Source organism: Rattus norvegicus, chromosome 2 (genome assembly GCF_036323735.1).
Source record: "Rattus norvegicus strain BN/NHsdMcwi chromosome 2, GRCr8, whole genome shotgun sequence".
Classification (NCBI taxonomy): Eukaryota; Metazoa; Chordata; class Mammalia; order Rodentia; family Muridae; genus Rattus; species Rattus norvegicus.
In genome coordinates this window covers 106,483,814-106,627,992 of record NC_086020.1, presented here as the reverse complement: position 1 = coordinate 106,627,992, position 144,179 = coordinate 106,483,814, and the positions used below count along the sequence as shown (strand labels likewise).

Sequence of the window (144,179 nt, the reverse complement as noted above, 5' to 3'; positions counted from 1 at the left end):
GTGGGCAAGAAGTCAGAATAGGACAGCTTATATTCTACTCTATCAGTTTCTACTCTGTTCCCCTGAGATGATCTCCCATTGAAGTTGAAAGTTGGTACTCAGCTAGTGACCAGCAAGCTCCAGCAATTCTCTCATGTCTGTCTCTCACAGGGTTGGGCCTTTAGGTGATTGGGACCACTCCCAGCTATTTATTCAGGTAGATTCTTGGATACAAACATAAATCTTCAAGCTGGTATAACATGCGTTCTTACCATGTAACCATCTATCCAGTCTTGTGTTTATAATTTTTAATTTAATTTCAATAAGTCATTCATTCTTTTAACATAATATTTTATTGATTCTTTGGGAATTTCACACCATTCACCCTTATCACATTCATTTCACTTCCAGGTCCACCTCACCCTTGTAACCCCTTTAAGTAAAGATTAATATTAAATTAAATTAATAAAACACCCCCCTCAAAAAATAAAAGAACTCAAGTCCAACCTGTACTATCTATATACTCAGTGGAGCATGGTCAAACTCTCAGGGGCCTATTGCTTAAATAGAGCTGAGTCCTTCCCCTCCACACCACTGCCAGAGCTATCAATTGTGGAGAGCTAACTTCAGCATCCTTATCACATTCTTAAGAGTTCTCTTCAATGGTTTCCTGTTTTAGGCTGCTTCCTTTTGAGGTAGGGAGTGGCAAGTTCCCACTTGCTGGGGATTGGGGTAGGGGTGGGGTTGTCACAGAAGTCTTTCATGCCCTTCTTGTCAACTGTGTGTCTGCAGTCATCAATGTCACTGCAGAAGTAGCTTTCTTGCTCTTTACAGAAGCATGGATCGTGGGCTTCCACATGGTTTCTAATGACAGCATAGACAATAAACATGGCCCTGGCTGCAGAAGACCAAAAACCCAGATGAGGCAGGCTGGACCACGGACACCACCATGGCCACAGGTGGCAGGCAGCACAGGCTACTCACATCAATATGGCCCATGGCAACTGCACAGCTCATGGACATCAACATAGCTCAGGCTGCAGCACAGACCACAACTATGCAAATGTCCACCGTTGGCAACACAGGACATCAATAGAGACCTGCTGCAGTACAAATTAAATTAAAATTTTGTTAATTTAATTATTTAATTTCATCTCATGACCCAGACGTGGCCCTCAGTGAGGCATGAATCCGGACATAGCCATGGCCTCCCATCTATATGGCACATGCTGGCATCCTAGACCGTGGACATCAATGTGATTTCAGGCTGCAGCATAGCCCATAGACATCTGCATGGCCTTTGGTGGTAACACAGACCATGAACATCAACACACACTTGACTGCAGTAGAACCACAGACCCAGACACGGCCCTCTGTGACAGTATGGTTTGGATATCACCATGGCCCAGGCCACTCCCATCAGCCTGGTCCTCACTACTGTTATGTCTCTAGTCCTGCCTCTCTCCTCACCGTGCACACCACTCTGTTTTTGGATCTTTCCCATGTTTCATACAGGGCAGGGCAGCCTTCACTCACTGTTTCATAGTCACCTAGCTTACTTCAATCACAAGGCTAGGACAAGATGCTTTCTAGGTAACCGCGGCTCTTAACCATCACATCTTGTAAATATCACATCAAGTAAATATCAGCTTGAGGTGGAATGTTGCTACAGAATCTGGGACTCTGGGCACTCAGAGAGTAGAAGATCAAATGTTCAAAGGCTTGGCTCCTGCCATGTCCCAGATTGCACCCGTGTTAATAAAATGGTCCTTTCAGCTCACTGTGAAACATTTCTAAGTTATTCTTGGGAATCATCCTCTGAAATTTGTAGCCAAGTTCTGCAATAAATATTGACTGTGATTATTTTTAGAACTCATGTTATTTAGAAACAAATTCATTCTACTTCTCAGAAATGTATCTGGTATAAGTCTGCTCTCTTTAATCCTTAGCCATGTAATCATTTTAAATTGGTAGTGGAGATTGAAAGCAGAGTCTTATACAACTCATTAGAAGCTAGGAACTTACACAAAATTTACTACATTGTTCCCTTCACTGTTAGCATAAAAGGGAAAACCAGCAGGAAGGAGGAAGGAAACCTTTTTAGAAGACTTACAATGCATCTCAGTTGCTTTCACTGTGTGTGTGGTTACAAGGCTCTTATTGTTGGTCACTAAGAAGGGGTGTTTATTTCAGTCTGAGCATCACTCTGGGATTGTCTTCATAAGAAAGGAACACAAAAGTAGCCTGTGCCTATCAAGGAAGACCAACTAAATGCTCCAAGTTTGCCTTTACCTGTGGGATGAAGATAGATTAATGGTTAGGTTTGCTGAGATATACACATTATTATCCTCCAACCTTTCCCCTACTGCTTCTCCACAGGGTGTTGTATAGCCCCATAACCACCCAGCATTTACATGGGGTGTAGGCATCTTAACTCTCGCCCTTTTGCTAATCAAGTAAAGGCTTTAAATTTGAGCCAGAGTCTCAGCCAGTGGACACGTTTTTAGCTCATTCATTTCCTACTTTTGTGTTTCTCCGAGACACGAACATGAGCATGTCTCCTTGATCTCATATTCTTTCCTGGCTCCTAGTTGAGTCCTGTAGCTCCCATGTGGAGGTATGGTGCATCCTTTTCTAAACTGATGTTTCTTCCACTGTCTGTCATCTCCTTTCCAGGTTTCCAAGTTTGTTAGTAGAGACACTATTGGATATTACATATCCATTTTATACCCTGCAATATTCTCAAACTTGTTTATAATTGCTTGCACCTTTTGTGCAGCCTCTCTTAGGTATCCTACATAGATGACTTCATAAAAAGCCAGATTTACTGATTTACATGTCTTTGTCTTCTACCTGGTTGCAAGTAACTTTCTTGCTTGCCTGAGGCAGGAAGTTCTCAGCTGAGTGGCAGGGCTGCCCACTAAAGACCTTTAGAGCCGAAGTTCTTTGTTTTCCGATCATTTGCCCTAGATGGTTCAATTCTTATTAAAAAATACTTTAAAAGTTATTTTCTGTATGGATTGGGTAGAGAGGGAATGGGTATGTGCATGCCCCAGTAAGAATATGGAGCTCAGAGGACAGCTATGGGAGTCAGTTCTTCCCTTCCCCAAGCGGACTGTTCTTCAATAACCAATCTCAGATCACCAGGCTTGGTGGACAAGCCTGTACCTTTTTTAACCTACTTGTTCAATTTTTTCCCCCCAGGAGGAAGGGTATGTTCAGTTCTTATTACTTTATTATGTCTAGAGTTATAAGTCTGTGTGGAATGTTTAAAATATTATTCTTGAGAGTAACTGGTAATAGAATAGGCCATATAAATCTGAAGGATATCTTCCAAGCTCCACGGAACTTGATGGACCGTGAGGGGAGAAATATCATCCCTGTCACCCATGGCTGCTGAAAGACAGTGTCACTGGATGCCCTCAGAACAGAAGGAGGTTGGGAAGTTATTCTTCCTTTTGGTCTTGGCCTCCAGGTCCTCCAGGTATAGATATAAAGCTCCACTGTCCTTGTTTCTGTACCAAAGTACCTGACAAGACTAACCTCTGCGGTTGGGGCGAGGTTGATCTTGGCTCATAGTTTGAGGATACGATACACCACGGTAGAAAGGCAGAGAGCCAGGAGAGTGAAGTAACTGGCCACTCGGTGTCCATAGTCAGGATTCAGGAAGCAAGAAATGGTGATGCTCAACTCACTTTCTCTGCTTTTCCCTTTACCAAGTCTCTAAGGCCCTAGACTAGTCAGTGGAGCTGCCTGCACTTAGAGTAGGTTTTCCCTCCTGGAAAAATAACCTCACAAGTGTGTCCTCTAGGCCATTCTAAATTCAGCTGAGTTGATGTTGAAAATTGTTCTAGTTAGTGCTAATGTCTTCCTGACATAGTCTACAGACTTCCGACAGGAAAACCTTAGCTGGGGAATTGCCTAGATCAGTCTAATTTATGGATAGATCTAGGAGGGACTGCCTTGATTGTTTTAATTGATGTAGGAGGGCCCAGCCTGCTGTGGGTAGCTCCATTTTCCAGACAGATGGCCCTGAGTTGCATGAGAAACTTAACTAAGCATGAGCCTGAAAGAGAGTGAGCCAGAGAGCACAGAGTAGGCCAACAAGCCTCCATGGTTTCTGCTTGAGTTCCTTCCCTGGCTTCCCTCAAGACTGGACTGTGACCTGTAAGTTAAATACAGCCTTTCCTCCCTGAATTACTCTTGGCCAGGGTGTTTTATCACAGTGACAGAATGAAACTGGAACAAAGATGAGCCCTGGCACTGAGAGGTAGATAGAAATAGATGTGTTCAGGAAAGAGGGGCTGACTGAAATGACAGACTAGAAATTCTCCTAGAAAGGACTGTGCAACTGAGAAATGACTGCTTACCTTAATTTTAAAGAACATGAAATGTAAGAAGCTCTATAATGGAAAAAAAATCATTCCATTTCAGAAGAATATCTTTTATGCTCACATGTGTGTTTGTGTGTATGCATGTAATTTGAAGCTCAGAGAACAGCCTCAATTGTCATCCTCAGGAACACCATCCAATGTCTTTGAAATAAGTCATTAGCCTGAAACTTACCAATTCAGCTAGACTGCTTGGCCATAAAGCCAGAGGAATCTTCCTGTCTCTACCTTCTCAGAGCCTGCACTACAAACTACCACCATTAACTCTGGCATTTATAGACATTTTGTGGATTTAGCTCAGATCTTCATGTTGCAAGACAAGCAGGTCCCTGATGGAGCCACAATCCCAAACCCTAACAGAATCTACTGATGTTACTACTGGCGGTCCTTATTACAGCGTCACTCTGTGTGGCCATTTCTTTCCTCTAATAAAATTCACATTGACATAAAACAAAAATCCAAAGACTTTAATCCTAAAGACTATTGCCTTATAATATCCATAATATCCACCCAGTAGTTATGTACCCCTAATTCTGCCTTAGAGTTCATTATAATAAAAAGAATAAATTATAATGTTTTGTCCCTTTGCAAGTTTCTAAAATTACATTTTTAAACCCCAGTAATAATTTATATCAACCATTTTATAAGAACACTGAAAAAAGCAGCCGTTTGTGAAATTCTTTGATACCTCATATAGCTATTCAACTCAGTGGAATTAAAAGAATAAGTGATACTATTATTAATATGAGTCTTTGGGTATTAGTCAAAGCTTGACTCAAGTTGAAACTCAGTACAATAAATTCTTGCTTTCAGTATTATGTATTTCTCTAGTCAGTGGTTTGGAACTTGTGTCAAGAAGATGAGAAAACACAAGAAATAACTTATTCATATAAAATAACGTTCAACAATCTGTGTAGAGCTTAGATCTATTTCACTTAGACTCCATGAGAACTCAGATGAGTACATTCGTACTAGTGCATGACAAAGGCAGGGGCTGTGATATGACTCAGTTGACAGAGCACTTGCTTAGCATGTAAGAGGCCCAGGCATTCATCCCTAATTCTGCATAAATTGAGCATTGCGGTGCATGAATGTAATCCCAGCACTGGTGAGGTGGAGGCAGGAGGATCAGAAGTTCAAGGTCATTCTTGTCTACATAATGAGCTTTTAGGTCAACCTGGGCCATATGAACAATCTATTTTACAACAAACGCAAACAAAAACCAAAAAGGAGGCAAAGGCAGAGGAACATGATGATATCTTTCAGCCTTTGGGTTATACCTGCCATAGCTGGCTCACATAGTCTATCCTGATCATGTGTCAAAAGAACATCTTTAAGACTGTTTGGTTTTATCAGGGATGTAGAAAATTGAATCCATGAGGAAGGCATAGAGTAAATACTACATAATATCCCTTACCATGAAGTATGGCTGACCTTTATCAAGCCAACCTTCCCTTGAAGTCACAGTGTGTGTGTACTATGGGGGTTGTAAGGTCTAGGTGAGAAGGGAAGCAGCTTGCAGCTTTAGTTCGAGAATATATTAGCTTTAAAGGTTAATTGTGAAACTCTTTAACCTTTCTTAGAGAATGCCTTTTGACCCACAAGCTGTTGTCTATCACCCAGATTAATAATTAGGCTGAAAGCAAACCAGATTTACCCAAACAGAGAAGCTTCATCTCTTTTGTCTGTTTTTGTTGGTGGTGTTACTTTTTTTTTTTATTTGTTTTTAGTTTTGAATCATCCAGTAGACCCTGAGAGTGGACCCTGAAATTTTCATTTAGATGCCGACTCTGAGGTTTCATGGGTTAAAGCCTTTTACCCAGGCATGGAATGAACATGCTAGCCACAGTGTATCCATCATATGCGAGCTTCCCAATGTCCTTCATGCTGCCATCTCTTCAGAGTAAACAGTGTAAGAAAAATGATGTAGTCCTTAGTACAGATGACAAGGTATCTCTAGCAGTTCTTTTACACAGGGGTAGAAAAAAAAGCTTAGGTTAGTAACTTACAGAGCAAAGGGTCTTGTCATGGGGTTTCATTGCTGTGAAGAGACACCATGAGCACAGCAACATATATAAGGGAAAACATTTAATTGGGTCGGGCTTATGGTTCAGAGATTTAGTCCATTGTCATCCTGGTGGGAAGCATGGCAATGAACAGGCAGACATGAGGCTGGGGAGGAAGCTGAGAGTTCTACACCTGGATCTGCAGGTAGCAGGAGGAGAATGTGAGCCACACTGGAGTTGGCTTGAGCATCTGAGACCTTCATGCCTGCCTCAGTGACATACTTCCTCCAATAAAGCCATGTGTACTCCAACAAGGCCACATTTCCTACTAGTGCCACTACCTATGAGCCTATAGGGGCCCTTTTCTTTCAAACCACCACAGATTAACATCATTTAGAAGATTGGGTTCTGGCCTGAGGAAAAATAGAAAACTATAAAATAGTTAATAGAACATGAGACTATATGGTGGGTAATATAATAGTTAAACAGATATAGAAGAGACTGTAAAAACTGTATCAAGATATAAGTGCTGGATTATCATTTAAAAAGCACTACATGGACTGGGGAGGTGGTTCAGTCACTGGCTGTGTTTGCCTCATAAGCGTGGAGATCTAAGTTTGATTCCTAACACCTATGTACAACCTAGGTGTGGTGCTATACACACGTAATCCCAGGGCTGAAGAAGTGGAGACAGGAAGATTCTTCAGTTTGCTCCTCAGTCTGTCGGTCCAAATTGGTGCATGGTGACTTTGAATTTTAGTGAGACCCTTCCTCAAAAAATAAGGTGGCAATTGACAAAGGTTTACACTGGACTTCAATAACTGGTTCCACATATGGACATGTTTGTGAAAGAGTTTGTGTTTGTGTGTGTGCACACACATGTGCATGTCCAGAAAGCACAGCAAACAAACAGATGAGAGACCATTACGTAACTTATTTTTAACTCATTGTAAAATACTGCTACACCTGTTAAGGATTATAGGATAATAGATGAATCAACGAATGGAAAAGGCACAAGATTATTGCTAGTCTCTTTAGTTCTTAAATTAGACTTGTAAAGCGCTTGGACTGAAGCCTATTCTCACTTTATAGATGAGGAATACAAAGCTGCAGGCAGTGGGTATAGGAAACTGCCTGAATTCTCACTGTTGGTCAGTGACGGCTTCAGCTTCAAACCTGGAATGATACGATTGGTATTGTTAGGGGTAAGCGTATGTGGCGTGGCTGAGATAGAAATTTATATTTTCTTGCACTTTTTCCCGTTGTGCCTATTTTCCCTTCAAAAGCTCTATGCCCAGGCTGTACTTGGGAAGTTAGGAGAAGCAGACAGAAGCGAGAAGATGTACTGAGTCTGGCAATAAATGGTGGTGTCCAGCCTGGACTTCAAGACATGGAGAACTTTCCTGGTTTGCTTGTAACCTCCTTGGAACCAGGGAATAAGTGAGTGCAGTGTCCTTAGAGAGGCTTGATGTCAGACTCTGGGGCTTCCTGCCCCCAAAGATGTCTGTGCTAAGGCTGGCAGGAGTAAGTAGAGCTGTGTGACAATGACAACATGTTTTGGAGGGCTTGCTGTGAAGATAAGAGGATTCTGTCTGAGAGGAATGTTCTGAGTAACTTCCCCAAGGGTGTTTGCACAAGGCAGTAAGGTCCTGGAAGACTAAGGACCAATACTCAAATAATTTGCCTTCGGGATGAAATGAAATATTGTGACATTTCAGCGGAAAGCAGAGCTGGTGTGATGTTAGGCGTGTGGACCCAAGGCCTTCCTCCACGTCAGCAGACTTGCGCAGAGAACGGTCTTTTGTGATCTTAATACTACTATCAACTCAACATGATTTTAGGTTATCATTGGGATGCGCCAGCCACTGAATAGCTTAGCTGTTCAGAGAGTGCTAATGAGCCCAAGGTCAGGGTTCTCATTTCCACACAGACAAATACACTTAGGGAGAAAGAGACCTTCAGCTCCAGGTCCACAGGGAGAATCTAACCCACATAAACTCAGTCAGTGGAGCCAGGTGAGAGGCTGGGAATGAGTCAGCACAAAGCCTGACTGCAGGGCAAAACATGAGTGCTCACGCTTGATACCCCTGAGCACAAAGTGCTTATGGAAAAGCACATGCTAGGCACAATAGCCAATCACAGACCAGAAGCAGCTCCGACCAGCTCTGGGCAGTTGGACTTACAGGGTAAGGCTTCTATCTTTCATTGGTCAAATGCCACATCGGTAGTGAAGACCTCAGCTACAATTAACTCATATTATGATATGATTTATTAAACTAATACAGTAGTTTATTTGACTTGTTTTAAAGTACCCAGAATCAGACTTCAGGGGCTGAATATGTTAAGCAAGTGCTACTGAGCTAAATCATCCAGTTCCCTGATAATGTAGATTTTTTTTAAGAAGCATGTTTAAAAATCTGAAAAAAATGGGTCAGGAAAGATAGCTAATGGTTAAAAAAGCTAATATACTGTCTTGCTGAGAGCCAAGGTTCAGTTTCTAGCAGCTGGAGTTGGATTCCCAGGACTCACATTAAAGCTGTGTGTGGTGGTGTGCATTTGTAATCCTAGTGCTGAGGGGAGGGGGTGGGGGTAGAAAGAGGCGGAACTTAGGATCTCACTGGTTATCCAGTCTAGTCAAACAGTGAAGTCAATGAGAAATCCTGTCTCAACAAAGATAGCAATAAAATAAGACATCCAATGTTGATCTCTAGCTTACACACATATACACACACATACACACACACGAATACATACAACACACAAACACATAATCACACGCAAACACACACTACACTTATACATACACACAAACACATAAACGCACAAACATTAGAGCAGGAGGGTTGTGGAGAGTGATTTGAATCAAATAAACTGGTCTGGTGGAAGGATGGAGGCTGTGTTATTAAAGCATGAAGACAGCACATATCTTCTTGCATGGTCACATTGTTCTAGGGTCAGATTTTCTGCTGGATTATGTTCCTGTGATATACTCCTTTACTTTCTGGGCCAAGCAGAGACTGCGTCCTAGGAATATTGTATGTCCATCAGTCAGCCTGTACCCAGCAGTCAGAAGGGAGTGAATTGTTCTGCCTAGATTTGTCAAAGGAATTTATATGGGAACAGGTTTACTCAGGAGCAGTCTTGAACAAAAGGCCTAGCTGATGGCAATTAACCTCAAACAGGAAGCTCTTTGGTCTGTAGAGTGTTTGGGGCACTAAATATTTTTTTTTTCATGAAAATCCTTCCATTTGATATTACTGAATACTGTCACAATTTTGAATTCCTTGGAGCAATTTTATTTTTAATTAACGTTTAAAAACCTTTGCTTTGCGCATATGTACATAGCAAAATGGTCCTGAGCCAAGACTTTTTTCCCATAAAAGATTATGTTCTTGACATTTCTTCAAACAATTATTTCATCAACTGCTTGAAATACAAAAAGAGACTATGACAAAAATACAACAGTCGCCTAACACTTCAACCAAGACTTTTATCTTGAATAGAACAAATAAAGGAGATTATTATTGTTATGATTTTTAGTCGTTCCAGGTAGAATAACCCATTTTTCAAATAATAAGGAAATTAAATGGCTTTCTCTTCATAACTGATAATCAGACCCAACCAATTTCATATCTTTTGGAAGAAGACGAACTCTTTGGAGGATATAATGAACAAAAGTAGACTCTGGTTATTGAACATTTATTGTGTAAGTAGAAAATTTAGATGAGGATTTGAGAAGAATATTTTGAGGCTCTCTTCATACTTGGGGACACTGAACAGGTTGCATAAGTAATTGCTTTGATTGACAGGCGGAGGTCATCTTTTGTTAGGTGTGACACACAGTATTGTTCCAGACATAAATTCTCTGGTGTAAATTTCACTGATTTTCGAACAGACCAGTTCTCTTCAGCAAAGCATCACACAAAGGAGCCAAGGGGAAACAGCATGGCTCCTGTTTAATTTTGCAGAGGATGGGCCCATCCACTCTCCTCTTCTGTGCTTCTTTTTAGCAGATTCCAATAAAAAGGAATTCTTGATCTTTTTGTAGCTGTGATGTGGAAGGCTAATATTTTTTTCTTTTTTTTCTTTTTTTTTTAATTTAGAGAATACTTTATTAGTTTTTGTAATCAAACCCACGTAGATAAGACCTTACATATTTAATACAGTGCGTTACCCCTGTACAAATGGAAAAAACTTAAGTTCAACACTTCTAGACAAATATGGCTGTTAATTTCTGTACAGTGGAAAGGCTAATATTTGTGACTCCGAATAAAACTTCCCTTCTATGCCATAAACACGATTTTAAGTATTTTTAAAGGTTTTAAGTTTTCCACTGAAAAAACACACTCATGAAGTCTGAACTCAGCTTTCAATTGCCATGTGTCTCAATGGAGAAAAACTATGGATCATCTAGAGCACATGTGACACCCAGAGCTACTTTCCCTCAGTGAACCACACCTCATGCTTTGTGAATGTGCCTGTTACAAACACTTTACATCTGATCTTAGGATACATTGTACAGTTGTGTGTGTGTGTGTGTGTGTGTGTGTGTGTGTGTGTGTGTGTGTGTGCAGGTCCATGTGCTTGTGAGCATACACATGACAGAGGGGGACAAAAACTTTCTGCTCTATCACTCTGCATTTTGCTGCTTTGGGACAGGGTCTTTCAAAGAACCTGGAGCTTAGCTGATTGCCAGCAAGCCTTAGGGAGCCTCGTGCCTCTGCTTCCCACAGTAAATATTAGAGGCATGTGTTGCCAAGCTGGGCATTTTTACATGGAAGTTGAAGACTTGAACTTGGGTCCTCACCCTTCCACAGCATGTACTCTTACCTGCTGAGCCATCCTCCCAATATAATTTTTTTAAAGATTTATTTATTATATGTGAGTAGTACACTGTCTCTGTCTTCAGACGTACCAGAAGAGGGCGTTGGATCCCAGTACAGATGGTTGTGAGCCACCATGTGGTTGCTGGGATTTGAACTCAGGACCTCTGGAAGAGCAGTCGGTGCTCTTAGCCACTGAGCCATCTCTCCAGCCCCTAATATAATTTTTTAAAATATGAATATTTGCTTTTATACTACATCTTTAAAAAATGAAATCTTCAATTAATTAAACTTCTTTTTATAGATGCTGATTACAAGCAGGGGAAAATATATAAAACTATATGTTTGTGAGAAGCAGTTCAAGAATGCTTTCTTCCTTGTCTACAATCTACAAAGTGAAGTCAATGTGAGTTTGCATTTGTTAGAGTAGTTAGAAATGAGAGAGTTCTTCTAAATCAATCATATGTCCCAGGCCATTGGGTAGATAGCAATCAAGATAACTTTGTAATAAATTATTTCTTTGGGCAGTCTAATGACAGTGGTATTTACAAACACAGACACAGACATTTACACAGAGAAAGAGACACACACACACACAAAGACACAAACACAAAGAGGGAGGACAAAGAGGGAGAAAGAGAGGGAGAGGGTGAGGGAGAGGGGGAGAGAGGAAGAGGGGAAGGGAGGAAGAGAGAGAGAGAGAGAGAGAGAGAGAGAGAAGAGAGAGAGAGAGAGAGAACTCAGTGACCCCATCTTTAAACCTTGTCTTGTCTACTGAATTAGGCCTTACCTTCATCTCCTATATCTGGATAAGGTGCTTATCTGGACAAGATGCCCCCTCTCAGGTTTTATCTGTGAGATTGGTATGTCCTATTCTAATTGCAAACTTAATTGCATTTTCTTTAGGAATTTCTAAACTCCTGAGATTGTGGGCATCTTATTTATCGCCTCATTCTCAGATTCTAGCCAGGTGCATGGCTTGTGATTATCTTTCAGTAAAAAGTTGGTAATCTCTGGGGTTGGGGATTTAACTCAGTGGTAGAGCGCTTGCCTAGCAAGCGCAAGGCCCTGGGTTCGGTCCCCAGCTCCGAAAAAAAGAAAAAAAAAAAGTTGGTAATCTCAGCAGAATAAAATTATTAGTATCTAACAGAATGAAGGAGGCAGCACTCCTAGCCACAGACACTCCCACCCTCTGCTCACCCCCACTTTGCTCTCCCACCCTCTGAGGTCAAGCATGTCCTGGCTGATGAGTTTCCCCATTTGTGAACCAACAACCAGAATAGGAGGCAAAATGATAGGCTTTCATGGGCCACCACACACATGTGGCATTTTGAAAGAGTCATTTTGAAGAAGAAGTGACATTTTGGTTCAGCCTAAAAAAAAAAAAAAGCTCTTAAACTTTCATCTCGATAAAAACCAATGACTGAGCTTCCCAGTCACACTCAGAGGCAGCTGAGCATAGTGGGCCCTTCAGTGACCTCGAGACACCAACACAGATACAAAACTGGAAGACAGACCAGGCCTGGTTTTTCCGTGTTTAGAACAATGGTATAATACTACTTACTCCATGATCCATTCAAAATGGTGGGGCAGAAAGGATGAATCTGCCCAGCATTGGTCCTGAGCTAACTCAGAATGTTTCTTTCCTACCCTCAGACAGATCCAGTTCATTTCAGTAAATTTTGCTTTCAAAGTTTTTCTTTGAAAAGCCATAAACAGGGGCTGGGGATTTAGCTCAGTGGTAGAGCGCTTACCTAGGAAGCACAAGGCCCTGGGTTCGGTTCCCAGCTCCGAAAAAAAGAACCCCCCCCCCCAAAAAAAAGAAAAGCCATAAACATGTTACCTTGTATTGGGGCCAGTTGATAAAACGTTGTATGTCAGAATGTGGTAACTACTTACTGTTGCGGTCACTGGGGTTTGATGGTTGCTTGCTGAGCTGTGACAAAGACAGGCCAGCATTTGGGGAAAACAGTGTATGTTCTAGATGGACATCTAGTAAGAATTCCTTGGGCAAAGAAGGAACTTGGGTTTGAAGATTGTGTAAGTATCCAGGACAACAGGAGCTTGGTGTCTAGAACATTTACCTATAGATATTAAGTCCTCCTCAATGTGGGGCGCAGGGGCCCTACAATTTTCCATCCCTTCTTCCTCAGGACTTGCCAAAGGTTGTAATTAGACATGTATCTACGGATTGCTAGTCCAACTCTTATTAGACAAAGACCACGTGTTTTCCTACTTTGTTTGGTTTTGCACAAAGTTTGAGATGTAATGAACATGCTTTTCCCATTTTTAACAAGCAAATAAGTCATTTTTAAAGCAACTCACACATAAGTGGATAAATAATTGAAGAAATGAATTACTTTGAGCCACTGCAGGGATTGTTAAAGAGAAAGGCAGGAGCAGAATTATCAAATAAATGCAGGTTAGGATAAGACAGTAGGCCTCGATTCTTCAAATACCTGGGCAAAGGCATTTCATAACTTCTGGTCACTGGAGTAGTAGGTCCCAGGGCTGTGAATTAGGACACAGTAGACCTATTCAAGAAACAGAATGGCCTGGCTGGGTCTTGCATCCCTGTTTTCCATGGATAATGCAAGGCTGACCGAATATGTTTTGAAAGGTCTAGCTCATTCCATTCTTTTTGTTGCTCAGAAGACATTTGGAGCTGTTTTGCTCTTATTTATTGTTTTGCTTGTTTGTAGTTAGTGTCTGAACATTTTTACTGAAACTTTTGCTTTTATCCTCTGCTCACTAATCCATTTAGACCTAAGGCACTGGGAGTTAGAGTGAACAAAGCTCTTTTAAAATTCTTGTTTTTTCTAAGTTCTTTGGTCCTGCATGGCCTGTCATATCTGAAGTGAGAATGCCAGCAATGAGGTCATCAGCTAAAGGTACTTGCTGCCTAGCAATCTGAGTTTGATTCCCAGAACCCGCATAGTAGAAGAGCAGTGACTTGCAGGCTGGCCTCTGACCTCTCCTCTCACGCACATGTACCAAGTGAGAACTTTTGAGTTGGTGCACTGGTCTGGAAGCCCAACTGGACTTCGACCTCTTCTTCCAGCTTCACTTAAACCTCTTTTCTTTGTTTTTTTTTTAATATTTTTTGATTATTAAAATATAATTATGCTTGTGGGAGGCTGGAGAGAGTAGTTCGGTGGGCTGCTTCTGCCATTCCCCTGCCGATGGAAGAATCAGATCCCTTCCATCATACTAGCATGATGTTCAAGGATGCAGTGACTCTCCCAAAACAACCTGTCCCTTGAGAGTGGCTGATGCACCATCCTGGAATGCTTCATCTCTCATTCACCAACAGGTCAGTTCCAGTCACATCCCCTCTCCAATAAACCACGATGCTTCAGGCTAACCCTGTGTGATAAAACTGTGGCAATTCTAATAACAGCCACCACAAATCCTGCCTGCCAGCCCTTTGTTCTAACCTCTAAGCTACTTGCAGCAAGGACAAATGTTTTCAGGAAAATAAGATGACACTGCATTGGTCACCGTGACACAATTGTTCCTCTTGTCAGAACTTCCAATCAAAGAGCAGGGAGTCCCAGAGTGAATGTCTACCCTCTGGTCACTCCACACCTGGTTTCAACTTACCTTTTATTTTTAACACAATCTGAGTCACAAAAGCAATGGGGAAAGTGGAAAAAAGAATCCAAGCCAAAGGGGCAGGGGACAACAAAGTAACCATTGTTACACTTTTCTTAAGCAGAGTGGTTTGTCTTTGTGTTTCAGAGTTAGTAGCAGGGTTCCTACAAAAGTTGCTTAAGTGGGTGACATCCTAACTGACAGAATTTGAAGATCAAGAGAGTGTTCAGAGAAACTTCAGGTGGTCTCACAGGGGGCTGACCCGTTCCCCTGAATCCTTTCGGCTCTTACCTCTGAAGTAGGTTAGCATCCTGTTGTCCTTTGCATCCTGTTGTTTTGGGGTTCAGGGAGAGACTCCTGGGGAATACTATATGAACAGTCCACAACCGAGGAATTATTATTCCTGGACACAGATACATTTATTGTTCTCGATTGCATGCACACATAATTCAAATTCTCCAGTAACTCTGTCCCTCTTTCCAGCTGTGTGGTATGTGTCATCTAAATATTTTCACTGAAATCTTGCCTATTAATCTTCGGCCTCAGAGTCTAGTTAGCAATCAGGCACTCAATTTAACTGTTCCCTCTCCGAGCAGCTATGAGACTGGAATTCAAGATTCTGTATGTATTTTAAGCAGCCCAATACTTCCGTGTCTTGTCATGGACACAAATCTAGCAGGAGCTGTCAAGGGAGATGGGCTCTGGCTTAACTAATGAGATCTGTAAACAAGACTCAGGAAGCTGTGGTTTTCACTTTCTCTGTTTTGAAATGCTGTTTGCTTTGTTGTGTGAACAGTATGTGAATTAAGTATATGCATCGAGATTTCTTACCCAGTACTGTTATACAATTTAGTACCCTCATTGGTTATTGCTTTGAAATTTTCATGCACAGATAAAACCAAGGAGACACAACCTTGTGTTGCTGGGGGGAGGGGCGAGTCTCCTTTCAGTTCTACATTTGGAATGTTTAAGCTTCCCTAATTAAACATATGACAACAAATTCACTAGTAAAAGGATGAAGGGAGAGGTCAGACAAGCCAGCAGTTTATCATGGAAAGAGTCAGCATAGACTTCTTTATATCAGAGATTAAGCAATATCGAAATGCAGCTTTAGGGCTGAGGCAAGGGCTCTGTCAGTAGAGTGCTTTCGAGGCAAGCCTGAGGACCTAGTTTGGTCCTCAGAACACATATGAAAGCAAGTACTGGAGCCATAAGACAGGGTAGTCTCTAGTGTTGGAAAAGAATAAATGTGATGTCAAACAAAGGAAAACACAAACAAAGCAAAAGCAACGTGGCAAGGAACTTGGTGTACAAAGGGCATGCCAGAACCCAGACAGGGCTAGTAAACATACGCATGGCCAAGTGACCTCTGATTTTTATCTCTATACAGGTGGTGACTGTGTCTCCTTCCACTGGTGCAAGCTTGATTTCACAATGTGACTCAGTAGGCTCATTGGCACGCAAGGGAAGAGGGGAGCTCAGAGAGTATGGGCTCTTGTTAGGAGAACACTTTCTCACTTTAAGACCCAAAGGTCAACCATGCTAGCTGATTCAGAGAGCTCAAGGCTTAGTGAAAGACCCTGTTTCAAAAATGGAACATGGAGAGTGAGTGAGGAAAATATACATGTGAACACTACAAACATAGGCAACACACAGCAAAAAGCAAAAAACACAGCTCTAAACCAGTAGATGCTTTAGACGTAGCCATAGCTATCTGCTATGTGTGAATTTAAGCGTCCTCATGATTCCAGACTCTGCTTTACTGAAGTAGCTGCTTGTCAAAGTTTCCTCACTCCTCACCCAACTGCTACCAGACAATGGGGATGTGCCTACACTGTGGTCTGCAGAACAAACAAAAAGAGAAGAGAAAGAAGATAGTATGAGTCTGAGGTGCGAGGTGGAACATTGCAGTTGGGAAATCCCCATGCTTTTACCCTAAAAAGAAAAACCAAACCAAACCAAAAACCAGAATGATCTTGTAAAGGAAGTCTGAAAAGAATTTTAATGGCATTCACTGTGAGTTAAGAAAAACATCTATAGAGAAGCCTTGCTTTCTGTCAAGTAGCAAGTCTGAGTCCAGTCCCAGGTGTTTGTGTCTTTACTGCTCCAGTGGCCAGTTGTTAGGCAGAACTAGGCTGATTTTGGTTTGTTTACTTGATTTGTTTGTTAGTTTTGTTATTTTTGCTTGTTTCTGGAGTATACATGCATTTCTCACACAAATAAAACTAGCCACTCAATATAAAACAAAACAAAACTAAAAGCCACTTCTTCCAGGAATAACAAAAGTTTACAACAAAATTTAAGTTAAAAATTTTTTTCTTTCTCCAAGCAGATTTAATTTGGAAGCAGGAACCAAGAACCATTAGACAATGGCGGTCTACCTATAACTTGCCTTCAATAATGGCTTGTGTGGCCAATGAAAGTCAGGATTGGGGAAAGGGGAGGGACATTGGGGGTCATGGGGAACTTCTCTGTCACTTCAAGGTTACACAATGTATACAGGAAACATTTGAGGGCGGCTCTCCGTTAACCAGGAAGATTAGTTAATCTCCTGTTTCACCATAAAATACATTTTTAACCATGGTTTATGAACTATAAGCAAAGCCTCAATGTGGCAGGCTCAGTGCCTCCCTTGCTACGGTTGGAAGGTTCTATGAGTTGGTCATGTTGACTTAGGCAATCAGGAAATTGAGATGGGTTCTTGGCCCCAGCCAGGCTGACAAAGACTTTTTAGTAGCTTACTGATGCAGCCAGCCTACTTCCAAGTCCAGCCTGTTCTTGGAAAATCTATTGCTGTGTTCTTAGGGTGGATCAGATTCCTGAAGGCAAGAGATGGATTAACTGTCCAGGTGCCCCAGCCAATTCCTGCTAATATTAATACATCCCATCAATACAAATGTCCACCTTTATAAAGTGAAAATGATCTGCTCTTCAAAGTGGAGAGATCAGCAGCTTCCTTTGATCACAGGGATTTCTGAGCACCTTCATTGCTAGCCTGGATTATGTAGGTCACCTTCTAGTTCTTTGTCTAGACACAATGCATTATTCCTAAAAACCTTTGGGGAAGCCTAGGGCTATAGCTTAGACAGTAGAGTGTCTGCTTCTCTAGTATGCAGGCTGCCCTGGGTTTGATCTCCAGGACTGCATGCATCTGGCATGGTACACATTCCTGTAATCCTAGGCCTTAGAAAGTGGACGTAGAAGGATCAGAAGCTTATGTTCATCTTTGGCTATATACAAAGTTCGAGACTAGCCTGGGCTACAGTATAGACTGCCACAAAACCCACTAACCAAAAGTCTTGGAGATTACAATTGTTCTCATGTGTATTAAGTATTTATCATAGGTTTATTGTATGAGAAGAGATGAGGTAGTCCTATGGTCCCGTGTCTTTATCTCATATGTAAAGAGTTAAAGCTGGCAGAGTGACCTGGGTCGCTGATGTCACTAAGCTGCAGGGTCACAGTTGACCTTCAATGTGAGCACATGGCTAATTTCTGAACTATTCTCACTAGTTCTGTGTGTTCAAACTCCTCTGTAAGAAAAGAACCTAAGAGAGCATTTTAATTATATCTGTGACATTCAGCATTCTCACCTCTAAGATGTTGTGACAAAGTCACCAGGACTACTGTGGAACTGAGAGGGGCAGCTATTTACACAGCTTCCTGGGCAGGGGACAGTGATCCAGCTGGGGGTGGAGCATCTGTAACATTCATCTCTCTGAATAACTCCTGTAACTGAAGTGCAATTTGGTTTCCACTTCAAATCCCACATATTATCAAATCCTGCATAATATCAAATCACCAGTTGACCTTCCAGGTACATGGGGATTATGTTTTTCATCTTAAATCACAATAGTCTTGAAGTTCCCTTCCTAAAATGTGAAACAGTAAAAGAAACAAGAGAAACAGTGAAAGGAGCATTACTTCTGAGAGGAAAATTATCAAAACATTTGCACACGGACATCATTATTAATCCATATGTTAGTAAACATTGTAAAGACCCTGCTCTGTCTGGAGCACAGGGGCTCTGAGACTCATAATGACATAAGCAAAGTGGGAAATAGGATATGTGTCAAGAATCCAGAATGTAAATTATTTAAAAAAAATAACTTACGAGAAGCTTGGTTCTTTTTTTTTTAAGATATATTTATTTATTTTATGTATGTGAGTACCCTTCAGACACACATAAGAAGAGGAAACTGGATTCCATTACAGATGGTTATGAGCCACCATGTGGTTGCTGGGAATTGAACTCAGGACCTCCAGAATAACAGTCAGTGTTCTTAACTGCTGAGCCATCTCTCCAGCCTCCAGAGCTTGGTTCTTATGCTAAGACCTGAGAGAATATTTTTGCTGTTAGTATTGTCTGTCAACTTGCCAGGACCTAGCATCACCTAGAAAACAAACCTCTGGGCTTTTCAGAGAGGATTTCTAGATTCAGTTGCCTGAGAAGGAAAGACCCACCCCTTGATTGTGGATTCCCATAGGTGGAAGTTCCCTGACTGAATAGAAAGGTGGAGAGTGGTGAACTCTGGCATCCACACTTCCTGACTGAGGCCTGAAAGTAAAGGACTGCTGCATGTGCCTACCATGCCTTCCCTGCCTCAGTGGACTTGGAGCCGTTAGATGGGAAGCCAGAATAAACCTGCTCTTCATTAAGCTGCTTTTGCTGGACGTTTGATCATAGCAACAAGAAATGTAAGCATCACCTCCTCTCAGTAGACATTGTGATTGAGTGATGGATTTGTAGAGCTCTGTCTTGTTAAGTGCCTCAAAACAAGCTAAAACCTGATGAACAGAAATGGGAGTAGGTGTTCCAGGGCAGCTTGAGGGAGAAGAGTGACGCAGGATGCACTGTCTAAAATTAATGGAGAAGAATGGTTTCAGGAGATCTTCTTCAGACAGTATTCCTTAAAGCATTCTTTTAAAAAAAAAGTGTTGGACATCAGAGAAATAAGGAATTCAATAAAAATCCCAATAAAGGTATCTATCCCTGAAGCCAAGGCTGCTATCAATCCCCAGGGTTTCAGTACTCCGCTCCATTTGAGGACGCAGATAGATGACAGGTATGTGCTCGTGTGATTGTTTGTATTTGGGCCAATCAGTAGAAGCATGTCTCCTTGGTCAAACCCCACATCCACTTTTCTGAGTTTAGGACCCTGGGTATCTGTGGATTAAGTTTATAACCTGAGTCTCCAAGGACTCTGAAGAGGAGTGTTCCCCTCATCACCAGGTAACACAGTGTGCAAATCTTGTCTCCTTTGAGATCTGGAAGCTGGTTTGAACAGCTTGCGCTGTGTTAAGTAACATCGTTTGACTTTTCAAACTGTAAAAGTGCATCACTAGAGCAAAAGTCACCAATGGCTTCACAAGCCCACCCCTCCTACGCTGAGAAAGACTCACTGCTTCCAGCAGGTTGACAGTGTGGTAATCACACTGCTTGGCTTGTTGCCTTAAATCTACCTTATACCCTGGGCAGGCTTTCTCATCTCTCAGATCCTCCATCTACAAAATGGAAGGAAGCATAGCACCTATTTCTACAGTTTGAAGAAGAAGCTAGTTTACACAGAGTGCCCAGTCTAGAACTTTCTGTTAGCTCACAATTAGCAAGCCTTTAAACAAACAGCACACTAAGGATGCATGCTAGAGAAGTGCATTATGCTGAGTTATATTCCCAATGCTCATAATTTATACAAATATATTCTTATTTCTGGCTCACTGTGGGGAAGGCCAAGGGCAAGAGGACTCCATACAAAGCTCAGAAAAACTAGGCCCTGCTTTCTTGCTCCACACACCCACCCTTCCTTCTCTCTTCCTTAGCTCAAGCAACAACCCAGATACTGAGACCTGTTCACTCCGTGGGAAATTTTGAATGCCTTGCATTTCATAGTTCTGAAGAAAAGGATAAAATACCAGCATCATCCAGAATAATCCTCAGTGACATATTTAGTGTGTTCGTCTCTGAAGGTTTTTGCTTTGTTTTCTTCCCACTTAAAAAGCCTTCATTTCTGACGTTAGAAAAAATCTTACAACAGTCCCTGATAAGATGTATTTATGGAAAGGTCATTTTACAAAAACAGGCACTTTAAAAAACATTGAAACAGGAAATAACTTGATTCCTGAGTGAAAGACTATGCTCTAGGTAAATAGAAGAGTTTAGTGTCTTTTTTTTTCTTTGCACCTGACTGCAGTTAGGAAAACAGTGAGAGGCTTGGCTAATAATAGTGCCACAATGTGAACACACCTGGCATTCCTCAAGAGTTGAATGTGTGGTTTGTATCTGAGAGGATTTTTTATCCCAAGTTCATTTCTTCTCTTGCTATCACAAGATATGACGTAGAATTTCCTAACATGGAGACTGTCTAATTCCATTTACAGCCTCAGAGACTGGAAATAGATAATTAACCCACATAGGAACCTCAGAGGCTTTTGCACAGAACAGACGCAGCTTACCTAGCGGTTCTGAGGAACATTTCAGGGACTCTGGCCATGGCTATTCCAGTTCAAGTTGACTGTTAAAGAACTCTGTAATGTTCTTGTCTTTTCTGTGACTCAGTTTCCAAATGTGCAAAGTGGGTTTCTTTTCTTTTTTCTTTCTTTTCTTCTTCTTCCTTTTTTTTTTTTTTTTGCAGTACTTTAAATCTTCACAGTCTGCCCCACCCCCAATTGGAAGTCAAGACAGAGAAAATTTCTGTGATCATTCACAATCCAAACTTAGGAAATCCGAGCTGGGAGATCTGACAGTTTCTTGAGACTCAATCTTTGGGCCTACTAAATGGTCTCATAATGATGAGTTGTACAGGACTTAATTTTGGCTGAATTTCCCCCACTCTCTTATTTATCTGTCCATCCCATCCATTCATCCATTCATCCATGATCCACCCATAATCTATCCATCCATCCATCTATTCATCCATCTATCCATCCATGGCTAACCCATAAACAACCAATCCATCCTAGACCCATTCTCTGTCTGTCTATCTGTCTGTCTGTCTGTCTGTCTGTCTGTCTATATCATTGATGATCTCTCTTCTGCCTACTTATTTATCCATCCATCATCCACCCATTCCTCTGTCATTCAAGCATCCATGTATCTATCCATTCACCATCCACCTACTCATTCATCCATTTTCACATTGAAGTCCCAAGCACTAAGAAAAGCTTTCCTAAGAATGTCTACGAGGAACTGACCCAGTGCCTATAACTCTAGGGTAACACTTTGAACCTCTCACTAGCTCATCGAGTCTCTTTAGAATATCACTCTTTAGCTGTCGGTCTAGTGAGATGGCTCTAGGTAAAAACTTGCCTCAAGAGCCTGATGACCTAAGTATCATCTCAGGAACCCATGGTGGAAGAAGAGAACAGACTATTGAGAGTTGTCTTCTGACTTCCACACATATAGAATGTCATAGGTAGAGTCTCTCATATACTACACATATGCATGCATTATATATATGCATGCACGTATACATACATACTTTTTAATAAAACAATCTCCCTCTTTGATTTGTTTGAGAGGTTGACTTGATAAAAGTATGGTCACCTTTTGTCACAGGGTCCCTTTCATCATGATTGAGGTAATAGAGAATGGGTTCAGTGAACTGTTGGTAGTTTTAAAATAGAAAGATGTCGAGACCTAAAAGAATGTAAATTTTAAAAAGAATGGGGTGCTTTATAACATTGCATTAACCTATTTTATTAATTCTTTGGGAAGTTTATACAGTGTGTTTTATCATATTCCCCTAACCTCCCCCAACTTCTCCAAGATCCACCATCATCTCTCTACCCACCCAACTTTGTGTCCTCTCTCTCTGTCTTGCTCCCGATCTAACCCACCATCAAGTAAGTTTTTTGTTTCGTTTTGCTTTTTCTTAAAGAAAATGAGACTTTACCCAGAAAAGTGGAAGGGCACAGTTGTTCTCTGTTTGAGTCTGGTTCAACAGTAAAAGCATGTGCTGCTGGAGAGCTTGCTTCATAATGGCAGAAGGCCGAGAACAGCCTGTAAAATGGAACCTGGTCTTAGGGTGTTGGAAACCACAAGACTCGCAGCAGCTCTGTCAGCTTCCCCACCATACGTTCCTGGCCAGTGTGAATCTTGCTGCATTATTCACTGAGGGTTTCAGAAAATGAAGCTATCTCATTGATACCCCCACCCCCACTTTAGTGTGGTGTGAATGGGGAAAGGGTGGAGGGATGCATGTTCGGTGCCTCACACTCCCTTCAGTCTGGGAAGGAAGAGGGGGGGTGCTTAGAACTCGGAGCACCCTTCAGTGTAGTGTGAGGAGAGGAAGGGGCACACCTGGCATGTTGAAGAAGCAATCAATGGCACTCATTGCATGGGTGCAATTCAGAGGCTGTTCTTGTGCTCTAGGTTTTTGAGTTATTGTTGTCCTGATGTCCTGCCTGCTATCAGTGCTGTTTTTGGTGAGGTCTTGGCTGGCTTTTTAGTCTGGTGCTCTGCCTGGTGACCGAGTCTTTTCCTGTTCGCATGCTGATCATACTTGGAAATTATGAGTCATTGAAATGCAGCCATGAACACTGGGGGTGGGGAGATTAGAAGGGAAAGTGCAGCCAGGACTTCCTGTTCCAACTCAGGGTCATTATCTAGGGGCAAGCTGGGAACTTCTATGGTGACAGGACGCCCACATTCAGCTGCCGTTGGCAGCACATAGAACTGATTTAAGGAGGGCGTGGGGAGTGTGATACAAAAAGAAACAATTCAACCTTTTGTAGACGCCAGGGTGGACCTTACACTTAGTGTTAGCTGGTGTGACTCTTAACTATTCGCATTGGCCTGCCCTCTTCCAAAACGCCCAGCAGCTGTAGCTGCAGCCCTATTTAAAATAACACGGCACAATTAACATTACCGATTTAACAGGAATTAGAAGACTTACATTCAGAGAGTGTAGGTAATTGACACCAACAGCACTTTTCTTGTAATTCCTGCACTCTGATTGATTTCATTCCCCCAGCTAGTCTTACGAGAATGGCCAAAGCATAGTCAGCTCTCAGATTACTGTGCAAAGGATATAAATGACTACTACCCTGCTATCTATGCTAGTGCGGGCAGAACGTTTCTAAGTGGTTTGGCTTCAGAAGTCAGCCTAATTATACGCTAATTTAAAAGAATTCAGCATTAGAACAAGTCTTCATAAGGGACAGTTTACAACTTCACAAATTGTAAAGTCAACATATAGAACATTTGTTATAGGTGCGTCACTCACAGATGACTTAGGGGTGCTTAAAAGAATGAGTCTCTCTCCTCCTCCTCCTCTCTTTCTCTCTCTTTCTCTCTCTTTCTCTCTCTCTCTCTCTCTCTCTCTCTCTCTCTCTCTCTCTCTCTCTCTCTCTCTCTCTGTGTGTGTGTGTGTGTGTGTGTGTGTGTGTACTTATATGTATGGAGTCCAGAAGTCCAGATACAGTATCTTGAGCTGAGCATAGTGGCTCATGCCTTTAATGCCTTTAATCCCAGCACCTGGGATGTAGAGGCAGGCAGATCACTGAGTTCGAGACCAGCCTTATCTACATAGTGAATCCCAGGGTAGCCAGAGCTACACAGATCAACCCTGTCTCAAAACAAGCAAACAAAACAAAAAGACTGGTTGCCTTCTTTGATCACTCTCTGCTGCCAAGTTCTTTGTACACTGTCAGGGTTGGAACTGTCTTGGGTGGCAAGGGACTGAAGGAAAGATAAACAGAGACAGACACAGGGAGATGGGTTGGGTACACTTGGCTCTCTGGTGGAGAAAACTCAGCCTTGGGCAGCATAGTGTGTTGTTAAAAAGTTGAATAGAGAAGTGGGGTTATTGCACACAGCTGAACAAGGAAGCACGGTTGGTAGGAGTTATCTTTGTAGGGGAATAGTCTTCAGGTCATACATAGCTGGCAGAGGAGGGTTATGGTGAACATTTTCTGCACACACTGTCAACATCCACACACTGACAAGGAGAAGGTGTTGCCATCCCCCTGGCCTCACCTTGGAGGAGTGTGTTGCTTTGCTAGTTTTTTCATGGCTCTGAGGCTTTAGGGTCTTTGAAATGGTGGTGTGGTACCTGTGTCTAAAAACACATTCACTTGGGACTCCACTCAGTCAGACCTTCCTCTCATTCCCACACTTCAAACCTTGAGTTCATTGACTCCATTAGGCTGGCTGGTTAGTGAGCTTCCAGGGTTCCTCCTGTCTCTGCCTTCCCAATGTCGAGATTAAAAAACACGCTTTAAAACAAACAAACAAACAAACAAAACAACAACAACAACAAAAACATGGGTTTTATATCGGTTCCAGGGATCTGAACTCAGGTCCTCATGCTTGCTAGGGAACATTACCAACTGACCATCTTCCTAACCCAAAGGATGTATTTTATTAACTGAAGGTAGATATGTGTCTTCTTAAATCCCCTAAAATCAGTCCCCCACCTACACTAGTGCTGTTCTAAATGACCATAGTGCACCGTTTACATGGGTGTGATTTGAGTAGTGAAGCATCATCACATTTGATCCCAGCGCCACACTCTGCTTAACAATGCTGAGCAGAGATGTTTAATAAGTGAGGGTAAGATGTATTATTAGATTCTTGGAATCTACTCTCAAAACCTGAGGAAAAATGGAAAAGAAGAGGTAGCTAGGACATAGTGTTGAAATAAATTCTGATTGTGTTTGTTTGTTTGTTTATTTGTAGTATATGGGCATGCTCTGGGACTGAGCAGTTTCTCTAGCTTCCTGTTCTTTCAGGTGACCTTCATCCGGCCATCTGAAACCATCCACAGGGGCTCACCTTGCTGTCTTTCTGTTGCTCCTGGGCTCCTGTGCTGACTCTCACTGCCTTAGAATGCCTGTGTGGTTCTCCCATAATTCTTCAAATCAGTTTAAGGGCCACTCCCTGAAGTCCCTGGAAGATTCCAGTCTCCCCCAAAGCTTCCACCTCCTCTTTTCTCTAGAAGCCTGTGACTAAGCCCTGTCGACACCTAGAACAATGAAAGAGAAGTACTTTTTTATCATTCCATTAGACTTTAGGATTTTTGGAACCAGGGATCTGAAGAGAATTATCTAATTTTAGGATCTGTAACAATTCCTGGTATAGATGGTGCTTGAGAAGTTTTGCAAATGGTTTGTGAACTCTGATAAGCCAAATTTCTGTGATGATGCCACTACATTTAAATTATTCCTAAACTGCAATCGTAAACATTTTCAATTCATAGAAACACACACACACACACACACACACACACACACACACACACACACACACACGCTTAGAGGTAAGCAAACAGTTTTACAATACCTTACATTATTTCCAGCAATTTAATTTGGCTAAGATTTTCTAAAACTTATTCTCCAGCAGTGCAGATCTACAACGGAAAGCATGGCCCTTACGATTGGTCTGGGTAAAGACTAGAGAACAAGGTGGCCTTGAGGGACCTTGAGGGCTTTTTGGAATACAAAATGGGTACTTTTCAAAAAGATCTTAGCTTTTGCTTGCTCCCAACTCAAACAATTTAAAAAGAGAAAGTATTTATTTTGGCTAAATATTTTTAGAGATTTTGTTTGTAGTTGTCTGGCTGCATTGGTTGGTAGCGTTTGACAAGGCAAGGATACTGTGGAAGAAGGCTGCCCACCTTGTAGAAGCCAGAAGAGAGAACAGGGAGAAAGAATTAGAGAGGAGAGAGAGGAGAGACAGAGAGACAGAGAGACAGAGAGACAGAGACAGAGAGAGACAGAGAGAGACAAAGACACAGAGACACAGAGACACAGAGAGAGACAGAGACAGAGAGAGACAGATACAGAGAGACCATATGGTGTAGAGTGAGCACACAAGCTGGGATAAGACACATCCCCAGTGACCTCTTCTTTCCCTCCAACCAGGTCTTATGTCTTAACAGCCCATCAATATCATCCATCCATTCCCCTAAACCCTGCTTGCTTGCAGGGCTAGAAAGCTAACTACTTGTTAGACTGTCTTGCAGACAGCCTTGTATTGTTCAGAATGAGCAAATTGCCCTGAAGCTCATGGTCCAGTTAACCTGCAGTAGCATCTCAAAAGAAACATCAAGAGATACCTATCTCAGGACGGTGAAAGGTGAACATCAATGACTTTCAAAAGTTGTTCTTTGACTTCTACGTACACACGGTGGCACATGCATGTCCTCCACCCACCCACATGTGCATACACCCTTCCATCTCACTAAATACGTTTTTTAAAAAAGTTTAAACAGCAATACACATGGAGGATAGACCTGTGGTTACCATGCAGTTGGGAGGAAAACAGAAAGGACAATGTGGGTGAACACATCATTGCAGAGAAGTGCATGTGCAAGTCGAGACATCATGTGTGGTAAAGGACTTTGTCGTGGATGCACTGTATCCTGCACTGGCCAAGAGTGGAGGTTTTGCTCTTCCTTGCTCACAGCAGATAACTACTGAAGAGGCCTATGCTAATCTGATTGACTCCCATCTTCCTTTCGTTATGCAAGTGCCATACCATCATGCCATACACACACTGTAAAGACAGAGGTCCCCATGGCCCAAACAGTAGTGGAAATTAGAAATCATCTACCCAAGGGGATGGTGAATGATAGGCAAGGCTTTCTCTGCAGCCTCCTAGGTCACTCCTTAGCCTGGGATGGGAGATATCCTCACCTGCCAGTGTTTGACCTGATTATATACTGTTTACACCTATTGCTGGAGTCTTGCTGTTCATACTGGAGAGCTCCCCTGCCTCCCCACCACACACTCATCATCTCCTGTAGCTCCTCAGTCTGACCATCTTCACTTAAAGACCCCATTTAGGATCTGCAGTGACCCCAGTCAATGGGTAGGTATTGATTCTATTTACACGTTTCACACTACTTTGCAGCTCCTTCCTCATTCACACAGGATCCTACACATAGAAGATGCACAGTGAACGCCACTGACTGGCTGGGGACGTTTTCATAAACTCCTGTAAAATTCAGCCACTGGAAGTGCTGGGAGAACAGCAGGCCTGTGCTCCCTTTCTCTAATCTCCCCCTTCAGAAATTGGAATTTCTTAAATGAAAGTTAAGGGTGCCTCAGGCTGAAGCTGCTTATTTCTGTCAAGAGTTAATTATGTGTGGAGTCTAAAGGGACTTCCCTGTGTGGCTTGTAGGGGGAGTGCTGAGGGGACATTAAGAGACACAGCTGGGTAATGGAAGGGCATTCTGTGCTGACTGTAAAGACAGGATGTTTCATCTGCTTTGAGGCAGGGATATTTTCCTCCATGGATTTTAGTGATGCTCACTGAAAAAGAGAAAATACTTAACTTTTGAAAAAAAATTCTTTGACTCATTATCTCTGTGCATTATCGGATTGGGGAAAAAAGGAAATTCGTAATGTTATCTGGACTGCAATTCTTAGGCAGTATAGGATTTAACATTCTGTCAATCTTCATGTGACTAACATAAGTCAAAGACTACATCAAAGTGTTTCATCCCAGCACAGATTTGCAAGTATTGACAAATTTTAAAAATGTTTTTATTAGCATATATTAACTATATATGTATATATAATGGGCTTTATTATGACATATTCATATATGTATATAATATACTTTGATCATGTCCACATTTCATCCCTGTTATGCTGTCCTTTTTTTTTTTTTTTTCTTTTTTTCGGAGCTGGAGACTGGACCCAGGGCTTTGCGCTTGTTGGGCAAGCGCCCTACCACTGAGCTAAATCCGCAACCCCTATGCTCTCCTTTTAAAAACTTTTGCTTTTATTACAATTCTTTCTGTGTGTGTGTGGAAGGGGGCTGGTCATATGTCACAGCACATAAGTAGAGGTCGCAGAACAGCTTGCTGAAGTCAATTCTCTATTCTGCAATGTGGGTTCTGGGGATGAAACCCAGGTTGCCTTGCCCAGTGGTCAGAGCCTTTAGCTTCTGTGCCATTTCATTGCCTTTGTTAGTGTCCTTGTTCCTCTCTCCTACTACCCCTATATCCTCTCCCTAAACAGCTCTCTTTCTGTTTTCATGTCTTTTCTTTTTCTTCATGAGCCCACAAGTCTCCTTAGGGTTGTTTGTAGGTACCTGGACGTCTTACCAGTGGCTACCACTAAAGGAAATTTCTCTCCCTCCTCCACAAACCACTAATGTGTAACCCATCTCCTTCCAGATAGGCTCAATTCTGTACAGATGATCGCATCTGCTGTAAATTCCAGACTGAAACCACCTTGTGAGGTCCAGAGATTGGCCTTCTACACCAGCCCACACCTCCCCCTCCATCTCTTCCCTCTCCTCCATCTTCCTTGCTGTTCTCTGACGCGTGGGGTGATATAGATGTCCCATTCAGGCTGAACAAGCATTATTCTCATTATTATCCATTTCTGTAGTTACCTACTAACTACTGCAAAAGGAAGCTTCTTTGTCACTAGAGCTGACAACAAGATTATATGATGAGCAGAGACGTAGTTATTTAGAAGAGGGTTTGACAGTCACATTGTGCCCATCTAGCAGAACAACAGCAGTTGCTTTCATATCGGCACTGATGACCTCCCTAGTCATGTGCTTTTTGACTAGGTTGGTAGTATAAAATGTGAGCTTTCAAATCTAATCAGAAAGAGGTTGGTTACTCCCATAACAAGACTTGCAACTATTGCACTAGGAGTTCATCATGCCTGGCTGGGTTGTGGTACACGGGGTCCACCGTTGAGTAATACCGATGATGACAATTCTTTTCCAGCAGCCTATGTAACCCATCTTCTGATGCCATACAAACTAGCCAGTAAGGATGAAGCTTCCAGCTTAGTCCCTCGATGAGTTCTCTAAGTCCTGGGACTAAAGGGTGTAGTATCTTCAGTAATGGGTTCTTATTATCTGGTTCTAGTGGCCAAAAATTGTCGAATTTCCTTTTCAAGACCTTTCACATGTGAATTGATTATAAACAGGATGATAGGCTGTTAAAAGGTCATTGTCTGCCCTGTGGAATCATTAAAAGGGAACTTTCTCCAACTTCCGTGTTATTCAGGCTTTCCTGTCATTGTTCAAAATGAGTCTGGCACATCTCTGAAGCTCCCTTTCGATCTACATAAGGAAAGGCACTAGGCTCAGGGAATCACTGAGTTGGTGGACAGATTAGCTAGCAAGTGCAAAGACCCAAACTTGATCCTCCTAACCCATATAAATTCCCCAGTGGAAAGGACCACCCTAGGGATTACAGTTGGGGAGGTGGAGGGGAGAATCCCTGAGATTCAGGGGCCAGCCAGTCTAACCTATTTGGTGAGCTCCCGACCAATAAGAGTCTTCATCATAAAGAAAGTGGCTAGGATTCCTAAAGATAGCACCTGAAGTTGTCCTCCAGCCTCCACGTGCACCCTCACACACACTAATGTGTACACAACATGCCCACACAGACACTTAGGAAAACAAAACCAAACACATGAAAATTCAGGGGCAATGAGAACGTGTACTTATGTGTATGCATATATATGTGATGTGATGTGATGTGTGTGTGTGTGTGTGTGTGTGTGTGTGTGTGCGTGTGTGTGTGAATGTGTGTGTGCATTTAGGTGCATGTGGAGGCCAGAGGACAATTCCCTGCTTCATATCAGGATATATCTGCCTTATATTTAGAGACAGGGAACTGTATTGACTCAGAACTTACCTAAATAGGGGAGGCTATTTTACCAGTGAGCCCCAGGGATCTACTTATACCTACTTTCCTAGTGCCTGGCTTAGAAGCATACACAAACATGCCTTGCTTTCTCTCTGGGTTCTGGGAATTGAAATCAGGCCTTCATGCTCAAGCAGAAAACCCTTTACTGACTAAGCCTCTTTGTAGCTCCCTGCCCCCTTTCTTAATTTACATTTTGTTAACTTCATCTTGTGCCTCCTTCAGCACTGGCACCAGACAATTTCAGACTGTTTCCCAAAAATCAAATCAAACAATGAGATTTTGCCAACATTAAAACTCCTTCAGAAAAGCAAGAAATACAGGCCCTGAAGGCAATCTAAAGAGAGGAGACACAATACAGTTTTGAGTGATGCCTGAGTATATTGTTGCCTGGGGTAGCTTTTTTTTTGGTACAATACTCATTTTGATATGGAAGGGTTTGTATATTTTTAAGTCAGTCTCTTAATAAGACTTTTTATCTAATTCACTTTGGGTTGAGTTTTTAAAAGGTCTTCATGGATGAAGACTTTGGATGAGCCTTTTTAAGGACAAAAAAGTGGGAGAAATTTACATCCTGTCAAAGTGAAAAAGATGTAGTGGAGGGAGAAACATGCTTTAGAAATTCTGGGTTTTGGGAATGCTAGAACTAACAGACAAATTTCCACACTGACTTATAACTCAACATTATTAGAACTCCAATCCTGGAACTGGGAGTGGTTCAGACAATGAAATGCTTGCTCTTCAAGTACAAAGACTTAGATCCATCTCTTCTGACCATATGACAAAGCCTGGAGTCATTGTTTGCTTAGCAGCCCAGTGCTGGCAAGGCAGCTGGGAGCTCAACTTCTTGGTGAGTTCCGGGTCAGTGAGGCACCTTGTCTCCTAAAGCAAAGTACCCAAGGAACGACACCTGATTCTGATCACTGGCATCTCTCTCTCTCTCTCTCTCTCTCTCTCTCTCTCTCTCTCTCTCTCACACACACACACACACACACACACACACACACTGTTTAAGCCCCCTGTATAAGCAACCTGTAACCTTGACGAAGACCTGTAGAGTTTCTTGGACCCAGTTTTTCAAGACCTAGCTGTAAAATGATATTGTCCACTATAACAGTTTTATACCTCAAGTTGGCCTTAACTAACACTCAGATATTTAGCCAAACATAATTATGTCTGCTTTGGAAAAGATATCTTGGATAAAATTAATGTTCAATGGCTGTGTTGTTTTCCTTCAGTGCTGTTTTGGAACATGAGACCTCATACATGTTAGGGAGGTACTGTACCACTGATCTCCACACTCAGCTCTAAATAGGTGGGTTCTGAGTCAAACAGCATTATTCTGCACGAAGTGGGAGGACCTTGCCCTAACATCAGAAGGCCTTGACCTCTCCCTGAGCAGAAAAGCAGTAGCAGATAGTTTCTGCACTTGGGTTGCAGTCTCATTTTTTTCTAGTACAGCCCCAATGTGGGCTCATCAGGTTAACTACATTGGCGTTTCTTTTAACATTTTATGTATTTATTGGCTCATTGTGTTTGTGTAGGTTAGCACACAGCTAGCACTTGCGTGAAGATAAGATGACCACTTATTTTGAAGGAGGTGATTCTCTCTTCCTACCATGTGAGTCCTGGGAACTGAACTCAAGTCATGAGGCTTGGCAGCAAGACTGTTATCCATTGATGTTTGTTCATAGTGCTGGGAATTCCTTAACATAATTGTCTCCTTCCAAATACATTCTATTCCTATGGGGAACCTTGAGGAATACATTTACAGCAGAAGCTTCTGACCACAGGAGGGGGAGAGGATGGAAGAAGGCCTTCTGTTTGCCACAGCCCTAGGCTTCTCCTGGGAACTTTCTTCCCTTTCCTTCTCTTTCTTTGCTGAAGTTTTTTTTTTTTTTTTTTTTTTTTTTACCCCATATAGAAAAACATAGAGAATGGAGGCAGAAGGTGACTACCAAGCAACTTCTAATTGTGTTGGTTTCTATAGGAAGAGCTACATTTGAGCTGTGACATTCAAATGCTGGTCAGATTGGGTTGCTACGAAGAGAGACAGGCATGTGAGATGTACCGAGATATTTCTGTAGAAATAAAGCTTTTCTGGGGCAAGCAAAGGTTTAGGGGCACCAATGGGGAACTCCTGATCACCCTGTAAATATTCTTTCAAGGCTGAGCGATTCGGGAAGGCAGGGTACGGTCTCAGATTCTCTCAGAAGATACTGGGGAAAGTCCCGGCTGTACCTGTGCTTTCATGTGTATATCTGTGCATCTGTGACTTTCAAAAGAGAGAGAGGCAGTCATTTGATAGATTCAAAAGAACCCAGAGGACCAGCATGAGCTTCACTATTCACATCCCATCTCTGGAAGATTAAGGTCCAATATAGATTTTGTAAGGCACTGTAGCACTGGCTCTGCTGGAGGTGGTAGTACAGGCCTAGAATCCCAGTTCTCAGGAGGCAGAGGTAGGAAGATTGCCTACGACTTTAAAGCTAACCAGGGCTATCTAGTGGGAAATAAAAAAACAAGGTTCCAGGTTATATTTTAACTATGGTCTTAGGCAGTTCACTGGAAATTTACCTGGTATTATTTTAGAATCTGCATTGTTTCCATTTTGTTTGTTTCTTAAACTTTAATTAATTAATTAATAATTTTAAATTAATTAATTAATTTTGTATTTTAAGACAGGGTTTCTTTGTGTAGCTCTGGCTGTCTTGGAACTCGAACTCCCAGAGATCCACCTGCCTCTGTCTGGGGTTAAAGATGTGCACTACCACCGCCTAGCTGTTCTTTCCATTCTTGGGCAGTGAAGAGGTTAGACACTTCATCTGACCTGCAAGAGTGCTTTGTGTCTTTGAGCCCTTGAATGTAATAATTGGGCAAGCCTTTGTAAGCTTAATGGTGCTATGCAAGAGGTGTGATTATCAAGGTTATAGCACACTCTCAAGTGACTCAGCTGAAGAAAGTCTGCCTGACAGAGTCTCTTTCCTGATAATTGAGATTTCTATTTTGTTTCTGGCATACACTGTGAGCTCTTATCACAATAGACAATATCCCAAGCCAGTGGACAAGGCTAGCAACTGCCTACACAGCTGGAACTGAGAGGATAGAGTTGAGCTTCCAGCTCAGTGGACTACTGCCTATGGCTCATCAGCTGGGTTCTGGGCCACTGGACTCTACCGTACTCCATTCTTGAAGGTGTCAAGGCCGTCTTAGACACATTCACTTCTCTGATAGTCTGTTACCTAAAGGTACAAGGCAGGCTGTGGAGATGGCTTAGCAGGAAAGAATACTTGCTATGCAACAAGAGCTGGGGTTGAATCCAAAGCAGCCACATAAAAACCATGGGTGGTCTTTCATGCCTCAAACCCCAGGACCCTGGAATGGAAGCAGAGACAGGAGGATGGAGCTGGCTGCTGGCGTAGCTCCAGGATCAGTGAAAAATTTGTCTCAGGGGAAAAAGAAAGACCAGGTCATCTGTCATCTTCCTTTGGTCTTTACTCTAATGCATGGGTAGATATACACAAAAGAGAGGTCGAGGGAGAGGGGGAGGGGGGGGAGAGAGAGAGAGAGAGAGGAAGGGAAGGGGGAGGAGGAAGAAGAAGAGCAGGAGACTTTGCTTCCATTTCCTGTAGGAAGAAAAAAATACCATACAAGGCTTTGAAAAAGGCAGCTTCTCTTTTTCTCAAGTGACATCTCAGCAGTGATGACTGCCCAGTCTCCCATGACAAAAATTTTCAGTCTCTAATAATAAACTTTCACATGTGAAAAATTTTAAGTCTCTGATAATAAACTTTCACTGAGTTGTTAACTCTGGACTCCATGTGCACACCTCTGCATTTAACCCTCCAGTCCCATATAATTGACACATATTTAATGCACAAAAGTAATTAATGAACTTCAAGAATGGTTCTTGGGGCAGGAAAGACATTGGTGATTGGACCCTACATTTCACAGAGATACAAAAAAGATAGCATTGCTTAGTCATTAGAAATTAATCTTAACTATGGGGGAAAAAAATCACAGTAAGTGGAGAGCCTCAAAGGAAATGGGAATGGGAACCGGGGCTACATGTCCTGCAGACAGCTCTCTCTTAGAGGGTGAGAGGAATATTGTAGTTTGACAGTACTATTATGACAACAGGTGTCAGGTACAGGGAGCAAGACAGGTTCATGCTTTGGAGACCAGCTTTCCAACTAGAGGCAGCAGATGGATGCCTCAAAGACAAGACAAGAAGTTCATGAAGTACACTGGAGAAGGTTAAAAGAAAAGACTGGCGGAGTGTGCACAGCGAGTTTGGATCTGGCAGAGTCCTAGAGGCTACCATGGGTGCTCTAGCTTGGATTAACTGAAATGGAAAGTAGCCAGAAAGGCTTTATTCTAGACGTCAGCATATCTTGGCTTGTACTCTCAAAGGATCATTGTGATTGCTACAGTGTGAACAACAGACTAAGGTATGAAAGTGGGGAGATCACTTGGGAAGCAACTGCTGTCCTGCTGAGAGAGGACTATGGTTTGGATCAATGAAGATGTATGAGACAGCTAGGTCAAGCATCAGGACTTAGTGTGACGTTCAAATTTGCAAAGGATAGAAGGTGGGGCTGGTAACTACAAGATCAGAAATGGTGGCACATTCCTATCACTTTATAAAACTGGGCATGGTGGCACATGTCTGTGCTCCCAGCACTTGGAAGGTAGAGGCAGAAGGAGTAGGAATTCAAGGTCATTCTCAACTGCCTAGTGTGTACAAGGTCAGCCTTGACTACTACTTGAGAGACTGTCTCAAAAACAAAGAAACAAAACTGGTAGAGTGTAGTGCCTCAGATCCCTCCTCTTTTTTGATGTTGATGCTAAATCATTGAGGATGAGCATAAACAGGGTCTTGAATTTCCTTGGGTGGAAGTCCTGGGTAACCTTTAGAAGTCCCAGTCAAGTGTGCTTGAAGGCAAATACCTGATAGTTGTTAAGGAGGAGTAAGAGGGAGACAGGAACGAAGACATGGTTGATGTCTAGACAACCTGTTTTCTGAGCCTGCCTTTCCGAGACAATATGTTCTAGAGACTTGAGGAACTAATTTACGGATATCCTTTTTCCACACTTCTTTCTCTGGCCACATGAGTCTCTGCAACGAGCTTATCTTGTGCCTGTTATGAAAGAGAAAGTCAGCCAGTGAACTCATCAATGAAGCATGAGCAAGCTTGATAAAATCGCTGCCTTCCTGGAGGTCATATTCCAGAGGGAGAGAAGAGACTGATGAAGACAAAATCCTTGTTCACTGCTCACCACTCCCAATGAGAAGTATGATGTGGGCTGTGGTCTTGTAGAATGTGGCTGAGATACTTCTTTATGGGGTGAAGAAAACAAGCAGAGGCATAGAACAATTGATCCCTTCTACCACCCTGGAGGGGTAAATGGGAGCTGCCCCAGATGTGTATTTTGTAGGTAAATGTGACCCCTCTCCATTTGCATCCTGAAAGCCTAGCACAAAGACATCTGGCATGGGAACTTTGGCGGGTAATTAAGACACAAAGAATAGGATTAGTGCCTTTGTAAGAAGAGACACAGGAAGATTTCTGACTCTTCTACTCAAGGATATAACAAGATTACATTCACTACAAACCAAGAAGGTGGTCTTAGCAGAAACCAAATCAATTGGTCCTTTCCAATATCCAGAAAGGAGAGGAAATTTACCACTACTCTTTAAATCTCCCGGGCTGTGATGTTTTTGTTGTAGCAGTTGTATTTAGGTATACATAAGTCTTTTCTAAAATGGCCAGAAGACTCTTCTAGCCCAGAGAAAGGCTCTCTAACAGTGGAATCCTTAAGATGGAAGGGAATAAAAGGAGGGAAGAAGAGTGGTTCTCATTGGTTAGAGTGGTTGAGTCGGGCAGAAGACATAAAGAAAGTACATGGGAAGCAAAGCATGCTGGGAGGCTTCCAAAGCCCAGACTCAAGAGAAAGTTGCCCACTGTGTGGCAATTTCTGCAGGAGTCCCACTTCTGTACATTGTGAGAAGGGGATGGTGGCTTCTGGAGTAACCTTGCTGATGGATTAGACACAATGAATGAAAGTAAAGAACAAAATGACAGTTGTTTTGTGTGGGGGCTGAGGTGCTTGCCTCACACCCATGAGGATTGGGTTTGATCGACAGCACTGCATAGGCCAGGCATGATGACTCATGTCTGTTATTCCTGCACTCAGGAGGTGGAGGCAGGGGGATCAGGAATTCAGAGTCATCCTCAGTTACATAGTTACATTTTGAGGACACTCTGCATTACAAAAAATTTGCTTCTTTTTTTTTTTTTTTTTTTTTTTTTTTGGCCTGTGCAGTCAGATACATGAGGACTATTATCTAGAAAGGAAATACCTGGTAAGAGCCAAATGTGAGGTAGTAAAGAGGAAGTGGGGATTAGAAGCAGAGACTTGGTTTAAAAATAAGAGTTCAATAAATTTCAAGGTGAAATGTTTTTGAGAAGCTGGAAGCCTAGAATGGAGGTGCAGCACTTGGGAGGATGCAAAATAAATTGGAGGTACATTTCAAACTCTTGACTCCAAAATTAACCAAGCAGGCAAGCAAGCAGGCAAGCAAGCAAGCAAGCAAGCAAGCAAGCAAGCAAGCAAGCAAGCAAGCAAGCAAGCAAGCAGGCAGGCAAGCAAGCAAGCAAGCAAGCAAGCAAGCAAGCAAGCAAGCAAGCAGGCAAGCAAGCAAGCAAGCAAATCAACAAATAAAGAGCTAGCCTACTATATATCAAATACTTGTAGTAGACGTTAGTTTTTTTGATATTGTTGTCATCCTAACACCCTTTGGGCTTGTTCAACAATGATTCTCTCTTTTGTTAGGAGGGGTTGGTGGTTTGGATGAGAATGACCCCTATAGTCTCCTATATTTGAATGTTTTATCACCAGGGAGTAGAACTGTTTGAAAGGATTAGAAGGTTTAGGAAGTGTGGCCTTGTTGGAGTAGTTGTGATCTTGTTGGAGGAAGTATGGTACTGGGATACCTTTAGCATTTTCAGAAATCCACACTAGGCGCCGTGTGTGTGTGTGTGTGTGTGTGTGTGTGTGTGTGTGTGTGTGTGTATGTGTACACCTGCCACAATGTGTGTGGACATGTCTGAGGACAGATAACCTGAGGAAGACAGTTTTCTTCCTGTAGCATGCATGTCCCAGAGATGGAACTCAGAGCATCAGGCTTAGTTGCAGACATCTTTACCTGCTGATCAATCCTGCCAGCCCTGCTGTCTTATTTTATGAGTCAGGGCTTCACACTGTTGCCTAGGCTGGCCTCACATCCATCTGAACCCTCAGATTACTGGCCTGCACAGACATGTTGGGCTTCTTTGTTTATCTGGTAATTTGCTAGAGGCTTGGCTTCCTTTTGAATTCACCTTTATTTCCCTGGACTCAGTGGGGGCACGTTCTGAACAGAGAGGATGATAGATAGCTCTGACAGTTCCTGATTGAGGATAACACTAGGAAGAAAAAAACCTGCTTTTGATGGGTTGAAATGTGATGCGGGATGCCAGGGAGGTGGGCTTGGGAGCTGGTTCCAGCAAGCAGCAGTATATAACAGCTTCCACGCTGTGTCTGATGGCTGCAGACTGCCCTGCCTTCTTGGAGCTAGAAGGGAGTCCATGATACGGCAGGGTGGAAACCTGACTCATGGCACACAGTTACAGGCTTTTGTCTCTGATTCTGACTTGGAAGTGACTCATGGGTTGGAAAAAAACCTTTTGGAAGCAAATGTGGGGGAATGCAAGACAGTTCTGCCTTGACTGAATTTTATCCTAAGATAAAGTGTGGGCCTGCTCTCCCATAAACTCTGGTAACCTTATACTGCTTCATCCTTCCTCCTACCACAGCAGGGACTTATGAAGCCTGACGATTCACTCATTTTCTTCTAGATTTGTATGAAATGCAATTTAGAGGGAGATAAAATCTCTCTTTTTCTATTCACTCCAATAAACGCTAATTACCACCAGGGCAGGGCAGATGGGCTTCTAGAAGCCTGAAGCAATATGTAACACTCTTCCTTTACATTACCCCAACTCTCTGCTTCCAACAGCCATCGGGCTACTTCCCTGCCATTCAAACTGGGCCCCTGCAATCTGCAGTAGATTTACTGAGCATCTGGTGGTGGGAGTTGAGGCTGAGGCACAAACACTCTGGAAACACAGCTCCTAACAGTGAGGCTCACTCCAGGTCTGAATAGTTAGTTCTGAGATCTTGGGCAATTTGGATTAAGAAACTCAGTTTGGCTTTGAGGGTTGAGGGTGGATGTAACACATATAAATTAAGTTAAACAACAGGAGAGTTTCTTGTGTTTAAACAAACAAACAAACAAACAAACAAAAAAACTAGGCTGTCACAAGGAATATGGGGCAGGGAGGGCTATACCAGGGACACGGTTGTGACCCACAACCTCAATGTCCCTGCTGGGCTGGCTTTTCAGCTTTGTTCTTGTTTCATTCTCTGACCATATCTGCCTTCATACTGGTTGGTCTCTCCTGCAGCAGGCCAGGAGATGGGGTCATGTAGAACTTTGTAATGTTTTTCAGTTTATCCCTTGGGAGAAATTGTCTTTTACACTTCCAGTTTCTAGTTCCCTAAGGCGGCTTCTGATTGGATTAAAATATGTCACCACTAGGCTCCTGGACCAGTCCTCTGGGGCAAGGTAGGAGAGTAGTGTGAACTGGGCCCAGTGTGGTCTCCACCTTCTTGGACTAAGTGGTTCTTTCAGGAACCTCGTGGATGTGGGAGCTTTAGAAGGGGCTGCAGCTTCAACTGGGACTGGAGGCTGCTGGTTAGGGTGGAATTTAGGAAACCAAGAGTCTGTAGGCTGTTTTCTGAAACAGGAAGAGGGGCTTTGACCTGAGTGCAGTGTTTCCAGAAAGAGTTGCCCATTTGAAAAAAAGGAGACAGAGAGGTGCAAAGTCTAGATGTATAACTCCCTAGTTGCCCAGAAGACAATGGCTCTCCCCACTTCGATGATGTGTCCACAAACAGGTTGAGCCCTCAGCCCAAGCTCAGAAGCCTTGAATAGTCCTGCATCTCCAAAGCACTAGTTCGCTTTCATCTCTGCACAGGCCCAGCCCTCCCCTTCCTTCCTGAGCTAAATAAGACTTGGCTTCTTGGTGGCATTTGCACAGGCCTGCGACAGGGAAAACAGTCTGTGGCCTTCTCCTCCTCTGGTGTCACTATCCAAGCTGGGTATGCTGGATGTGCAAGGGGGGGGGGGAAAAAAAAAGCCAGGGCTCCAGGAGACACCAGCTTGGTGGCACTGGCCCCACCCGAGTTGGTAGCACAAACAGGGGGAGGGGGGGTGGTTCTGGATCTTTTAATGCAAATTCTGTTAACCTAGCACTGAAGATGGTTGAGTACCCAATGGTCCAGTTTGCAAGGTGGGAAGAGGAGCCTACACTGTGCACCTGTAACGAAACACGTGCACCTGTAAGGAAACACGGACACCATGGCTTACAAAATGTCACCAGAGCTGAGGTGCAGGTTCCTAGAGGCTCCTTGGATCGGGGACTCCAGCAGGAAAAGGGACCCGGAGCTTTCCAGACCTTGAAGACTGTATCTTGTGTGTATGTCGAAATGTTGGGATGGGGCAAGGCCTTTGCAATCTCTACTTCCCTTGGTGACTGCTGCTAGCCTTGTAACCTCCTCTGCCGCGTGGTATGGGCTTGGAGGTAGGTGGTGGGACCAGTTCTATCAGCCAGATGAATTTTTGGCTAAACATAACATTGAAAACCCCTTCTCCCTAGCCCAAGGCCCCCTCTTGACTTGGTGGAGGCGATCCTGCTGCGGCTGAGATCCATCCAGCCTGGCCAGGCAGCCGCCGCAGTTCCCCTCCCCCGCCGGACTGTGAGCCCATTTTCGCTCGGCTGGTCTCTGCGCCGCCGGATGGATGGCGCCCCACCCCCCGCTCCTCTGCTCAGTCATTCAGACTTGGAAAGTCAATAACACGCTGACATCATCAGGGGTTTGTGTATTATTACACGGCTACTTTCCAGAATACCTGGCATTATCTAAGAGAGGAGCACTCGATTGCACCAGCAAGGCCCAGAGCGGAGTCTGCAGCCCCGGGGAGGCGCGGCTGCTCTGGCCCGGCTCTTTTTTCCACCGGGAGTACCTCCAGGGCACCAATTAGGAACAGATGGTGGCTTCTGCTCTAAAAGCAGATGCACTTTAGATATCGATACAGATTCATTTTGGCTTGGGGGTGTACTCAGAAGTCACCCTCAAGTGACCTCCATTTCTTCTGAAAACACACATGCCCTGACTTTTGGTCCTTAAAGAGCATTTTCAATGACTCTCACAGAGGCAAAAAAGAAAGGCATTTGCTCTAACCAGAAGCCAAACCCTGCCTCTTGAGGCTTGGGGTGGGGGTGGCGGTGGGGGTGGGGTGTTATGTAATCACCATTGCGGCTGATTAGCGCTTTGCTTTGCCTCCAAGGCTGAACTGAAGGTTTTGGTGCCTGAGTTTCTCTTTAAGCTTACTGCAGGGCAAACGCACAGAAAAACACGGCCCAGATTTATGGTGCAAAACTGCTCTCCAAGCAAATTGCCTTAGCATTCTGTTTCGGTTCTGGAGCAGGGGAAGTAGATGGATTTGGTGTTAATTAAGATCTCTTTATCTTACTGTTCCGGTGGTTCCTTTGCCTAGAACGAGGATTTTTTTTTTTTAAGTCTATGCATTTAAGCAGTTTACTTCTCTCCCCCTTGCTGTGAACGGTACATTGAAGTTGCTTTGATACTAATTAAATGTATAGATTGCTGCCACTTTGTTCTTGAGAACACATTCACATATTAAAGACAATACATCCAATAACTCACGCAACATGGTGCCTTTTCTGTTTGGCCAAACAGGCTATTTATTTACAGACACAGGACAGGTCTCCTTTAAATTCTCTTCGGTACTTTTAATTGGGGAGAAAAAAAATGGCAGCCAGCCCTAATTTGGAGAATGACAAGGGGAAGGAAGGGCTGGCCCTCCTTGGCCTCATCTTACCCCTCCTGCTCCCGGCAGGGAGCTGCCTGATCTAAAGTCCTTAAGTGCTCCCCTGGAGGAAACAGAGCAGACAGCCTCTCAACTAGTAAGGTTTTCTCTCCCAGCAGCCCGTCATTCAGAAGGTTAGGGCAACTTCCCTCTAAATGCTATGAAGGAGAACAGTCTGAAGCTGTCATTTCTTGAATTCAGCCACAGCTGGTGAGCACACAGCTGGGAGTCGGGGCAAAAACTTCCAAGATGGCCCCCTGATTGCCTGAGAAGTGTCTGAAATGGTGAGACATGCAGAAAAATGGAAGTTACGGGGTGGGGAAGAAAATGAACCCTCACTTTGGAGCCTGGTTGAAACCTCTAGCCAGCTGTAAAGGAAGATTTTTTTTTTTTTTTTAAGATGAAATTTGCTGTGAAGGTTGCTGTCATACAACCAATATTCCTGTGTATGTGCATGCAGGCCCAGCAACCTCAAGTGTCTTTCCTCACCAGGCGATTCCCACTTTATGCTTAAGATGGGGAGTTTCTCAGTTTTTTGGTTTTGTTTTTATGTGTATGGGTGTATGTATGTATGTATGTATGTATGTATGTGTGCAAGGGCCTATTGTGGTTAGAAGAGGGTGTTTGATGTCCTGGAACTGGAGTGGTTTCAGTGGTTGGGAGTTCCCAGATGTAGGTACTGGGGGTTCATCTCTGGTCTTCAGCAAAAGCAGCAAAGGCTCTACCTCGAGCCCAGTGGTCTACTCCTTGAAGTAGGCTAGGTTAGATGGCCAGAGAGGCCCAGCACATTGCAGCCTGGCATGTGAACCAATGTACATATATCATGTAAATATATGATCATACATTTCTAGAGGTAAAAGATATTAATTTGGTTTGCAGTGGAGATGCCCTACCTTCTCATATCCCTGTAACCCAGGGTTTACTTTAACCTTATCAATTGTATTCCTGTCATAGACCATCCAGGGACCATTCTGGGAACTCATCAAAATTCCTTAGCAACCCTTTAAAAAATAAGATTTTTAAAAATCATGCAACTATACATATATATATATGACATATATATCTTATATATGACTATTCTAAAGACAGTAATGTGGGCTCTTCTTTGAGCAGCCATACCCATAAGCAAGCTCTGTTGTATCTTATTCCCCCACCCCCAAGTGCCTGTCTTTTTTCTGTTATTAAAGAATATCCATCCAACTCCACTTCCTTGTGGCTTCTCCTGAAATTGTTTTCTGCGTCAAAGCCAATGATCTAGTTTTACTTGAGTCTGAATCTCTGAAAGAGTAGGTTAGCATGGAGTCTAGCTTCACCTTTAACTAGCCTTGGACTACTTATTTAGGGGCTTCCCACAGCTTAACAGAGAGGAGTTCTGATCTTGTGCCAAGCCTCTTTGGTTTTCAGGGTGCAGAGTCTCTTAAACCAGGTATGGCCAAACAAAGCCTGTGCTCAAGAACTACACAACCAAATTATAAGTAAGCAAATCAATCAATCTATCAAAGTAAGTTTATGATTTTGTGCTGGGATGCATTCTCCGCTGTACTCTGCTACACATGGCACCTTGAAGTGGGTTGGACATGTCGAATAGCACAGTTACTTGCTAGCTCAGCTGATCCCGTCTTTGCTTGAGCCCCTCCTGATTACAACTGGATGATAAAAAACTTATTGTTGGACAAGGATCTCCTCTATCCATCTGGTCCTGGGTGCTGATTTTCTGTACCTGGCAATCATCTTCTTGCTCTGTACTTCTGCCTGTGCAGAGGGACACAAGCTAGAAGCTGGTTTGGGCAGAACCTAATAGAGGAAGTCATTCCTCCCACTGTTGGAGCATATATGGTCTGGAATGACTCTGGTATTTCTCTGTTTTCTTTGGAGAACAAGGGTTTCCCTCTGAGCCTTTTCTACTAAATATTTGTCAACTGGCTAGAACCGGGTGTACTTTGACTCACAGGCTCCTTCTCTTTTAGATGGGTCAGGTGCAGAGCCCTCTCATCTTGGTTTTGGAAAGAGAGAGTATTGAAACATGCCCTTTGCTTTGAGGAAGACGACGACAATGCCAATTCTTCACCCGAGCTTGAGAAAAGGTCTTACCACACTCCTTAGGTTGGTCCCATACAACTTAGCTGAAGCAATTCCCCAGTACATCTCCCCATTAGGTGTGAGTAGAGATGGGAACTGCCATACCCAGCTCACTAGAGTGAGTCAGAAGTACCAGCATGTTCACATTCATTGCTACCCTATTCCCATTGGCTAGGCAACAGAACTAGCTTAGATGTTCGTCAACTGATTTATGGATAATGAAAAGGTGAGGTAACACTGCATGTCCTCTCTCATATGCAGATCCTAGCTTTTCATTTTTACATATACTCTTTATGTGGGAGTAAGTGTGCGTGGGTAGAGGTCAGAAAACGAGAAAGGGACCCACAAGTTGGAGGAAAAAAGCTTCAAGGAAGAGGGTTAGGGAGGGCAGTCAGACACATGTGAGCTGCAAGTGGAAGGGGGGCTGCAGAAGTACAAGTGGGGAAGGGGCAGAGAGAAGATGGGGGAAGGGAACCAATTCAAACTAATTAAGTCTGAAAGCACCATAAGGAAACTTGTTATTTTGTATGCTAATTAATACATAAATTACAGAATGCATAAACTGTGGGCAAGATTTTCAATCCATTGCTCACTGATATTTTTGGTTAAAAATTAGAGGAATAAATTAGAACAACAGAAATAGGATGTGTTGGTTCTTAACGATGACCCCAGCCGGGAGGAGGCTGAGCCAAGAGGATTTCGAGTTGGAGGTCTTATATAGCAAGTCCACGTCTATAAATAAGCAAATTAATAAATATTAGAAAACAGGTAAAATGGGTTTTTTAGTAAATTTCAAAAATTAGATTCAGAAACTTTCTGTGTCAAGCTGTTACTATTTGCAAATCTTCTTGGCTGCTCTGCACATCTAGCCGTGAAATGTTCCTTGATGGTTCTTAAACCTGGGTGGGACCTTAACTTTGAATGGCAGTGGTAGAGATGAGCAAACGGAGGGCCAACTGGATGAGTTTAGCCTGGGTTGGTGTTTAGGAGTCCTGACTGATCAAATTTGTCTTGCTTACAAAACAAAGAACAATAACAACAAAAGAAATCCAAACTGGAGTAAAATTCTGGAGTTTTTATTTTTTATTAAACAAACAAACAAATGACTCTTTTTCTTGTAAAGGAAAAAGCTTTAAACAATACAAACCACAGCGACAACTGGGTTGACCTGAATGTAATATGCTAATTGATAAATTTTGAAATATTTTTCTTGGGTTGGCTGTAGTTTAGTTGATAGAGTGTCTTCCCAGCGTGTGCAAGGCCCTGGGTTTGATCTGTAGCACTCATTAAACTGATAGGAAGAGTCATGCATGTCATCCTATGGCTAGGGATGGAGACAAAAGGAACAGAACTTAAATGGTTCTCAACAACATAGTGATGAGATGGTGTAAAAAAAAAAAATCAAAAGATTTAAAATCAGACATACATACACTACCTGTCCTGGAACTCATCCTCTGCAGATCAGGCTATCCTCAAACTCAGAGATCAGCCTGCCTCTGCCTCCGATGTTCTAGCATTAAAGGCCCATGCCACTGTGCCTGGTCTTCGCTTACTTTCTTAGGAAAAGACAAATCGTTGCTATCGTCCAGTTGTCTGGTGCATGCGTCTGATCGAACAGCAGTGCTCAAACTCTGACTTGTGACCCCTTTGGCAAACTATCTCCAAAGATACAGTACAATGCATAACAGCTGCACAATTATAGTTATAAAGTAGCAATGAAATAATTTTATGGTTGGAGGTTACTGCAACTCGAGGAACTGTATGAAAGGGGTGCAGCATTAGGAAGGTTGAGAGCTACTCTCTGGAAGACTGACCTATATCATTAGGATATAGCTCAATCGTAGAGCACCAGCCTAGCATGTACAAGTTTGACTCCTGGCAAATGGAAGCTACAGTTACCGCTTGGCGCCCCAAGTGGAAGTTGTCTCAACAGGTATAATAACTGGTGCCCTACAAAAATCGACATTTTAGAATCAAACTACTCTATCACTTAAAAATGTATCTATTGGGATTGAAAAAGTGTAGTCATCTAATACCCATCATTATTCACTTAAAAGTTCATGAAGAAAGGCTTCTCTAACCTTGGCAAATTTTACATCACTTTTCTCCATGAATTTATGTAGCTATGTGTATAAATCATTGAGAAAATAGGTATACATTTTAAATTTAAAATATATCACTTGAAAATTATGTATATTTCTAAGTTTTATTATGATCAACAATGTAAAGCATATCTCTATATCTATGCATATACATGCATGTACACATGGGTGTGTTTTTTGAGTGTCTGTGAACCCATGCCATGACTTACTTGTGGAAGTCAGAGGGGAGTTGGGTCTCTTGGAAACCATGTGAGTTCCAGGGATTGAACTGAGGTCGACAGACTTGGAAGTTGGCATATGCCATAACCACAGAGTCATCTTGATTGCCCTTCATCTTGTTTTTAGGGTCAGGGTTTCTTATCGAACTCAAAGTTTCATAGATTGGATAAAATGACTTGGAAGTGAGCTCTAGGGATCCACCAGTCTCCTCCTGCCTCTTCAATCTTGGTGTTACAGATGTGTGCAGATGTGTTATGTGGGTGCTGGGGCACTGAACTCAGGTCCTATGCTTGACTGATCAAGATATCTCTTGAATATGTATATCTTAATGAGATAGATGTGACTTTTCTTTAAATTAGCTTTTGTAACCCTGGATGACTATACTACATGTCACTTGGATGAGCAGGCTTGGTATCGGTTCTAGTTATAACTGTTGACACATGTACATAAGTATGTACACACATACACACACACATAAACACACACACACTAAATTGTTACGGATACAGTATTGCAATATTATCTCAAGATTCTTGAAACACCTTCTGAATTATTTGCCAAGAATCTCATGCTTTGTTAAAAATCAACTGTGGTTAGTTCCTACTTCACTCATTTTTATGGAGAGCAGAGAGTAGGAAATATCAGATCAGCAAACGTATTTACTTCAAATCTTCTGCATTCTTTGCTTCCTTGACACCTACAATTTAATTTGGTCTTTGTGGTGCTTTGCCAATGTGTAAGTATTGTGCCACTGGAATGGATGTGAGTTTTTGGTTTCTTCAGTATTGTAGGGAATTAGAGATTTAGAGATCATCACCTTAATACATAGCACTCAGGGGTTGAAGAAACAGATTTCCTCAAAATGATTGTGTACTCCTTAGATTATCTTCATGTGGAGCTGAAGGGGTTTGCAACCCCATACAAACAACAATACCAACCAACCAGTGCTCCTGGGAACTAAACTACCATCCAAAGAGTACACATGGACAGATCCATGGTTCCATCTGCATATGTAGCAGAGGACAGCCTTGTTGGGCATCAATGGGGGGAGAACCTCCTTGGTCCTGCCAAGGCTCGATGCCCCAGTGTCGGGGAATGTCATGGTGGGGAGATGGCAAGGGGTGGGTGGGTGGGGCAACACCCTCATAGAAAAAGGGGATGGGGGTTTATGGACAGGAAACTGGGAAGGGGGATAACATCTGAAATGTAAATAAAAAATATCCAATAACAAGAACAAAAGGATGTCTTCATGTATTCATAGGGTGTATGTGCTCTCCAGTTGAAGTATGGCTGCCCTGGAAAGAAGTCTAGGTTCTTATAGTAGAAGGGTAATAATTGTATATTGTGGAAAACTGTCTTCTGCACAGAGCAGCTATGATGGTCTTATTCAGAGCAGCTTCCATTACCACAAATACTCTCCCAAAATCCAACTGTTGACCTTCTCTCACTTAAAAGGAGGGGTTGGGCCATCAAGAGTCATTAGAGATTCCACATTCCCTCTGGCACATCCCTTCCAGTTGGATGTCATCTTGCCAATCTGCATATGGAAGGTTGTAGAACACACAGAGCATGGAAAGTTAACTGGAGATCTGTCTCAGTTAGGGTTTCCTTGCTGTGAAGAGACACCATGACCATGGCAGCTCTTATAAAGGAAAACATTTAATTGGGACTAGTTTACAGTTTCAGAGGTTCAGTCCATTATCATCATGGCAGGAAGCATGGCAGTGTACAGGCAGACATGGTGCTGGAGAAGGAGCTGAAAGTTCTACGTCTTTATCCTCAGGCAGCAGGGCACTGCTGGGTGTAGCTTGAGCATATAAACCTCCACAGTGACATGCTTCCTCCAACAAGGCCACACCTACTCCAACAAGGTCATACCTCTTAATAGTACTTCTCTCTATGGCCAAGCATTCAAGCACATGAGTCTATGAGGCCATAACTATTCAAACCACCACAGGGTAAGTGGGACTCCATCCATGCACCCATGTGAAAGTAGTTATCTATGCTGAAGTGAGACTTTCTGTTGATGTGGTTAATTGGAATCACTTACCTCTGGTGGGGTAAACCCCTCACCATACTCTTCTAGGTAAGTAACCCTCTATATGTATGTGATATATATGTGTGAGGTGTTTGCATGTGTGTGCATTTGAAAGCTAGAGCAAGATGTCAGGTGTCAAAATTCTCTTCCATCACTCTGCCTTATTCCTTTGAGACAAGGGTTCTCTCAAACCTCTCTCCTTCCTCATAACTCTAGAGTTATAATGTAAGCATAAGTGAGCCCCACCATTACATGAGTGTTGGGATCTAATTCAGCTTTCACACTTGTACATACTAAGCCATCTAGCCCACTCTCCACATTTTAAAAAGATAGCCATTTTAAAGCATGTTTAAGCGTTATTCTCTATACTTGTGTTTGTGTTGTGGGTGTGTTAAAGTGCTTGTGTGAAGGTTAGAGGAACGTTTTGGGGCAGTGATTCTCAACCTTTTTTTTTTTTTTTTTTTTTTTGGTTCTTTTTTTCGGAGCTGGGGACCGAACCCAGGGCCTTGCGCTTCCTAGGCAAGTGCTCTACCACTGAGCTAAATCCCCAACCCCGATTCTCAACCTTCTTAATGCTACAGTTCTTTAATATAGCTCCTCATACCCCACCATAAAATTATTTGGTTGCTACTTCATAACTGTAGTTTTGCTACTGGTATGAATTGTAATGTAGACATCTGATATGTGACCCTGAAAGGAATTGTGACCCACAGGTTGAGAACTACCACTTTTGGGAGTCAATTCTCTCTTTCTATCATGTATATTTTAGAGATATACATTCTGCTTGTCAGGCTTGGTGATGAATGTCTGTTTTACCAAATGAGCCATCTTGCCAGCACCTCAATAATACTGACACATTTTGAATCATGCAGTTTTTATGTATGAAGCATTTTACATGCATTATTTCTGTAAATCTCTGCAGTTCTCCTTTACAGTAGATATTGGTTGTGCTTTTATATGTTTGTCTCCTCTTCCCCAAGTCACATGATGAACTCTGACCTCATACACAACAGTATTAAAAGGTGGGGCCTTTAGGAGTTAATTAAAGGTCATGAGGTCATCACTTGGACTGTGGAGTTAGTGCTTTTCACAAAAGAAGCTTTACACTGTAAATGACCTTACTTTTTGGAGGTAGGACATGTGCCATGGTATGTGTGTGGTGGTCAGAGGCTAACTCATTGCAGTCAGTTACCTCGTCCACCTTTACTTGGTGTACTGGCTGGTTTTGTGTCAGTTTGAGACTAGCTACAGTCATCTGAGAGAAAGGAGCCTCAGTTGAGAAAATGCCCGTGAGATCCAGCTGCAAGACATTTCCTCCATTAGTGATCAGTGGGGGAGGACCCAGCTCATTGTAGGTGGTACCATCTCTGGGCTGGTGGTCCTGGTTTCTATAAGAAAGCATGATAAACAAGCTGTGTAGAGCAGGCCAGTAAGAGTACCCTTCCATGGACTCTGTATCAGCTTCTGCCTCCAGGATCCTGCCCTGCTTGAGTTCCTGTTCTGACTTCCTTCAATAATGAACAGAAATATGGAAGTGTAAGCTAAATAAAACCCTTTTCTCCCTAACTTACTTTTTGGTCATGGTGTTTTGTCACATCAGTAGAAACCATAACTAAGACATTTGGGTTCCCTCAGGTCCTCAGGCTTGAAAGCTCTTTCACCTGCTTAGCCCTCTCCATTGGTAGCTTTTCAACCCTTCCTATCTTGTGAGGACAAGTAGAAAACTACTACCCAGGAGGTGTGGACTCCAGAACTGTGAACAGTACAATTCTATTAGTTGCAAATCACCTAATTAGAGGTTTGCTTGGTTTTGTTTCTGTCTCTTCTAAGGCAGTATTACCATCCCACTTCTCAGGTGAAGGGTCAGAAGGCAAGAGAGCCGAATGCTTGAAGCAGCTTCCAGCTGTGCAGCTGGCTGACATTGCAATACTCAGGACTCCTTCTCAGTTTCCTTGGGTACAAGGGGGACTGACTAAGTCAGGCATACGTTTGTTTTGTAAAGCGGTTCAAATGCAATTACATGCTAATAGCTTCCTTTTCTATGTAACATTAAGGGCTCAGACAGGGACCATGACCTTCTGGTTCAGAAGGTATACCCATCTGGATTTGCTAGTTGCACTTTAGCAAATGGTTGAAGACTAATAGTTGTTCAAATTATTTATTTTTAATATTTTAAATCCATTTAAATTTGTTCCGCATCTTCCAAAGCATTTTAAGGAGACTTTATTTTAATATGATTGCCTTTCAATATTACAGGACCCACAGGATGAAATTAATGAATCTGATTGAGTAAGTCAGTGAGATGGTAGAAAAAGTACACAAAACTCTTAAAATATTAGGAAGGGCTTAAAACATTGGGAGTGTGACTGGCAGCACACTCCTGTACATAACCTATCACTCACTGGGAGGCTGTGTCAGGGGATCAAGGTCAGCCTGGGCTATGTTAAAACAAAACAAAACAAAACAAAACAAAAACAAAAAAAACAAACCAAAACAAACAAACAACAACAACAACAAAAACCAAAAAAACCCCCCAAGAAACCAAAAAACAAACAAACAAACAAAAAACAAAAAGAACCCCAAAATACTTGGTCACCTGGCCTACTTTGGCAGTAAAGTATGAGTGGATGGTACTGTTATTCAACAATTTGATAAACCCAGGCCCAGGAACATGGAAGAAAGGAAATGTGCTTTTTTGGTTGTCTCAAGGGGCTTCTGGGATAGCCTCAAGTGATGGATTGAAACCCTGAAGTGGATCCAAGTTCTAAAACCTGGAGGGAGAATTGACCAGAGACAGTCTATCATGAAGCCAAGCCCTATGACTTGAGTTATCCCCAGGACCCACATAAAAATGTTACTGCTGTGTAACATTGGTGAGTCAGCCTAGTCAATACAGAAAGGTTTTGGTTCAATGAGAGATCCTGTCTGAAAGGCAATACGGTGGGGATTGACAGATATAGAGACTTGGCATTTTGCCCTGGGCTCTGTATGCATCCTCAAGGACTTGTAGCCCACTCTCATGAGCATTACACTGCATATATGAAAATAAATAATAACTGTGAGTCATCGGCACAGTAAGAGATAGTTAGAAGCTCTTCCAATAATTCCATAGTCTGATGGTATTTGCCAATGGCCTTACTATGACAGACAGTTTTAATGTGTGCACCATCCTATGGAATATACCTGATGGAAAGAGTGTAAGTTAACCTGCGTAGAGAGGGGTAGAGAGATGGCTTGGTTGGTAAAATGCTTGCTACGAAAGCATGAGGTCCTGTGTTTGGGTTCCTAGAACCCATGTTAAATAGCCAGATGCAGAAATTCCTGTCTGTATATCAGCATTAGGGACTGGCAGTGATAGGAGGATACCTGGGAGTTGGGGGCTATCCATTCTAGAGAAATCAAAAGACTCCAAGAGCAGACACAGACTTTGCGTCAAAGATAAAGTAGAGAGTAGTACATGATGGAGGGATACATCTGATGTTGATATCTCCCCTCTACATGAACAAATACACACACCAAACCAAACAATACTGAGTCTAAGGACTCCCTGGTCTGAAAAACTTTGGAGAGCCTTAGTCTATTATCAGCCTCTGTTGTCCACAGTGTAAGGACTAAGATCAAGAATATCAATACATACCCAGGGCTAGAATATTATCACTTATTAACGAAGGTGAATTATTTTAAAACTTGCTGGTGGAATTTTGTCTATATTTGGTAAACTCTCCACACTGACAGGCAGACAGCATTCATTCACATGGAATGTTCTGGTCAAACTTACAGGTGAAGCCTTGAGAAATCACCTTGCCATTTGGAAGGCTCTTGACTACTAGTTTTTGTGGGCAACATTTCATACTGCTGACCAGGCTTCTCCAGTTCTGGTTCAGAATGTGTTTGTTTATATTTGAAAAATTTGTGTTCTACCCCCTTTCCCATGTGTGTGTGTGTGTGTGTGTGTGTGTGTGTGTGTGTGTGTGCAGTACTAATGTGGAGGTGGACTACCTTGTGAGAGTTGGTTCTGTCCTTTTACTACTTGGGTTCGAGGGATTACACTGGGGTCATCAGCATTGACAGCAAGTGCCTTTACCTAATGAATTACCTTGCTCACAGTATTTAAAGGTGGTGGTAGTAGGCAGGCTAATCCGTGAATGGCCTTGATCTCTGATTGTCTATCCTCCACCGGAAACCAGACCTGTGCAACACTATGTTGGTTTGTTCTGAGCTGGTGATAGAGCCTGGGGATTCATGCATGCTAGGCAAGCATCGTACCCACTGAGCTGCACTATAGGCCTTCAGAAAGTCTCTTTTATCTCTCTCTCCACGATCTCCATTTCTTCTTCTATCCCTTAGCCCACACAGCAATTTCTCACTGTCTAGTTACTATTCCAGCTATCAATTGGTCCCTCTGGTCCAGTCTTTTCCATTTCACTTCAATTCTATCAGGTGAATGTTTGTCTGTTTTTGGAAAGGATCTCACTGTGTAGCCCAAGCATGCTCCAAACCTTCTCTGTAGCTCAACCTGGGTTCTAGCTTTCCATCCTCTTGCCTTAGCCTCGCAAGTGCTGGGCTTATAGTTATGTGTTACCATACCTAGCTAGGATTTTAATTTTAAACAGAAATGATTTTATAATACAAATGAGACTATGTGCCTTGCTTGATTTAAAGGGACATAGAATGGGGGTGGGAATAGGGTTTTTGCATAAAAATGCAAAGTAAAAAAAATCACGAAAGGTTCATAAGAAATGAAAAGGATCTTTATTCAGACTATGGTAGTTCAGGGACTGAAGTGTTGTGAACTGGACGCCCTCCTTAGGGAAAATAGAAAGATGTGTATAATACAAAGTTAGACACAGTAGTTTTCTGTGCTTCCTAGGGAATATCTCTCAAGACTAGTTCAGTGCTTCCTAATGCTCCCAACCTTTAGTACAGTTCCTGATGTTGTGCTGACCCCTAACCATAAAATCATCTCATTGCTATTTCATAATTGCAATTTTGCTACTGTTCTGAATTGTACTATAAATATCTGATAAGCAGGATATCTGATAAACAACCCCCAAAGAGGTTGGCGACCCCACAGCTTGAGAACTACTTAGTGACTTACTGGACACAAAGGCAGTGTGGAACCTGACTTGGATGGTGTGCTCTGTTCTACACCTGAGTGGCAGCATTTCTTCACAGAGTTTATCTTTCCTCTATCCTTTAGACCCTCCCCTCACCTTGTGCCACTGTACTTAGATGTTTGGGGCCATTATTTGGCAAAATAAGGGACACATGAAAATAAGGACTGTGTTACCTAACAGTTGATTTACAAACTATGAAGTGGGCCAAAGGTAGGTGGCATGTGCAGGTAGACGTGCTGGATAAAGGACTGATTCGCATCCCAGGAGGGGCTCGGCTGGGATGAGATTGGAGGGCGAGATATCACACCATACCATATTATTTAGAATGATTGTCAATTTAAAACATATTGACAATGTTTTTTCTGGAATTTTCTATTTAATGATTTTAGATGGAGAACCATGGAAAGAAAGCAAAACCTTAGCTACAGAAGGATTATTGTCATCTGGGTCTGAAGGAGATTAGTATAAGGGTTGGGGTTAGAAGTCTAAGATGACACACATTTAACATGAACTGATTCAGCTCAGACAAACACAGAAACAGAGCAGTAGAGCTTGAGGTAAAAATCTCCAGTCGGGGCTGGAGTTCAGTTGATACAGAATTTCTGCATACACTATATACACTGGACATAGTGGTACATCCCCATAATCCCAGCATTTTCGAGCACTTAGGAGCATTTGGAAGTTCAAGGCAGGAGATTTAGGAGTTCAGGTCATCTTAACTATAGAACGAGTTTGAGGTCAGCCCAGGCTACAGGAGACTGTGTTAAAAGCAAAAAAATAAAAGGTATCATTTGTTCATCGTTCCCAGTCTTAGATATCCTAAGGCGTTCTTTTAACCACATCTTTTTTTTCTGGCATTTACCTTAAAATTCCTAGCAGTAATTCACTTTAAAATGATTAATTAATCCTAGCACTCAGAAGACAGAGGCAGGTGCATCTATGAGTTCAAGGCCAGCCTGGTTTAGAGAGTGAGTTTCAGGACAGCCAAGGCTACCACACAGAGAAAGTGTGTCTTAAAAAACAAAAAACAAATAAGTTAATCAGTCCAAAAACAATGATTAATCACATCAAAGTAGAACCTTTTAGCACCTTCCTACTGCAGAAGAGGCTGTTATTTTCTGCTGTCTTCTCTCACGGTTTGGTTGTTTGTAGTTCTAGTGCTGAATAACAGACCAGTCGTTAACTTTATTTCTGCCTGTGTCATTTGGAAACCCTTCCCTAACTGAATCCTGTCATTGCTTACTCAATGAAGAGCATCTCTAGTGGACTGATTTTGTCATTCCCTCGCACACACAAGATTCATGACTCTGCTTTCTCCAGCCCTGCTCCCCACTTGCCTATTGAAGTCCTTTCCATCCTCCAAAGTCGAGATCAATTCGCTCTTCATGTATAAATCTCAGCTGCTCCACTGTCTCCTTGGTATCTCTCTCCCAGGCTTCTTGATTCTGTAACACACAATTTAGCACTTAATTATAAAGCTTATTGTTTGTTCTCGAGCTTACTCCCTCTCCCATATCCCTGGAGCCGATCACCGAACCTCTCACAAGGTTAGTTTTCAGGAAATGTTTATTGAACTGAATCAGTCTTCTCTGTAATTGTCTGGGATTTTCAAATCTGTATTTTCTCAGAGTGTAGAACGCAGTAGGAATTCAATATGAAATAATTGCTGGAGAATTTTACTGTTTATTCTGTACACATTACCTGGTAAAATTTTCTCTGCACTTACAAGGACATAGAAGAGGGTAGGCAGGGACACGCTATTTAAATCAAGTCCAGATTATATAATATATCTATTTCCCTGCCTGGTTTTGTGAGCAGGACCTTTTCTCCCTACTCATTGTCTATGCTATGCCAGAAGACAGCATTTCACAAGACTCCTTTCTGTAGCTTACAATATTTCTGTTCTCTCTTCTATGATGTTTCTGGAGCCGTGGATGGGGCTATTAACAGAAGGCCTATTAACAGTGATCATTCAAGAATTTCTAATTCTTAGCACTCTGACTACGTAAAAGTCTCTTCAGTAACCACTTCCTACTTTAAAATGAAGCATCTCTGACCAAAGCTGACAACAGCCTTAATCTACAGACAGAGACAAATATTTAGAAGGCAGTTTGATAGGCAAAACATACCCATTTTTCAAAAAAACAAAACAAAAGCAAAAACTCATACAACAATGGTAGTAGGTTCCCCACTAGGGCTTCTGACCTCCTCAGTCAAGTGCTGGTTAACAGTACCAGATGTGGAGGGTAGCTATAATCCAATCAGGAAACAATTAGTTTCCCACACAGTAGTCATGCCTCTATCACTCCAGTGGGCACATCTTGCTTGGCATTCAGTACTAAGACTATATGGCTATGTAAGACTGCTAATGACTTTACCCCTGTAACACTGATAGTGCCTTCTACAACTAGAAATGTCTAGACATCAGGGCAGGATTTCTAGAGGTTAGTTCTAGTTTGAGTTTTAGAAGCATTTCTTAGGAGGACAGGATTTTAGGAGCTGTTAAATGCTGACATCGGAGATCTTAATCAGGCAGATGATACGCTAGCTGTGGGGTTGGGTCTGAGAAGGTTGTGGGAGGATTGAATAAAAGGAACATTGTCTTGGAAAGTATGGATGGGGGTTTCTGAGTGTGAGGGGACTTACTTTTGCTGAGAAGCATTAGCTATTAATTTGAGGACATTGGCAAAACTTGGGTGGTAAATCATAAAATATCAAATCGATAAGCTTTCCTTTTGAGATAGGGCCTTAGTTAGGTCTTAGGCAACTCAGACTAGCCTGGAACTTGATAAATAGCTGAGGATGACCTTAAACTTCTGATCTGATTTTACTGGCTTCATCTCTCGAGTGCTGGGATTACAGGAATGAGTTACTACATCTGGCTTATGCAGTGCTAGGATAAAACCTAGGGCTTTGAAAAAGCTAGGGGCACACTCTACCATCTAAGCCATGTCCCCAGCCCAACTGACTCTAAGCTTATTTGTATTTGTTTGGTCTTTTTAAAAAAAATGTACCTATTGTCTACTGTACGATAGAATACCTTTTGCATTTCTTCTTATTAGGGTGTTTTCCTTAGATTTTAAGTGATTGAACTAGAACCCAGTATCTTGCTGGAGCTAGCCAGGGCCCCACCAGCCCCCGGTGTTTTCTATTCACCTTCTTGAGTCTTCTAGATGAACATGGATGAGAAAACAGCTGGACTATGTGTCTGCACGGCTGTTTTTCACAAGGGCACAGACTGTTATAAGATCCAGCCTTGAGTATGCAATGAATTTGTGCACGCATCACTAAGCCTGTTTTTATTCTAACGCTGCAAGTGAAGTCCTAAGCTGCAGAAACTGTAGCACTCCCTGCAGTTTTCCACAGCATAGAGATTTCCTCAAGTGGGTTCTTTCCCATTATGCAGCCCCTATGCAGTGAGATCATGAGGTGGGCAGCAAGAGAAAACAGTATTTAATTGGTTTTAGAAGGATGCAATATAAATAAAATCTCCCTCCCTCAGCGTAAGCTTTAAATGCATCGACATAATCAAAACATGAAGGGATGATGCTGCACCCCAAACAAGCCCACACTTCACTGGCTAATTAAATCATTTTAATCTAATGAACATAAGCGGTGAAATAAATGGGCTTAGCGATGAGTCAGGAGCCATCCGATCTCAGTGGCTGCAGAGCCAGTTCCTCCATGCTGGGACAAGCAAAACCTTTCCGGGGGATCTTCAAGCGACGCCCTGTGCGCACTTTGGCCTCGGTTGAGGTTTGAGTAGGCGGCTTTCCCTGGCGGTCTCCCAAAGGAGTTCGACCTCCTCCGCACCTTCACCTTTTGCGTGATGAAAGCCAGGTCCCAGAAACCAGAGAAGGCCAGGGAACAGAGCCCAGGTCTGGTATGTTCTCCAGGGCATTTCCCTGATGACCCAGGGTTTAATGGTAGCAGATTATTGAAGAAGGTGGGTCCCAGGTTCTTTGATCTTGGTAGCCATAGAAGGGAAAAGTTCACAGTGCTAGTCTATATTGTTTTAACATGAGTTCAAAGGTAAGTAGTGAGTTGGAAAAGTGGTATAGGCATCAATGTGGGTGTGGTCAAAGCTCACCTCTCACCTCCTACCTAAAAATGCCCTACATGGTGGGATATCCCAGTGATTCCAATATTCTGGAAATGGAGACAGGAGATCCCTAGAGCCTGATGTCCAGCCAGTCTAGCTGAATTGTCAAGTTCCAGGTGCCAATAAAGGACACTGTCTCAAAAAAATCCAAGTGGGGTAGTGGTGGGGCTCATGGGTATTACAAACCCTTGGTGCAAGCCTGGCCACCTGACTTAGAACCTTGGAACCTGCATAAAGATGGAAAGAGAGTACCTATTCTGTCTTTGTCTTCTGATTTTCCACAGGCGCTATGATACACATACACCCTACCATACACATACAATATAATAATTATACATTAAAAATGCACAAGATAGGGTTGGGGATTTAGCTCAGTGGTAGAGTGCTTGCCTAGCAAGTGCAAGGTCCTGGGTTCAGTATCCAGCTTAAAAAAAAAAAAAGTAAAAATGCACAAGATAGATGGTTCCTGAGGAACTGCACAAAGGAGTACCTTTGACCAATACTTACACAATCAAGTCCTGACATCTCTCTCCCACAAATGAATATCTACTATGAGGGTTAGAAGTGGTAAGGAGGCAAGATTGGTTTCCTCTGTATGGAAGGATATGCTTGATTTTCTAGATGCCTCTGTCGCAGGGGATTCCCATCTGTCACAGTAGAGGAAAGTCCCTTCTCACTGTTCGGGTTTCAGAGTGTGGGAAGATTTCTCTCCTCATTCTAGTTGTGGGGAGTCCCTTATGACCCATTAGGTACAAAGGCAATAGGAGGGGAAATTGGACTAATGTTGCTAAAACAGCATTTATACTGTGGTGGACTCTGTCCTTGTCATAGACACTCAGACTTTGCAGCTGGGAGGTCTGCTTTACTTGAAAGCATGTTTCAGGTGGACCCTACCTCCTGTGCCATTCCACCCATAAATCTTTCTTTCCCCTTCTTTTGGTGCGCAGGTATACATGTGTGTGCAGGTGTGTAGGTGTGCACCTGTGTATAGAGGCCGAAGGACAACACGGGTGTCATTCCTCAGGTAACATTCAATGTGTGTGTGTGTGTGTGTGTGTGTGTGTGTGTGTGTGCATGAGCTCACATCTGTGTGGAAATGTGTGTGTGCACCTGTGGAGGCCAGAGACTGATGAAAGTATCTTCCTCAATCATTTGACACATTGTTTTTGATGTAGTGTCTCTCACTGGGCTTGGAGCTCACCGATTGGCTAGATAAACTCTTCATCAAGCCCCTGTCTCTACCGTCCCAGCTCTGGGATTAAAGCCTCATACCATCGAGCCCAGTTATTTCCATAGGTTCTGTAAATCCAAACTCAGATCCTTGTGCTGGCAGGGCAGGCACTTGGCTGACTAAGTCATTTCTCCATCTCTTCCCTTCCCCCCATTTTTTCAAGAGAGGGTCTCTCACAGATATGGAATTCTCAAAGTAGGAAAAGCTGGCTGACTGGTGAGTTCCAAAGATTTGCCTGCCTCTGTCTCCCCAAAGCAGGAACTATCCATGTATCTCTTAAAAACCAACAATATTAACATAGGGCTGGTTTTCTGCTCTGTTCCTCTGCTGTGTTTATTTAGATATGACTCTTGATTTATTTCTGCAGGACACCGTCACTCTTGGTAAGAAAATTATGTTGGTAGTTAAGGCAGATTTGAAAGACTGCTTCAACAGGGGACTGTTATATAGCTGGTTACAGGGGACAAGAAACCAGGACACAGGCATGAGGGCTCAAGGCCTTGGGCCTTTGTTTAAGTGCAGGGCTGCCAAGAGAAGATGAAGCCTCAACAGGTCATAGAAAGCATTTGCCAGAAACTTGAGGCAAGACACAGAGCTTTGTGGCCATTCACATGAGAGGTAACTGAATCCAAGGGCATTTATGATACCTGCCAGGGAGAAGACATAGAGCAATGGTTTTCAACTTTTGGCTGAAGAGAAGAAACTTTGGGGAAACTATTGCAACTTACCTGCCCAGGACCTCTACTCCCAAAGATTATGTGGAAGTCAGTAATGGTTTAAACTAACTATGAAATCCTTGTGAACTACAGTTCAAAACTGACAGGCAAGATGTACACTAGACACGTGGCGGTTAGGGTAACTGGCTGGTTTCTGAGTACATTATAGGGCTGCTACACCAGAGGCACTATAAGAGAGGAACTTACCTGGCACTGTGAACCTGGTCAGAGCCTACGGCTGAAATAATAGGACCTGATGGGAGCTTACTACTGTTTGTGAGTGGATGTGATGCCAACTTGTCCTCTAAACATTTATGTTTATACCCACAGATCACTGCTGTAAGCTTTGATCAGGGAAGCATCTCTTTGCACTGGGTGGTACTTAATGCACAGATTAGTAACTAGCCAATGTACAATGTACAAGTGACTGTTGAGTGTTCTGCCCTAAGTGGAACATATGTGACATCCCCACAGGGATCATTATAGAAGAGAGACCAGAAATGGTATAAGAGCGGGAGGACATGAGGAATGCTGTGAAATCCTACCTTATGGACATGACAGGGTTGTGGCACTCATGAACTCACAGAAGTGGTGGCAATCTGCACAAGACCTGCACATCAACATACTATCATGGATGAGGGAGGGGCTCAAGAGGCCCCACTCTTTCCAGAAGAGCCATAGACCATAATGGTTTTATGTGGGGTCATTGGACACTGACAAAAATACCGACAATGTCGTGTAGACTATCCTATTCTCTCTCTCTCTTTCTCTCTCTCTCTCTCTCTCTCTCTCTCTCTCTCTCTCACACACACACACACACACACACACACACACACACACACACCAGGTGGGGAGGGGAAGATTAAAAAGAAGATAATTAGGGAGGCTTTGATCAAAGAGCATTGTATATATGTATACAATTGCAAAAGAATAAAAAAGTAGGACTCTTACTTTCCCTCTTTCAATTTCTTCACTTTTCTTTGTTCTTTTTTTGATATGGGATCTCATGTAGCTCGGGCTGGTCTTAAATTGGCTATGTAGCAGAGAACAGATTTGAACTTCTGATGATTCTGCATCTATTTCTCAAAGTCTGGAATTACCTGGACTAGTCTTTTGGTATGACTTTGTATTGCATTGAATTTGATTATATCTTTTTTGGGTGTGTTTATCAAACTTGTCATAGGATTTTCTTTATACATCTGCCTTTGTAGGTATTGATGATATATTTTTCTACTATTGCACTATTTCTGCATTCCTCTGATGGCCATGACTTCATCACAGAATATTTGATTTTGCTAGAATTTTCTTACTATTAATTTATATATTTTGAAGCAGAGTCTAGTACAGTCAGGCTGGCAAGAAATTCACAGTGCTCTTGCCTCATGCTCACTGAGTGTCAGTGTCCAATGGCTCATATGACTTTGTTTCTCATTTCAACTTCTTTCTTCATCACCAAGGATGGCTTGCAAATTCTCCTTCTCATGTCTGCATTGTGCTGTTTTTGTAAAATGATGTAAGCAATCTAGTTCCTATCCTCCTCCTCTTCTTCATCCTCTCCCTCTTCTTTCTCTTTCTCCTCTTTGTATTTTTTCTTAGTGAATTGGGAGATTTTTTAAAAATTGAAATTAGATACTTCTTTCATACAATACATCTCTATTGTTTCCTCTCCCAGTTCCCCACCACATCTCCCCTTTGGCCTAGATTTCTTCCCCTTCCCCTCATTTACCTCCAGAAAGGATCAGGCCTCCAAGAGATAACCATACAGGACAAAACAAGATATAGTAAGACAAGTCAAAAGTCTTGAAGTTGGACAAGGCAACCCAATAGGAGGAAAAGAGTCCCAAGAGTAGGCAAAAGAGTCAGAGAGACACTCCCGCTTCTATTGTCAGGAATCCTACAAAAACACCAAGCTAATAGCCATAACTTATACACAGGAGACCCGGTGCCGACTCATGCATGCCTGTAATTGCTGCTTCAGTCTCTATGAACCCATATGAACCCTGCTTAGTTGATTCACTTGGCCATATTCTCCTGTTGTCCTCTATCTCCTCTGACTCTTACAATCTTTCCTCTCCTTCTTCAGTGGGGTTTGCCAAACTCTGAGGGGACAAGCCTGATGGAGACCTCTAATTTAGACACTCTGCATAATGTCTGGCTGTGGATCTCTGCAACCTGCTGTCATCTGCTGCCAGAGGAAGCCTCTCTTATTACAACTGGACAAGGCGCAATGTGAGTATAGCAGATATCATTAGGAATCATTCATTGATTTCTTTTTCAGTTGTGTTTGGTTCATTCTATATATCTGGAATATCCACTTTCTGGTTCCTGGCCATTGCTTGCAATGTTGGGCAGGGGTTCCCTCTTGTGGAGTGGCCCTCAAGTTAAACCAGATACCGGTAGGCCACTCCCCCAAGTTCTGCACAACTATTACCCCAGCACATCTTGCAGGAAGGACAACATTGTAGGTTGGACGTTTTGTGGCTTGGTTGGTGTCCCGGTTTCTCTTTCCAGTAGTGTGTAGAATACTGAAGAGACTAGACTGTAGTGGTGCAGGCTCAAAATCTTACTGTCAATGAGCTGTGTGGATGTATTCCCTGGCAATGGGACTCCACTGTCAGCTTTCAGAGAGCATCCCTCTGTCTTAGTGTCAGTCTCAGTTGTTTGGGGATTTCTACAGGAGCCCGTCAACTTACAACTCAATCAAGAATAGAGCCCAGCTCAGTCTTTGCCTGGCTACAAGAGATGGCCAGTTCAGAGTCCATATTCCTTATTACTAAGAGTTCTCACTGGGTTCAAGAAGTTTCCACTGTACTAGATTTGCACACTGTCCCCAAATTTCCCCCAATTCCCGCCATCTCTACTTGTGTTCTCTCCTTTCATCCCATCTTCCCCCAACCTGATCCCTCCTGCCCCATCCCACCCATGAAATCTATTCTCTTTCCCCTTCCCAGGGGGATCCATTCGTTTCACTAGAGCCCCCTGCTTAACCTAACCTCTCTGAGTCTATAGACTGTAGCTTGATTATTGTTTAGTTAACAGCTAATATCCACTTATAAGTGAGTAAAAAAACACCATATATGTTTTTCTGGGTCTGGATTACTTCACTTGGAATGTTTTTTCTAGTTGCATCCATTTTCAGACAAAGTTCATGAAGTTATTATTATATTCTTCTTCTATTATTATTATTATCATTATCATTGTTATAACAGTTGAGTAATTTTCTTCATCTATTCTTCCATTGAAGGACATTTAGATTGTTTTCAGTTCCTGGCTATTATGAATAAAACCTCAATGAACAAGGTTGAGCATGTCCTTGTGGTAGGATGATGCATCGTTTGGGTGTATGCCCAAGAGGGTTATAGCTGGGTCTTGAGGTAGATCTATTGCCAGTTTTCAGCAGAACCTCCATATTGATTTCCATAGTGGCTATACAGGTTTGCAATCCTACCAGCAGTGGAGGAGTATTACCCTTGTTTCACATCCTCTGCAGTATGAGGATTGTGTTACTAATCTTAGCCATTTTGGCAGGAATCTCAAAGTAGTTTTGATTTGTATATCTTTAGTAGCTAAGGATGTTTAAGTGTTCCTCAGTTATTTGTGTTTCCTCATTCAAGAATGTTCTGTTTAGATCTGTATCCCATGTTTTATTGCTGTCTAGTTTCTTGAGTTCCTTATATATTTTGGATATTACTCCTTTATCAGATGTGGAGTTGGAAAAAAATCTTTTCCAATTCTGTAGGCTGCTGTTCTTCCTAATTGACAGGGTCCTTTGTCTTACAAACATTTTTCAGTTTTATGAGGTCCCATTTATTAAATGTTGATCTTAGTGCCTGTAATATTGGTGTTCTATTCAGGAAGTTGTTTCCTGTGCCAAAGTGTTCAAGGTTACTTTCTCTTTGATCATGTTCAGAATATGCCATATTATGTTGAGGTTTTGATTCACTTGAGTTTTATGCAGGATGATAGATATGGTTCTATTTACATTCTTCTACATGTAGACATCTACTCGAGAGCAGCATTATTTGTTGAAGATGCCTTTTTCCCCCAGTATGTATTTCTGGCTTCTTTATCAAAGATCAGGTGTCCATAAGTGTGTGGATTTATGCCTGGGTCTTCATCTTCATTTTATTGATCAACTTGTCTGTATATATGCCAACACCATATAGTTTTTACTACTACAGCTCTGTAGAACAACTTGAAATCAAGGATGGTGATACCCCCAACAGTTCTTTTGTTGTTCAGCATTGTTTTAGCTATCCTGGGCTTTTTATTTTTCCTCTTGAAGTTGAAAATTTTCTTTTCAAGGTTTGTAAAGAATTGTGTTGGAATTTTAATGGGGATTGCATTGAATTTATAGATTGCTTTTGCTAGAATGGCCATTTTTATTATGTTAATCCTACTGATCTATGAGCATGAGTAATCTTTCCATTTACTGATATCTTCTTCAATTTCTTTCTTCAAAGACTTGAAGTTTTTATTGTACAAATCTTTTGTTTACTTAGTTCGAATTACTCTAAGATACTTTATACTATTTGAGGCAATTGTATGAAGGGTATTAGTTCCCTGATTTCTTTTTTAGCCCGTTTGTCATTTGTATATAAGAGGGCTACTGATTGTTTGACTTAATCTTGTATTCAACCACTTTGCTGAACGAAGTTTGTCAGCTGTAGGAGTTCCCTGGTGGAATTTTTAGGGTCACTTAGATATACTATCATATCTGCAAATATCGATACTCTGATGTTTTCCTTTCCAATTTGTATCTCCTTGATCTCTTTCATTTGTTTTATTGCTCTAGCTAAAACTTCAAGTACTATATTGAATAAATATTAGACAACCTTGGCTTGTTCGGTGATTTTAGTAGAATTGCTGTGAGTTCTCTCTATTTAATTTGAGGCTGGATATAGGCTTGCTGTAAATTGCCTTTATTATATTTATGTATGTCCCTTATACCCCTAATCTCTCCAGGCCTTTTATCATGAAAGGGTGTTGGATTTTGTCAGAGTTCTTTTTGACAGCTAATAAGATGATCATGTGTTTTTTTCCCTTCACTTTATTTAGGTGGTGGATTGCATCGACTTGTTTTCGTATGTTGAGACGTCCCTGCATCTCTGGAATGATATCTATTTGATCACCGTGGATGACTTTTTTGATGTGTTCTTGGATTTGATTTGCAAGTACCTAATGAGTAGTTTTGCATCTATGTTTATATGAGAAATTGGTCTGTAATTTTCTTTCTTTGTTGAGTCTTTATGTGGTTTGAGTATCAGAGTAACTGTGACTTCATAAAATGAACTTGCCAATATATGTTCTGTTTATATGTTGTGGAATAATTTGAGGAGTATTCATGTTAACTCTTTGAAAGTATTCTGTGCTTAACTATCTGGCCCTGAATTTTTCTTTTCTTTTTTGGTTGGGAGCCTTTTAATGACTGGTTCCACCTCCCTAGGTGTTATAGGTCTATTTAAATTATTTATCTGATCTTAACTTTGGTAAATGGTACCAATCAAAATCTTTTAGATTTTACAATGTTGTGGAGTACAGATTTTTGAAGTACGACCTAATGATTCTTTGGATTTCTTAGGTGTCTTGCTGTTATGGCCCAGTTTTCATTTCTGGTTTTGTTAATTTGGATATTCTCTCTCTGTCTTTTAGTTAGCTTCGATAAGCATTTGTCTATCTTGTTGATTTTCTCAAAGAACTAACTCTTTGTTTCATCGATTCTTTGTTTTGTTTGTTTCTATTTTTTGGATTTGAGCCCCCGGTTTGGTTATTTCTTGCTGTCTACTCCTCTTGGGTTTGCTTGCTTCTTTTTAGTCTAGATCTTTCAGGTGTGCTGTTAAGTTGTTAGTACATGATCTCTCCAATTTCTTTATGTCGGCACTTAGTGCTATGAACTTTCCTCGTAGCAGTTTTTATTTTGTTTCATATGTTTGGGTATATTGTGTATTCAGTTCATTGGATTCTAGGAAGTCATTAATTTCTTTCTTTATTTCTGTCTTGACCCCCTTTTCATTCACTAGAATTTTGTTCAATTTTATGAGTTTGTAAATTTTCTGTTGTTCTGTTGTTAATATTCAGCTTTAGTCCATGATGGTATGATGGGATGTAGGGAGTTATTTTAATTTTCCTTTATCTACTAAGACTTTCTTTTTGACCAAGAATATGGTCAATTTTGGAGAAAGTTCCATGAGGTACTGAAAAGGTATATATTCATTTGTGTTTGGATGAAATGTTCTGTAAATATGTCCATTTATGTCCATTTCATTTACAATGTCTGTTACTTCAAATATTTCTGTGTTTAGTTTTTGTCTGGATGACCTGTCTGTTGGTAAGAATGGGGAATTGAAGTCTCCCATTATTAACGTGTGAGGTTCAGTATATTCTTTAAGCTGTAGTAGTGTTTCTTTTACAAATGTGGCTGCTCTTATGTTTGGGAAATAGATGTTAAGAACTGAAATGTTATCTTGGTGCATTTTTCCTTTAATGAGTATGAAGTGTCTTTTGCTGTGTCTTTTGGTTAATTTTGGTTTGAAGTCTACTTTTTTAGATATTTCGAGTGACTGTACCAGCTTGCTACTTAGGTCTATTTGCTTCGAATATCTTTTTCCAACCCTCTTACTCTGAGCTAATATCTATCCTTGATTTTAAGTTGTGTTTCTTGTATGCAGCAGAAAGTTGGATCTTGTTTTCAAATCCGTTCTGTTAGTCTATGGGGTCCACAGGAGGCATGGACAGGGAGGAAAGAAGGCTTCAGCTGGTGTTCTGTTGCATGTTCTAGGGACAGACTTGAGGACTGGGTCTGGTAGAACAGAGTGGAGAATGGTCATGGGCACCCTACCTATTCTTCTGGACAAGCATGACCTGTGGTTGAGTAGAAGGTATTTACCTAAGTTGTGGGTTGGGACACCAGCAAATTGTTTTAGTAAAGCCATTTGAGTCTGGTGTTTTCATTGTGGAAGTGTTGAATGTTTCAAAATAGTAATTCATGTTCTTTAATAGTTATAGCACTGTTCATGGTTTGAAAGCAATATTTTTCTAGCTTCCAATCTATTACTTTTGTATTCATTTTTGATGTTTTTCCAGCCAAAAGTCTCTCTCCTTGCTGCCCATTTCCTCTCCCATTCCCTCTTCCTCTTTCCATCTTTGCCTTTTTTCTTTTCTTTTCTTTTCTTTTTCTTTTTCTCTTCTTTCTTTCTTTCTTTCTTTCTTTCTTTCTTTCTTTCTTTCTTTCTTTCTTTCTTTCTAGAAAGACTCTTATTATGTAGTCCAGGCTGGCCTCGAACCTTCGATATAGGCAAGGTGACCTTGAACTTTGGATTTTGGTGTCTATGCCTCCCAAGTTCTGGGATTAAAGGCATGTGCCATAACAACTGGCACCTTCTTTTTCTTCTGAGCATACTTGAGAGCTGACTTCTCTCTTTGAAGTCACTTTGAGAAGTGACTAATCGCTCTCTATGGTGCTAGCTCAAAGGGATTGCGTTTTTTTTCTCTTTTTAACTTTCTGGACCTTCATGCTTTATTGTGAGAGTTTCACTAGGTCTTCCACCTTGAGACTGCTTGCTATACTCACAATATTCTCACTCTGCTCTCCTTTCTCTCCTCTGGTATGAGTATGGACGTACCTCACCCTTGTCCTCTCTCTTTCTCTTTCCTCTGATGTGAATGTAGATGATGTACTTGACTCCCTAAATCCCTTCAGCATGCGTGTAGACCTACCTCATCCCTGCCCTTTCTCTCCTCCAGGGTCACTGTGGATGTACCTTACACCTGCCATTTCATTCTCTTTCCTCTGGTATGAGTGTGGATGTATCTCACCCTTGCTGTCTCTTTCCTTTGCTGCGAGTTTCGATGTTCCTCACCACTGCCCTCTCTCTCTTTCTTCTGGTGTGAGTATAGACATATGCACGCTTTTTCACTCTAGGCCTTTGCTGGTTTTCTCTGTGGCTCCCTTAGATAACTTCATCTAGTAGAATTTAAACATCGAGATTGGAAAGATGGCTCAGTGTGTAAGAGAGCTGGCTGTGTAAACATAAGCACTTGAATTTGAATCCCTAGAAAAAGCCAGGTGTGGCCATGAGAGCCTGTCATCACAGGGATGTTGGGGACCAGAGACAGAAAGATCATTGGAGCTTTTTGCCTGTCAGCCTCACTTTAGGCCCTGTTTCAAGGGAATATATGAAGTGTGAAAGAAAAGGAAACCTGAAATCCTACTTTGCACTCCACACACACAAGAGCACAAAGCCAAATATGTACACATATGTCTAACACACACACACACACACACACACACACACACACACACACACACACACACATATTTCTTCTATTTCTTTCAGTCTCTCACACACAGAGATTTAAACTTTCCTCGAGGTAGATTTGGGACTTTGCATGTTTATCATTTTGAGGTCTATTTTCCTAAAGAAAAGAGTACAGAATTCTACATAAAGCCTTATCTTGGAAATGAAGGAATTAGAAGTAAAGTTCACCAAAATTACAGTAAATGTGCCTTTGTTGGTTTTTCTTTTAGAAAAACTTTTTTTCTAGACTCAATATTGGTAAATTAACTTTACAATTAAATGTACCTGGCTCAGAATGAGGCTTACTGTGTTTTGTGGAAGCTTTAAATTTTGCCCATCTATATTTCATACATACTTTTAGGAGCAAACATAGGAAGATAGAAATTTTCAGATTAACCTGGGCCACATAGAAAGCTGTAGCCCAGTCTGGGCTTTATAATAGTATTATTCTGCCTAACACCAAACCAAGCCAAACCACCATGGACAAACAAAACATGAGCAAATTGACATTCATCCCACTGAGAGGCATTGACTGTGACCCTGTTTTTGAGTTTGAGCTTTATGAATATTTGGCCAACAGAATCTTCTAGAACTACTATGGTACCACATATAAGCTATAGGAAGTGGTTTATACTTCTGTTGTACTTTTGGCCCCCAGATATCCTGCTGGGGAAATGGTACCAAACCACACAGGAAGCCCACATAGGATGTTCCAGCTAACAGCCTAGCCGAGGTTGGCACCCAGTACCACCTTCCTGTGAGTTGACCATCCCAAAAGGAGCCCTGTCCTTCTAGACTCAGGGTTCTGTTGCCAGCAAAGGGAAGTGATAGAGGAGTTACCCAGAGTACTCTTCCTAATGCAGATCTATGACTGCCGTTTTCAACCCTTCACTTAGGGAGTTTTTTTTTTTATACAGCAATCAATAGGTAGAATGCATAGACATCTCATTTTTCCCTTCTTCCTGATGCTAATATAATTCATGATGGTAACATTGCTACCCATGCATTAGATAAGAAATTCTAATTTTCCTCCTTTACTTTTTCTTCTTCCTTTTTTAAGACAGGCTTTCAAGTAGCCCATGGTAGCCTCAAACCTACTATGTAATCAAAGATGACTCTGAATTTCTGATCTTCCTGTCACATGCTTCTGCTTAAGAGCTGGGTCTCAGATGTATCCTACAGATGTGTCACACTGGTGTGTCCCACAAATATGTCCCAGTGTACTTGACTTTCCCATTATCTTCCATCTAATGAATCAACAGGCTGTAAGCTTTCATGTCTGACCTCAGTGTACTTCTTCCAGCTGCTTCCTTTTCTCCGTCCCTCTGTGGTGGTGACCTCTATATCTCAGTGTTTTGCTGGACCCTCTTAATGTACTTTCCATATCTGTCCTCGTCTCACTCAGTGCTTCCTGTACTGCTATAACCACACTCACAGATCCCAGACTTGTTCCTTGTCTGTGCAAATTCCTTTGATCAAGAGTTAAACAATAGCTCCTTAGTTAAATAGTTAAGGATATCGTGCAGTTAATGTGTGTCTCTGTTGAAGAAATCTGGATTTGCAGATTTAAAATGGAAACAGGACTAAGGATGCAACTCAGTGGGTAGAGTGTTTGGCTTAGCTTTCAGGAACCCTTGGGGTCTCTCCCAGCACTGCATAAACCAGACATGATAGCACACACCTGTAATCCTAACCCCTGAGAAGCTATAGGCAGGAGCATCAGAAGTTCAGGGTCAGCCTTGGTAGGGGATTTGGGCCCAGCCTAGGTTACATGAGACTCTACCTATTAGCAAACAAACTAATAAAACTTTTAGCAGGAAGAATGAGCATGAGGTTATAGTCCTAAGTGTTTTCCTTCCATGCTGCCCTATTTCACCGTATTAAACAACCAGACCAGAAATACTTTCCCTAGCAATGGTTAAAAAAACAAGTTGGCTTTTAAGCCAGTGATTAAGCAATGAAAAAAATGCAACAAAACAAACAAACCCCAAAATAACCAAGGGATCAATGTCATTGAGATTAGAGGGGATACTGTTAGCAAGATTTTAGTACCTAGCTAAGTTGCACTGTGAGTTAAATAGAAATATAAGACCAAAGGGAAGAAGATAAGTTATATATCCATACATATGCTGTTCTACTGGTAATGAATGAAACTTACTATGCTCACTTGTTTATTATTTTTATTTATTTATGTATATGTGTGTGTTTTTGTGAATATATGCCACCTGTATATGGACACCTGCAGGGGTACAAAGGGTACATTGGACCCCCTGGATCAGGAGTTGTGATCTGCTTGGTGTGGGTGCATTGGAACTGAGAGCAGGTCTCTGGAAGAGCAGTGAGGCCTCTGCAGGCCTGCCATGTCTCCAGCACATCTCTACTCATTTTTGTCATGAGACTGGATAACATTGTAGCAGCTACAGTACAACGACACAGTTAACACCACAGAGGATACTTTTCAAGATTCTAACAGTTTAGCAATAGTCAAAGGTAAACTAACTTTTGAAGGCCAGTTGGATGGAACCGCCACTTTAAGATCAGTTTCAGTGACAGAATACATTTTCAATTTTCATGCATCTAATTTAACAAACAATGTGAATATAACTACAGTAATGTGTCTTTCTGTCAGAGAAATGAAGCTTAGGTGTGGATATTTCACACCCAAGTTTCAGATTCTGGGTATTTGAAAACCACTCCTACCTGACCAGACTGAAAAAAGATTTTTCAAAAAACCAAAACCCCAAAACCAAAACGTTGCCGTTATCTCTTACTGCTTCTTCAGGATAGATAAACATTTTTTTTCAAAAGATAAATTTAGATACCATTTCAAGGATGAACATCTTTGCAGCAGTTTGCCTTTGGTTTTACCAGTAGTCGCCTTGTCTCTGTTTTATGGGTAAAGGCGCTGATGATCTGTGTTCACACACATGGTGGAAGAGAAGACTCCCACAGGTGTCCTTTGGTCTCCACAAGCCTCTCCCTCTGCATAAATATACTACATAACTAAATGTAATTAAAAATAGAAACCCACATGATTCATACATCAGCATGTAATGGTGAATATTATTTGGAGTGGTGAATAAAGGTCAGCAGTAACTTTTCTGCAACCCCATTGTAGTTGCAGAGTTGTCTGGGAATTGTGTAGTTAATGCTGTGACGTAATGTTGCCATGGGACTGTGTTCCCTTAAAAGAAATGTGGAGGTAATGAAAGACATTCTGTATTTTTCAAAGGACTTAAATTAAGAGATTTGGGAAGGCTTAGTTTTGGCAGAATTTAGTATCTTCTCTTCTTTGAGCAGATAAGAAGGAAACCAGGACTTGTGTTCCTGTAAAAGGATCCTGTTGCAGTCTATGGATGTAGTTTATTTGGTAGGTTATTGTTCAGCCTACATAAAACCATGGGTTCAATCCCCCACCCCTCATAAAACTGGATGTGGTAGTACGCCTCTGTAATCCTTGTTCTACAGAGCCTGAGGCAGTAGGATCTGGGGGTCAGTTATGCCTGGCTACATGGCGAGTTTGTGAGCTTGGAATATTTTAGACCCTATCTCAAAAAACCAAGCCAAACAAATGAAAGCCCCCCCCAAAAGGTCTTACTCTTAGGGGTTGGGTTGAGAGTGGGAAGAATCAGGTCATTTAGTAGATGCAGGCCTGATCCCATTTCCCTCACAACCTTAGATGCAAAGGAGAATCTTGGGCAGGGAAGCAGGCAGAACAGGTTGGGTGGCCGCTTAGTCTGTTTTCAACATCACCTCTATGAAGCCACAAAAGATGGGTGCATCCTGACAGTTCTCATGCTAGTAGCTCGTTGATCCATGGTCCTATGGGACTTGGGGGCAACCCCAGAATTTTAGGATTAATGTGGTCACTCCTCTCACCTGTCTTTCATGTTATGACTGAGAGAGAGTTTCCTGGGTTTGTCAGCTCTGGCCTAAGTGTCATCATTACTTGTCTGTTTGTATCTGCTACCATCTAATTACATAGAATGACTTACGGTTGGGAGAAGAGGGTGAGGCTCCCTCAATTTCCCCTGGTAATTTCAACAGTTTACCTCACTGTTAGGGTTGCTAATGTTTTGCCAAGTTTTAAGGTTAATCTATTATCCTCTTGGGCTTTTGGCCAAAATTACAGCCTTGGGAGGATTTATTTCTGCAGACAATGGGCTTCTTGGATCCAAAGAGTGAGTAATTTATTAGGTGGTCCCAGAAGCCTTTGTGATTATGATGTATTCTTCCAAAACCGTTCAGTGGTGATGGCTCACTTGGTAAAACATGCTTGCCTTGCAAGCTCAAAGAGCTGAGTTTGTCTCCCAGAACCCACACGGAAAAAATTGGGCATGCTGGCACTAAGCATGTAGACCCAGTGCTGGGCAGATGGAAGGCAGCCATGCCTAGCCAGGCAGCCTAGCTTATTTGTTGATTCCAGGTTAGTGTAAGACCTTGTTTCTAAAGCAGGTAGATTGTTCATTAGGGATGACATTTGAGATTGTCCTATGGCCCTCAGGCATGTGTGCATGCATGGCATGCATGTATACCTCAACATACATGTATTCCCCATACATGAGCACATGCACACATCCACGTATGTACACACCAAGTATTCAATTGATTACATAAAGCTTCTGCTGCTGACATTTGATGGTGGAGAGCTTATGGTTTCCTAAGGCACCTCTTTAGGTCTGGAGAAAGGGTCTGGCAGAAGGAGAGTACAACTGCAAGTAGGTCTGTAAGGCTTGCCTGTCCAGTGCTCAAGGCCAGGGGGAAATGTGTATTTATGCCTTTTTACAATTTCCCAAAATCTATTCTCCTTGCGTGAAAAGTTGACATTCTTTTTGTTTGGAATAGAGGATTCCAGAAATGTCCTCGACCCAGACAAGACTGAGGTAATAAAAATCTATTAACCTTGGTGGAAGGTACCCCTGGGCTTGGCACTATAAGATTTATAAAGAATTTCTCTAAAACCTGCACTCATGTGACTAACATTAGCTTCATTTTATAAATCAGGGTGGGAGTGAACTAGACTGTTGGGGGGAGGGCGGCAATGGGGGGAGGGTTGGGAGGGGAACACCCATAAGGAAGGGGAGGGGGGAGGGGGATGTTTGCCTGGAAACCAAAGAATTATTATTAAGTATTAAATAAATAAAAAAAAATAAATAAATCAGGGTGGGGATTCCTGGGAAGAGATAGGGAAGAGCCTGGATCCCAATTGTGTAAAGTCAGTGTCTAAAGTGGAGAAAAATGCTGCAGAATTAATTGGGAATGTCAGTAGAACAAATTTCCTGCAAGGGCAAATGTGGGACTCGACACAAAAAAGCATAGGCTTTTAGTGGGTGAAAAATGCTTTAGTTTTTGCCTATTAGTTATTGCTTTTGTTTGTTTTCTAATGACAGAGAACAAGAACGGATGTGGATTTGGGTAGGTGGGGGAGCAGGAGGTATCTGGAACTCTTTGAGGAAGGGGAAACTATAATCAGAATATTTTATATGAAAAAAATCAATTTTCAATGAAAAAGAAATGCCCAGCACACATTTTCACTCATGTCTTTACCTGATACAGATGAGGAGTTTATTAAATACTCCTTCTGGGTTATCTGTCATGTATGGCCTTTTGTTAAAATGGAGGTGATGCAAAGTTCTCTTCCTGTCTGTCTGGGGAGTCTCCATTACACAGGCTTGAAGAAACAACCCATGAATGGGTGCCTCTTGGAAGCCCTTCCTGAACATATTATTAATCAACTTGCTCTGGACATTTCTGTTTGTAAAGCACCCATTATAGAGATATCACTGACTATGTTGACTTGTTAATTTGCCAATTGCCTTCTGTGAGACTGAGACTGTGAACCTCAGGCCACAGGATTGACTCCCATCCCATTGAATTGGCCAGCAGTCGTGTCCGTCTGGCTCTGAATTGCTGTATTTCAATATATTTTTCCTTAGTATGTGAATTCCCCCAGTGAGTCCAAGTAAAGCTGAGTTCTTCTAAGTCATTTATACTTTTAACAGGCACAATTAGCTGAGTATCTGCTTCACACGTATAATTTAATCTTTGCCAGCCTGTGAGAGCCATTTCATGGCTAATTCATTGAGAAAGCTTCTCAGAGATGTTAGAAACTCATGTTAGGTTGGAAACTCAGTGCCCGGAGCTGGTGACTAATGTGCAGAGGGGAGTGGAATCTAGCTGCCCTCACTCTCACTTCTGTTTATCTGCTGCCTCCCAGAGTCCTGTGTATAAGTAGAACCCATATCTTATGTGCTCACTCTCTGTCAGCTTCATAATATTTTTCCTCACCTGCATATATTAGGGCCTTGTAGCACTGCACTCCAACCCTGAGTTTCCACATCAATTATACAAAGAGCAGCTTTGATAGATCTCAGCCCGCATCACCTCTTAGTGCTTTATTAGAGAGAAAACTTGTGTTGTAGTTTGAATGGGAACTGTCCCACATGGGCTAATGTGTTTGAACATTAGTTCCCTGGCTGTGTTTTGGAGTGTTGTGGAACATTTAGGAGGTGGAGGTTTGCTCGAGGAAATGTGGCAGAATGGGAGAGGAGGACTTGAAATTGTATATCTGGGACCCACACCCTGCTCCTTCTCTGTTTTCTGACTGGGAATTCCCCATGATGGGCCATATCATGTTCTTGCTATACCTTCCCTGTCATAAGGAACCATATCCCTTCTCCATAAGTTTAAATAATCTGCACTCTACAGGGGACATACACACAGTCTCTGAAATGACTTTGGACTTTGAGACTTTAAACATGGGACCATCCAGGAAAAACCCATGAGCTGCATGAGTATGACAGGCAGGTAGATCCGGGTTTGTTTATTCTGACATAACAAATGCTGAATCACCTGTAGTAAGGTACCAGACTCGAAGTATAGAAAGACCTGAAGAACACAGTGCCTGAAGAGTGCCCATGTGCGAGCTTTTCCATGGAGAGGGACAGCTCCCCTCAAGTCACATGATGCTTGGGCAAGAGAGGCCAAGGTCCTTGCTACACTTGGCTACTCTATGTAGTGATCATAAAACCAGCTTGGTGAGCTTTTGTTAAAGAAGTAGCATTCATCATAATACAAACCAGTGGAAACTCTATGCTAAGAAGACACATATTGCCATAGAAACATAGATCAGTCAAGATATAAAATTACAGTAGATTATGACTACCACGCTTGATCGAGAGGCCAGCTTTGGGAATACAAAATCTGCCTAAGAGTCTAGACATCCTAGGCTAGAGAAGTAGTTCAGTCAGTAAAATGCTTACTGCATAAGTATGATAACCTGAACTTGATCCCTAGAACCCACATAATAAATCTAGGCCAGATGGGGTAATTCCAATACTGGAGAGTCGGACCCAGGCATATCTGTATGGGTTGCTGGCTAGCCTAGCCTACCTGGTAAACTCCAGAACAATGAGAGATCCTGACTCAAAACCACAGCAGCAGCAATGACAACAACAACCACAACCACCACTACCAAGATGGAGGGACTGAGGAATGAAAGTAGAGGTTGACTTCGGCTCTCCACATACAAGCACGTGAGCCTGAACGCATATACTCATGTAGGCCAAGTGTAGTCTTCTTTGACAGAGACTCTAAGCAGGATGGAAGCAGAGTACACATCTTGCAGAGCAGTTTTGTGTGTTGTGGTGTATCACCATACCTTGCCTCACAGCTAAGCCGGTAACTCCACAGGGAAAAGCTGCGAACAGTACACGGTGACATGACAGAGCCCCCTACCCCCCAACACACAGATCTACCTGACTGATTTTTTCTTCCCCTTACAGGGAAGTCCCACCTGTGTAATCTCACACATACATGTTGTCTTGTTAGAAATAGGTCTGATGCCTCAATATATTGACGATCCTACAGCCCGAAATATTTCAGCAATGCAAAAGATATTTTCTCTTGCAGAGGGTGCTTATGCCAAACTAAGGAGGAAAACACTGGGCAGATTCTCGTAGATATTTCATTCCTAACTGAAAGGAGCCTCCCTCATTTTGAATGGTCAGAGCTTGCCATCACATTCTTACATGATTGGCTAGCTTAAAGTAATACATTTGAAAAGCAGATGCTGAGCACCACGTACAAGCTTGTGCACATATTTTAATCTCAAGAATTGCTGACCCTGGAGGAATTTACATTTCTGCCAAGCAGCTTCTTTATAATTTCATTTTAAAGGAAGTTTTGTTTTATTTAATCCTTTGATAGAAAAGCCAATAGGTTTCTTTTACATTTCCCATGCTGTGTGTGGGGCCCAGCTTGCACACTGGAATTCTACAGTGTAGTTAAAGAGAACCAGACATATATCTGAAGGTAGGAAAGGGAATAGGAGTATATCACTTTCTTTTAAACCAGACATTAAAGGACATTTTCTTTATCAAACCCGTTAATCCATTTATGTCAGCCAGTGCCAAGTATCTTGTTAGCTGGCACTTCTCTAGGAGTACAGAGGTCGTGGTTGCTGTATGGCATTCTTAGGAAGATGCTATTTGGGTTTCAAATGGGTAATTATGGAAATAATGTGGAAACAAAGACAAGGCATTTTTCAAAGTTATTGATGGTTTCATGTCCTAAAGAATTAACCTTGCCAGGTGAGGTGGTACATGCATATAGTCCTGGGTTTCAGGAGATTAAGGCAGGAAAGAAAAGAGTTCAAGATTATCCTTAACTACACTGTGAGTTTGAAGTGAGCATGGACCACATGGGGCCATTTTATATGAAATATAAAAAGAGGAATAAAGAAAAGGAACAAAGGAAAGGAAGGAGAAAAAGATTAAAAAAAGAATTCTTTGAAGCATTTTACTTTTTGGAAGTTTGGGGCACCCCCAACTTCCCTGAGCTGCCTGCTATCCCCACTAAAATCCCATTCATGTGCCAATTCTCAGCCAACCTTCATCAGACCTGCTGATCTGCAATGATATAGCCCAAGGTTACTTATCAGATATTTGCCCACACAAGTATCATTGAGGTTATGCCTCCTCGTAAGACCTACTACAACAGGAACATTTAGGGGACTAAAGCCACACACAAATGGCAAAAGGCCCTCAAAAGAGCAAAATCAACATAAGCCTGGGTAATATGATACCTTCAGAGCACAGCTACCCTACTACAGCAAGCCCTGGCTATCCTAACACAACCAAAGCACAAGAAAATGACTGTAGATCCAATCTTATAAGGATGATAGAGACCTTTAGAGGGGAAATGAATAAATTCCTTAAAGAAACACAGGAAAATACAGTCAAACTGGTAGAGCCCTTTAAAGAGGAAACAAATAGAGTCCTTAAAGAAATATAGGAAAATATAATTAAAGAGGTCAAATAAATAAATAAACCTGTTCAAGACCTGAAAATGTAAATAGAAGCAGTAAAGAAAATACAAAACTGAGGGAATTCTGGAGATGGAAAATCTAAGGAAGGAATCAGGAGCAACAAATGCAAGCGTCACCAACAGAATACAAGGGATGGAAGAAAGAATCTTAGGCAAAGAAGATACAATAGAAGAAATTGATACATCAGTCAAAGAAAGTGTTAAAACTAAAAAATCCTGACGAAAAACATCCAGAAAATTTGAGGTACCATAAAAAGACCTAACCTAAAAATAATAGGAATAGAAGAAGGCGAAGAGTCCTAACTCCAAGGCCCAGACAATACCTTTAACAAAATTATAGAAGAAAACTTTCCCAACCTAAAGAAAGAGTACCCATAAACATACAAGAAGCTTATAAATACCAATTAGACTGGACCAGAAAAGAAAATCCTCCCAGTACATAATAATCAAAACACAAAATCCACAGAACAATTAAGAAAGAATTTTAAAAGCAACAAGAGAAAGATCAGGTAACATAAAAGGCTGACCTAATAGAGTTATACCTGACTTCTCAACAAAGAAAAAGGTAGCAGACCCTGGATATATGTCTTGCAACCTCTTAAAAAACTAAACACAGATGTCAACCTAAACTACTATACCCCACAAAACTCTCAATCACCATAGATAGAGAAAATAAGATATTTCAGGACAATTTCAAATTTAAACAGTATCTATCCACAAATTTTACCCTATAGAAAATACTATAAGGAAAACTCCAACCCAAGGAGGATAATTACATCAAAGAAAAAAATTAAAACAATTAGTAATTCCATAACAACAAAAACAAAGGAAGCACATGCATGCACACGAGTGCATTAATATTGTTTAATATCAATGGACTTCATACTTCATTAAAATGACACAGGCTAACAGAATTCATTCAAAATAGGACACAGCATTCTGCTGCATAGAACAAATACACCTCAACAATAAAGAGAGACATTACCTCAGAATAAAGGGGTGGAAAACGTTTTCCAAATAAGAAGCAAGCTGAAGTAACCATTTGAATGTCTAATAAAGTAGGTTTTCAATCAAAATTAATCACAAAAGATGGAGAAAGGCACTTCATACTCATCAAAGGAAAAAAAAATCTACCACGTTGTTATCTCAATTCTGAACATACATACCCAAAACACAAGGGGATCCACATTTGTAAAAGGAACATTGCTAAAGCTTAAATCACACATCATACTGCACACACTAATAGTGAAAGATTTTAACATTTCACTCTCACCAATTGACAGGTCATTCAGAGAGAAACTACACAGTGAAATAATGGAGCTACTATCAGACATTATGAATCAGAAGAACCTAATAGACATCTATAGAATACAAACACAAAAGAATATACCTTCTTCGCAGCATCTCATGGACCCTTCTCCAAAATTTGCCACATAGTTGGACACAAAGCAAGACTCAATAGAAATAGGAAAATTGAAATGCCTTATTTCAATCAGACCACCATGGGTTAAAGTTGGACACCAACAACACAAACACTAGAAAGCCTACATAGTCATGGAAACTGAACAACTCTCTACTTTAAGATCTCAGGGGGTCAGATTAGAAATAAAGAAGTTAAAGTCTGTCTAAAATTCAGTGAAAATGAAGGCACAGCATTCCCAAATTTATGGGACACAATGAAACAATGCTAAGAGGAAAGTTCTTAGCACTAAGTGCCTCCATACAGAAATTGAAAAGTTCTCATGCTAACAATTTAATAGTACACCAGGAAGTTCTGGGGGAAAAAAAGGAGGCAGGAAATAATAAAAATCAGGGCTGAAATCAATCAATTAGAAACAAAGAAAACAATATAAAGAATCAACAAAACCAAGGGTTGGTTTGTAGGGTGATGTCATTATATAGGTGAAGGCAGGTACAGGATAGAACAAGGCCTATCATTGACAAGAAGGAAGGATGGGCAGGAGAAAAGCTTTGGAGAGGAGGAGGAGACTGGAGGAGAGAGGGAGTTGAGAGAACATGGCAGCAGATGTTAAGATTTCCCTCTGCACATCTACAGTTGTTATGATTATTCTTACAGGATGAATATGTACAGGGCTATGTATGTCTAGATGAGCAAATTATACCTTATCAATTGGATCAGAGGTTATTGTGTTGTGTGTTCCTTCATGTGGCAGTTTAGTTGAGTTCAAGAGTGTGTGGTGGCACTGGGCCACCACAGAATTGTGATGTGTATGTCTGGCATGGTGGCAACCTGCCTTGGGAACTAGATAGGTAGAGAGATTGTTGCCAGGATTAGAGAGTAGCCATTGACAGTGTAATATAGGATGGAGCTTATCGGGTGAGACACTTTGTTGACTGACATGAAAATATCCCACAGATGCCATGTGGCACTATGGTGCCAAAACTAGTGTGGGTTAAAAAGAAACCTTTTTTTAGTTTTACCTCAACACTGGTTCTTTAAGAAAATCAACAGGATAGACAAACCTTTAGCCAACCTAACCAAAAGACAGAGAAACAGTATGTAAATAAACAAAATCAGAAAAGAAAAAGGAGACATAACAACAGTCAATAAGAAAATTAAAGAATCATTAGGTCTTACTTCAAAAACCTGTACCTCACCAAATTGGAAAATCTTAACAAAATGGTATCTAGACATATACCACTTACCAAAGTTAAACCAAGACCAGGTAATCTATTCAAACAGCCCTATAATCCCTAAAGAAATAGAAGTAGTCATTAAACATCTCTCAACAAAAAAGCCAAACGGCTTAGGTGCAGAATTCTACCAATCTTCAAAGAAAAACTGTTACCAATGCTCCTCAAATTACTCCACAAAGTAGAAATAGAAGGAACACTACCAAACACATTCTATGAAGCCACAGTCAACCTGGTACCTAATCCACACAAAGACTCAACAAAGAAAGACAATTTGAGACCAATTTCTCTTTTAAACATTGATTAAAAAAATACTAAATAAAATATTTGCAAACCAAATTCAGGAACACATCAAAGACATTATCTATCAAGATCAAGTATGCTTCATTTCAGGCATCCAGGCATGATTCAATATATGAAAATCTATCAATCCACCATATAAACAAACTGACAGAAAAAAAAACCCACATAGTCATCTCATTAGATGCTGAAAAAGACTTTAACAAAATCCAACACCCCTTCATGTTAAAAGTATTAAAAAGATTAGGGATTTAAGGTACATATGAAAACATAATAAAAGCAATATACAACAAGCTAATAGCCAACATAAAATTAAATGGAAATGTAAATTAATTCCACTAAAATCAGGATAATAAAAGGCTGCCCACTCCCTTCCTATCTATTCAATATAGTGCTTGAAGTTCTACCTAGAGCAATAAGACAACTAAAGGAGAGCAAGTAGATACAAATTAGAAAGGAAGAAGTTGAAGTATTACTATTCATGGATGATATATTATACAGAAGCAACCCCCAAAATTCTACTAGAGAATCCCTACAGCTGATAAACATCTTCAGTAAAGTGGCTGGATATAATATTAACTCAAAAAATTAGTAGTCCTCCTTTACATAAATGAGAAATAGACTGAGAAAGAAACTATGGAAACTAAGTCCTTTACAATTGCCATGAATAATATAAAGTGACTTAGTGTAACTCTAACCAAACAAGTGAAATACCTGTATGACAAGAACTTCAATTCGCTGACAAAAGAAATTGAGGGAGATATAAGAAGCTAGAAGGATCTCCTATGTTCATGGATTGGTAGAATTAATATAGGGAAAATGGCAATCATAACCAAACACATTTTACAGATTCAATGCAATTCTCACCAAATTCCAACACGAGTTTTCCAGACCTTGACAGAGCAATTCTCAATTTCACATGGAAAAACAAAAACCCAGGATAGCTAAAAGAATCCCAAACAATAAGAAAACTTCTGGAAGTGTCACTATCCCTGACCTCAAGCTCTACTACTGATTAACAGTAATAAAAACCGCGTGGCATTAGTATAGAAACAAGCAGGTTGATCAATGGAATTGAAGCAAAGACCCTGAAATAAACCCGTACACCTATGGACACTTGATTTTTGACAAAAAGATAGAGCCATGCAATGGAAAAACATCTCCAACAAATGCTGCTGGTCTAACTGGATGTTTGCATGTAGAAGAATGCATATATATATATGTACATATATATATATATATATATGTGTATATATATATGTATATGTGTGTATGTATTACCCTGCACAAAACTCAAGTCCAAGTGAATCATAGACCTCAATGTAAAATTGGACACACTAAATCTGATAGAATAGAAAGTGGGGAATAGCATTGAACTCACTGGTACAGGGGACAAGTTTCTGAACAGAATACCACTGGCTCAGGTTCTAAGATCGACAACTGATTAATGGGACCTCATGAAACTGAAAAGCTTCTGCACAGCAAACGGTATTGCTAATAGGGCAAAATAGTAGGTTACAGACTGGAAAAGATTTTTACCAACCCTATATCTCATGGAGGGCTAATATCTGACATTTATAAAGAACTCAAGAACTTAGACACCATCAACCCAAATAACCCAGTTAAAAATGGGGTACAGAACTAAACAGAGAACCCTCAAAAGAGGAATCTTGAATGACCAAGAAGCACTTATAGAAATATTCAATGTCCTTAGTCATAAGGGAAATGCAAATCAAAACAACCCTGAGATTCCATCTTAAAGCTGTCAGAATGGCTGTAATCAAAACCTCAAGTAAAGCTGTTACTTGTCTGTGGAACCCTGACTTAGCTGCTTTGCCTGGCCTCGGTGGGAGAAGAAGGGCCTAGCTTTCCAGAGACTTGTTGTGTCAGGTCAGGATACATGGTGGGGAGGGCTCCACTCTCTCAGAGGAGAAGGGTAGGAGTGTTGTGCTTTATAAAAAGAAGTGTTGTATTTTATAAAACGAAAGAAGGAACCAGGAATATGTTTGGTAGAGTGAGGTATGGTGAGGTGGAAGGGGTGCCTCTGCGGGCCCATGCTGAGGCATCCCTTCCCTCTGAGGTACCAGCCATATGATAGATATAGTAAGGAATAGAGTAATTTAGGACATGGGGAGGGGAGTTGAGGCAGGAGTAGAGACAGAGAAAGGCAGAGACAGAAAGAGAGATAGAGAGATGGGCAGAGGGAGGGGGGTGGAGGGAGAAGAGAGAGGGAGTGAGTGAGTAGAGGCCAGCCATGAACATGTTGGGTTGGAGGTGGTGAGAGAAGGGACAGAGAGGGAAGAAAGTAAGAGAGTAAGAGGCAAACAGCTCCTTTTTTACCTAGTCAGACATACCTGGCTGTTGACCTGTAACTGTGGAGTAGAGCCTAGAAGGAATGCTAACAAGGGGAAGGGACTGTGGGAGGTGGGGTCGGGGAGGGGAGACAGTGATTGGAATGTAAGATGAATTAAAAAAAAAAGAAAAGTAAAATAAAAGAAATTATAGTTTCATTATATCTTATACTGAATAAAGTTAGTTCTTACTAAGCAAAACAAATGAAAAAAAATTTACTTTTATTGCATTATATCTGTGTGTCTGCATATGGCTTTGTGCAGGAGAATGCAGGTACCTCAGTAGATTAAAGATATTATGTTTCTTGGAGCAGAGCAACAGGAGGTGTCAAACTACTCTTGTGAAATGGGTGTTAGGAACTGAATTATAGTTCCCCAGAAAAGCAGCACATAATCTTAGAAACTGAATTATAGTTCCCCAGAAAAGCAGCACATATTTTAACCTGAGCAAGCTCCCTGGTACCCCAAACAGGATTTGATTCTTAATGTTTAGTTTACTACATTTGTGGATCCATGAAAATACGCTCATGCTATTAATGTGTTTAAAAGCACTTGCTCATTTATAAATATATTGGGCACAATTCTTCCTATTGTGTAACATTTTAGCTATGTATTGTGTGTGTGTGTGTGTGTTTGTGTGTGTGTTTGTGTGTGTGTGTGTGTGTGTGTATGTGTGTGCGCGTGTGCGTGTGCTCCTGAGTAAGCTACAGTTAGTGTGTGGAGAGCAGAGGGTACCTGCTCTTAGGTGGTTGGGTTTTACTTTCCACTGGGTAAGTCCTGGGGATGGAACTCACATCAAGCCTGGTGGCAAACCATCTCACCAGGGTGAACATGTCATATTCATTTCATTAACAACATGCTGTCATAATCAGGAAAGCCTACATTGTATCAAAGCACAATTTAAGAGTCTTTAAAATGTCTATGACATTACATTCTTTGTGGATATCATGAGTTATTTAATCAGTGCTTTGTCTTTAGAACTCTAAGATTTTCCTCCTTTATGTATCAATAGGTGCATATTGTTTTATATCTCCCTAACATGCATTCTTAGGATTAATAACTACATTTACAATTACCAGTTACATAAGACAAACTTTTAAAAATGTTTCATGAACACTGAATTACCACATCAGGTTGCTGGTTTCTATTGCAATAGTTGCATTTTTAATTTGGAAGAATTTTTTAAGGTAATTACTAATACATTTTTTACCTATCTCACATAGAAAACTTTTTAAATAATTTTTCATTGCCATTGAAATATGTGCACATGCAACTGCACAAGTTGATCTCATTCACAGATTCTGTGTTTACACATTTGCCTACTCACTAAAAGGTTTTTATAATTCTAAAATCAGGCTTTCAAAAAGTTCTTAAGAGAACCTTTTATAGCTCAGGCTATCCTTGAGTTTAAAATGTAGCAGAGGATAACCTTGAGCTCCTCATCCTTCTGCCCTCATTTCCTGAGTACTAGGATTATAAGTACTTTCCCACCATATCTGGCTCATGTAGTATTGGCTTTCACGGCTCTATCCCCAAACTCTGTTATCAGACCTTGATAAGCACGACAGACATTCTTTCATCAAACCCTACATAAATTAAGAAAATTAATGTAAGCAATAAAAAAGTTTAAAAGGTCCTTTCCATATTAACAAAGGATATGAAAACTCGTGTGTGGTTTCCATTGCTTCTTCATTTGCTCTCCCTGCTTACTACAGGACAACAACGCTACCCTGATGCAGCCCTCTATTTCAAACCAGGGTGCTGCATGCAGGGCCCTGTCTACTCTCAGGTATCTGGTAGAGGAGCTGTTTCCAGTGTTCCTAGTGGCCTTGCTTTCTGGTTAGCAGAAACCAAGCTCTACCTACTCCTATTAGCAACGATTCAGCACTGGCTAATTCAGTGTTCTCCCTGAGCTGAAGAACGAGAAGCAGTGACAACTCACCTTGATTTGCTAGGCCATGGTATTTCTAATCTCAACTGTAGAACAGGCTTGATGCGTAACCTTATGTGACAGAGCCATGGTCTCATGATGCCTATTGCTTCTTTCTTGCATCTATATCCCCTAGACAGTAATGCTCGACTCAGACCAGCGCTCTCGTGAAGTAACTGCACACAGGCTTTGGCACTGCAGATTTGCTTCCTTGGATCGTATTAGCTTCTCATTGGCTTTTAACCTCCAGTTACTGTCACACATGACCTTCTCTGTTAGGGAACCGAGTAAACCCAAGGTTGCTCAGGTTCCTATGATCTTGTAGATTCCAGGGTCTCTCAGCTTCTAACACCAATCAATTCTGTTAAGGAACGTTTTATATAAGTGAAGGGTTGGGAAGATGGCTCGTTTGGGAAATCACTTGTCACACATGTATCTAAGGACCTGAGTTTGGATCCTCAATAGCTATATAAACATATCTAGGCATGGCAGTGCTAAACCATAATCCCAGAACTGGGAAGGCAGAGACTGACTGATTTCTGGAATTCATTGAGCAGCCAGTCTGGGTGAATTGGTTCAGTCTGAGACTCTTTTAAAAACTAAGGTGGAGAACATTTAAGAAAGACACTTGCATTGGCTTCTGTAAGGATGTATGCACATACATGGATATACAACACACATATGTGTACTTCCCCACAGAGAACACAATTAATATTATTATTTTTATATGCATGTAAATATTTAATATTTATATTTCTATTTATATGTAGCTTCATTATTTTATACATTTATCTTTAAAATTTTTATTTATATATTTTAGATTTATATATTTTCATTATATACATTTATATTTTCATTACTTTTAATTCTTTGAGTGTATATGTGCACTCTCGTGTGTAGATATAGGCACATGTGTGAAGTCAGAGGTCAGTCTCAGATGTCAGTCCTTAATTTCCAGATTGTTTGAGACAACCCCCGCCCCTTTTTTTCAGTACATCTGCCTAGCTAGGTCAACTTTGAGCTTCTGTGGTTCCTTTCCTCTGTTTCCCTTCTCTTCATAGAAGCGCTGGAATTACAGATGTTGCTGCTACTGCATTTGGCTTTATCTGGGTTCTAGGATTCAAACTCAGGCCTATGGGGCAAGAATCTTATCTACATAGCTCTCATTATGTAAGTCCATCCTGTGTGGGAAGACAAAATGTTACCATAAAGAGACAAAGTGTTTCCATCTGTGAGCAGCTGTGCAAGCCTTCGGCTTAGTCTCCACATGTGTAGAATAGTAATAATAATAATAATAGTAATAATAATAACAACAACAACTGCTACTACTACTACTACTACTACTACTACTACTACTATGAATTTTCTGGAAAGGCAAGAACATATTTATAATCCTAGAGACAAGAGAGGTTTGATGTACTCTCTAGTCTCCTTCCTTGTCTTCTGCACTGGCTAAGATTTTAGCCATAAATTTTCCCATGTTCATGTTAAACACTTTCAATTATTCTCCATGTATTATCTAGTAAATGATTCTGATCTGTTCTCTAAGGTGCTGGGAATGGCCAGTACCTCAGGGGCACATTCAGGGTACACTTCCTGGAGTCCTCTTAAATACCAGATTCCTAGGTCATCTAGTCACCGATGGTAATGTGCCTGCATGTCACTGGACCTCTCACTTGCTCCTAGGTTCTCATTTGGCCTGGATCGATTGTTCTGCTTATTATCAGTCCTTCTAGACCTGGGCACTACACTTGTGGTTCCTTAAGTGGTGTCTTTTGGGGAGCTTCCTGTCCTCTCTCCTCTCAGGCTCGCTTGTTCCTGCTGACCCTGTGCAGTCTGTCAGTGAGCAGCACATGGAACCCATTGTTCTGTGAGGTCTGCACGTACTATTATCGTTTTTCCCTTCTTTGCTTCAAAACACTAGAGAACCATCTGGAATTTAGCAGATGTTTAATAGATGGCCACTGAAGGCAGGAATGAAGAGGTTAATGCATGGTGAAAGAGAGAGTGGTCACGAGACAAGCTGCTGCCATAGGAACCAGCCCACACAGTGTCCTAGGTGTGGCACAGAGCACCTACATGCAGTGTTTACTCAGGGTGTGAACATTTACTTCCTAGGATTTCAGTACTCACGTGGCTTAGCGACACTGCCTGGAGTAGTTGCTAGAGAATGAAAGGGTTTCAGCTGGAGTACCTAGTAGTTGCTTGTCTTCATGAACATCTGGGTACATACACCAGGGAGTGGCAGGTGGTTGGGTGTGACCTCATGTGCACACTTTTCATGTGACAAATTTTCCACAGCTGTTAAATATTCATTATTGTAAGGGCCTCAGAAATAATGATATGGCTTTGAAACTTAAGATTCTTTGTCAAGGTCACGAAAAACTAAAGTGTCTGGACAGACCCAGTAGGCTAAAGGACTTGACGCCCAAAGCAACATCACATTTGGGACCTGGAGTAGAGAGAGGACAGGAGGGTAAGTGAAAATGGGGCAGAGCTCAAACAAATCCTGTCATACAACTAGCCACCCAAAGATGCCAGCTTCTTAATGTTGGCAGTGGTACGTGCTGATGTTAAGTTGCAAATCAGGGAGGAAGATGAGGAATGTGTGAACACTTTCTAATTTACCATTTTGATTTTTCCATAAATTTACAATTATTCCAAAATAAAAATCATTAAAAAAATAAGAGAACCACGTAACTATGCTTTATTTATAAATAGTATTTTTATATTTTGAAAAAACCATATCTTTATACAATGTCTTTTAATCAAGCCCATCCATCACTACCTCCCTCTACTAACTCCTGGTGCTCCTACCTCACATCTCTTTCCCAACTTCATATTTTCTTTATTTCTATTAATAACCTTTAATTTCTATTAATAGTCCAATTAATGCCACCCACCCAGGTGTGGGGCCATTCTCGAGGCCATAGGCAAACTATAATCTGTCACGTTGTATTGTATTTCTTCTTCAATCCATAGTTAAGTGATGGAGACAGCTTCTGTGAAGCAGCAGGAGAAAAGGAGCCGTCGTGGTTGACTTTGTACTGGGAACTCTGGTGTCTTACAAATCAAGTCCAAGCATAACAAAAGCTATCTAAGAGAAAAGCACTCAATTAGGAACAAACAAATATACAAAAAAAGAAAGAGGAGTTGAGGCCGGGTTGTTTCTAATCCCAGTGAAAGGGGAAGCAGGAGGAACAGGAGTTCGAGGTCATCCCTGACTATATGTGAGCTCTGGGCCAGGCTACATTACATAATAACTTGCTTTAAAACAAAAAGTATCTGCTTTGAAGGTTTTATAATGTATACTGGCAGTTTTTTAAAGATGAATGTTGGTATCAGGAAGGAACCAGCTTTACGGTTACAGGTCGCCTCCGAATCCAGTGAGGGTGGTGACGTCACCCATAGGCAACAGGAACCTGCTGTCTGTTGCAATGGCAATCACCATACATTCCCAGCATCCACCTAATTAACTACCACTCTTACCTCCGAGTGGTTATGTCACAACTTAAATCAAAGGCAGACCCTCTTGACCTTCGCGCTCTCTTCTCTCTCTTTTCCTCGTTCATCTCCATCACCCCCTTTGCTCCATGCTCCCCCACAATAAACCTCTCTCAGGTGGAACTGTACTGGCCTGGTGTGGTCCGTCCAGGCGAGAGCCGCCTTTCTAACACAACAATAAAGGCACTTTGTTTTTTCCTTTCTTTTTAAATGGTGAAATCTATCAACTCAAAGCTTGGTAGAGAGCCTGCTTCCTGAGAACAGGCAGGGGAGGAGGAGCTGAAGAGGGCGGAGGAGGAGAAGAAGAGGAAGATTGGTAACGCTCTCCTACCTTTAAAGCTTTCCCACATTTGTCTGACTGTGGATATTTCTGTGCCGAATTCAACAGTTAAGACTTTGGTGATCGGAAAGATCATGCTTTTTTCTTTTCCTCTGTGTATGTGCAGCTGTGTGTCAATACACATATGAGTGTATGTGAAATGCATGTTTGCATGCATGCACGAGAAGACCTGAGGTCAATCTCAGGTTTAATTCTTCAGGTGTTATATATCACGTTTTTCTTTTTTTCTTTTTTCTTTTTTTTTTTTATCTTTATTAACTTGAGCATTTCTTATTTACATTTCGATTGTTATTCCCCTTCCCGGTTTCTGGGCCAACATCCCCCTAACTCCTCCCCTCCCCTTCTATGTGGGCTTCCCCTCCCCATCCTCCCCCCATTACCACCCTCCCCCTAACAATCACGTTCACTGGGGGTTCAATCTTGGCAGGACCAAGGGCTTCCCCTTCCACTGGTGCTCTTACTAGGATATGCATTGCTACCTATGCATTTGGAGTCCAGGGTCAGTCCATGTATAGTCTTTGGGTAGTTGCTTAGTCCCTGGAAGCTTTGGTTGGTTGGCATTGTTGTTCATATGGAGTCTCGAACCCCTTCAAGCTCTTCCAGGCCTTTCTCTGATTCCTTCAACGGGGGTCCCGTTCTCAGTTCAGTGGATTGCTGCTGGCATTCGCCTATGTATTTGCTGTATTCTGGGTGATATCACGTTTTTCTTAAAGACAGGGTTTCTAACTGGGCTTGCCAATTAAGCTATGCTAGTTGGCCAGTGAATCTCAGGGATCCACCTATCCTTGTCTCCTCGGTGCTGAATTCACCAAACATCCCTCACACCAGACTTTTTACATAGATACTAGGGATTGAACTCAGGTTCAAATGTTTTACACAGGATACACTTTTCCTGAGTCGAGAGACTCTATGGCTCTGCCATGGAACAGTTCCTCAATTAACCCCTTTATTCACCATCAAATGTGAAATATTTTTCTGAAAACATTAACTTTTTGCACTTGACATGTGTTGCAGGAGAAGGCACAGTAGAGAATTCTGCAGCCATCTATCAAGTCTTGAGGAGATCTGCAAATGTTCTGCATACAGAATGAGAGGCACTCTGAGCTCATATCACCATTCCATAAAGTGTGATTAGGCAGAGAATGGAATTTTACACTGCTTACCTCCTCTGACTTTTTCATTTGCAGTCCAGCCTTAGCTCATCGGGTACAGATCGGTTTACATCATTGAATGTGCGTGAAACCAACCTGGGCTTCTTTGGAGCTCTTAATTGCTGTGTGATTTGATATCACAGAGCAGTGAAGCTAGGCAAGCTAATTGTTTTCCTGACTGAATTTTTATCCCTCCCCCATTCCGCCTGGAGGAGACTATAGAGCAAAAACAAAAACAAAAACAACAACAAAAAAAACCCAAAAAACAAAGCAGGAACGTCTCCTGGCTGCACATTTTGCCTTTCCAGCAACATCATTTGTGATGGGTAACAGCCTCATCATCGCACAGTCGATCATGATGAGGGATAATTATACTCCTTAAGTGGTTTCAGCTTTGGGTTGTTAGTAGAGGGAGCAAAATGAGGATGGGTGGGTGTGTGAAAGACAAATACGGTGTACTCAGCTTTAATGTTCTCTTGCAGCATTTCAGAACCAGAAGAAAGACATTTCTCTGTGTGTCTTGCTGGGGAACTGAGTTCCTGGCTGCAGTGTGTGGTGTGAAACACGTACTGGACTCAAATTTATGGAAACAAATTAAATATTTGATTAATCACTTTAAATATTGATCAATTTGTATGGCTTCCTGTACGTTGCCTTTTCCCATAGCAATCAATAGCGTGGGTGATGTGTAAACAACATCTTCTGCAATAAATAATTACATTATGTAATGCGGGATAAATTTAGAAATTGCTCTTTTATTGCATTTCTTCCTCATAAAATGTAGTGCCAAATAGTAATTGACTCTGAGTTAGAGGTTTAGAATGCTTTACTTCAGACTTAATCCAGGAATTCTCTCAGAGGATTTACAGAAAAAGATCCCTGGAGCAAGGATGGGAAGCAGGGAGTACCTGAGCCGGGAGGCAGGGAGGGGGAAGAAAAGGTCAATGCATGATTGGTGGGGAGGGGAGGAGGGGAAGAGAAATTGAGAAGCCTGGTGTGGCAGATTGTCTCTTTTAGAATCCAGTCGGCCTTTGTGATGGAAATGGACGTCAGGCTAGGCAGAGCTTTGTTGCAAAAGGCTGAGATTGGAGCACAGGCCCCCCAGAGGGCAAACTGCCTCAGACAATAAGATGGGAGATTTATTATGAAGAAACAAAATGCTCTTTCCTCTCCCTGGTGTTTCTAAAGCACTTAGCCTGCCAGGAGAACTGTGGCTTCTGTTAGCACTAATCACTTCCGGAGCGTCCCCAGTTGCTTTGAGACTAAATGTCTGCTGGCCACGAATCAATTATCTCCCCACCCCCACCCCAAGGATTAGCTGTATTCATCTTTACTTAGATAATTCGATCATCTCCAAGAGAAATGGAGGCGTCCTAAGCAGCTAGAAGCAGAACCAAGGAGCATAGTACACCCTTGTTTGCTCAGGAAGGACACCCTTATTGTAAAGGAGAAGGTAGTAATGGGACTTTTTGCAGCACAGTTCTCTGAATGGGGTCTTCCACTGAAAATTATGCAGGAGCTATATTTAGAAAGTTCTTCATAAACCCCAGTAGAATTGCTTTCACAATGACAGCACAAGTTTGGGAGGAAGAGGTCGGCGAGAGAGGGGAATGAAAGGGTATAGTGGGGGTGGTCTGACCTCAGTACATAGTCCATAACTGGCAAAGGGCAAAAGTGAAATCCAACATTTTGTACATTAGTACACTCATGAATAAAAGCTCTAAAATAGCGCTGTCAGCAAAATGACTCAGCAGATAAAAGAGCAAGTCTGGCAGTGTGTTCAATCCTTAGAATCCACTGGAAGAGAAAACTGAGTCCACAGAGTTTTCCTCTGGCCTCTGTATATGTGTCCTGGGACATGCACTTATGCACATGTTTTACACACACACACACACACACACACACACACACACACGAGCATGCATATGTGAGCATGTGTGCTTGCCCAATACTACTAAAGAAACACAATAGTTTTAAAAGGCATATTTGGTTATATTGAGTTTTAGGTCATCCTGGGATACACTAGTTTTAAAAAAAAGTAAAAATTAGACTAGAAAACATCTCATAATATTTTAGCACAAAATGTAATTTGAGAATTAAGAGCAATTTGGAAAGGGGCAGGAATCAAACGAAGACAGCAGCTAAGCATGAATTGCTTCTGCAAACTGTTTGCACTCCATGATTCAGGGAGAAGCATTATATCCTGCAGTGCCTGACCACACCTCTTCAACCAGCTGGAGTGAAGGGAGAACTCTAGCATCAGCTCCAAGCCTCCAGGCCCAGTGAGCTGTGTCTATGATTTGCCTTTTCTTGTCTTCAGGCTGTATTTTTTTCATTTTTCCCAATCATCACTCAGTTTGGCCTCTTCTGCTGGTTCAGCTCAGAATCTTTCCACTTCAATGAAACCCATTCTTGGGTGTTTTCTTCCCACCTTGAAATTTCATTGCAAAAATAACAAGTGCTGTGACTATAAAGGTGCCTTACTTTTATTTCTCTTAAGTAGCTTGTCTTGTCTTTTTATTTATTCTTAAAAAGACAATTTTGTTTATGTTCTTGGCAAACCAATGAGTTTAATTAGGGTTCCTTATAGGAGTATGGGGTATCAGTGGCTATATCACTAAGGAAAATGTCGGTCCAGTTCCTGCTCCCAACAATCATTAACTGCCTACAAATTCTTAAGGGAAGGTGGGGCCAGGGGAGACCTTCCCTGTCACTCCCTCCGTGAGGGAATTTTGACGGGTCAGTTTGTATTGGTCCTGTTCAGGTGGTTGCAGATGCTGAGCATTCAAGCATGTAATGGCCAAGCCATGCTCAGAAGACATGACATTCCATGCCTTCCTTGTCTCTTATGTTTCTTCCACCCTTCATTCCAAAATGGTGTCTGAGCTTCCACTGGGGTGACAGAAAATTCAACCATTACTTACAGCCCACTGTCCGTTTGTGGAGTCTCTGCAATCATGTTTGCATACTGCAAACCTTATATTGTGTTTTTAACTAGACGTCAACTCTCTGACTGAGGCAGGTCATGATGTGTGGTTTCACTCACAGGCTGATCACTGATAACCATGCTCACAGTGGCTATTGAGTTCTTGACTGGGTATTTGACTCAGAGACATGACTCTCCTCCAGATCTTGTCAACCCGGCAGAGGACATTTTCTGACGGCAGGTGTGACTACTGTACAGGAGAAACATAATGATCCTTTATCATTAAGACAGAGATCTCTGTCTGGGTTTGTGGTAAAATGCTCTTCAGTCTGTTGGTAAGGATTACACCAGGTGACTTGCCTGCTAGTCACCTAGAATTCTTCTCATTTAATTTCTTTTCAGCTAATTTTCTTGATTTTCCTGTTCCTCTGTTAAGGCCTTAGAATTGGTGTTAGTCAACAAGTCTAAGTCTTGCAAGCTCTAAATTACTGACTCAGCAGCTAAGAGTTGACCTACTTGAACAAGGGTAGCTTTGAGAGGCCTTGTAAAGCAAAGTCACTTAATATGTATAGGCATGGAATAGACTGGGTACCCAAATCTTAATGGATGATTTGGAGCTAGTCATAAACCAGGGAAGAAAGCAGATATAGAGTTCACTTATTCGTGTAAAGAACTCTGATTAATAGGATACAGGGCAGGTTCATATGTGTTTGGGTCTATAACTAACAGACAAAGGGTGAGTTCATCCACGTTTGAATTCATGACTGATAGGGTACAGGGTAGTTTCATGCATATCTTGGTTTATGATTGACAGGATACAGGTTTTATGGATATCTGATTCTGTGATGATAGAACACAGGGTAAACTCATGCATACATGGACACTTATACACATGTACACAATAAACAAAATATAAATTATTATTTTATGATAAAAATAAAAATTATTATTTTATGATAAAAAACTATTTTATGATAAAATAGTTACCACCCAGTCAATCCTGTATGTGTATATGTGAAATGGTGTCCTGTAGTCCTATGTATTTCAATACTTTGTCTCCAGGTGGTAGCTCTGATTCAAAGGGTCATTCATTGCCTTTAGAAGGTGTGGTTTTATCAGAGGAAGTGAATCACTTGGGGATATATATATATATTTATAGTTTGTCCCTACTCTTGACCATGCCCCCTACCATGACAGACTCTACTCCTCAATCAGTGAGCAGAAATAAATTATTCCTTAAGGTGCTTCTTGTTGGTGGGATTTGTTCATAGCAGGGCGAAAAGAAACTATGTACAGAAAAAAATTCTTCTTTCACTTTGCAGGACAGACAAGTAGCAACACAGGCTAGTGAGTCTTTAGTTCTGCATCTGTGTGGGAGCAAGAGATGAAGAAACTGGCTTGGAAGAAATGAGACACAATGCTAGTAACAACAGATGAGGAAAAGGTGTCTGGAATTGGGAGTCAGGAAGTGCACATAGCTCACACCAAGAATACATACTGAGCTGAGATACCCACTGCTGAAGGTAAGTAAGCGTGAGCACACGGAGCTCAGAGCATTCTGTTAGATAGAGGGCTACTTGTTTCTAATTGGTCTATCTGGTTTTTTCTTTCTCTTCTCTTCCTTCTTTTTCCCCAGTGTTTGGGGAGTAAGTCTAGGGCCATGTACATGCTAGGAAAATGCTTTTCCTCTGAGTTCTAGTCCCAGTCTATTTTTTTTTCCTTTTTTTCTTTTGAGACAGAATCTTGATAAATTATTCAAGCTGTCCTTATGTCTTACTTACACTTCTAATGTTGCAATTGCACACCATGGCCAGGACACTTTACACAAGAAAGAATTTGTTAGGAGCTTACAGTTTCAAAGGGTTAAAATCTGTGATCATCGTGGGGGTGAACATGGCAGTAAGCAGCAGGCAGGCAGGCAGGCAGGCAGGCAGGCAGGCAGGCAGGCAGGCAGGCAGGCAGGCAGGCATGGTGCTGATGTGGTAGCCGAGACCTTACAGTTTGATTTACAAGCACAAGGCAGAGAGAGACTAACTGAGAAGCAAAGAGTTCCACCAACTAGAGACCAAGTTTCCAAATATATGAGTCTATGGAGCTGTTCTTATTCAAGCCGCCACATCTGCATTCATTTTGTAGCCCTGGTAGGTTATGAACTTTCTTGTTTAAGCCTTCTAGTTACTGGGTTGACAGATAAACTTGTGTCACCAGTCTCAACCATTTGACCAACTTTTTTTTTCCTTTTTTTTTTTTTTTTTTTTGTCACAGGTTTTCTCTGTGTGGTCCTGCCTGTTCTGGAACTAGCTCTGTAGACCAGGCTGGTCTTGAATTCACAGAGATAAATCCACCTGTTTCTTCCTCCTGAGTGCTAGGATTAAAGGCATGACCACTGCCTGTCTTATCTAACTATTATTCATGATTTCATAGGGTTTAAATGTATCAATTGGCCAGCTTGCAGACATTTATTTGAAAAGAAATATATGCTATAATGTATCTAGTGAATTTATGAAGTGAAGGAAGGTGTGGACATATTAAATGAAATCCATTCCTGGGAGCCTAAAACAATAGGCCTTTTTGTATTCATTGGAAAGAGTATCAACACTACATGGCAGGTAGTACTCACCAAGAGCAGGGCAGCCTGGGAAAGTAATAAATTCAAGAAGACAGTTCACTGGTAGAATGCTTACCATGAAACTGTGGGTTCAAACACCCTTATCACATAACCAGGTATGGTAGTACATACCTGTTATCCTAGCAACTCAGGAAGTAGAGACAGGAGGATAGGAAGTCCAAGGTTACCCTTGAACACAGTGAGTTTGAGACCAGCCATGGCCATGAGAGACCCAGTTTTGAAAACATACAAACAAACAAACAAACAGAAAAAAAAAAGAAAGAAACCAAGACAAACCTCGGGTTGATACTCTTATGAAGGTGCAGACACTTATAAGAATACCCTCTATATTGGGCATATGGTCCCTCAGGCCATCTCTTCCTCATCTCCATGGAGCTGAACTTTATTGGATTTTCTTAAACTCCAGATATGATGACCTATTGTGATTTTTGTGATAAACTGAAGGAGAGTCTTACACTCTCCTACAGAGCACTTCTTGTCACCCTCCTTTTAAGTTTAGGAAAGCACCTTGGGTCTGAATTATACAAAGGGAAGTTTCCACTTTCTAAAATGTTTACTGTGCAATTTGGTATCTTATTAAGTTCTGAGGAACTGTAAGAATGACCCAGACTTTTATCCAGCTATGTCTAACCTTAATGCCTGGAAGACAAGGTTTTTATACCTTCACCACAATGCTGATGGTTTTCTGTTAACACAAGCGTGGCAGATACTTTAAGGTGCTGGTCCTTTAGTGGGCTACTGCGGCAGTACTCATTGTCCCATTCATACAGGCGCGGATCTCTTATCTGTTTAATGGGATACTGTTCTTCATTCATTTGCTTTAGGTATTCCCCATCTCTCTGGGCTGCTCCTTTCACTGAGTGTTTGGATATTTTTGTTTTTCTTCTTTGCTTAGCTATAGTGGTCTTCCTTAAACTCCAATTATGTGCCTGTGACCCCTTCTCCTTCATCTGACCAACATTGTATTTACTGAATAGGAGCCCTAGCTCTTAGACTATGAAAATTATCTTTGAAAGAACCTCAAATGTTCCAAGGGTTATAAAAAATAAAACAATAACAACAATCCTTTCAAGGAAGAATATTAATGGAGCAGCCAGTTCTTGAATTCCGCCAAAAAGCAAGACTGAACTTTGACCAGGAACTGCTCTGAAGCTCTGTGAACAACAATGAAACTCATTGAGATGACACCTTAGAAAGAATTCTCAGCACTAACTTTATGCTAAAATAGTGCAGGTTTTGTTTTTCACAGAAGCTATTTTAAGAATAAATTTTTCCCAGTCAGTCTTTTTCTCAGTGATGAAATGGGGGTGGAGCAGAGTCTGATTTCTGAGAGACAGCTGGTTGCCAATTAAACAGAAATACTATAAAATCACATTTGGGTATTTCCCTACAAACACCAGGGAACCAAGGAAGCAGAGAAAAGCTCCAGGAAAGAAATTATTAAGGTCAATATGACTAATCTTAGTTGTCAACTTGAATACCTGGGAGGAGGAACTTCTGTTGGGGAATTTCCTTCATTACTCTGGCCTGTGGGCATGACTATGCAGCATTTTCTTGATTGTTACTTGATGTAGAAGGGCTCAGCATACTGGTGGCAAAGCCACCTGTGGGTAGGTGGGCCACTTTGTACAACAAAGGTAGATATATGAGCAAGTCAGAGAAGCAAGTCAGTAAGCAGCATTCTTCCATGGCCATTGCTTCTTTTTCCACCTTCAGTTACTGGCCTTGATTTCTCTGACTTCCCTGAGTGATGGACTATGACCTGAGAATTGTAAGCTGAAATAAACCTTTTATTCTCCACCTTGCTTTTTGTTGTGATATTTATCCCAGCAACAAGAAGCAGACTCAAACCATTTTTGAAATAGTAACATAGGTTGTGTTTTTGTCCTGTAGAGAGCTGACCTGTTCTTTTTCAGGTCCTCGTGGGCATAAAGTGGAACTGCCCACATCTCTGTTCATGGCTGGTTACACTTGGCAGGCCTGGTCATTCTTTATGGATTGGGACAGCTCCCACATTTACAGGAAACTTCTCTGCCTCACCAGGTGACTTTCCCTTTCTGTTTTATGCTCCCCACTCCAGGTCAGTCCAGTCACTCGGTTGATCTTAGTTTGTAGTGACTCTCTGCTTATGGGACAGTGTCTCTGACTATAAGTCAACAAAGGCATAACCCAGCAAGTGGGAGGTCTTCAATAAACATTTGTTAGATGACTGACTCAACAGAGAAAGGAATTAACTCATGATGGCAGAGCAGACCTTTTCTTTTAATGCTGAATAACTTTCATCTCCCGTACCACAGTTCATTCATTCATTTACCCAAAGACAATTGCTTGCTGTCAAGTTGAGACAATTATGGATAAAGTTTACATAAACATCAGGACACAGACTTTCGCATAAGTGGAAGCATTGTACATGTTTGGATAAATACCAAGTAGTGTGATTGTTAGATTAAGTTATTAAGACTATGTTAGACCTGGTGTATTGGTACACACCTGTAATACTAATACTCAGGAGGCTGAGCCAGGAAGTTTTGAAATTCTTGGGTATTTTGAGCTACACAGTAATTTTCAGGTCAACCTGGACGATATAGCAAGATTATATCTAAGACAAAAGCATGAGTTGGGGGAGATGATGGCTTGAAAGATGGAGTGCTTGCTGAGGAACCATGAAGATTTGAGTTAGACTCCCCAGAATTCATGTGAAAAAGCAAGCGTGATGGCACACACTTGTAATCCCAGTGCAGGGGAGGCAGAGGTAGTAGGGTCCCTGGATCTCACTGGTCACCGTGCATAGCCCAGTCAGGGAGCCCAGGTCCCAGTGATCCACCCCAAGAAATTCCTAAAGAACAACACCTGAGGTTGTCTTCTTATCCACACATATATGCACGCGTACACATACATACGCACACATGCATATTCCCATATATATATATATATATATATATATATATATATATATATATATATGAACAAAAGAATAGCAGTCAGTCTGTTAAGTTTTGGGAGAAGCTGCTAAGGTAGCTTTCAAAGTGGCTGTATCATTTTGCATTACCACAGTGATGAACAGATGTCCCTACTGTCTCATGTCCTGACCAGCATTTGGTATTATTAGTGTTTTGGATTTTGGCTATTCTGAGAGGTGTGTGGCAGTATCTTGTTTTACTCTGTGATTTCATAACAATGTGTAAGGTAGTACATCTATGTCTTCGCTATGTATTTCCATGATTCTTGTGGGATTTCTCTTTACATCTTTTGCTTATTTTATTTCTTTATTTTGAAAGTTATAAAAATAGGGGCAATAAGGTGGCTTAGTGAGTAAAGCTAAGCCTGATTAGTTGAGTTCAGTCCTTGGGAGCCCCATGGCAGGAGAAAACTGCTTTCTTCAGGTCATTTACTGACCTCCACATGCCCACTATGACATCCATGTGGTGTCTGTGAATGTAAGCTCAGGTCAATTAATGGAATGAAAAGAGTCATAATACATTTTGAATGACAGTTTTCTAACAGAGTTTAGCAAGTACTTTTCACCCACTCTGTAGCTTGTCTGTTCATTCTCTTGATGCCTATTTTCAAACATAAAGAATTTAATGAAGCCTAGTTTATCACTCCTCTTTCACATTCCTGCCTTTGCCTCAGCCATCTGAACTATCATCACTCCCATCCTGTGACCTTCTCCTTGGCATGTTATATGTTGCCTGTTGCTTTAGGTATCCCATCTAAACTCCCAGAACTGGCCCCGCTACCAGCTGCCACCCTTGAATTCAGAGATTAAACACACACATGCAGTTTTCAATTTCAACTGGCCTTTTGACACAATTGCTGGGTGCTTCTTATCTTCCACCTGGAAAAGCTTGCCCTTATCACTATTCTTAGCAACTCACCTTTCACCTGCCCTATCATTAGTTGTTAAGTTATATCCTCAGCCAAACGCCCACCTGTAGGAGTGGCCTGTGTGGCCACCCCATTTCAAGATCTCACATGACTGGTCAACTTTCCTCCATCAGAAGCCTGATGAACTGTGTTTCTCCTCCCTTGTGTCTGTCCCTTTTCCTCCAGGGATCTGGACGTTGCCTATTTCTTCTGCCCAGCAATTGGCCCACAGCTTCTTTACTGGCAGATCAAGAACCAACTGGGGAATAGTACAGCATGAGAACCACTCCTACAGTTGTAGTTTTGAGATTTATATTTAAGTTTTAGCTGCTGTTTGATTTACTTTTGTGACAGCACAAGCTTTCTCTCAAGATTTATTTTGACATACAGTTGTCCACCTGTCCATTTTCCATAGTAATACATTTACACATTTCTATGACATTTCATTATGTCATATGACTCAAGCACTCTACATGCTGGACTTGAAATTCCATGATGTTTTTACAGCCTCTTGCATAAGGTTTAATGGTAATTTTCTTCTTTTCATTCAACAGTTTTCAGTGCTTTGCCACTGGTTTGTCATTGACACAGCCTTTCATGAAGCCTGCTCACATCTGCCCAAATCCGCGCAGTATTCAATTTCCCTCCTGCTGATTTGTACATCTTGAATGAGGGTAGGTTTGGAAAAGCAGAGTTGGCTATTCCATTTGGTCCAAAAGAAGTCCAAAACTTGTTTGTAATATAAATTTAGTCCCTAACAGACATTTATTCAAGAAGGGAGATGGGTTGATGAACTGATACCACCCCACTCATAGCATTCTACTCCAAAGCTGCCGTTAACTCTATTTTCTATCGTCGTGTGTGTGTGTGTGTGTGTGTGTGTGAGTGTGTGTGTGTGTGTAAGTGAGTGTGTATATGGCAGGTTCACATGTGTGCACATGTGAATTTGCGTGTGTGCATGCACATGGAGGCCCGAAGTCCATACCAAGAATCATCTTCCATTGTTCTTCCACCATGTTCTTTGCAACAGGGTCTCTCAAGCCCCAAGCTCTCAAACATGCTAACCCAACCTACATGGTATTTACATGGATTCTGGAGATCTGAACTCCAGTTTTCATGTACAAATTGCAAATAGCTTTAACCATGGGCTTTCTCCCAAGCTCTTCTTCCCAAAGAAGCTTCTGAACAGAGCATTCAGACTACAGATTTTTGATCCTTCTCTGGCCTCTTTGCTGTTAGAGATGAATGTTCATTTTGCAGATCTGGTCCCAGTGTAGTATCATATAGCTAGTAGGTCACAGGTGGAGGTGGTAAGATAGGAAATTTTCTTTTTCTTTTTTTTTTTTTGAGACAGTCTCTTGTAGCCCATGCTGTCTTCAAACTGAAAAGTAGCACAGATGATCGTGAACTTCTTATACCTTTGCCTCCATCTCCAAAGTGCCTGGAGTTATAATCAGATCCCTGATTATAATCCACTGTAGCTTGTCTGTTCATTCTCTTGATGCCTATTTTCAAACAATAAAGAATTTAATGAAGCCTAGTTTATCACTCCTCTTTCACATTCCTGCCTTTGCCTCAGCCATCTGAACGATCATCACTCCCATCCTGTGACCTTCTCCTAGGCATGTTGTATGTTGCCTGTTGCATTAGCTATCCCACCTAAACTCCCAGATCTGCCAGTAAAGAAGCCATGGGCCAATTGCTGGGCAGAAGGAATAGAAAGAACTTCCAGATCCCTGGAACAGACAAGCTTAGAGGCTTATAATCACATATGGTTAATTTATTTGATGCTGGTGGTGGAACCCAGAGCTTCATGCATTCAAGGTAAACCGTTGGCAAAGAGATCTCTGCCATCAGCACTGAACCAGCTTTACTGCACAATTTTCTCAGCTGTGTGCATGGTCACAGTTTATTTCTGAACTGCATTTTGAACAGGAAAACTCAAGACTAGGCTAGCTTTGGCCTCTGGGTGGGCCTAGCTAGTGATCTGTGCTAGTGAATGGCGGCTCTCAGGGCTACTGTATCATGGCCTAATGTTTAGGAACTCGGGAAACAGTGATGTGCCATAGGGCAACTTTTGCCCCCAGTCGAGAATGAAAACATAAGCCGATGTCAATCACCTTCAGTTCTGTTTTCACTGTGATTGTTTTTCATCCAGTTTTCAGGAGCTGTTGTGACACCTGATTTTTTTTAAATGAAAGATCTTCTTTTTGATTTGAAGATAATGGCACAAATCGCTAAAAAGGAAAAGTCTGTCTTATTGCTCTAGGTTCTGAAAACCTGCAGGAAAAAGATGATGGTACTGCAGGATGAAGCACCATGCACTTCCTCATGATGTTGAATGATATGTTGATGGATTGATTGACCTAGTTTCTAATGGTCTCTGAACAGAACACTCAACAGTAATGGAGGGCATAGGGAAAAGATGGGCTGGCCCTTTAAGGAGATCCGTATTTAACATAAGAGTCACAGCAGAAAGGAAATATCTATTAACAAGGAAGGTAGTCACAAAAGATAAAGACACCAATATAAATGGAGTACTGAGGGAGAAAGGAAAAGCTCTCTCTGAGAGAATGGGAAGTGCATTATGGGAGAAGTGGGCTTGGAAATATGGGTGGGAATGGTGGGAAGGGTAATTATTGGTTAAAATGCTAAAGGTGAGGACTTTTGTGTTTTACTGAAGTATCTGGTACTTCTCAGAAACAGATTGGACTTGTTGGGTGGGGTGGTGAGAAGGAGAAGATGGAGAGACTGAGAGAAGGGAAGAGAGAGAGGGAGAGACAGAAAAAGAGAGAGAAGACGAGAAGGATAATCAGTGAGAAAGGGAGAGGGACACCTATAGGTATAAATAAATGATCATTAAGTTACCTCAAAGCTCATCTGTGGTTTGTGTCTCCCCAAAGCCCTAGGTTAGAGGCCTGATAACACTAGGTGGCACTCCCAGGAGGGGGTGGAACCTTCACACAGCCTACTAGGAAGAAGCTAGGTTTTTTGGGTTGCCTTTGAGAGGAGTAATGGCTGCTTCTTGTTTCTGTCCCGCTTCTTGTCACTGTGAAGTGAGCATTGTTCCCTACCATGTACTCTTGCCACAGACAGACTCTTGGCAAGAGGCCAATCTATCTCAGCTAAATAACTCTGAGGCTGAGCAGCATAGGAGGTCCTCCTTTTAAGATGGTTGCCTTGGATATTTGTCACAGTGACAAGAAGCTGACCCTGTTTATGGTTTTGATAATTTTTTTTTGTTTTGTTTTGATGTAAGAAATAGGGTCTCATGTAACCCAGGCTAGCCTTAAACTCCACATATAGCATAGGATGTTTTTGAACTTCTGATTCTCCTGCCTGTACCTTCGTAGTGCTGAGAAGGCAGGTATGAATCACTGTTCTAAGGATCAGAACCATGTTTTCTCGTATGTTAGGAAAGCTCGCTATCAGCTGAACTGGAGCCCCAGATGGAACCATTTGTCTACCCAGTCATGTAGGAAGACAGATATTCTTCCTTTCAGGGTCATTTGGGTTAAGATTTGGGTCACTTGTTATGTGAGTTATGCTTAGTCAAGATAAAATTGTACTGGAAAGAAAGTTTGGAGTTAGAATGCTGAGAAATTTACACAGCATTTCCAAGGCGTGTGTAGCCACTTAAGTGGCTTGGAAAGTCTGTGAGATTAAGCTATTAAGTACATTCTGGAGGTGCAGGGAGGCTTTCTTGTGGAGATTAGACAAAGGCTCTGTAGGTGAAAGTCTTCTCTAGGGCTCCCCATGGCGGATCCCATGAAAAGGAACAGTCCATGGTTTCAAGACATTTATTGTCATAGCAGAAAGTGGATGAGTAAAGCCATATCCCCCTTCTCAGGGTGGGCCTGAGATTAAATTCCTTTTGCAGGAAGGAGTGTCTGGGAAGGGAAGCTTCATTGGCTAAGCTTCCAGGCCTTTAGGTACCTCATTATAATGGAGATCTGTCTTGACCCTATGTGACTTGTGGTCACATCCTCTACCTGTGGAGGGACTTGGGGTATTGCCTTTACATGCCTGATGGTCATAAATCTATGGAGGACTTCGGGCTAGTGACCAACTTGGTTTCCTGGGAGTCAGGTGAAGCTTCTACCATCCCTTTCAGGGTCTCCGGGATTCAAAACTCCTCAACCAGGAACCAGAATGTCTTTCACTACCCCACACCTGATTGCTCACAGCCATCTGTAATGGGATCCAATGACCTTTTCTGGTGTGTCTGAAGACAGTGACTGAGTACTCACATACATTAAATAAATACATTTTTTTTTTAGAATTTTCTTTTTTTCCCCTTTTCTCCATCTTTATTAAATTGGTTATTGCTTATTTACATTTCAATTGTTATTACCTTTCCCAGTTTCCAAGCAAACATCCCCCTAGCCCCTCCCCCTCTCCTCTATATGGGTGTTCCCCTCCCCATCCTCCTCACCTTACCACTGTCCCCCCAACAATCCCATTCACTGGGGGTTCATTCTTTTTTTTTTTTTCACATAAAGGGTTTATTTTGAATGTTTTAAGGAAGGATACAGTTACATCATAATTATAAAAATTACTTACAGAATTAACAGAGTTGTACTGTGTATACTTCTAAATGCAGAGAACAGGGAACTGTCTACACGTTGTATAAAATAAAATTAAAATTAAAAATGAATTCAAGCTCAAAAAATGAGGTCGTTTTTCTAGTTTTAAATGTGAACACGAAGACCTCTGAATTCTACTCGTTCGTTCGTTCGTTCGTTCGAACTGCACCAATGGTGGAGAATACAGAGAGCGCAGCATTCCCAAGGAACACAGACATTTTGGCCATGATTATTTTGAGTATTTTCCCTGTGTCATCTTTGGAGGACCTCCGTCTCTCAGACAATCAGTGTTAAGTGTTTTCAGGCACTACAGTTTGTGTTGCTCAGAACAGTCTTCTTTCTAATGGGTCTACAGAGTTCAGAGATTCAGGCCCAATGCACTTTGGGGTTTGGCACATAAAACAAGAATAGAAATGAAATCTGGCTTAGAAGCAACTGTGATTTTTAGAGCGTGCACAGTCCCTTCAAATGCTGCGTGACATTTACAACTGGAATCACCTTCTGTCGGCGCTACGACTGCTTCACCAGTGCGTCTTTACCCTACAACCACTAGAACAGTACAGTAAGCAAATATATAGGAAACCAAAAGCAAATTGAAAGAAAGAAAGCAAGCAAGAAAGAAAGAACCTAGGTCTCTTTAACATGCAGGTTTAGTTAGTTACATTGAACATTCTACTTAGAAGAGAGCATGCAAAAATGGATGGTCTGCTTTAAGGTTCTTCTCTGAAGTTTACGTGGCAGCCTGACGTCACACACGCACGCACACACGATACGATACTAGAGCAGGTAAGTGAGGAAGGCCAGTAAATTTTATACACAGATTCACTGCTTGAGTTGCCACAAGCCCCATGAAAATTTTGGAAATTCATGTTCAACTCCTAAATGAGGAATCAACATTTAGATACCAGGACAATGCAAGCAAGGCATGCAGATCTGAACTGTGAGCCTAAGGGGAGCCCAAGGCAGCAGGCTCAGGAGTCCGTCACCATTCAGGGTGGTGGAAGCCACCAAAAGAAAAGAGTGGGAGGAGGGGTGAAACAATTAAAATACAAACAAACAAATAAAAACCTTTCCCTTCCCTCTGCCTTACATAAAGGCAGTATTTGGAATAGTGAGCAAAGTCATCCCCATCTTCTGTTGCAACCCCAGACCGGGAGGTCACGTGTAACCAAAGCCAACCTAGGTTGCTTGCAGAAAACCACAATGCAAGGCATCAGATAATGGCAGACATGTTGGAACTGATCCAGTCCTCGGGACATTTTGAAAGGAGTTTGACTTTCCAGTCACCGTGCATGTTCTGCACCATTGGTGCATGCAGGACACTCTCATCCACTTGTGCCACAGATTACCAGTATGGGCCGGAAGAGACAGACTCTGCTCGGAGATTTACATGCAGGACAACACCTGGTCACGTATACTAGAGGCACCCAAGACTAGGGTAGATCACACGGCTTTGAGAAGCTTGTCCCTGGTGCCTAGGAGAAAACACTGAGCACACGGTGACTGCAGCCAGGGACGGAACTGAGGTACTGTGTTCACATGGTGAGCAGTTGTGACCACCCTGCAGCACAGGGCGGTCAGCCTCTGTGAAGACTAAATGGATATCCAATAGCCATGTGCCTTGAACCGTGACTGACTTCTTGCATCAGGAAGAACCCCAACTAGTTAAGCATACCTACACTTGGTCATCAAGAAGAACCCCGACTAGTTAAGCATACCTACACTTGGTCATCAGGAAGAACCCCAACTAGTTAAGCATGCCTACACTTGGCCACGCCTCTGCTGTTTGCTTGACAGCATCAATACTGTGCAGCCACAGATAGATTTCCAACCTCCACGAGACTGATTCTACAAACCGTCTTTCTCCAGCTGACAAGCTACCAGGCTTCCTACAAGACAAAGTGAGAGCGAGCAGAGGTTTGGCTAGTCAACCAACTGCATGTCAGTTCTATTTCAGCTTCAAACCACCTCACAGGAGCAAATCATAATGCACTTGATGGCGAAGAGCTGCGATCCACCCATAACCAGCAAGGATGACCGTCCAGTGACACATCATAGACATGCAGAGCCCGGAGGCCACGGAAGGGATAAACCTGCATGAATAACACACTTGGAGCAAGAACAGACACTGCCACAACAGGGTCAAGGCAAAAAGCCATATTGGTCTAGCATTCTCTGTGGGGGAAAGCCAGGAAGAGTGGGAGAGAGTAAGGAGGGGGAGAAGAGGCCTTCTGACCATAATCATATATCAACAATAGTAGTAATAAAAATTAAAAAGTCCCAGAGAACTTGAGAGAAGGCAACAATGCCATACTTAAAACTTACATCTCTAATACAAATGCACTGTTCTTGCGGGGATCTACGGCACATACAAACCCTGGATTTATTGTTGCCTTTTAAGTCCATGTAGTAAAACCCCGCTGACAGGTGTGAACAAATGGACTAATGTGCCGTCTAGAAGCACATCTATATTATTCCATGTGAACCAAGGACCCGGGCTCTATTGTCAAAGTAGTTATGATTAAAGAGTAAACAACAACGATAACAGAAACAAACAATAACAACAAAAACCACAAAAAAAAATAAAGCTTAGAATTGAAGGCAGCCTTTTACCCAGATTTCTCAACAGTTTACCAGAATTCTACTGTGGGTCATTGACTGTTTATGGCTAATTTATACCTGGACTCAGCCAAAAGCCTCCGGATTGAAATGGTACTCAGAAATTGACTTTTGAAACAACCTAAATGTCTCTGTGTGCTTCCTGTGCCCAAATTTAATTTCAAACAAAGAGCAGGCATATTATAAATATGACTGACTTGGATCGAGCACTCCTGTTGAACTGGAGAAAACATTTTCACCCCCACCCCAATCCGCAAGGAAAGGCGTGTCAGTGGTGAGTGCCTCTGTGTGTGTATAATATATACATAGGCACACAGATGCAGATCTAGACAGGTAGCTATATAGATACATAATCTCTCAAAAAAGGCAGTAACAAAAATAACAAACTATGCTTGCATTGTGGCAGCAGAATAAGATAGTGTCAGAGTGAAGGGGAAATGGGTACAACCTATCCAGGTTTAAATGACTGTGATGCTAGCTTAACTTTACCACCTTGCTTGTAACCCCCAACAGACAGCCTTCCTGTGAGGGAGGACCCCTCACACAGACGCTCTGAAGAGGGAGGACCCCTCACAGATGCCTTGTGTTTGAATCAGTCTGCACTATTCAGAACAACACCAGCTCTGCTGGTGGAGATTGTGGGTTCGCAGGGACATCTAAGCTTTCATTAAACTGGAAAGCAATCGAGTCTTTATGTCTACAAATTATACATTTAATAGTTCCACAAATTTGGCAGAGTTTGTGATGACATCTAGGATGTTTTCACCAAATCGTAGACGTAAATATGGAAGTCGTCATCAAACTTGATGAAATAGACAGAGGGCTTGGCCTCTACTTGATGGATGACCATGCCAGTCCTTTTCGAGCCGTCTTCTTTGGCATATTCCACTTGCTTGCCTACCAGGCTGTCCACAACTTCTCCTGGCTCCCTTTCTGCTGGAGGCGAATCATTGGAATCGGGCATAATGCGGAGGTCGCCTTCTTTGTAATCATCTAGGGGCTGGTACATGTACAAGACAGGGTCTTTCTCATAGGTGATGTAAAACCATGTGTTCATGACAGGTGCCCGTGCCAAGACCATCCCCCTCCACTCATCTTTAGAGCCATCCTCTGTTTCAAACATGTGCTCCACCGCTTTGCCAATCATTGTGTCCGCTAAGTGTGCATCGCTAATCCGAGATGTTGCAACTCTGTCAGGGAGGACTTCAAGTGCAGAGACTCTGTCATCCTTGTTCAGCTCTAGTCCATAGACACAGTCAAATCCATCGTACTTTATGAGATACAGGGAAGGGTTCACAGGCACCTGGTCCAGGACAGTCCCCTTCCACTGGGTGACAGGGCCGTTGCCCTCTCTCCACCCATGCTGGATCTTGCAGCCTACGATGTTCCGCCGGGGCTGGGACACAGGTTTGCTTGGTCCCACACTGGTCCGATGTTTTTTGTGAGATGTCCTCTTCTTCATCATGTTTGCAGAGACTCCAGCATGGCCTGCATCAGCTCTGGACCGCTGGCCAAGTGTCTTCCCGAATGGGGTCTTCATTCATCTGCATCTATGTGAGCAGCAGAGCTGCTAGACTAGGGTGAAAATCCAATGTTCTCAGTTGAGGCTGCCCACAGGTCAGTGTTCTTGTTAATCCACCATCCAGGTGTCTCCTTTACAAGTTCAGCAAAAACACATGGAATCCTAAGCACTCTGTCGGCCACCAAGGCTGCCAACGGGGGCCGCCTTCCCCGCCGGCCCAGCCCGAGCCAGACGGTGCCTCCCCACCCCAGCTCCTCGCCGCGGCCGCCGCCCGCCCCCTGGGGGTTCATTCTTGGCAGGACCCAGGGCTTCCCCTTCCACTGGTGCTCTTACTAGGCTATTCATTGCTACCTCTGCAGTTGGCGTCCAGGGTCAATCCATGTATATATAGTCTTTAGGTAGTGGCTTAGTCCCTGGAAGCTCTGGTTGGTTGGCATTGTTGTTCATATGGGGTCTCAAGTCCCTTCAAGCTCTTTCTAAATCTTTTAAAAAAATAATGAAGTATGGAAAGGATGAAGAATGACAATTCAAATGAGCGATGAACTTGGATAATTGTGTTTTCTCTGGTTTGTGCTGAAAACCAAGTTAACTTCGTTGTGCTGTTTGCTTACTTTAACTTTAACCTAACAAGTTCAAGTAATATTCTCTGTTCAAACATAAGAATGATCCAAACCTGTCATGTTTCCTGCCTGGCTTTTCTAGGGGCCCCTTCAATAATTCTGATGTCTAGGCTAAGTACTAGCTTTGTCCAGTCTTGTGTGACATTTAAATATTTTATTTTGAAATAATTTAGAAAATTATTTCTAACTTTCTAACTTATAAAGAAAACTTTCAGAAGTAGTAGAGTTTCTAAATTGTATTCATTCATCTCCTCTTAATGTTATTATTTCTCTGTGTGTGTATTTATGTATGTATGTGAGTGTGTATCTGTGTACTCTTTCCATATAGTGCTCAGAGGACAACCTCTAGTACTGGCCTACAGGTGCTTTCAATACTAGGTTTGAGATGGTCTTTCCTTGGCCTAGAACTTCATCATATAGGCCAGGCTACTAGGTCTGCCAGGCTCTAGGGACCAACCGCCTCTTTTCCATTTCCCCATTGCAGGAATTATAGGCACTTATAACTCTCCTTTGCTTTATATCATAGGTTCTGGGATCTAACCTCACTCTCTCCACTTGCAGGGCAAGCATTTTACAGACAGAGACTTCTCCTCAGCATGTAGAGACAATTGTTGAGGTAGTGAGTAGAGGGATGAGTTCATATATCTGCCTCTGCTGCTTTGGTTAGGGTCTTCCAAGTAATGCCTATGTTCCAACCTGACTGGGGTGAGAAGAGACACCCTGACCTTTTCAGAGAAAAGAATAATCAAAAACTCAGGTGTGGCTTTGAGATTTTGATCCTAATCAGGTTGCAAAACCATACTTTTCATGTAGCAAATATCATTTCTTACTCTGCAGAAAGTGTTGAACTGAATCATTTCTTGGTAGAGCCAACCAATGCAAAATATTCTCAGCAGGTTCATGTTTATAACAAACTCAGATTCACACTGAAATCTCCACCTCCCTCCAATCTTTCTCACTTTTACCCCACTCCTCTGAGGGCATAGTTGGGGCAGATATTCTGGTCTTCCATCCTTTTGCAGCCCTCTCCATCTTCACAGATAGTGTATCTTTTTCTTTAATTCTAGATAGGCCCTCTCTTGCCTTTTGAAAGTAGAGAAGCCTTATTTGTTCTTAACACCAGTGAATGGAGCCTCCCAACTTCTCCTGAGAGCTCTTCTCCTGGGCCTTATATAACCCAAGGTGGTACTTTTTTTACACTCATAATTCAAGAAAAACAAAATAATTTTCTACAATTATGTATTCTCCCTTTGATCTCCGGAAAAACTGACTTAAAACTACTTGAATTATTGGAGGATTGTTAAGTAATTATTTCAAAAATAGATTGTTATCTCATTGGCACACAAATGTCCCTGGACACTTCTCTTCCCTGCATCATGTCTGTACACAAATTCATTGGGATGTATGACATACCCTTGGCTTTTCCAGATTCGATACTCTCAGCTTCAAATATTGGCTGATTACCTCAAAGATCCATGATGAGTAGCAATTTATTCTTCTGCTTAACTAGACTTGAATTCTATACTGCCCAGGAGAGCGACTTATCTGATGTGTGTGTGTGTGTGTGTGTGTGTGTGTGTGTGTGTGTGTTTATGTGCAGCATCCTGCCTGGGATTATAGGCATTTTCTACCATATCTGGTTTATGTGGGTCTGGAGACAGAACCCAGGGCTTCATGTGCTAGGCAAGCTCCATATCAACTGAGTTACAGCAATAGTTCAGCAATGCTATTTTAAACAAAACAAACTTTCTTTTGATTCTGGCATGGAGGATTGAGAGTCACAGTTTGTTTTTCCTAAATGGAAAAACTGCCCTTGGCCACTGGTAGCGTGGGTCCTGCCATGCTGGGCTAGAGTGGGAGGGAGTGGGGTACTGAGAGGCTAGGGAGGGATGGGAAGGGAGTCAGGCCTGGATTATGAAGGCCTGCCTGCTCTATCCTATTCCTGCCTGAGACATGTAGACATGGCTATTCCCAGTGCCAGCAACTCCTCTAGCATTCCTGCAAGTGTTTATACAAGTGTAAGGACATCTCCATTTCTTGGGGTAAGGAAATAGGGAATGATTTTTTTGAATCTAGACTTTCTACCTAAGGAGCCCATGAGATTCTGTTAAAAGCTTCTTTCTGTGAGTTCTGCTGTAGCACACAGTAGACTTTCCCCAGTTAAATGCAGCAAAATGAAGCAAACTGCTCTAACCTGCTAACCCCACTGAAGAGTTCCAAAGAGGACCAAGAGCAGCTCTTTGCATGGCTTCAGACTCCAGTCCTAGTGATGAATCTTGCTGTGCTACCCAAGATGAGTCGCTAGTGTTTTTCTCATCTTCAAACCTCCTAACACTGTCTGTACTCTGGGACACTCCATAGACTTTTCTCTTTATGGGTGGAAAGTGCAAAGACCCGAGGCACAGAAGAGTCCAACATTATTCTTTGGAAAAAGAAACAATACTACTACTACTACTACTACTACTACTACTACTACTACTACTACTACTACTACTACTACTATTGTTATTATTGTGTCTATATATGTATAAATGTACGTGTGTATGTATCCATGTGCTATGGAGCATGTATGGAAATCAGAGGACATATTTCTGGAGTCAGTTCTCTCTTTCTACTCTGTGAATTTGGGGGATTTGACTCGGGTTGTCAGGTTTTATGAGGCAAGTGCTTTTAGCCCCTGAGCCATCTTATTGGTCCACATCTCTTTGGCTGTTGAGACTGAACGTCAAGTGCACAGTTTGGCCTTGAATTTACTTGATGCTGAGGATGGGGTTTGAGTATCTCACCCTGTCTTTGCCTCCCAATTGCTTTGATTACAGGTGTGTACCACCAGGCCCTGTTTCCTAATGTATACTTAATTTTTAGGCCAGGGTAGATCCTTGTAAGAAAACTCCGTAGTTGCTCTTGGTTGTCATGATTTCATAGATGTTGCCAACTTTTTGGTATTGCAACATTTGACTGCCACCACTAAAGTGCTGAGGTTACAGACCCCTGTTATGTCACTATGCCTGGCTCTTCATCCCACCCCCCACCCCCAATACATCATGACATTATAATATTAAAGCCACACTCCCAAATTGTAAATATTACAAACCACATTTCTACATGGCACAGTGATGCTACTGCATCCTGTCATAGAGTTACAAGCAGCATGCATTAAATTTCACATGCCCTTTAATTTTTTTATCTCTTCATTTGCATGCATCTATTTTATAATCATTCATTCTGGTAATAAAACCAGCAGGGTTTTAAATTGAGCTGAAGTCCCTGATGCTTTGGAGGAATTTATGTTGCATAATTGTAATGGATTCCCTGAGAACAAATAGTAATGCAGGACTTAGCATTCCACTCAGGGAGAGTCAAAGTCTTTCTCACAGCCCCCTCATGCTGTACTGGAGGGATGGCTCAATGAGTAACGTGCTTGCCACATATGTGCAAGGACTAGAGTTCAGAGCCCCAGAACCTACAATAATACAAAAGCAGAGCAGGCAGGGCAACCTGCCTGTAATCTACTGTTCTCATGAGGTGGAGACAGGTTATTCCCTAGGGCAAGCCATATGGAGACTTGCTGAATCAGTGAGACTGAGGAAGACACTTCCTACATACATATGTGCCCACACCTTTAGGCATGCATATACATATGAAAAGACATTCTCTGGGAGTTGGTGAGATGTCTCAGCAAATAAAGGCTCTTGTCTCCGAGACCGCTGATCTGAATTTGATATCAAAAGGGAAAAAGTAGCTCTTGCAAGTATCTTCTGACCTCCACAGGTATGTATGGCCCTCCACCCATATGAATAAAAAAGAAGTTATCTGCTGTTTGTTATTGACTTATTGTTGAGGGAACAATGTGGAAAAGAAAGGGGATGTAAAATTAATGAGAACGTGTAAATTTAGGAGCTTCAGAAAATGACTGTGTTGGACATTTTTTAGTTGCTGTGATCAAACACTATGAGCAGAAGCAGCCTGCAGAAGACAGAGTTCAGTTTGGCTTATGGTTCCAGAAGGCTCAGAGTCCATCATGGCAGGAAGCCTTAGCCCGAGCAGCATGCAGGGCAACCAGAGTGGGACACTTGGTGCACTTATCTTTAACTATGAGCTGGAAGCCAAAAGCAAACTGGATGTGGGGTGAGACTATAAACATCCAAAGCCCACCTTCGATGAATTTCCTCCAGCAAGAGTACATCTTCTAAAGCTCTCCCCCAGTGCCAACCACTGGGTACCACTTGTTCTGAGCCACGGAGCACACACTTATTCAAACCACAGTGCACATTTTCTGGCACATGGAAGTCATGCAGGTCGGGGGTTCTGGTTTAAAGTATTTTGTGAGCTTGTATTGAACTATCTGCCTGACCTCTCCTTTGAATTGTCCACTGGGAAATGATGCTTTTCCAAGCTCCTTTATGTGCTGTGGACAGGCTTGAGGTCCTGACTGGCCGTTGGATGGACACTACAATATGAATCTCTTCTCCTACAACAGAACAGTCTAAGACAGAGACACATACACCTACACAGACAGACAGACACACTCACACAGAGGGAGGGAGGAGGGAGAATGGCTGATTAGTTTTGCTTTAGTGCTTTATTTTTTTTTTCCTTCTGCAGCAAAGTGTTTATTACATCTTGAAGAGGAGAGAGCGAGCCCCAGAATGGCGCTGCTTATATACACCCTAATGTGGCGTGTCCACGCCTGATTGGTTGCTTACCCATGATCTCATAGGCACGCCCTGGAGTGGGCAAAGACCTGGCATGAAGGCACTCTTGCACATGCGCACACAGTTAACTTCCTGAAAGGAAGTCGGCTGGCGCGGCGAAGGCTGTCGCCATCTTGTAATGGCGGAGGCTATCCTGGCCTTCCACGTGGGGCGCAGTTATGAAAAAGTGTCTAGTTCAAAACAAGAGAAAGTGCATCTCTTCTGAGCATGTATGGACTTTTGTCCATGTTTTCAGTTATCTCAATGTTTTCTCAGAAAAGGAACAGCTAAGCACTAGTTCAAACACAGAAGGGGACTTGGCAGAGGAGGGATTGATCAAGGAACCCAGGATCTGACTGCAGCTGCCCAGAGAAAATGAAAGCAGCTCTGGGCATCTTTGAGGAGTTTACGCTTCTTTCTGATCTTTTTCTTGACCAGTTTCTCTGTGTGCTCATCTTTCATGTGGCTCAATGTGACCCCCAAACCCCAGCCTCTCAGCACAAGCTCTGAGACCCAGTACTCACTGCTGTTAATGCTCATTGGGATTTTAGAGAGGGCTTTTACTAACTGAGAATCAGAAAATGAAGGCCCAGGGTTAGACTGTCTATCCCTCACCTGGTTACTTGGAAAACTTGTGGAATGGACCCTCAGGAAGACAGGCAGTTAAACTATAGATTGGTACATAGTTTCTACCTTTAAAAAAATTAAAAACACATTTTAACTTTACATATACTTTGATCATATTTTCCTCTTTTCTAAGTCCTTCCAGATCTTCTTCCCCTTCTGACCCACTCAAGTTTAAGTTCTTTCTCAAAAAAATTAAGCAAAAGTCCCAAAACAACACCCCTCAAAGTAACAACACAAAATAAAATGTCACCTTAAAAGAAACAACAAACAAAAACATTGCACCAAACTGTAACCTAATAAAAGCATGCGCGCGCACACACACACACACACACACACACACACACATATCAGGCCTAACTGAAACAGTTGATATACCCAGTATCACTCCATTAGAAAAAACTGACTTTCCTTCTCCCAGCAGGTTTTAGTTGTTAACCTTTACCCTAGTGGTTAAGTATTCATTCATTCATTCATTCATTCATTCATTCATTCAAAAAATTACAACTAAATAGAATGTAAGATAAAACAAAGTCTATCACATTGAAGTCACTCAAGTTAACCCAACAGAAGGGAAGAAGCCCAAGAGAAGGCACAAGAATCACAGACCCCGTTGATTACACAGTTAGGAATCCCATAAAAAACACTAAACTGGAAGCCATAATCTAAACACAGAGGATTTGGTGCAGACCCGTGCAGGCCTTGTTCAGGCCCTGCTGCTTCAGTCTCTGTGAGTTTATATGATCATTCTTCATGTTGATTTAAAGCACCTTGTTTTCTTGGTGTCCTCCATCCCCTCTGATTCTCCACTCTTTCTGCCTCCTCTCCTGTGTGGTTCCCTGAACTCTGAGAGGAGGGATTTGATGGACAGAGTGTCCCAAGGTCTCTCACTTTCTTTGAAATGTTTCGCTATGGGTCCCTATATCTGTTCCCATCTATAGGAGGGAGTTTCTCTGATGATGACTGAACAAGTCTCTTGTAGAAAGGACTCTGATGGAGACAGGCAATTAAACTAGACATGCTTTCTTACAATAAGTAGTGACTGAGTTTATGGGCAGTCATTATGTGTTTACCTCTTTCCATGTAGGAGGACAATGGTGTAGGACATGATAGCCTATGTAGGACAAGGCTATCATAGTTCCTATTCTTGTTGCTGTGATAAATGCCCTGACAAAATTAACTTTAGGAATAAAGGATTCGTTTTGGCTCACAGTTAAAGGGTATAGTCCACCATGGTGGGGGAAGCTCTCATAGCAGGACTTCTAGACAGGTGGTCATATTATGTGGAAGAAGAGGGCAGCATAGGGTGAGAAAGAACAGGGGAGTTTGGTACTCAGCTCATCCTCTCCTTCTCATGCAGTCTGGGATCCAAGCCTATGGGATGGTGCCATCCACTATTACATTGGGTCTTCCTACCTCAATGAATTTGATTAAGATTGTAGAAGATATGCCCAGAGGCTAACTTAATCTCAATTTCTCACAAGGAGGCCTGGAGGCAAGTCTCTTAGGTGATACCAGAGCATGTCAAATTAATGATTAACACAGTCATGGCAACTGAATGCCCTGAGTTAATATAAGGGAGCTGCGTGTGGGAACTCTTCCTGAAAGTAATGCATACTCTTTGAGGTGGTAGTGCCAGGTTTTGAGAGTTCACAGAATACAAAAATAGAGAGGGAAAGGGGCTGACTGGATGTGGACTTTATATTCGGAGGAGCAAACCCTCTAAGGCATTCAACTACCTTCTTTCATCACCTCAAAAGAAAAAAAAAGTTTCCAAAAAAATGCCAAGTTCCAAGCTCAGTTGGCAGACCCCTTACCTGGTGTATGCAGAGCCTTAAGTTTGTCCCTCAGTGTTGTATAAAATATGATAGTGTGTGCATATGAGCACCTCACTCAGTAGTAGGAGGAAGAAGGGTCAAGGACTCCCATTTACTCACTCTTTTTTTTTTTTTTTTTTTTCCAGAGCTGGGGACCGAACCCAGGGCCTTGCACTCGCTAGGCAAGCGCTCTACCGCTGAGCTAAATCCCCAATCCCCCATTTGCTCACTCTTGAGTGCATTATAAACTAAATCTCAATAAGAAAGAAGTTTAATGTAGAGAATACACACTTCCTACATACCAGAAGATTGTTTCTTCAATGAAATAAACTCAGCTTCATGGATACTAATTCTACTAGCCTTACTCATTTCCTCTCATCCTGTCCAGTTCTTGAACATTTCAACATAGAGAGCTCTAGTTTATAGGTTGGTGCTCAAGGCTGATTTGTGTTTGGGAAAGGTTGTGGTAATTTAAAGACTTATTTTACTTTTTATTATGTATACATTACATCTGAGTGTCTTATGTAGGTGGGCTGTATGTCTTAGGGTCCTGCTGTGGTTCCACACCCTCTCAGGGTGCCCAGACTCTGTTGTATACTGGGTGGAAGGATGAAGCAGAGCCCAGAATGGGTGTAATTCTTTTTCTTTTCTTTTCTTTTTTTTTTTTTAAAGAACCATCTTTTATTGGGGGAGGGGTCATCAATGCTTCTTGGCCGCTGCCTCCGCATGGCTGCCAGCAGGTTGCTCAGCTCCTCCCTCTTTCTCTTGGCGCAGATGTGCGTGCCCACCCTCTTCTTGATAAACTTGAGTGCTCACTTGTTCTTGGACACTTTGAGCAGCTCCATGGCGTGCTGCTCATAGGGCGCGAAGCTGCACACTTCCCGGATCATATCCCGCACGAACTTGGTGTGCTTGGTGAGGCGCCCGCGACGCCTCGGCTGTGTCTCGGCTTGCTGACGTTTTTCGTCACTTTGTGGCCTTTGTTGAGGCCCACGGCCATGGGGTAGCGCAGGGCCATGGCTGCAGCTCTCCGATGGCGGCCGGACAGGAACGTGTAGTTTTTTTCAATGATCTTCAACGAAATAACTCTCTGAGACGATCTTAGGTTCTGTATATTTCTTTATTTGGGGTGGGTTTATATGCACACACTTTATTCAGGTCGAACCAAGGATTGTATAGTTTTGAGGAAGGGGGTGAGAATATCAAGGGTGGGCAAAGGTACTTGGGTTGATGACCAAGGCACTGAGATGCCTTATTAGCATGGAGAGGCATTCCAGGAATCTCAGGTGCAGGGCTACAGTGACATTCATTCCTCAGGTAAGCAGACAGTGCGGTCTAGGATCCCCCAGGTAGACATTAGGAAACACCAAGGGGAATCTACCATTTTGCATCAAGGTCAGGGTTTTTCCAGTAATGTCAAACTTAGACCTTAGCAGTAGGGTTTTCCCGACATGTAGGTTTGTGTGTGCCTAAGTACAGTTGTCAATGGAGGCTAGATAAAGGCATTGGCCCCTCGGAGTTGGAGTTCTAGGTGGTTATAAGATGCCGGACATGGGTTCTGGGAACTGAACTTGGGTACTCTGCAACAGCAGTAAGTGCTGTCAAGCCCTCTCTCCAGGCCCCTGTTGCTACAGTTTAAATACATACAGGCCACAGAAGGTTAGAGCCAGGCATTCAGGACAGACTGACAGAAATGGACATTTTGTGACCATCATTCAGTCATTCTTTGAACACATATTTGTTTGGCATCATTAGAAGTTTCATAAATATTAAATAAGTCACTGCAAATTACTAATTAATTTTTATTAGCTAATAGGTAAATTTGCAAAAAAATAAATAATCTTTCCACTTATGCATTCCAATTTGAACATATTTTAAGAGGATTAAATCCAATCACTAAACATGCTAAAGCAATTGTTTTCCTGTAGGATCATGTCCAGATAAAATCTGCATAAAGAAGAAAATAATAATATTAAATTATCTACTCCTATTCAATTTTAAGAATTTGTATTTGCTGATGTATTTTCCAAAAGTATAAAAACCCAAATCATGGGACTTAGAAGTTAACTCAGTGCATAGGATGATTCCTATGCAAACATCAGAATTTGAGTTCAAAACTTGAGCACCTGTGACAAAGCCAGGCCTAGCAGAATACATCTGTAATCCCAGTGCTGGGAAGGTAGAAGGAGAGGACCATCCCTGGGCCTTACTGGCCAGTCAATGGTCTCAAAAATTAAGGTGGACTGAGGTTCACACCTGCTGTCAATCTGCCTTCTGCATGCATACCCACATACATATACACCTTTACTTCCAGGAACATGTATACATGTGCCTACATGTACACACACTCACACACACATAAATACCTCTTAATCATTTTGGTTAAACAAAGCTGTTTTTCTTCTCCCTTTGGTCAGCATCATTTTTAGAAACACACATAGGTGGGAGATTACTTAAATAGTGCCACCTTGGCTCAGACAAGCTCCTCCCCATTTCCTAGCCTTTGTCTTATTGGTGTGTGAATGTCTGGAAATTTCCAGTTTTCATTATTCTAATCAGGACTATGCTTCATTCAGGTGCTGTTCCACTTAGATAAAACAAGTTTACATAAAAACCTTTATCTTTGTTCTCCAGAGAGAAAATGTGAAGGTGGAGATGTTCAGCTCTTTGTTTCCATTAACTTTCAGAGGAAGGGAGTCCTGAAGAAGATATTCTCATAGTGGAGGGTTGGAAGACTAAGTGAAGGCTGCTATTTGCTCACTATCCAGGTAACCTGACTTCCAGATCCACAGTCACTCACTCCTGAGATCACTCTGTGATGCTTCCCTACACTACAATTAGGTACAGGGCAAGCAATTTGCATCTTAATGGAGTTGCATTGTGAACTTTGTCCCCATGCCATTCCCATGACCCCTCAGAATCTTCCTTCTGAATGGGTTTCTGGCCCATTTTTCACCCCAAAATTCATTTATAGGACTGAAGTTCTTAAATAAAATTATATTTGTCTTTAAATTATTAAAAATTTAGTAAATGCAGAAAATTAAAATTAAAATTACAAGCAATCCAATTTCCCAATGACTTTTACAGTTTATATTTGCTTTATAATCTCCAGTGTCTCTTCCCTCATCCCTCAGGGCTCTTTAGAATAGCAATGACTACGGAGGATACATACTCTAGAGAAGTTACAACATTCATCATGCCAAAATTCTCTGTCTACACAGAAGAATCCAAACAAGCCCTGTATAACTGTTTTTTCGCTTGCTATGATAAAACACATGACCAAGGCAACTTATAGAAGGAAGGGTTTATTTGGCCTAACGGTTCCAGAGGGATCAGAGTCTATCATGGTGGAAGAAAAGCTGATAGATACCTCCTCTTGAACAACAAACACCACACAGAAAGAATGAACTGGGAATAGCAGGAGGCTTTTTGACACCTCAAATTCCACCTCCAGTGACATACTTCCTTCACCAAGGTGGGTCATACCTTCTAAATCTATCCATATAGCACTACCAACGGGGGACCAAATATTTAAATGCCTGAGACCATGGGTGACATCTTATTGAAACCCCGTATCTGAAAAATTAGGTTGTCTTAGCCCACAAACAACTTGCAAGCACTAAAAATTGGTGTTAAGGAGGTTGTGGTTCAATTGGTAGAGGTTTTACCCAGAATTCCCAAAACCTTGGTTGGATTCCTCATGAACTAGGCATGACTGCACACTCCTGTAATCTTAGCTCTTGGAATGTGGAGACTGGACGATCAGAAATTGAAGGTCTTTCTCTGCTACATAATATATTTGAGACCAGAACAGGATGCCACACATAACCCTTTCTTACAAAAATAAAAATAAGTGCTGTGTAGATGGTCTACCTGGTAATGTGCTTGCATTGCAACCCTGAGGGCCTGGGGTAGATCTCTCAGAAGATATGGTAAAAAGCTAGTCATAGTAGCCAGGGCTTATAATCCTAGCCCTGTGGAGATAGAGGCAGGCAGATTTCTGGAGCTTCCTGGTTAGTTTGCCTAGCCTGTTTCTTGGTGAGTTTCAAACTGATAAGAGAATCCTTTTCCAAAAATCGGGCAATGGGGAGTTGAGGAAAGACATCTGACATTGAATGCCGGTCATCACATGCATGTGCTAGCAAATGTGTGCATACATACAGCACACATACACGGAGTGGGGAGGGAGAACCAGCCTTTCATCCCGGAACAAAGAAAAGAAGCAATGATTCACTCAAATTTTGGCATTGTATGTAAGACGATACAATACCTGTAGCAACTACCTGTTTATTCTCTGCTTATTGTTATGCCTGTTCAGGCTGAAATGTGCTACTGCTTTAGGGCTTTATATATTGAAATCATGCATTTTCATTGTGATCAGGAACCCAGGAAGAAAAAGGGAGTGACATTAACTGAGCTATGACACAACTAAGATTAGACATTGTCATGTCTCTTTGGTTTGTTGTGTTTTGTGAAAGAGGTGTCTGGTTTCCATTGTCTTTATTGTTTTCAGCTGTCCTAATTATTTCTCTCATTTGATTTCAGTTCAGTGTTCAAAGAGGAACTGTCTTACCAGGTAGTTATTATGTTGTTTTTCCTTAAAGCCTTTTAACTGTTACTTAAAAAAGATGTCCAAAGAAATCATTGTTTTGACATTTACCTGTAGCATATTGATGACCCCACTGAAGGGAACAACTGTGTTACTAATGCTCCTTTCTGCTACTGATTTTCCTGCTACTCATATCCAAGGGATAGGATATAGGCTCAGCTTTTCAAAAATCTTTCATTTCCACGCTCTGTAAGTTAAATGGTAAAGCCATTATTAGAGATGAATACACGTCTAAAAAAGTAATCTAAACTAGCACAGAATGTGTGCTGGTTAGTTTTATGTCAATCTGACACAAACTAAAGTCATCTGAGAGAAGGAAATCTCAAGAAAATGCCTTTGTAACATCGGGGTGTATGAAAGCCTGTAGCGCATTTCTTCACTAGTTATTGATGGGGGAGGGCCCAGCCTATTGTGGGTGGTGCCATCCTTAGGATGCCCGTACTGGGTTCTATATAAAAGCAGCTGAGCAAGCAGCGTGGAGCAAGTCAGTAAGCAGCACTCCTCCATGGCCTCTCCATCAGCTCCTGCCTCTAGGTTCCTTCACTATTTTAGTTTCTGTCTTGACTGTCCGTTGATACTGAACAGTGCTATGGAAGTGTAAGCCAAACAAATTCTTTCTTTTTTTTTTTTTATTAACTTGAGTATTTCTTATATACATTTCAAGTGTTATTCCCTTTCCCGGTTTCCGGACAAACATCACCCTCCCCCCTCCCCTTCCTTATGGGTGTTCCCCTCCCAAACCTCCCCCCATTGCCACCCTCCCCGCATAGTCTAGTTCACTGGGGGTTCAGTCTTAGCAGGACCCAGGGCTTCCCCTTCCACTGGTGCTCTTACTAGGATATTCATTGCTACCTATGGGGACAGAGTCCAGGGTCAGTCCATGTATAGTCTTTAGGTAGTGGCTTAGTCCCTGGAAGCTCTGGTTGCTTGACATTGTTGTACTTTTGGGGTCTCGAGCACCTTCAAGCTCTTCCAGTTCTTTCTCTGATTCCTTCAACGGGGGACCTATTCTCAGTTCAGTGGTTTGCTGCTGGCATTCGCCTCTGTATTTGCTGTATTCTGGCTGTGTCTCTCAGGAGCGATCTACATCCGGCTCCTGTCGGTCTGCACTTCTTTGCTTCATCCATCTTGTCTAATTGGGTGGCTGTATATGTATGGGCCACCTGTGGGGCAGGCTCTGAATGGGTGTTCCTTCAGTCTCTGTTTTAATCTTTGCCTCTCCCTTCCCTGCCAAGGGTATTCTTTTTCCTCATTTAAAGAAGGAGTGAAGCATTCACATTTTGATCATCCGTCTTGAGTTTCCTTTGTTCTAGGGATCTAGGGTAATTCAAGCATTTGGGCTAATAGCCACTTATCAATGAGTGCATACCATGTATGTCTTTCTGTGATTGGGTTAGCTCACTCAGGATGATATTTTCCAGTTCCAACCATTTGCCTACGAATTTCATAAGCTCGTTGTTTTTGATAGCTGAGTAATATTCCATTGTGTAGATGTACCACATTTTCTGTATCCATTCCTCTGTTGAAGGGCATCTGGGTTCTTTCCAGTTTCTGGCTATTATAAATAAGGCTGCGATGAACATAGTGGAGAACGTGTCTCTTTTATATGTTGAGGCATCTTTTGGGTATATGCCCAAGAGAGGTATGGCTGGATCCTCAGGCAGTTCAATGTCCAATTTTCTGAGGAACCTCCAGACTGATTTCCAGAATGGTTTTACCAGTCTGCAATCCCACCAACAATGGAGGAGTGTTCCTCTTTCTCCACATCCTCGCCAGCATCTGCTGTCACCTGAGTTTTTGATCTTAGCCATTCTCACTGGTGTGAGGTGAAATCTCAGGGTTGTTTTGATTTGCATTTCCCTTATGACTAAAGATGTTGAACATTTCTTTAGGTGTTTCTCAGCCATTCGGCATTCCTCAGCTGTGAATTCTTTGTTCAGTTCTGAACCCCATTTTTTAATAGGGTTATTTGTTTCCCTGCGGTCTAACTTCTTGAGTTCTTTGTATATTTTGGATATAAGGCCTCTATCTGTTATAGGATTGGTAAAGATCTTTTCCCAATCTGTTGGTTGCCGTTTTGTCCTAAGCACAGTGTCCTTTGCCTTACAGAAGCTTTGCAGTTTTATGAGATCCCATTTGTCGATTCTTGATCTTAGAGCATAAGCCATTGGTGTTTTGTTCTGGAAATTTTTTCCAGTGCCCATGTGTTCCAGATGCTTCCCTAGTTTTTCTTCTATTAGTTTGAGTGTGTCTGGTTTGATGTGGAGGTCCTTGATCCACTTGGACTTAAGCTTTGTACAGGGTGATAAGCATGGATCGATCTGCATTCTTCTACATGTTGCCCTCCAGTTGAACCAGCACCATTTGCTGAAAATGCTATCTTTTTTCCATTGGATGGTTTTGGCTCCTTTGTCAAAAATCAAGTGACCATAGGTGTGTGGGTTCATTTCTGGGTCTTCAATTCTATTCCATTGGTCTATCTGTCTGTCTCTGTACCAATACCATGCAGTTTTTATCACTATTGCTCTGTAATACTGCTTGAGTTCAGGGATAGTGATTCCCCCTGAAGTCCTCTTATTGTTGAGGATAGCTTTAGCTATCCTGGGTTTTTTGTTATTCCAGATGAATTTGCAAATTGTTCTGTCTAACTCTTTGAAGAATTGGATTGGTATTTTGATGGGGATTGCATTGAATCTGTAGATTGCTTTTGGTAAAATGGCCATTTTTACTATATTAACCCTGCCAATCCATGAGCATGGGAGATCTTTCCATCTTCTGAGGTCTTCTTCAATTTCTTTCCTCAGTGTCTTGAAGTTCTTATTGTACAGATCTTTTACTTGCTTGGTTAAAGTCACACCGAGGTACTTTATATTATTTGGGTCTATTATGAAGGGTGTCGTTTCCCTAATTTCTTTCTCGGCTTGTTTCTCTTTTGTATAGAGGAAGGCAACTGATTTATTTGAGTTAATTTTATACCCAGCCACTTTGCTGAAGTTGTTTATCAGCTTTAGTAGTTCTCTGGTGGAACTTTTGGGATCACTTAAATATACTATCATGTCATCTGCAAATAGTGATATTTTGACCTCTTCTTTTCCGATCTGTATCCCCTTGATCTCCTTTTGTTGTCTGATTGCTCTGGCTAGAACTTCAAGAACTATATTGAATAAGTAGGGAGAGAGTGGGCAGCCTTGTCTAGTCCCTGATTTTAGTGGGATTGCTTCAAGTTTCTCTCCATTTAGTTTAATGTTAGCAACTGGTTTGCTGTATATGGCTCTTACTATGTTTAGGTATGGGCCTTGAATACCTATTCTTTCCAGGACTTTTATCATGAAGGGGTGTTGAATTTTGTCAAATGCTTTCTCAGCATCTAATGAAATGATCATGTGGTTCTGTTCTTTCAGTTTGTTTATATGATGGATCACGTTGATGGTTTTCCTTATATTAAACCATCCCTGCATGCCTGGGATGAAGCCTACTTGATCATGGTGGATGATTGTTTTGATGTGCTCTTGGATTCGGTTTGCCAGAATTTTATTGAGTATTTTTGCGTCGATATTCATAAGGGAAATTGGTCTGAAGTTCTCTTTCTTTGTTGGGTCTTTGTGTGGTTTAGGTATAAGAGTAATTGTGGCTTCATAGAAGGAATTCGGTAGGGCTCCATCTGTTTCAATTTTGTGGAATAGTTTGGATAATATTGGTATAAGGTCTTCTATGAAGGTTTGATAGAATTCTGCACTAAACCCGTCTGGACCTGGGCTCTTTTTGGTTGGGAGACCTTTAATGACTGCTTCTATTTCCTTAGGAGTTATGGGGTTGTTTAACTGGTTTATCTGTTCCTGATTTAACTTCGATACCTGGTATCTGTCTAGGAAATTGTCCATTTCCTGAAGATTTTCAAGTTTTGTTGAATATAGGTTTTTATAGTAAGATCTGATGATTTTTTGAATTTCCTCTGAATCTGTAGTTATGTCTCCCTTTTCATTTTTGATTTTGTTAATTTGGACGCACTCTCTGTGTCCTCTCGTTAGTCTGGCTAAGGGTTTATCTATCTTGTTGATTTTCTCAAAGAACCAACTTTTGGTTCTGTTGATTCTTTCTATGGTCCTTTTTGTTTCTACTTGGTTGATTTCAGCTCTGAGTTTGATTATTTCCTGCCTTCTACTCCTCCTGGGTGTATTTGCTTCTTTTTGTTCTAGAGCTTTTAGGTGTGCTGTTAAGCTGCTGACATATGCTCTTTCCTGTTTCTTTCTGCAGGCACTCAGCGCTATGAGTTTTCCTCTTAGCACAGCTTTCATTGTGTCCCATAAGTTTGGGTATGTTGTACCTTCATTTTCATTAAATTCTAAAAAGTTTTTAATTTCTTTCTTTATTTCTTCCTTGACCAGGTTATCATTGAGTAGAGCATTGTTCAATTTCCACGTATATGTGGGCATTCTTCCCTTATTGTTATTGAAGACCAGTTTTAGGCCGTGGAAATTCTTTCCTCCCTAAGTTACTTTGTTCATGGTGTTTTATTATAGCAATAGAAGTCCTATGTAAGACATAATACTTGCTTAAACTTTTCATGAATTAGATTTTATTACTGTTATATTTTTAATACCTGAGATACTGAAACTGATGAGAAAGACTAAGAGTGGCTCTAGAGGTCAAGTGGAGAATAGCATCCATGCCACTTCCATGAGGACAAAATGGAGCAGTTTCCTGTTTATCTTTGGGAAGTGGAACAAGTACCATCTCATTACTAAATGGCTAAATCCATTTGATTCAGCTAATCAGACATGTCGTCAAATGCCTCCTGATTATTTATATTTATTCCCATAGATCAGTGCTGCCCTCAATGTTAGCTGGTGAAACCTCTCTCTGCAGTTGCTCAGTGGTCAATGAAGAGATTTGTAATTTGTCAAAGAGCTCAGGGTGAGAATAATGCTCAGCTTTAAATGGGACAGCTGTATCTACCCCTCTTAAAGCTTAGGGAACATTGCAGAGGTGTGGGGAAACATAAGATATGCAGGAGGATGAGGAGTGCTCTCTGGACATGGTTGACCAGTGCAGTCGGAACTCACTATACCTAAGGTTTCCTGCTCAAAGGTCTAAACAGGGCCAAGCCAACAAAATTGGGTAACATTCCAGCAGGTCACCTGAATCAGGCTCAGTCAATTATACTTAATTGGGAGTGGTGGGGATTTATGAAGGTGGGAAAAGGAAATGCTGGGGGAGACCTGGGGAGTGGGTTAAGAGAGGGAAGTTGGGCATGGATATGAGCAAGAAACTGTCAAAGAATGAATAGAAGATATCTAAAAAACATTAGTAACTCAGACTCTGTTCTACAACTTCCCTTGTGAGACATAGTGCTGTGTCTATTGGTGCTCATGCCTCTTGTTTCTACCAACCTTCTTTCAGAAGGAACCTGGGTGCCCTGACCCATTTAGAGTCACCACATCACCCTTTGACAAGTATCCTCAGAGCTCCTTCACTGACTGGCATGGTGATGTTGACTTGTCTGGGCCACCTTTTCTGGGATTTTCCAGACGGATTGCCCAGTGGGGACTGATTTACAATGAGGGGGTGTGAGATGACTACCTTGACAGTTAGGCTCCCAGGAAGGCCTTCATGTGTGCAAACACTTCACACCACAGTCAACAGCACACACACTCAAAAGAACTGGTGAGGTTCTCCACACATTCTGCCTGCTTTTCTTTTCTTTCTTTCTTTATTCCTTCTCCTCTACCCACTACTCTGTAGTATATATGTGCATGTACATGCAGGTGTTCCTGGAGGCCAGAGGAACATATCAGGTGTCGAGCTTTATCCCTTGAGACAAGATCACTTGCTGAATCTCAAGTAATTCTAGCTACCAGAAAGCCCTGCCACCCTCCTGTCTCTACCCTTCACAATGTAGTGACCACGTCTATCTTTTACAAGGGTCTTGGGAAGTCAACCATAGGTTGGTGTGCTTTTACAACAAGCACTCTTACTGAAAAGCCATTCTACATCTAAGCCTACCTTTGTTAGTCGAATTGATCAAAACTCCCATGCTCAGGGCATTGTGTCCAGGTGGAGACCCCCTGAGCTTTTTTTTCCCCTATAAAATGGGTTGATGCCTCTCAAAAGAGTGTGAGGGTTGAAAAGCATATGTGAAAGTGCCATCAACATGGCACCAGTATATGTAAATTCTTTTTCTTTCCCCTGGAGACATTTCAACCTCAAGTCATTTCCTTAGCATAAGCCAATAGAAGGAATATGTGGACTCCTCACAAGAGACAGTATGGGGATTCAATATAGAATCCTCACATATTACAGTTGTTTCTAGAAGAAGAGCATAATGTTTGAAAGTTATCTGGGACCTAGGATTTCAATTTAACAAGGATAATAATAACCTGTAATAATATTTAAGTGATCCTCAGCGTAAAAGGCAGGCCACTTCACAAATAGAATGTAGCCTTCAGGTCTTCTTTGCTGCAGGAAGTCATGCAGACAGACTGAGACTGTGTACAAAACATGCTAGTACCCATATCTGTACATGCATGGCTCCCATGCCATTGCTGCTAGAGGCTCAATGAAGAGGCACTCAATGATACACACATCTGTACATCTACCTTCTAACATCTGTTCATCTACCTCCTATGCTACAGGCAGCTGGGAGTTGCCCAACCACCTCTCTATGCTCCTCTATGCCAAGAAGGGCTCCATTGTGACCCACAGAACCATCCCAGTACCAACATCTTTCTATCAGTTTGCATCCTCCAGAAATGCCCTCCCAGTTCAATAGGCAGAGGAAGCCTCATTTATGTGGGAGTGTCCAGGTCTTTTCTACACCATCCAATCAAGTAACTCAAAGCTCCTGTCTTTGGTTCTGCTTTAGTACTTCTGGGAAGGGGAGATTGTATCATTACCATCTTTAATTGGAATTGGCAGGAGTGTCTCTGTGCCTGAGCTTGGATAAAAACATGTTAGTTAGAAACATATAGAATTACTAAAATAAGTTTTGCTATGTCTGGAAAGCTATTTAGAAAGCACAGGTGGTAATGGGACAATGGCCTTTCCTTAAGGCAGTTGAAACCTATGCACATGCTTATACTGTGACAGTCTTTGAGAATAGAAGAAAAGTGGGGTGATTTGGTTCTAACCTGGGACAGTTTCCCATTTCTGGTTTCTCACTCTTTTGTGCCAACTTGGTTCCTGCTCCTTTTCCTGTCCCCTTTTCAGGGAGGGCATCCCTTATCTGATAGAGCATGGGTTTGTGACAGTAGTTATGACGTACAATGTACTTGTGTCTCTGAGGCAAAGAAGCATGGAGAGGGTCCAGAATTATGTGGCTCTCATCCGAATCTTGACTCTGCCCCCATCCTATTTTGTGTCGTTGGGCAATTATTCTTATGTCTCACTTTCACACATGGAAAATAATGTAATAATGGAACCGTTGTAAGAATCAAATACAAAATCAAAAACAAAACAAAACAACAACAAATCACCCAAAACTAAACCAACTAACCAAAAAACCCTAAAAACAATAAATCCGATGCTTTTAAAGATTCACATAGATTCAGGCACACTGAATAATTCAATAAATATAAGCATAAATTGTCTTTCTCATACTAAAGTGAACTGTGAGCATCTTAGGATCAGTTTGTCTTGCTTATATTTCTGTAGGCTTCAAAGTCCGTTAATTGTTTAATGATTGATCAAATGCTGGCCAAGAGGAATGTCTGATTCCTGAAGGTCCAGAAGTTAGAGAATCAAATCTGATGTGGAACTTTGTATAAGTGGTGTAAGGTTAGGCATAAGGTGAAATGACACAAGACTCTACCCATGGAAGGCTCTATCTTGTGAAACTGCAAATACATTTGGAAGGGGGGAGCCTCAACAAGAATGTTGAAAAAGGAGTTCCTTGTTCACTAACAACCACACAGGGAAGCAGACAAACGCTAATGATGGAAAGTGGTCAAATGGTGACAGATACCATCCCAAGCTGGCAGAACTTGGCAGCCTTGTTTCCATGGTGCTGGTATTGCAGGTATGAAGGAAAAAAGGTTGAAGAGGCCTTTGGAATTTTGTACCACACTTCTAGAGAGCTGCTGAGGCTAGGACACAGGTGGCACAATTGAAATCCCTGCAAGGAGACCCCAAGAGGCCACAGTGTGAAGCTAAAATTGCAAATTTCAGCAAGTTCAAGATGTCAGAGTCATGGGATATAGGATGTCCAGTGAAGAAAGTTTCAGGAACAGAGAGAACCTAGGCAAAGAGAGAGCATATGTGTGTTGTAGGTAGAAGAGCTAGGGGAGTTGCCCTGTGCAAGAATTTTGGAGTCCTGGTAATTATATCATGAGCTCCAGAAACCACACATGGAGCTAGAAGATCTGGTGTTTGTCCTGCCGAGGTTTTGGCTTGCTTTGTTCTGAGCTTTCCTTGCTATTCCCCAATCCTACCATTTAGGAGGAGCATGGTGATTCTACTCCACCATATGCTGAAATGATTTTTTATTTTACAGATTATCAAAGGTAAAAGTTTACCTTGCATTTCAGAAGAGACTTTGCACTTCTAAACAGTGTTGGAACTGTTAAAAAACACAGGGACTTTTGAAGTTGGATTGAGCATGTTTTGCATTATGAGATGGCCAGGAGCCTGTGGTGACAAGAAATAGAAGGTTATGGGCTAAAAGTGGTATATTCAGGTGTCAAGTTGACAAAGAGTGGATTTGCAAAATTTGACAGAATCAAGAATCATCTAGGAGACAAACTACTGGACATGTCTGTGAGGAATTTTCTAGACTGGATTAATTGAGGTGGGAAGACTCATCTTAAATGTGTACACCATCATCCCATGGGTGGGGCAGCTCATATTACATGGAAGTAGGACCCATGCTGAGCTCCAGCCTTCATTCCTCTAAGTTTCCTGACCACAGGAACACAATGTAATTTATGCGGCCTTATGCTCTGGACGGCATGACTTTTTGACCATGATGCACCCTAGAGCAGTGATTCAAAATAAACCCTTTCTCCCTTAAATTGCTTTTGTCAGAATTCTGCTGCAGCAACAGAAGTAACAGAGGTCGAAGGCATAAGTAGTATTGGCATTAGCTTTATGTTGTCTTGTTTAGATTAAGGGTATAGCTCAGTTAGCAGAACACTTGCACAAGAGCCACGAGAGAAGCCCTGAGTTTAATCTCTAGTCCTGAAGGTGGGGAGCAAGCAAAAGGGTGGCACGAGACTCTTATTTCATTTTTCCCATGGATGCTTCTTTTGTATCTTTCTTGATAACGATATCTTTCTTGACACCTCCTAGAAGTCAACTGGTATATGCAAAGAAAATAGCTTCAAAGTTCACATCATGCATCAGAGCATGGGTTAAAAGCGTTTTAAAGATTCACACTGATATATTCTTGTTAAGCAAAGTCAAAAATTTAACCAAGTGTTTCATGTTAGAGTTTTACACTTGTTTTGTGGATTTCGAAAACAGAATAAAAAGATGTAATTACTGCAGTAGTATTATATAGAATAGTTTCACTCTAAAAAAACTCATTTTATGAGTTTTCTTCTATTTCTTTTCTCTTGAGACAAGGTTTCACTATGCATTTCAGCCTCTTGTTAAACTTGCAGTCCTCCTGTCTCACAATTGTGAATGTTAGCAGTACAGTCATGTCGCACTGTACCCAGCTTATCATGTGATTTTTTAAAATATACAATAGTATTACCTTATGGTACCTTTGGGGAAGAAACTAAATGCTGCTTCTTTGTTTAGACACCCACATCCTTGACCTGCTTGATTAAGAGAAATTAAAGTTAGAAAGATATGCTTCAAACAGTGTCTCTTCCCTTTCCAAGTCACCATTCCCCATTTCCCCATGACTATTGGTGTTGTTAGAAGTCCTTGGGCTGTAGGTTCAAACCTTGATGTGTAGTGAAATTTTTCGTTTCTTTAAAAACACAGAAATGTTATGCACAGACTATCTTTTTGTTTTAATCCCAGGTGTGCAATATGAGGCTGTTTCAGGTTGTTCACAGTATAGACTATGATTTGCCTCCTGTTCTGGCAGGGGTGAGATTCTGCAAGCTGAAGATGAATTATGTTTAGGACTCTGGGGAATATTGAGAGGGTATAAAAATGCCAGAGCTCTGAGATGGGAGGCTCCTTCTCCCCCTGCTGCTGATGGTGGTTCCTGTTTCTGTAGTTTGTTAAGTGGTCATGAGAAAAGAGACAAAAACAACTTAGTTATCCTGATGATGAAGATTGGGCTTGCCCCAAGAAACCCAATGACCCTAATCAGAAGGAAGTAGTCTAAGGAGATCTATACCCCCCTTTCCCTCTAGCTTTATTTCTCTCCTACCTAGTGTTGGGGGTTGGACGGGATTGGGCTGGAGAAGGGTGATAGATATAAGAACCCAATAGAGCAGCCAATTGGAGTTGTCTATTCATGTCACAGAGGTCAGCAGTACTTTCTTGAATCTTGAATTTTTCTGTTTCTTTTTATGTATATGTGTGCATGTGTGTGTTGTGTACATGCATGTATGTGTGCCAATAAACTTTGCCCATATGTGCACAGGTGGAGGCTCTGACCTCTGGCCTCCGTATGATACACTGGGTATCTTCTTCTATTGTTTTTTACTTTATTTATTTATTCATTTATTCGTGTGTGTGTGTGTGTGTGTGTGTGTGTGTGTGTGCGTGTCTGTGTGTGTGTACCATGTGATTGTCAGTGTCCTCAGAGAGAAGATAGAGGGCCTTCTTTCTATTTTTTTTTATTTTTACTTTTGTTTTAAATCTTTAGGTACAGTTTATTCCAACCAGTTTCTCCTACCTCCACTTGCCCCAGCCCTGCCACACTCCCCTCTCTCATTGATCCATGGTGAGGAGAGGATAAGGATCCCAGGCAAAAATCATCAGAGATACAACCCCACAAACTCCTACTTTTGGGAGTACCACAAGCACAGCAAGTTGTATATAGTGTATTTGCAGAGGACCTAGCTCAGACCCATATAGGGTCAGTGATTGTCACTTCAGTTTCTGTGAGCTCTTATGAGCCCCATTTAGTTGATTGGGTCATGTTTTTTGTGATGTCCTTAGCCCCTCTGGTTCTTTCCTCCTCTTCTTTGGAGTTCCCCTGGCTTTGTGTAGTGTGTGACTGTGGGTCTATGCATGTTTGCCCCCATTAGTTGCAGGACCATGCCTTTCTGATGACAGTTTGGCTAGGCACTGATCTATGAGTAGAGCAGATCACTGACTTTTTTTTCCCCCGGTTGTATTTGGTTCTGTTCTTGGACAGTGGACCTCTTTCTAAGTTGTGGTCCTGGGTCCAAACACAGGTGCTCAGTCTCATTGGCAAGCACCTTTACCTGTTAAGTTGTTTATTTGTTTGTCTAGACACTTCAGACTAGGACCACCGAGAACTCAGTGTTTTCCTGACCAGGCTTTCTCCTCTCTGCCTCTTTACCCTTCTGCAAAGAATCTTCACAGAATACTTTAACAGGGATTCTTTTTGTAGCAAACACCTATAATGTCTGAGCTTTCTAGAATGGTCAGATCAGATAATGACAATGAATTTTGGTTTTCTAAAAATGCCTTCATCATGAGCCATACAGTTTTTCTTCAAAGAGCACAGCTGTGTGGGTATGTGATGGCCCAGGTCTGCCCTGGCATTCTCTTTCCTTTTCCAGTCACAGTGATGCTTTCATTAATGTTTAATAATTGTCTTGTTCTTGCACACTTCAGTCTCATTGGGCACTTGCTTTCTGGACTTTGGAAGTAGACTCTGCTACTCTCTGACCTGCTTCAGTTCCTTTTGTGCTGTTCTCCAATGTGTTTGCTGTTATATGCTTGCTTCTTCCTAAACAAAGGCGTTCTTCTTTCCACAGTTTGAGTCATTACTCTTAGGAAGTAGTGAGAGCTTATCCTGGCCATAGCTCTTGAGTCCAATATACCATCTGCCTCCTTCTCCTATTTTAGTCATCTCTGTGTTTTATAGAGTCACAGCCTCAACCCGTTAGAGTGTAATGGGACCTTTGGGAGCAAGCCAACTCCATCATTTTACAGATGAGAAAATTGAGCCCTAGGAAGGGATGGATTATAATTTGTCTACTCTCCTTGAGCTAGTGAGTCAGGGGCTTGGATCAGAGTGCTAGACTCTTAATTGGACCATGACAACAAGCCCCACCCTATCTACACTGACACTGATCAACTTTTTAATTTTTCTTAACATATTCTATATATGCTTTCCCTAAAAAGCATTAATGTTTCCGCAAAAACATTTAAACAACATGACTTTCTGGTTTTCTCTTCTCTTATTGAAGAAGTCTATTTGGATTTTTCTTTGGGGTGGGTAGTCTGAATTGGGTCCTTATACCTGGATAGTTTGGGGAAATGAGGCTAATATTCAACCAGGAAATGATGGAAATAAATTGTGCAGTGTTCTGCTTGGACAGTCAGCAGCAATAATTCAAACTCTAGACTAGAGAGCAAAGACAGAGATACAACATGGAGTCTTTCTGAAATGAACTTCAGATTGACCTTATGTGGGCCACTTTTTTCAGAGATCTCTTGCTGTATAAAAAAAGGTAGCACACTATTATTGCTTTTAATAAAAGATATGATGACACTCGTATCTTTTAGCAGGCCAAGTTCCAGATGAAGCACACCTACAATGGAATTAACTGGAAGAAAGGATACTTATATTTACAATAATGTAGTAGTCTAATTAGACTGAGCATTTTAGTAAAAAGGACAGGTTGTTGTTTCAGGAAATGATGCATCTTAGCCTTGATCAGGGTTTTTTATCCTCTCCTGAGGTCAAATGTCAGCTGATTCAGAAAGAGAGGGTGCAACTTAAAAATACTTAACTGGGCTGGGGTAGTGGCTCAGGGGGTAAAATGCTATGGATTTGTCCAGAACCCATGCAAAGATGTATACAGTAGCATGTGTGTGTAATCTTGGGGCTTCAACAACAAAATAGGAAGTGGAGACAGGAGAGTCCATGGGAGTTTGTGGGCAGCCAGCCTGGTTACACAGTGGTGAAAAAGAGGTCCTGTCTCAAACAAGGTGTAGCGTTCACATGTTTTGTGGCATGTGTGTCACCCGCATATACCACAACATACACCAACAGACATAGATTAAAAACAAGCAAACAAATAACAAGACAGAACAACAAAACTAACCCTGTGGATATGAAAGTTTTGCACTCAAGGCAAAAGATACTGTAAAAGCCATAGACTATTAACTGTGTAACTAGCCAGTTTTAGAAATCCTCTAAATTTCACTAGTCTTTTGCCGTGCAAAGTGTGATATCATCTTTAAAGGCTCCCACTATTGGAGACACTTGCCAATATTGTGGGTGTGTTCTTACAGGCCAATTAAAGACATTTGGCCCTTGGAGGACAACATTCCATCTTTGCTACAGCAAAACCAAGACAGAAAATCTGCAGTCTGATATACTGTGCCAGGTGCCACGGGGAGAAATTCCAAACTCTCTTTTAGTCCAATTGACACATGCAATATTTATTACGGAGCAGCAAGAGTTCATTACTTCATCAATAGGCTGAGAGATTAGATGATTTCTTTTTCAATTGGATAACTGGCTTATAATAATGGAATTCTAGATCAGGTGCACGGCAACCAGCCGTCTTTTTTTTATCCCACAGTTGTTGCATCAAACAAGGCTCCTAAATTAGTTGAGGAACAGGCTGAAAAGAGTTTGTCTTCTGAATTTTTCCAGCAATAGGCTAGTTACTCCCTGAAATTATACAGGTAGAATTTAAAAAGCTGCCTTTGTCAGATTTTTTTGTGTTTTGCTGGCTGGGATTTAAGGCCAAAGCTAAGCCAGCTCTGTAGAGGTAGTTCTACTGTTTTCTTCCACAATTTTCACATTCTCTCTCTATTACTCAAGTACTCAATCCTTAACAAGCTGCAGATGTTAGGGAATGTCCACAAGTAGAGTTTGTATTGAAAACACTTGACAACTGTAAGCTACTAGTGATCTTGGCTCCAGGTTTGATGCTCCTAGGAGGCTGAATGTGAGCTCTCCCAGAAGATCTGCTGAGGGGTCTTGGAACTCACAGGTAAAGGGGCATCCACAGTCTTCATTTCTTATCCCACTCACTTTTTGAGGGTGTTTGGCTGAATCAGCATCTAAGAATTTCCCCTCACTGTGTGTTCATTCCCCACCCTTTTGGCGGTTGAACCTAGAGCCTCATGTATTCTCAACAAGTACTATGCCGCTACACTCCAGCCACCCCCACTCATTCTTCTTCACTGCTATGTTTCAGGGTGAAGGTTAGTTTTTCTCAGCTTGAAGCAAATTAGTGTCACCAGAGAAGGAGGACACCTCAACAGAATTGCCTCCATCAAACTGGCCTGTTGTCATATCTGTGGAATATCTTCTTAATTGTAACTTGATTCAGGAAAGCACCAGCTCATTGTGGGCGGTACTATCCCTATGCAGGTGGGCCTGAGATGTATCAAAACATTTAGCTGGGCAAGCCAGGGAAGCAAGCCACTTAAGCAAAATACTTCCATGGTCTCTGTTGTAGTTCCTAACTTGGCTTTCCTCAGTGACATGGACTTTATCTTATAAGTCAAATAATTCTTTCCCCCATCAAGCTGCTTTTGATGATGTTGATTATTACAGCAACAGAAAGCAAATGGGTTACAGTCATATGTACCACCACACACAGTGTTACTGTGAAAAGAAACAAAATGCTGTGCCTGCCTTCCTCATATGTGGGTAGAGGGACGGGGTGTTGCTTGCCAAGTTTCAGGTTTTATGTGGGGCGGATTACTTCTTACACTGATCACAACATAAATACCTGACATTTCCTGCAAATGTTCTATTTTTTTTTTAAAGATTTATTCATTTATTATATATAAGTACACTGCAGCTGTCTTCAGATACACCAGAAGAGGGCATCGGATCTCTTTACAGATGGTTGTGAGCCACCATGTGGTTGCTGGGAATTGAACTCAGGACCTCTGGAAGAGTAGTCGGGTGCTCTTAACCGCTGAGCCATCTCTCCAGCCCAAATGTTCTATTTTTTAATATGATATTAAACTGCCCAAAGCATTATGTTTAGAATCTAAATATTTGAATCAAAAGCCAAAAAGCTATATGTTGGGTGCCAGTGTTCTTCCATATTTTATATGGTCCAATAAATGTTAATGAGGATATTAATACACAATTGAAATGAATACTTTGAGGGAGGAGTGTGAAGATTCAGGGATGGTGAATTATAGCAATTATAGAAATTATCTGGAAGAAAAATATGGAGATTCTCTGTAGGGTTTGTCCATGCTACTTTCTGATTTTAGAAGCTAGAGCCAAGTTTCATTCGGAAAAGAGCAAGAGAGTGGGGATGATTGGGTTGCAAGATGGTTCCACAGGTAAAGGTGATTGCTGCCAAGTGTGACAACCCAAGTTCGATCCCCAGAACACACATGGTACAACCAACTCCACCACGCTCTCCTCTGACTTTCACGTGATTGATGTAACATACATCCTCCTAAACTAACTAAATACATGCAATATTAAAATTTAAAAATAAAAACTGTGTGGTAACAACAGGTGCAGAGTATGTAAGAAGCCACCCAGAAGGCATGGAGGTAGCTGTTTGGCCTTTCCTCTTGTCTTCATCGCTACCTTCCTTTCCTGGACTCAAGCCTAGAACCTAACACATGCTAAGCAAAGACCTCTACCACTGATCTACACCTCTACCTCATTTTAATTTTTGCTTTGCATCAGGTCTCTCTGAATAGTCCAGAATGACTGTGACTCTGTTCTTCCTGCCTCAGTTTCTGAGTAACTAGTATGATAGGTGTGGAACCTCCTGCCATCTTTCCAAAGGTTTGGCAGGGATTATGTTTGTTCCAGAAACAAGTCGTCATCCCAGAACACTGTCTCCGAATTCAAAAGGACACAGGCTTTAGTTTAGACTCTTACAGTTTCAGGTGGCTTCTTCCAAGATCATGGAGGCTCTGATGTCTACAAACGTTAGTCATGCAAGAGATTGCACACAGGAACTACTCGGCAGGTGCTTGCCTGTGGTAGATTGTCAACACTCACTAGTAGAGTAGTGATAGAGCTAGGGGTGCAGGATATTCCTGAGGGCCCTGGAAACAGTGCCCTGGGCATTCTGTCATCTCTTTGTTCCTACACAGGGACACCTACATCATTTTAGACCACACAGCACCTTTCCTGAGATAGTCTTAGCCGTAAATATTCTGATCCATGGTTCCCACAAAGATCTGAGATATCTGAGAAGCCCCCATATTGTGAGGAATAGCCCCTGAAGCTATGCGAGCAGTATAACATAAACACAAGGTTCAAAAAATGAAATTCTAAGCTGAAAACCCCATGGGAAATGATGGCATGGGTTTCTAACAGCCATGTTCGATACAGTAGTGTAACTGTAGAACTGGAGATTGTCCGAGTCATAAAACTCAGACAGGTAGTGACAGTGTGAAAGAGATAGGCTGCCTCCCCTAGTCACTGAAAACAAGGTGGGAATTGTTTCAGAAGGTAAGAATCATTTTCCTATTTTTTCCACTTTAGCATCATAATAAACACAAAGGGATAGCTAATATTTTATTGGACAAAATATAAAATTATAAAACTAGACTCAGTTTAATTTGAAAATGTCAGAAATTTTGATTTGGTAATTATGGTAAACATTTGTTGCTGGGACAAAATACCCAATAAAGCAGTTTAAGGAGGGCTTTATTTGAGTTCATAGGTTGAAGGTGTCCATCATGGAAGACAAGGCAAGGCAGCTGGAGATGGCTGCTCATGTCGCATCAGCACCAGAGGGAGATGGATGCTGGGTACTCAGTTCACGTTTTCCCTTATGTTCCCTGCAGGATACTAGCCTGTGGGATGGTGCTGTTCACCTGTGGTAAGGTAAGTGATGCCTCACGTGTGCAGCACCATTATCTTCTTTCCAAAGGCCTTGTGGGGAATGTCCCCAAACAGGTTCTGATCCCAGAGCACTGTTTCTTGAGTCAAACAGACACAGGTTTGAGTCCAGACTCTTACAATTCCACATCTCCAAGATCATGGATCTTGCTGTGTCTAAGGACTTCCCACCTTAACCTAATCTGAGAAATCTCTCCCAGGCAGTCCTGGGAGATTTGTTTCCCAGATGATTCTAGATTCTGTCAGGCTGACAATTAGTAGTAGCTGTAGTACATGTTAATCAAAATTCCCAAAAAAGAGGAGTTTGCCAACTTTAAGATACACAATGGAAAGGGGCCATATGTGTGTTCCCAAGGTGACTAGCACAAAGCACTGTTAATGTGTGTGTTTTTCCTCCCAGCCCCAAGCTCTGGAATAATGACTCAGACTCAAAATATATTTACCAATACCTAGGCCATATAGCTAGGCTTGTTCCCTGACTAGCTAATAACCCATTTATCCTGATCTACTTTCTGCCATGTGATGGCTTACCTCTGCTCCAGTAGCATGTGTCTGTCCTCCTCATATCGTCCCCAGAAACCTCTTCTAGCCTGACTCTATCCCAGAATTCCTACTGCCTACTGGATGTGCCACCTTCTATTCTACCCTTTCCTATAGGCTATAGGTTTTTTAAAATTGACAGGTGACACATCCGCACAGTACACAAGATATTCTCTCTACAAAGCACCTGTGACCTGTCCTTCATTATAGATAATTCAGCAGTGTCCTGAAACCTGGGACTGACCGACTTCAATATATCTCAAAATCCTGTTGCAAAAGCACTTGGTATACAGTATGTGTTTTTAGGACTTAAAATTGTACCAATTAAGCCGTCAAACACAACTCAGTTCATAAATCACCTGACATGCAAGTATGAGGACCTGAGGCTGGATCTCTACCATCCATATAATATAACCTCAGTGCTCGCATGGAGATTGGGGAAGAGGCGTGAGTCAGGGTATCACTGGAGTTTATTGGCTAGCCAGTCTGGCCAAATAGAAAAACTTCAGATTCTTAGAGAGACCCTACCTCAAAAAGCAGGGTAGAGAGTGCTAGAGGAAGATGTTGGCTGTCAGCCATTGGCCTTCACCGGTGTTTAAAAATGTAAGTTCACCCCATCTATACGCCACAGCAACACAATCTCTCTCTCTCTCTCTCTCTCTCTCTCTCTCTCTCTCTCTCTTTCTCTCTCTCTCTCTCTGTGCGTCTGTGTGTGTGTGTGTGTGTGTGTGTGTGTGTGTGTGTGTGTGTGTGTGATGTAGCTTAGGTTAGTTTAAAATTGTTATGTATCTACATAGCACCTTTAGGATGCTGTGAATATAGGCAAGTGTCTTGACATTTGGTTTATGTAGTACCGGGGATCAAACACAGGACTTCTTCACCCATGCTAGGCAAACACTCTACCAAATTAGTTTCATTTTTGGGCCTGAATCCCATTCCCCCTCTGCTTTCCCAATCCCAGGAGCAAGAACCTGATGACAATTGGCCCAGTGTACTCGCTACTCCAGTGGGCCGCTGTGAAAGTGATGAAGGAGGCAGGTGAATCAATGCTGGGTCACTTGTGTGGGGCCAGGGCATAGCGTAAGCACCCCGGGGCCCAAAGGAACCTGGCAGGTAGATAGGCAGCTTCAGAGCTAGCAAAAAGGTTCAGTCAGCACAGGATTCAGTGTCCTAGAAACAGGCAGCGATCTTTATGTTGAGGGAGTATCTTCTTAAAAGCGTGTCCTCATTTTGGGAATGCCCATTTCTTGGAGTAACAGTCACTGAAACTGATGTTTATATCCCGCTGCTACAGACAAATACACCAGACTCAACCCAATAACCCTCTCTCGAAGAATATTCTCTGAGGTGTTGAGAAAGGTTACAGTTCTCTGTATGCTGAAAGCATCACTATTCGATCAAGCATGCTACCAGCAAACAGTAATGTTTATTGGGGGCAAAAATCACACCGTATCTGTACGTTAGCGTTTCTGTTTTCAGACGATATGACACTGTGCCAGAAGGAAAAAAAAAACCCTTTATAAACCAAATCAAAATATCAGCAGAGTCAAGCTGCCATGTGGGAAAGTGGGAGATGAAATTAAGCCATAATTGTGAAAGACAGACACACTTCTATTTACTTAGTCCCATGCTGTAATTACTGTGATTTAGGCCACAGGCTTTACTTAAATGAAAATAAAACCTCAGAAATATAAGCGTAAATATGAGGCCAAGTCTTTAATTTGCTAATTATGCTTCTAAGTGATAGAGCGAGGCTTATCATCTGTGTGGGTGGTATTTTATTGTGTTTTTTTATTAACATCAGAAGAGGCTATAAAAATGGGGCAATATTCTCACTTAATACACATATTTCTTTTAAAGCCCGAAGTTAGTAATTATGAATAAAATTGAAATCCATTGCATATTTAGTTGTAGAAAATAATATACAAACTTAATTATATCTTCTGGATAGCTGCAGTTAATTCCATTCTGTATTATTTATCATTGGAGAAATGAAAACATGTCAAAAGGGGACATTTGCAAATCAGAGATATTAATAGAACTATATACCTGAAGGGCTTGGATGTAATATCTTAACAATAATGTAGTCTCCTTGTCCTCATTTGTTTTCTGGATAGGGAACAGGGGTCACACAACAAGCAGTGACAGAATGTAAGCACAAGGTAACATTGGCTGGCTACCCAGAATAGTTTTATCCAGTGGGAGAAGGAATGCAGACAGGATCAGAAAGCAGAAAGGGCCCTTTCAGGGTTGTCTTGTAACTCAGATGATAGAATGCTGGCTGAGCATGCATCGGAACCCTGGGTTCAATCCCCACTACCACATAAACCAGGCTTAGTGTAGCACACCTGCAATTCAAGTATTGAGGTGGAAACAGGATGATCAGGAGTTCAAGGTCATCAGGAAGGGCATTCTGGCTTATCTGAGGCTCTGTCTCAAGGGGAATCAAGAGATCAAAAAGCAAAACCAGTCCTTCTTAATGGTTTAACAGAACTGGATTGTTGATTTGACTCAACATGAAGTTTCTTGGCAGGTCTCCGGGGGTAATCTAGTCTAGGTTAATTGAGGTGGAAAGACCCATTTATATATGAGCGATAACATTGCATGGGCTAAGGTCTTGGACAATTAAAATGTAGAGACTGTGCTCATCATAGCATTCATGTCTCTGCTTCCTGACGGTAGATGCAATGTGACTAGCCACCTCCTGCTCCTGTAGCCATTATTTCCCTACCATGATGAACTCTCTTCCCTAGAACTGAAACAAACTCTCTCTCTCTTCCTTAAGTTGCTTTTGTTAAGTATTTTGGTTTTCAGCATTTTATTGTCTGTGTGACTATGAAAGTGTGGCTCATTTAGGGACTTGTGAAGCTTTTTCTATCCATCAGATAACATCAGTGCCAGCCAACCTCAAGGATGTGAAGGGAAAGCATGGCTGACCTCAGGACATCTAGGCCACAAGCAGCAGCAGGGCTCCTGGGGCTGTAGTTAGCACACAGCCTTGGGGAGGAACAAGGCCTCTGGATAAAAGGAATTCCTCATGGTAATCTTTGACATGTAAGTTTTGAGACGCATGAGTCACTTTTGAAATTTAGTATTGCATTGAAACCCAGCAGGGGTAGGGATGAGGGTGGGAAATGAATAGCATCGGTAACATCAAAACCCAGTGATTCTCACCAAGAAGTCCGTTCCTACTCACAAAGCAAAGCTGCAGCCGTGTATGTGCCTGGTATGCAGTGTGAGTACCACTATGGCTGAAACACTTTGGACAAGTGTTCTAAAAACAGGGTAGGTGAATGCATCATTATGCTTGTGCCATTAGGACACCCAAACTCCCTAACCTCCATCTGCCTTATTTCCTCTTTTCTGAGGGTAGCATTTTTAGGGTAAATGTTGGTTATCAAGTTCACAAGATACAGAATCTCTAAGGAAATAAAACCCTGGGTGCATGCGTCTGTTAGGATTTCTAGATTCGGTCAATTAGTTAGCCAAGACCCACCCTAAGTGAGGACAGATCATTCTATAAACTGGGGTTGTAGGCTAACTGATAAGGAGAAATCAAGCTGAAAAGCAGCATCTGTTTCCCCTCTTCCTGACTGCAAATGCAATGTGACCTGCCACCTCATACTTCTGCTGCAGCCAGGCTGGACCTATCCTCAAGCTACAAGTCAAAAACTAACCCTCTTTCTTCCTCAAGCTGCATGCATCAAGTATTTTGTCACAGTCGCAACAGAGGGAACTAGTACAAGCAGTCAGCAATGGTCACACAGTATCAAATAGACTTCTTTAAGGCAGAGTGTCAAGAGCAGCATGGTGAGTGATTGTCATAAAGACCCAGCAAAGTCTCCCAACTACTGTCAGTGTACAGGTTAGGCTCAGAGGGGCTGAATTAGAAGCTCAGAGTTAAGTTCAGGTTTGTTGAAGAACAAAATTACCTTTCTCTTTCCATAATAGTTTATTTTTTGAAACATTCATGCACATATTCAAGCATTTTGATCTTATCTTCTCCATTCTGCGCCCCTCCAATACCCCTAGGTCCATCAACTTATGTCCCTCCTGAGTTCATACCCTTTACATATGATATGATCAATAGCTCCCTGGGTCCAATTACTGCTATTTGCGAATGGGTGTGGGAACATCACTGAGGTGTGGGCAACTTCCAACAGCCCCATACCCAACAAAAGCAGCTCTTTTCCCTTAGCTAATAGTTCTCCCTCAAAAAGCAGGACCAGCAAAGCACTTCCCCTGTCCATGTTGGAATTTTGACTGACTTAATTTTATGCAGGCAACAACAGATGCTCCCTGTGAGTTAGTGGCAGCCATGCCTTGTTTAGAAGGCAGTGCTTCACAGCTCTTCTCCATGTTCACTAGCTCTTAGCATTCTTTCAAACCACTTCTTCCTGGTGTCTCCTGAGCTTGAAGCAGGGTGTGGGATGGGGGCCGATATAGAGGACTCCTCTATGACTGAACATTCAGAGTCCCGGATTCTTAGCACCGTGACAAGCCAAAAGTCTCAAAAGCCCCTTCTTCAGCACAAAGCTAATAAAAAGCAGTGCTTTTCAGTTTATTTGCTTTTTCAAATAATGAATGCCTTTTGAAATAGGGTCTCACTGTGTCGCCTAGCTTGGGGGAATCATACGTTTTGAAATAGACTGAGCAAGTGTTTTCCTGGACATCACGTCACCACTCTGCCAGTGGCAGAGGAATTAATTGTCCCTGAAAACTGACATTAAATCCAGACCTCATGCTGAGCTTAAAAGAATCAGGCAGCAACCTTTAGCCATTTGGATAAATACTGTTAGTTTGCAGTGAAATGTTTATGTGCCTTTTAATAACAGAAATGTGCTTAGTTATTTGATGGCTTTTAGACTATCTGAGGATGCACATCTCAGGCTGGTTAAGACTAATCATCTCCAGTTTACAGGGCTATAGCTTAATTAATTTGCACACTCCATATGGAATTTGGAGAAGAGAATTCTTCAAGTTAATGGCCTTGTTTTATATTTAGTCAGTTCTAGAAAACATCTCACATTATACACCTTCCTGCAACGGGACACCAGAAGAGGTTGTGATGGCTATAGCTAAGGTTTTCAGTCTGCTGTAAAGTTGGTTTTTATTCCCCTGGTCTTCCCAGATGGATGGATGTTGAGGGCCTAGACAGTGTGGCAGTGGTGGTAAGGGTACTTATCTCTCAGGGAAAGAGACTGTATCTGTCCTGGCAGCTATGTGTATTTCTAAAGAGACATTTAAGTCTGTCTCTTTGGCTGTCAGACTACTGAAACAATGAATCCCCACAGATTGGAATTTCCCCAGAAATCTTCATGCTTAGCAAAAGAAAAAGCATGAAGCCTTATGCCAGCTGGCATAGGAACCTGTGTCCCAGAAAGAGATTTCATACAGTCCTGACAACTTATCAGACCACCTTGCAGGAGAGACTGGAGCAGAGACAATGTGGGTTAGAGAAGGGTGTGAATCACCTAGAGTAGGATGCCTTATGTACACCTCTGGCCCTCTATTTAAACATCAGCTGTGCGACAAAGAGCTGAAGAGAAACAAATCAGAGATTCTTACATAAACTGTTAGAAACAAGTTTCTTGGGGCGAGGAGCTGCCTGCTGTGCTCCAGACCCTGACAGACAGAACTGTCCATCACCAGTCCTCATCTGGTTCCCATACTCTTCTCTTTTCTGAACTATTTGCTTAGTTAATACTTCACAGGCTCTAAAGAAGTAGAAAGAAGGCTGTAAGTCCTGGGTCAGAGACAGGGGCTTTTGTCTTGATAGTAACTTGTATTATATAAGACAGTGCATTGGTCAGTGTCCTATTGCAGTGACACACCACAACTCTTATGAAGAAAAATATTTAATTGGGTTGGTTTGCACTTCAGAGGTTCAGCCCATTATTGTTATGGTGGGAAGCATGGTGGTACGCAAACGGACGTGGTACTAGAGAGGTAGCTGAGAGTTCTACATCTGGAGCAGCAGGCAGCAGGAAGAGAAAATGAGTCACTGGGCCTGGCTTGAGCTTTTGAAAACACAAAGCCCACCCCCTAATGACACACTTCCTTCAACAAGGCCACACTTATTCCAACAAGTCTACACATCCTAAGAACACTACCTAATCACTCAAATATATAAGCCTATGGGGGCCATTCTTATTCAAACCACCAATGGCAAACAGTGGTGGTGTGATGTGTTTCTATTTTATTTAAAAAGTACAGGGCAGATCTCCGTTTCCCCGGTGGTGATCTGGTGATGGGCAGGTGAGCCTAGGTGGAGGAAAAGACAAAGTGAGTGGAAAAGGAGAAAAAAATGGATGCCCTGTGAGTAAGTGGAAGTAAGGTCTCCTTCCCAACCTACTGATGCCACAGAGAGAGCAGGCAAGCCTGCTCAGTGCAGCATTATTCCCATCAGTACAAGGTGAGCATTCATAAACACACCAAGTGTTCCTGGGGGTAAGCAGTAGATGGCAGCTTTCCCAGAACAAGCATTTGCTATCATTTAAGGTGCCACCGGCAGACTCGGGCTAAGCCATGTTCTCTTTCCTTTAATTAGACACTAGCTCATGAAACCTAGACAAGCACTCTAACAAATGAGTATCTCCAGCCCTACAGTGGGGTTTCCTTCAAAATTTAAAAGAAGTTTACTGTTCACATAACTTACTGTTTATCGGTCAAAATAGACAGATGCTAACACGTGGGTAAAAAAAAAATGAGCTCTTAAATTTCATCAGCTGAGCTAACACCAATCCATTTTCTACATTTCTGATTTTAGTATATGTGCTGCCGAAGCGAGCACCATTTTCTACATTTCTGAAAGATTATTTTCAATGAAAAATCAGAACTGTAAGTCTTCTCTGATTGACAGTAGTGATAGGTTTGAAGCTAAGCTGGAAGCCTGAGGCTTCTTCAGACTTCCCTCTGCCCTCTGGTGTGCTGTGAGAGTCTTCTTGAGAATTGACTTTTGGACCAAGATACTGATTACTTCCTGTTTTGAGCCAAAGTGTAAGTACCTTGAAATGATGTGTCTGTCCCAGGTTTATTTCTGCAGCTGTGATAAAGTAATCTGGCAGAAAAAGAAAAAGTGTTTTAGCTCACAGTTTCAGGGTACGCTCCATTATTTGGGGAGAATCGAGGCGGTGGGAACTTGAGATAACCATTGATAAGAGAGGAGACATAGGAAAATATGTGTGTTCAGGCTTAGGTTTCTCTACTCTTATATAGTGCAGGGTCCCTAACCAGGAGTTTTCATTTTCAGTCTGGGTCTTCCCACATCAATTAAAGTAATGAAGACCTTATAGACATGCCCGCGGTGACCCATTTCACCCTGTACTGAGATCCTCCTCCTATGATGATTCTAGGTTTCA

At 41.8% G+C, this 144,179-nt stretch overlaps 1 protein-coding gene, 1 long non-coding RNA gene and 1 pseudogene across 4 annotated transcripts; 1 reads left to right on the top strand and 2 right to left on the bottom strand.

Annotated features, from left to right (window-relative positions):
- The first annotated feature begins 56,081 nt into the window (after window positions 1-56,081).
- Window positions 56,082-119,523, top strand: LOC120100786 (uncharacterized). Of its 3 annotated transcripts, XR_005500837.2 has the most exons (6): window positions 56,082-58,096; window positions 61,103-61,248; window positions 93,123-93,323; window positions 117,413-117,546; window positions 117,913-118,253; window positions 119,324-119,522. It is a non-coding gene; the product is annotated as an uncharacterized LOC120100786 (long non-coding RNA). The 3 variants fall into 3 exon arrangements; XR_005500838.2 differs by lacking the exon at window positions 93,123-93,323 and having other exon boundaries at window positions 56,083-58,096; window positions 119,324-119,523; XR_005500839.2 differs by lacking the exons at window positions 93,123-93,323; window positions 117,413-117,546; window positions 117,913-118,253; window positions 119,324-119,522 and adding an exon at window positions 64,078-65,962 and having other exon boundaries at window positions 56,098-58,096.
- On the bottom strand, window positions 105,242-107,094 carry LOC120100784 (spindlin-1-like). The gene has a single exon (XM_039103600.2). It carries the CDS (start codon window positions 107,039-107,041, stop codon window positions 106,253-106,255), a length of 789 nt encoding a protein of 262 aa, XP_038959528.1. The 5' UTR covers window positions 107,042-107,094; the 3' UTR covers window positions 105,242-106,252.
- Rpl36-ps10 (ribosomal protein L36, pseudogene) lies at window positions 115,461-115,816 on the bottom strand (annotated as a pseudogene).
- Window positions 119,524-144,179: the final 24,656 nt, after the last annotated feature.

Bases quoted from the DNA above. Each gene is read 5' to 3' on its own strand.
- LOC120100784 (XM_039103600.2), bottom strand. From the start codon at position 107,041: ATGAAGACCCCATTCGGGAAGACACTTGGCCAGCGGTCCAGAGCTGAT.